The sequence below is a fragment of the Dinoponera quadriceps genome, unplaced genomic scaffold, assembly GCF_001313825.1.
Source record: "Dinoponera quadriceps isolate SergipeBrazil2010 unplaced genomic scaffold, ASM131382v1 scaffold3289, whole genome shotgun sequence".
Lineage (NCBI taxonomy): Eukaryota > Metazoa > Arthropoda > Insecta > Hymenoptera > Formicidae > Dinoponera > Dinoponera quadriceps.
The window spans coordinates 1,788,780-1,932,958 of record NW_014558238.1 but is presented as its reverse complement, the minus strand read 5'-3'; the positions used below and the strand labels follow the sequence as shown (position 1 = coordinate 1,932,958).

The 144,179-nt window shown below is 41.3% G+C and overlaps 8 protein-coding genes across 23 annotated transcripts; 6 read left to right on the top strand and 2 right to left on the bottom strand.

The window, feature by feature from the left end:
• Positions 1-16,721: 16,721 nt before the first annotated feature.
• LOC106749781 (protein unc-13 homolog D) lies at positions 16,722-33,520 on the bottom strand. 12 transcript variants are annotated; one of them, XM_014629588.1, is made up of 19 exons: positions 33,132-33,520; positions 29,027-29,185; positions 28,335-28,578; positions 22,509-22,673; positions 22,258-22,436; positions 22,035-22,079; positions 21,809-21,968; positions 21,189-21,712; positions 20,953-21,102; positions 20,742-20,879; positions 20,460-20,651; positions 20,084-20,378; positions 19,634-19,992; positions 19,318-19,507; positions 18,945-19,251; positions 18,465-18,545; positions 17,873-17,996; positions 17,570-17,763; positions 17,249-17,343 (listed from the first exon to the last, which is right to left on the bottom strand). In XM_014629588.1, exons 1-19 carry the CDS (start codon positions 33,230-33,232, stop codon positions 17,249-17,251), a joined length of 3,702 nt encoding a protein of 1,233 aa, XP_014485074.1. In that variant the 5' UTR covers positions 33,233-33,520. The 12 variants fall into 12 exon arrangements, with proteins under 12 accessions (XP_014485076.1, XP_014485086.1, XP_014485085.1 ...); XM_014629589.1 differs by lacking the exon at positions 33,132-33,520 and adding an exon at positions 29,709-29,725; XM_014629590.1 differs by lacking the exon at positions 29,027-29,185 and having other exon boundaries at positions 16,722-17,343; positions 33,132-33,519.
• Positions 33,521-35,201: 1,681 nt separating this feature from the next.
• LOC106749690 lies at positions 35,202-37,927 on the top strand. Its single transcript, XM_014629378.1, has 4 exons — positions 35,202-35,700; positions 35,818-36,557; positions 36,883-37,253; positions 37,527-37,927. Exons 1-4 carry the CDS (start codon positions 35,488-35,490, stop codon positions 37,925-37,927), a joined length of 1,725 nt encoding a protein of 574 aa, XP_014484864.1. The 5' UTR covers positions 35,202-35,487.
• A 513-nt stretch (positions 37,928-38,440) lies between these two features.
• Positions 38,441-39,897, top strand: LOC106749782 (trypsin epsilon-like). The gene is made up of 5 exons (XM_014629601.1): positions 38,441-38,474; positions 38,664-38,761; positions 38,851-38,933; positions 39,073-39,340; positions 39,605-39,897. The coding sequence occupies exons 1-5, from the start codon at positions 38,441-38,443 to the stop codon at positions 39,878-39,880; spliced, it is 759 nt and encodes a 252-aa protein (XP_014485087.1). The 3' UTR covers positions 39,881-39,897.
• Positions 39,898-49,159: 9,262 nt separating this feature from the next.
• LOC106749701 lies at positions 49,160-51,599 on the top strand. The gene is made up of 2 exons (XM_014629393.1): positions 49,160-50,117; positions 51,268-51,599. Exons 1-2 carry the CDS (start codon positions 49,160-49,162, stop codon positions 51,597-51,599), a joined length of 1,290 nt encoding a protein of 429 aa, XP_014484879.1.
• Positions 51,600-52,274: 675 nt separating this feature from the next.
• Positions 52,275-55,322, top strand: LOC106749700. Its single transcript, XM_014629392.1, has 5 exons — positions 52,275-52,429; positions 52,579-52,901; positions 53,130-53,382; positions 53,828-54,174; positions 54,352-55,322. The coding sequence occupies exons 1-5, from the start codon at positions 52,275-52,277 to the stop codon at positions 54,654-54,656; spliced, it is 1,383 nt and encodes a 460-aa protein (XP_014484878.1). The 3' UTR covers positions 54,657-55,322.
• A 7,943-nt stretch (positions 55,323-63,265) lies between these two features.
• On the top strand, positions 63,266-79,098 carry LOC106749771. Of its 2 annotated transcripts, none has more exons than XM_014629551.1 (9): positions 63,266-63,490; positions 72,773-73,228; positions 73,412-75,150; positions 75,290-75,775; positions 76,264-76,414; positions 76,493-76,935; positions 77,054-77,420; positions 77,509-77,836; positions 78,191-79,098. In XM_014629551.1, the coding sequence occupies exons 1-9, from the start codon at positions 63,358-63,360 to the stop codon at positions 78,447-78,449; spliced, it is 4,362 nt and encodes a 1,453-aa protein (XP_014485037.1). In that variant the 5' UTR covers positions 63,266-63,357; the 3' UTR covers positions 78,450-79,098. The 2 variants fall into 2 exon arrangements, with proteins under 2 accessions (XP_014485037.1, XP_014485035.1); XM_014629549.1 differs by having other exon boundaries at positions 76,237-76,414.
• LOC106749772 lies at positions 64,521-72,764 on the bottom strand. Of its 3 annotated transcripts, none has more exons than XM_014629552.1 (13): positions 71,194-72,764; positions 70,798-70,889; positions 70,290-70,375; positions 70,058-70,204; positions 69,848-69,983; positions 68,625-68,843; positions 67,150-67,247; positions 66,756-67,064; positions 66,339-66,673; positions 66,057-66,216; positions 65,730-65,856; positions 65,481-65,654; positions 64,521-64,838 (listed from the first exon to the last, which is right to left on the bottom strand). In XM_014629552.1, exons 1-13 carry the CDS (start codon positions 71,481-71,483, stop codon positions 64,651-64,653), a joined length of 2,361 nt encoding a protein of 786 aa, XP_014485038.1. In that variant the 5' UTR covers positions 71,484-72,764; the 3' UTR covers positions 64,521-64,650. The 3 variants fall into 3 exon arrangements, with proteins under 3 accessions (XP_014485038.1, XP_014485039.1, XP_014485040.1); XM_014629553.1 differs by having other exon boundaries at positions 66,339-66,670; XM_014629554.1 differs by having other exon boundaries at positions 67,002-67,064.
• Positions 79,099-80,911: 1,813 nt separating the features above from the next.
• Positions 80,912-119,791, top strand: LOC106749812 (methyl-CpG-binding domain protein 6-like). Of its 2 annotated transcripts, none has more exons than XM_014629663.1 (3): positions 80,912-81,182; positions 82,203-82,299; positions 114,451-119,791. In XM_014629663.1, the coding sequence occupies exons 1-3, from the start codon at positions 81,163-81,165 to the stop codon at positions 117,637-117,639; spliced, it is 3,306 nt and encodes a 1,101-aa protein (XP_014485149.1). In that variant the 5' UTR covers positions 80,912-81,162; the 3' UTR covers positions 117,640-119,791. The 2 variants fall into 2 exon arrangements, with proteins under 2 accessions (XP_014485149.1, XP_014485150.1); XM_014629664.1 differs by lacking the exon at positions 80,912-81,182 and adding an exon at positions 83,159-83,265 and having other exon boundaries at positions 82,221-82,299.
• Positions 119,792-144,179: the final 24,388 nt, after the last annotated feature.

Here is a 144,179-nt window from a genome sequence, read left to right as displayed (position 1 = left end):
GCACGCACGTACATCTCGAAGAAAACACCTTTGAAGTAATGAGCGGACGTATCGCGAAAGCAGGATCTTCACAAGGTGAAGATCAAAGAAAAAACGTGACATACATTTATATCGGAAAGAAAAGCGTACGGGCGAAGAAATTGCCAGGGACTTTAACGATCGAGCTTTTTGCAGCTTCTTCCAGTGCATCGAAATTGCTGCTAATGTAATTTTCGTTCCGCGCAAGTTCGTCTGTATTCCAAAAGCAGCGACGGTACTTCATCAAAATTAGATCATAGCTGTTCATATCGCAATCAACAGCGAGCAACAGCGCTGCGGAACTGATGGGCGGGGTAATTAGAGAAGGAAACATTTTTTCGACGTGCAGATGGAGAAGGAGGGAGAGGAGATATAAGAGCTTAAGAAACGATGAAACGTTTTTGTAACTATCAATGATCGTTCTAGAGGGATATCGCGATAAAGACCCAAATAACTTTGAACGAGATATGCCCCGGGAGGGCTAACCATATTAATTCTCACGCCAATAAAATTTCTTCACGGGCTCGTAATTTCAATACGCTACGAAGTAATTCTCGGCCGAAGATACTTCGCCGCTATACTTCGTCCTAGAGCTCGAGTTAAGTAAAAGTTCGGTGTTACGACGCCTTATAAATCAGAAGCCCAAACTTTCTCACGGGATAACTCCTTATAAACTTACTTTTTAACTCTAGCTTTCCTCGAGAGTAACAACCCAATTTATGCAGATTATGGACGCGAATCCGAAGCCGCGAATTCGAGCCAACGCGCAAATTGCCACTTCGACGAGCCGCGCGTCGACGTTGTAAAATATTCAACGTCGATTCCAAGGATAGCCGTAATATGCGCGGCTATGGTTTTACTCTCCGTCTCGCTTATATGGTGGAAGTTTCGCGACTCATAGAGAGAAGGCGATCGTCCAGACGCGTTTTTAAAGTCACATCTTCCCTCGATCGTTAATAATCGATTTTATATGCTTCCTTACCCCCTCGTACGAGACAGCTATTTTTACTATACTATTTTGACGATACGCATTGAACGAGCAACGATGAAAATAGAAATTTCCCGGGCTTGTAGCGGGTTTAACGCACCCTACACACGCTTTTTATAACAATCGAAGTAACGGTTTGTGATGGAACGTTACCGGAGGTAACGTACATTTTATATGTGAAATATTTTATCCAATAAATATTAATTCCCGTAAAGTTTGAAAATGGCGATTACACGGCGACACACCTCCGGGGGGACCCGTTCAATTAACCGCGTGCTTTCATAAGAGAATTACCAAACATAACTTGGTGGTTTGACAAACACGACATTATTCAAACTGAGATATTCGCGTGTTCCCGTTTTAAACGTCTGCTCCCGGCCAGTCGAGCGAACCTTTTTTTCTTCGGCACACAGATTTTAATGCGACTTTAACGGAGGTCAATAAATCTGTTAACCGCGCGGGTCGATCGGCCCAGAATTCGTTCTTCTAATTGACGGGAATATGCGCGGCGGCAAAGGTCGAGACGTGTCGCGCTTCAGGGTCAGCTTGCGTTACTTAACGGACAGAGCTTGGAAAAAAAGCCAAGAGAGCCGGAGAGTGAGAAAACGAGATAGCGCGTCTCTCTAGTCGGGCGCCTCTAGCGCACATCCTCATTTAAATGAAATAAATCTTGTTACGAGTAATTTTCGTCCGGTCGGCGGGCCCGAGACGGTAAAGAGACGAAAGGCCTTTTAAGCCGGTGCCCGGGCGATGCGAGACAAATGGATTTCGCTCCATCACCCGTGGACCCCCCTCGCAACAATGAATGCGTGCCGCATTCAGGCGTTACGTATTCTTACGTTTAGACAAAACCTCGTCCCAAATTTAATATCCGCCTGTCCGACGATGTTTGTATTGTTCGGAATAGAGACGCCACCGGGTACATTCATAAACTCTAACGTGAAATCGATCTCGCGCGTTCCGGAATTTCACTCTCCCGAAAACGGCGGTAAGATTCTCGATATTGCGCTGAACATTTGTGCGAAAAGTTACGCTTTTTCGATCATTTGCCGCGCTGTGCAAGGAAGTGCACTGAGGAGCCAATTAATCGCGCCGGTGAACTGTACTACCGCGAGCTATTCGGAGCAACGCGAACATCCATTCTCTTGGGTGAAAAGCGCAACTTATCGCGGTGTGTTTGAAAAAGTTACGATGCTCTTGCATATTGATGACCTCCGGCTGAAACAACGAGATCTTCTACTTGAATATGACGCTGTCGTGTAAACGTCACTAAATTCTCAAAAGAGACGTATAAAAGTGGAAACATCACGAAGATGATACTATCAGGCCGGCCTTCTTGGAAGCTCGCGTGCCTGTTTGCGGTTGGCACGAATTACCAGAAGCTCCTCGCTTTGCACAAGGCATGTATCGGAACAAGGTATTAATTTGATGTGGTTGATAGCCACGCAAAAAGCATAATCAATGGCGGAGAACACGGTCGGCTCGTATTTTAAGGATTGCCTCTATATTGAAGTGCACGATGCGCGAGTAATCATCGTTACGACGTTATCTAAAAATGAAATCCATACCGCATTAATTCTAGATTAAAGGCGTCAATGTGCTACACAGGCGCAATGCCGTTCAAATGTCATGAATAACTGAAATAACAGATACGCGCAACAGTTAATCAACTTGCGATAGAACTCACAAGGAGTCTATGAAAGTCGGAGATATATGGTCGCATTAACGAGCAATCGGCGTAAGAAAGTAGTAACAAGCAGCTATAAATTCAACATGCTTTTTCGCGCGTTATATAACAGCATGATAAATCCGGTTGAGCGGATATCGTTGATAATTCACAGGCTTGAAGCGGTGTCTATTGCGTGACAACATGTCGATTACGTGGAGCGTGAACTCGTAAGACGGAAGCTAGACAATATATGCGTTGCGTACCGTAATTAATAGCGCCTACGTCCGCGCGATTACGTAACTCGCGATACATCGCTCAAATCGTGCAACACCGGTCGGAAAAAAATTTTCCACGTCATTCAAGCATTCGGATGTGCATTGTACAGCACATGTATTGACTTCCTCGGCAAAATAACGAACAGTTATTTCCGCGATAAAACCCTTTAAACTCGAGAACGGCAAAAACGCCGAATCCCCTTCTCTCGCGCGACACGTCCTTCTTGCGCGATTCAATTTATACGGTTTTTTCCCGAGCGCGCCTTTGTTCGTCGATCCTGACTGGTAGCGCGTCCTGTGCGAAGAAGCAAAAGCTCAATGAGGAAAGGAGACGACAAGCTCGGATAAGCTTCTCCCTCCCTCGCGCTTTGTTATTTCGTTTTGCGCGCGTTCGCTCTCGTCCGAGGACCGCACGTCCTCGACATCCGGACGATCCGTGGGGTTCGTTGAACGCCATTACGTATTTCTTGTATATTTTCGCAGACGTTTCGCGGGATGGACGTGCGATAGATCTCACGCAGTAATAACAGGTAGCATATTTAAATCGGAGGTAGTGCTGTTTTCGCGGAATGGGAAATAGACGTGCTTCAATTATCCCCCCGACATCGCGAAAGAACGAAGCGAAATATCCGAGAAAAGAATTCGTTTGCTTATGTATGAAAATTGCAACATTTCTACCAAAATGTGTCGTTCTTTAAGATAAGCTGTCAAATTGCGTCTTTCCGCAAGCGGGAGAAATGCAAAAAAAAAAACAAGCGTTATCGAGAATAGCAAAAATATTTTTCTTCTCGATCGCGTTTATGTGCTCGTGTATCGGCGAGTACGAAGCCCGGACTCGTTATTTCGTTTCGACGGCTGTACCGCCGCCGACTATTCGCGACGATTCACTGGGCGCCATTACACATTCGCTATATAATTTTGCAGAGGTTTTACGGGACGGCCATTAGATTTAGGTGCGCGATATATTTCATGGCGGGCGAAAAATGACGCAGCGAGTGGAGTTCGTTGCCGAGTGGATTGCAGCAAACCCAAGTTGAAACAAATGTGATCGATGGTCCATTTGCGATACGTCGTTTTGCGTCGCGCAAAATCGAGATAACGTTGCCTTTGAACGACACATTCGTGCGTTAAAACTGACGTATCTTAATTACACGTTTGTTATATACAAGCCCACAAATTAACTTTGATATTTAATCAAACACACTCTCGCTCGCAAAGTGTATAAGTACGTGCAACATTTCTCTCTCGACTGCCATTATATATCATAATGTTACGTTTATATTCCGCGATCTCGTTATTTCTCGAGTCGAAGTCCCGATTCTGCATTGACTTTGCAAAAAGATTGGCGCTGAGAATAACTATACATTTCCGAGTTAACCATTCTTTCCTCTCCTCCTGTAGGTGAATGTTGGCGTAAATTTCTACTCGAGTATCTCCTTCGTAAATAATACATACGAGACGTCTCAAAGAGACGTCCTTCAGACGTCTTATTGTCTAAAAGACGTCTCTTTACGTCATCTTAATGTTATCTGGGAATATATCTAAACCAAGTGCTGGAGGTCGAAGTAAAGTAAACATAGAAAAAAAAAAGTATCTTGGCGTTCTCTCTCGCATAGACCACGCGAGCGAGAAAGAACGCAAGGGACAGAGTGCGTCGATCTTCACTTCTCAAATAAAGGCAAATGCTCGGTCTAGATACATTGTGTGTACGACATCTTTGTTCTGAACAAATGGGTGAAATATTCGAGTCGGAAACTTGTATCACAACTGAGTTGAAGCACACCTAGAAATGTATCGCTGACTGCTCCGACATGCCCCGTCCTTGTTTCCTGATTGCTCCATCGTGGCACTGACACTTACGTAGGTGCAATTCGACCGGTGAATAACGCGGTTAACCGACGAGAAAGCCCGATCGAATATCTCAAGAATCGACGAAATGATCACCCGACGGGAATCATAACCAACATGTCGATACGTGTACTTCTCGCTCGTCGACTCGACCGTAACGTAAGCACACGCGAGGAAAGTACGCGACGCGCGAAAGTAAGTTTACCTGTCTCCCGAAAAGATCCCGAATATTTCGGTAGAGTTGATTGTTGCAATCTCTCAACTGTTTAATGGCGGACGACGACCGTTGGACTGCCGGGAACCGTGACGCTTCGTTTTCGTACTCGCGCGCTACTCCGTGACCCGAGTAGTCACTAAAATCACGAGCGTCGCGAGTTAGCGAGCGACGCGCCCCCCTGCGGATATGTGTACCGAAGCGTTCGTTACCGATCGGCGATCCAAATATTTCGACAGTTCTTGAAATATTCGGTCGCGGCATCGCGTTCGTTCACTCGCGTTTCTCCGATCAGATCTACGCGAGTGCAAATGTCGATACTAGTGTTAACGTCACGATGGAGCAGACGGAAGCTAAAACGAACGCAGGACGCCGAAACGCAGCCAGCGATACACACCATGCATTTCCTAGTACGTCAAATCATTTATTGTACTGAATTATCGACTTTAACGAACATATCGAGAATCAGGAGATACTCGAGTCGAAATTTACGCCAACATTCGTACACTCATTATTATTATAGTCATTTTCGGCATCATATTCAAACCATATCCGTTTGCAAGGTTAACATAGAATCAAAATGTCGGCTTGGACTTTCGCTCGAAAGCTTTCGATATCATCAGCGGACTTCAACTTAAAATCGCGGGACATTAATACCGATGAATTTGCTCTGAAAGCGATCATTCAGTATCGAAGAATTGTTATTTACGCTCGGCAAAGTCCCGGCCTGAAACTCGTTCGTGGTTTTTCCGCCGTTCGCGCACAAAGAACGCCGAAACCGTTTGAAAGCGCCACGCCCTCGTGGTAAATGCTATATCGGGGGCGACTCTATTCTTTTAGGCTACGAAGTTCTTACGATCGAAAGTAAACATCTAAGCACTCTACAAACGTACCCGAAACTGTATGAGACGCGGGGGAGGAAGAGGGTGGGTGGGCGGCCAGGAGATTTCCACCGCCTCAAAAGCGCGCCTCTGGTGCTCTCGTACGCTTTAAAAAGGGTCTCGAGGAACCCTCTTCAAGTTCCGTCGGTCTTTTATGGTGACAAAGTGGATCGATCTCGTCAGTGTCTGCTCGCTCGTCCTGCCACTGGATATCTCGCGAAGGCCCAGATTCTTCGTCAAATCCTCCAAAACTTTTCACTCACGGTTTCGCACAAAGTTCTGTTTTTCTTTCCTTCCGCTCCTCTCCTTCTAACCTTCTCATATTAACAGTATACTCCCTAGTCTGATGATCGCATTAAAGGGAAGAGCCTTCCCGATAACTCGAGCGAAATTATCCCGCGAGATTTCTTTTGAAGTGTTTCTTCATTTTTTAACAGACGGAACTTTGCAATAAATAAAAGTCACTGATTTTTTAACAGAGATATTTATATTTTGCATTAGATAACGCTGGCTTCATATTTATGAAATATATGTGTGTGTGAGATATAAATTCATGTTTTTTATGCAAATTTATTTGAGTACAAGTTAAATATTATTCAGGCTATCAACTCGCGCTTCGTACGTATCATTTTATCATTTCAATATGTACGAGAGAAAAATGTGGTTTGCCCAATACGCAAAATAAAAAGAAAAGGTACCTTAGTGACTACGTTGAGAGGACGTGTCATGGTAGTGGCGCATTTGCATACCTTGCGAAATTATAACGCAAGACTCGTTTTAATGCTTCGCATAATACCATGGTTATGGTACACGGCTAATGGTCGCCTACGTGTGGAAAGCCGAGAAAAGCCTTGCACTCGGAGCGGTAGGAGTTTATCGAGTATTCGAAAGGTATGGGTTACGCAAATAAAAATGCGACTTTCTGTACGGTGTTCGAAAGTAGGTACTTAGAGTACATATAGTATGTTTATTTAGGACTTTATAGTGCCGACGATTTCTCAGTCGCGAATTCGCCCAAAGTATTTCGCAGCATGTGTCGCGCGTTTTATTCAACAGCGAATAATTTCTATACTTCGCGTATAAAATGTTGACGTATCAACGGCGGCAATCGTGTTCCGCGAAAATTCTTCGCACCAGCGATCGCGCACCATTGTTCCGAAATTCTGCCCTCGATAAGTGCCTCATGATTTCCACATGCAGTGCGGCGTTTGATTGTACCTGCGCGTAATTCCTGCGTGCAGGCAGGCATTACCTTGAAAAGCGCTCATTACGTCTTCTTTCTCAGGCCGCGTATTTGCACGCTATTCTAACGAGCCTCCGGTCGCGTTCCGGTCTCGGATGGATCATATTGCCGATGCCGCGGGGCTTAAGACCTATTTAGACGAAACGCATTTTGATATTGTTATTTTCAAAAGGGGAACTAAAAGTAGAAACAACGCGGAAGCGCGAACGTTGTTGACTTCAACGGTACGACCACTTAGTGGTGTCACTAATTGCGACTATTGTCGCGATCGAGCGAGTAGAATCATTATGATATTGAGAATAATTGCGGAGGAATCATTTATTGTCTCGACGACGGCAGCAAAAGCTGACTTCTCGGTAGAATTCTCATTAACTCGGTTTCGTTATAACGGAGACTTGGATTAACGTTTCAAAGCGTCGTTCCTTGCACAGAGTTGTCGTACGGCTATTCGAATGAAAAACAACAGCATGATGTCAACGCAATAAATGACAGTCTCTCCAAGTATATCGCTTGAAAATCGTTCTCTCTCTGAATAGGCCTTTAAACGCGAACACTTAAGATTCCGTTTGCGTACTTGATAGGCCACTGACCGACCGATCGACCGATCAGCTATTATTCCAGATTCGAAAATTACGCGTCGCGCGGACCGCCACGTCGTAATTGATCCCGAAGTCTCTCTCGCACGAGCTTTGCCTGCCGGCTAGAAAGCTAACGCGTCGTTATAACGACAAGCAAGGCGCACGAAATCAGATGTTAATGGCGTTTCCGTGCTAGGTGAATTATACAGCGCCTGGCGTAATTGCAGACGTTCATGTATCGCGTACTTAACAGCGCGTCGCCTCGTGTCGCGGCAAAACGAAATTTCGTTTCAATTTGACGCATCGCGGCCAATATAAACGTGTTACCTTATCTCCGACTTTTTCAACTCACCGGTTCTGCCAGACCAGCCAGAAGAAGGCCTGTCAAAATCGTGCCGATAAACTTAAGTAGAAGCGTCTGGCGTTCCGCGGACGCACTTCAAACGCGCCAAATCGACGGCTGCTCAAATCTGAACTTTCTACACGCGACCCCGGACGCACGTACGTGTCAGTCGAGTCGATCGATAAATGTACAGCATCGTCTTCTCGGATTTTACGCGCACAGATCGCTCGATGAGAGTGAAAACGTAACAGGGAGATTGTGAGAAATCGACATTTGAATGCGGCGCAGAGAAGCGTGCGTTAACAATATATCATTTATATAACTTGCCAGTATGCAGATTAATCGAAATGTAGCGAGAAATATTGCGCGCCTGTTCAATTCACAAATTTTAAGGCGAGCATGTCGGCCGGGAAAATTAAGGTTAAACGAGATACGGTATGGCAACGATGAAAATGCCAATTGAATTATTAATACTCTTGGTATTGTGGCGCTATCACGTTCGATAACACAAATGTACGGTTAATCTGGATATGCGTATGATTTATTGAAAATTCGTCGGTAAACCGGCCTGTATTTTCAAATTTTAGCGCGAAAACAACGGGAAATGAAAAACAACGCGAGCAGAGGGGACGTATTTCGAGGGATACAACGCATCTGAAAAATCTCTATATCCGTTAATAATTGACGCAATCTCTCTCTTATACAGGACTGTCGTTTGCATTGCAACGAAGACAGATGATTAGCCAACAACACCGCTGGAAAAACTAAACAATTCAGCAAGTTTTGCATGAGCTGTCAGTGAATATGCATATAACACACGTTACGAGCGTGATGCGTTGCACTTCGAAATTACGCAGAGGTTCGGTCTCTCGGTAAATTTGCGAGCGATTAAATCGGTGTTCGATACCCACGGTGAGAATAATTTCGCAACTCCCCGGTCAAGTACTTCGAACCACGTGTTTGAAGGGCTTAAACTATTACTCACCGATCGAGGTCACTTTCCCGCGATTTCTTCTGGAGAAAAATCCCACGAAACGATTTAGAGGGTCAAGGGGAGAAGGAGGAAGGTAAGAAGCCGATCACCATTTCGTCACGTTCGAACCGTGATAGTCTGGCACGCTGCACTCGTGCGCACAACCGTTCAGCTCGGTGTCTCGCGCTCAACTGGTTTCTGTTCGTTGCCGCGGATTTCTCGCCGGCCAATCGGAGCCGAGACTGCGCGGCGCGCCGCGTTGTACACCGTGCCTTAGGTTTAACCCCCGTCAGAGGGGACCGTCCCCCCGCTCTCACCCCCGCATTACGTCTCTCTCTCGCGCTTGCTCGCGTATGCCACGGGGGACGCGGCAAGCCGAGGGTCGTTGGCACTGTGCGTGTGTGCGTGCGCGTCGCGTTACCTCAGGTGCGAATTTCTAGACGGATTTGAATGGCCTCGCGCGGTCGATCCGCACGCTGGTGTAAACTCGACGTTTGTTTAGCCGCGAGATTACGGCACGCTCGCAGCACTTCGGTTGCGGCGAAATTACGAGTGGGGGTGAAGATGTGACAGGTAGCCAATTTAATCGCAAACCGTTTTTCCGTTGCCAAAGTCGCACATTATTCCTTCCTGCTTCTCTTTATAATTCACGCTGAAAAGATTCCCTCAGCGCAACTGCAACCGGAAAGAAATGTATTAGCGTGCTCTACTGCGCGTTACAAATTGTAATTTGAGGTAACACCGGTGCGTTTCCCGAAATAATAAACTCACAATCCCACGCAATCTTCGCGCGAGTCACACTTTATGCGATTCTGAGCGCATAAAGAGTCTACTCCGCGCCGCTAAACACGAGGATGTAAAAAATCATTCGCGTGGTAGTGGTATTTATCGCGTTACACTTATCGCTTCCCTCGCTACCTTCCCTGATAACGAGGGCTCAACATAATACTTTTTTTTTCGCCTAGGGCGCGACGCGACCACCCCGAGTGATGCGAATTTTCCCCGGAAACGACTTTCCATTCGGGATCCCCCAAGGCACCCACCGGCGAATTATCCGAGTACCTTGGGTAATTCTGCTGGGAATCGTATTGCATAATGTTAAGAAAATGCGGCCACGATGCGTCCGACGATATTACCTCCACCGTTACGACACGCGCTCTTTCTTGCCGCAGCGTGATGTATTCCATTCCTCGAGTTCGCCGCGTGTTATGTTTCGACGTAACGTTGAAAATAAGCGAAAGCAAAGCACGAGGATATTTAAAGGTGAAATGCAGCGACGATTGAAAATATGGCGAACTCTCAGTACAGACGCGCGAAGCTCACGACCTAACTCGGTAACTTCCGCTGAAACACATTCCGTGCATAGCAAAAAGTAAGACAGCGCAGTCGTGGGTGTCCACCCTCTTCCGCCAAGTGGGATTTAAGTAAGTTCTTAACGAGCGTCTAGTTGCCGTTATCTAGAATGCCGCTAATACGGCCGCGTCCGTTCATTTCGATAGACCGCGCGCAGCAGCCGGCGGCTTATCAGATCGCCGAAATAGAGTTTTAGATTAGATTCAGAGACCGGTCCGCGGATGCGCCAGCCATAAGGACTTTTTAATGCATTCGCCGTTAAGAACTCGATTCAAACTCTCTAAACGAGTTACGGCGAAGTTGTTCTCTCTGCGCACGCTCGCCGGCCTCTTTTAGACCGCTTCTTATCGGCCGATCTCACGCTTCCTGTTCTCTTTCTCTCCGCGTGTTACCTCCTACGTAAAAAGAGGCACCGGAAGCCATCGCGAATCAACCGGCCGTTGTCGCCGTCGAGGGGCTCTTTCGGCGCGAGATGCGCCCGCAAATTGATAAACCTGGCTGGTTAAACCATTACATCGCGTTAACGAGTTATTGCATTTTTCCAACGAGAAATTTCCTTATGATACACATTTCGAATGAAGGGACACCTCGACATAATCAATTTGTCCTGCTGCTATTCGCGAAACTCGTATGCGCCTGGAAATAGCGACCGCGATCGATTTGCATTCCTATGAGGCAACGCTTCGCATCATTGAAGTGCATTTATGAAAGATGAAGTCGAAACGATTCACCTTCAAAAATGAGTTCATATCGTAGAAAAGGATTGATTTCCTATCGTTCCCTTCGCGGCTACAAGATCGCGTCCTATATGCGATTTGCCGCTGACATTCGGCGATCTAAAATATAGCTGACGGTTATTTTATATCGCACCGTAACAAATTTGCATGCATTAGGTGAAACGTTCGCTTTTCGCGCTACAAAATGTCCTCTGATAACGGATCGTACAGCGATTCATGTGAAACGTTTGTCAAACGCGCCGCATATTCGTTTTGATTCCCTCCCGCGATATTTCTTTTCGCCACCGTGTTTGCTCTGCGCCATTATTAATCGCGCCGGCGATCGTTCGTTAAAATTAAAATTGCTATCGGATTCTGTGGAATGCCAGTTTCCATCGAGGGGATATAATCGCGCCGTGATAGAACGCGAGAATGACACGTGAAACATTTCGGAATTGAAATTATGTGAAAATTCGAGTTAAGTAATTTGTAAGTTTTTTCTTATCAAAATATTTTTGAAATAAATCAATTTGTGACGCCTTTAGAACCTGCGCAAAGATAGAAAAATATTACCAAACTTTGTACGCAGGGGAGAGCTTGTCATTTGAAACAATTTCGGCCGACGGGTAGAATCAATTGCGAATCGTTCTTTCTCTCAGAGCTTCGCGGATACGAGCGAGGTCGCCGGTAAACCGCACGCGGACGCGACAAAAACGGGCCGCCGTCTCGATCGGATAAGGGCAGAACGCCCCGGGACGTCGCGATCCATTTCCTGCACGCGGCTTAAGCGCTACCGATCTCCGCCGTGACCTTATTTCGCAAACAGGAGACGACGGAAGCTCTCGCGCCCTTCGCCAAGCCGTGACACGCACCGGGCGACGATCCTGTCAGCCGGTCGATCGTCACGCCAAGGTCCTTTGACGATGCGACGTAAAAAGGTGCTGCTGGCAGAGCGACTGGAAAACACACTCGGCCATTGATATAAACGAACGTGACTGCCGCGCCTCCGACACTATTATTCGCACCTCGAGAAAGGCACGAATGTCGTCCCACGCGTCCGCAGCTCCGGCTGCGCGATAAATCGGCGTTAAGTCGAAATTACGATCGTATCGGCCGGTCGGTAGCGACGGTGCGTGCCCAGGCAAACCGCGCAGGGCTTACAAGTCCCGTGTTCCATCTGGACCGGACGATCGAGCTCCTCGTGTAACTACACGTACGTCCTCGTATTGATGATAATTGCCTGCCGACCATTCGTCCGCTTTTTCCCTTCGCTTTTGCTACCCCTCGTACGACGGATGCGTCGTTTTATTTCGCGTCATCCGAATGAACACCGAGACCGACAATTTTTCTTAAGAATCTACTGAAGCGTCATCCACTTTCAAACTATTACTTAAATTTTAATTTTGCATTAATATGCGTGACGAATATAATAATCCACTTTACGACAATTTATTCATGATATTGTGTGTTCTTTTTTACTAAAATTCTTTACATATTAAAAAAACCGTATATTCTTTTTTATCCTTTCTATCCCCTTCGATCGTCTATATCGGGAATTTTTTATGAAGCATTCACGCAGCCTTTCGTTCGACGCTTTTGAATTTTGCAACCCCTTTCAACTGTCATTTATAAGACAGAATCATAAATAGAAATTACAAAAATATAAAGCGAAAGATTACAAAGCTTTGTATATGAAACAATGAGAAACATAGGTGTTGACAATATATTGGTTCTTTTTATTTTTACATCGTTTGATAATTATTTCATAACTTTTGCACAATACACTCGCGAAATAAATCTATAATTCATGTATACCAGCTTGACGTTGCATGCGGTTATTATTCATAATTAATTATCGAATATATCGCCCTTGGTATTGTTTCATAATCATTCGTTTTTAAACAGTATCTTTACGATTTCCCTGTATCAAAAAGAAAACGTTGAGGTAGAATAAAATAATGGACAACTTACTAAAGTTCATGACAATATAGATGACAATGAAAGTTACATACTAAAGAGAAAATAGATATTTAAATAAAATGCTATAATTTTCGTTTACATTTCAATAATTGATCACACGTCAATTACGAAATTAGTATATATATATTTTTTTTTTCACGAAATTAATATATATATATATATATTTTTTTTAGATTAGTACATATATATACTTGTCGAATTTATAGCCTAATTAATAAACATGAACTGTCGCGACAATTTTATAAACTAGTGAGATAAACTTTCAACTTTTCTCGCCCGATCGTTCCGTTACGGTTGTCTCACAAACTATCCGTGGAATACCGCATATACATATTGAAATGTTCTTCAATTGAAAACAAGTTTAAAAGCAGTTATTAAAAATTATCTGCATTTTCCATAAATTTTATTTTATACGCAATTTTATACGCCGAGTGATACGGTCGTATCTCGTGTTCTTTAAATTTTCACTTATCAATAGAAAAACTTTGCCATATTGGCTCAATAAAATCCCGAGATAAATTTTAGTCGGTATTATTTAAAAACGCCCTACACATGAGCTTACGTTGCGTGCATCGGGTACTGTGTCACTTATGCTAATTTCAAAACCTTTTGAATCCCGGCGGAGGGTTCCGAGGGCACGAATTGTTCCTTCGGATCTTCGTGTCAGCGTCTCGTCACTGTCACGTGGGATTAGAATCCGGTTTTCGATTCACGCTGCACCCTGTCAATGAAAATAATAACGACGGGCGCGCGCGGAGCCGCGCGCTCTCGGCGCACACGCGACGACCGTATTGTAGACCGCGCGCGACGCTCGTCATCGGCAAAATGAAGCGCTCGCTTTGTATCGTCAGGAGTTTACCGCGGTGCAAACACGTCGCTTGCCGTATCACTGTCGATTTAATTGCAATTTCCATCGCGAGCGAAAATTACCCACGCGGATCCACGTTTAAGCCCTCCGGGATAGAAATGGTGTTTCTTCCCTCGAACTGAAAGCGCATTACCGTCCACTCGTGACGAACGTGCGTATTAACCCTTTAGATATCAGGGGAGACGGTGGAAGGTCGTTTCGAAATTGCTTTTCATGAGCGAGAGAGAGAGAGAGAGAGAGAAATGTATACATAATTAATATATATTTAACATATTTAATAATGCATTTATACATGTACTCTTTTGCAATATTAATATGAGAGAAATTACTAATTAATACTATATATAAATATATTTATGTAATATTAAATAATCATACACACACAGTAGTAGTCAATATAGATTATTTTGGTAAATGTAGTAAAACGCAAACTTACTCATTATATTTAGCAAAGAAGAATATCGATATATATTTTTGTCGATACACCGGAGTCGCAACATGATTTTGAAAAGAGAGTTTTTTTTTTATCAATATACGTCAATAGGGAATGAATGGAATTCACCTCTGAAAAGATTTAGGAGAGCTACATTTCAATAGATGAAATGGAAATGTACGAAACAATGATATGAATTTTAAACCGCTTTTTGTATTCCATGCGACGAAATTTGGCTTACTATTTGAAGGGTTAAATGCATCCGAATTCGGTGGCTCTTCCGCAAATAGTGCCGCGCTCACATCGTGCCGTTTTGAAATCGTTTTAATTGCACGTGCACTCGGCCGCGTGCGATTGTTATTGATCAATAGTCATCATCAGCTGGCTTGCACAGCACTGTCATATATCGATTCAGTATTCTCGGTAATTATGGATTCTCTATGTACGTCATTGCTTAGCGTGTGCATATTTCGGCCCGGTTAATCGCACATAAAGTTCGTGCAAAATATGCCACAGATGCGAAGCGAAATGTTATATACGAGATGAGAGGACGCAGCCATCCATATTTTCGTGTCTTTCGAGCAAAAAATGTTCATTTCATCAAAGTTCAAATTAAACTTTTATTACCGTTGCAAATTTGAAAAGGAGCGCGGCAGGAATAATTGGCTTGCGAATTGCGTATCGGGGTTCTATCAAAAAATCGAAAATTGTAAGTTATTCATAAAATCATAATTGCATCAGGCCACGAAGATCGCAATTCACATTAGTTGAACGCTGAGCATAAACAGCGTCATTACCGCGCTTATGAATACCAAACAACAGCGTTAAACTACCGCGGAAATGCAATTGTTTTTTTAGTAGCGTCCTATATTTCTTCGAAATAACATGTAACTAGTTGTCTACCTTTAACGCGTAACTTCATAACTGTCGAAATTTGAATAAAAACAAAGCGGAAAGATTTTACGGACAGTTATAAGTTGGATAAATAATCTTCGGTAAATGTGAACGTAAGATGTTATATAAACGATGTATTGCGATTTGGATAAATAATTTGTTATTGCGTCTGGATTTTAACGCGTACTAAGACGTGCTCAGCATACCCGGTATTCTCTTCTTTCCCTTTCGTAAATTTATGTGCCATTCCACGAAGCATCATCCGGTATACAATCACAAACGTGGTTGTTTTCTCAAGAGAAGTGGTCCAGCCGCAAACGGCACGCGGCTTTGGGGATTAAAAGACTACGTGGTTTCTTGTAACGCCGTAAACGTACAGGAGTTCTACCAAAAAGAGATTCCTATGTAGTCTGTCGTAAAATTTATAACGGAAGGAGGTTGTAATTCAACTGACCGTACTAAAGAGAAGTTTGTTAGCACGCTTTATTGCAATTTGGAAGCTATTTGCGTAACTATTCGTGAGTAACGTCAAAGTAAACGATAAAGGAGGAGAATTGATTTTACTATTATTCTCGAAATACTTTAAATTTAAATATTGCTACATAATTTAATGTTATAGTAAACATTTCTTTCGCCTCTTTTGCGGTAATAAATTAAATCGCCTAAAGTATTAAGCAATTAATTTTAAAATTTATTATATTGTTGTGTTTTTGTTCACCGGTTATTTATTAAAATTGTTAAAATTTAATTGCTTATCAAATATCATTGACGCGTTCTGATATATAAAATCAACTTATTAAAGCACCCAAGTATCTCTGTGGTGATGCTAGTGCCATCTTTGCGCTGAACAGCGAACTGTTTAATTCTTCTCCTCTTGATATCATTTGGGAATAAAATAATTTTTATATATGTGTAAGTTATATTATTTAATATAATTATAAAGACACTATACTTTATATGCTAAAATCATACATAACTTTATTATATTATAATTGTAAACTTACCGTTTAATTTGTGTAATTTTATGATAAATCTTGAGGTAAGTCGTATTTTGCCCAATAGATGTTGCTATAATTGACTTTTAGGAATACAAGCTTTTTCTGTCGGTCATTAAAGATAAAGCAAATTATTTCTAGATAAATATTTTTTATATAATCGAGACAATTTAGTTTATTACTTGACATTGTTTGAGGAATGAGATGTTTACTTCAAGAGATATTTTAAGAAGAACATGAAGAGAAATTTACGTTGTAATTTAAAATTAATACATCTAAAATAAATTGGCATATATTTATATTTAAAACTCAAAGTCATAAAATATATAAAATGACAAAGTATAAAAATTAATTCGATATTATTTTTATAATATATGATGCGAAATCCGTTAAACACTTTTTTTATTGTCGTTTACTTAGTTTATTTGATAAAAAATGTGTAACATTATTGATTGATTATATCATATATTATTTAATCATTCTAATATTATTAGGATCTATGTACATACTCCACTCATCGAACATAATTAGGTACACGTATACAATAAACTTGCATTATATCGCAACATATAAGTTTGTCAAAAATATATCTAAGTGTATAATATAGCCGCTCAACTTCTATCTATAATAAATACAAATATCGCTCGTAAGTAGCACTTACTCAGCCTTAGAGTTTTCCGTTTAAAGTTTCGAAATGCGGTATACACTTTGTGATTTTCTCGAATGTATAAAAACGATCAAAATTATATATAGACAGCCTTAAACACTCGCGAGCATTGCGCTATAAAATTTATGACAGTGCGAAAGTTCTAAAGCACATTCGTTAAAAAATGTATACAACGACTTTTTGTAAGGCAATGCTGGTGAATTAATATTGAAACATCTTGTATAGACCGAATTGCTTGAATTTCAACATATTTTGTATTATATACTTTCGAAAGTTATTCAAACGTAGGTCCACGTCGAAGCTATTTATTGATCATTTGGAGTTCGCTTTAGTATTAAGTTTTGAAATGAAATCCGTCGCCTGATTGTCCCCTTTGCGATGCTCCAATGCGCGGATTACGTCCGTACCTGGAAAATTTGCATATATATAGGAATTAATGTATGGCAAATATGCAAATAAATTATGCGTGTGTCGAGCGTTATACTTCAAGCTTAAAAAATCAAATACAGTATTATCGTCAACGAGGTCGAAGTAATTTGATTATTTAAACATCGTAAGTCACGAACTATCATTGTTTCAGAAACATGATTGGATAGAAACTAATTTTCTATTGTATGTCATTACAATACGTACTCTTCTTGGTTGGGCGAGAAAGTTTTAAATGAACTTGTTCTAAAGTTTCGAAGCCGCTTTCTGGCTCAGTGTCGGGAATTTCACTGAATGGTAGGAAAGCTTCAGCCATGAATCTCACTCGAAGGAAATCCTTGTCCTTGACCTCAAACGACACTATAGCGTCTTCTATTGCTCTTTGTTCCTGACTAAGAGGACTGAAAAGTCAGAATTTTTATAAATATTCTACATTCTATACTTCATTTGCCACACTTATTTATAATAATTTCGATATGTAATAATAACAATCAGCAAATTGTTACTAACATGTGGAATGTTTGGTCAAAAAGAGGAAACAGCGTTTCTTTCTGTACGTGTGTCTTCGGCGGCTTAATTTCGGTGAATTTTTCTTCAGGCAGCAGCCTGATCTTCACGTAGGAGTCGCATTTGCCTGGAAAACAAACATAGTAAAACTGTATCGTATGTAATGCGTTCAAATATTCGAGGAAACCCAGTGTGAAACTATTCATGCACGGTGAAGGTGATTATCACTGCCGGCGCAATCTATTTATATCGATGAGGTACTTTGATATAAAACTTCAATTTAATCACTTGGCGTTAATCGCTTCAGACGATTTGCGACTCTGAGTGAAATTCGTTCACTAATAATAATTTTAGAGAACCTCATAGATAAGGTTGCAATTAATCGACGTAAACAATACTCAGTGTCAATATTCGATTTTTTTGAAGACCAGGAAGACCATTGTGTTTTCTAAAGACTATTTTTTCTACTTTGTACGAAATGTCAATGCAAATCCGTGCCATGCATCTCCAAAATGCTGTTTCCGCGAGGACAGGCAATTTGATAAAGAATCGTATAACAATGATGAGGAAGAACTTTACATTTGCTTTTACATACTTGTCTTCCCTTCTTTCAATCTTTGTTTAGATTTCGAGTGCAGTTTACGCTCGAGAGTAGACAGCTTGCTTATAAAATCTCCTACAAAATCGAGAATAAAAATATATCTCCTTCTTTCCAATTCCGCGATCATTTACACCAACGATAATTGTATATATTGAGGTCTCTAAAATTTTTAATTCATTTGCAAAAGAGAAAGCCATATATTTATTCGCAGCGAATTAGCTATCACAAATATTTAGCCTGAATTGCAAGTTTATTTAAGATTATTTAACGCCCATTCGTACCACTGGATATTTCATTTATTACACCATTTTCTCTTCGCAATTATAAACAATATTTCGCGTTTTTTTAACCGAGAAAACTTGAGGCCTTTTAGTAACGATGTTTCTTGTAGTTTCGCAAATACTAATGTTGCACTGTCACATACGAGTAGATACCGTCGAGTTTTTCCTCGTGAAAATATGTTATCGCACTTACCATTGCTATCCATGCAGCGGAGATTCCTGGCACTCATAATTTGTATATTCAAGGAATTATCAATGAAATGAGCTTTGACGGTGATAAGACCATACATAGGTTCTTCCATTTCCTTCTGCTCTTCGATACGCTCTTGATGATAACGATGTATAAGCTCGGCGGTTTCAAGCCCGTGCAATTTTAAGAGATTCTCGATTTTTTCCAACACTTGCACGTTCGCGGTCTCGTCGGCACCAAAATTGAAGAATCGTATGAGAGTATGAAGGGTGCGATGCAAATTGGAGTAAAATGCTGGCGGTCGTCGTTTCTGTTAGCAACAAAATGATTTCGTCATAAAACTGAGACTCTTTGCGTCCGTATTTCTGACAAATACCTCTAAATTATTGTTGACTAGCTCATACAGCGTCTGCGACATGATCTCCCAAATCACCAGGAGAACTCTATTAAAGTTATCCTCGTTGAGATTATCATGCAAGGTGGTTAGATTACTGTCTAAATACTGTAGCAGACGATCCATCGCGTTGCTGGTCGTATCGATTAATTCGGCGCCCTCCATGAGATACCTGAGAACACAATCTCTCAGTGACTTCAAGAGATAACTAAGCAGAAGCAAATAATAATCTTATCTGTTATGAATTACAAAGATTATTGTCTAATTGCAAGAAACATGCATTTTGCATTCTACGCACCTGCTCATCGCCGGAGCCATTTTGTTGGCTACGACTTCCAACAACTCTATGATCTTATTCCTCACAGTATCCGCGGCATTGTCAATGATAAGCTGAAGAGTCTGTCGGCAACGATCGGCTTCGTTTTGAGTTTTGACTTCTCCTAGGGCTTTTACAATGTTTTGCAATCCTAAGTCGTCGGCCAACGGTGCGATTGATGTTCTGATGTAATCGATATTATTAATGGCGAAGCACCAAGCGGTCGATATTGTAAACTTCTTCTCGTAAACGCTGCTCTGCGAGAGCTGCTCCAGTTCCGTCGTCACCTCCGCTTTACTCGCCATCTTGTCGGCGTATGCGATGGAACATTTACAGATGTCCTATGAGAGAGAAAGAATTATTTTGTTATAAATTATATGAAAAATGGGTTGCTCAAGATTAACAATGTTATGGAAAAATTCGCAAACTCACGTCAATGATTTTTGCTATAAACGTATACGATCCTTCAACGTCGGGCCAGGCTAGCTGCGTCCAAAATACTTTGATCTGATAGAAAATAGTTAACGTATCTACAGCGCTCGAACTATATTGCACACTGTTGTCAACCGCTTGCAAAGTATCGAATTCGACCGCCCTGTCAATGCGTTTAAGCGCCTTGTACACGGCAATATCCAACCAATGTCCAACACCGCCTCGGAACCACTCGTAGTAACTTTGTATTTTCATATCTTGTAGCTGCCCTTCGGCACAAAGTACTTGACCGAGACTGTAAATTAGGTATTCAGTTATTAGACGAGCGAGTTGCTTCACGTTATTGTCGTCTTGGCTTTGTAGGTTTGTAACTCACACTGCGTATCTTTGAAGCGAAAGATAAAGCTCGAACAATGTCGTGCCCAAGCTTAACTCTGCATCGGCGGTGCTATCGATTTCAATTCGCTTCAGTCTAGCGCATACGTCCTCTACGATGATCATACACATGTCACTAATTCTCTTCTCATATGCAATGTATAGTAATCTTGCGTACGGAACGTTGACTTTCCTAATATCATAATAATACAATTTAATATACAATTGCATATATATATGTCTTCGATGTGTTTATAGCGTTTTCCAAGGTAGACCGACTCACTTTATAAATAGTTTGTCATAATTATCAATGGCCTTTTGTAAATCCGTTCTAATCAGTTGGATCACTTTGTTGTGATATCTAAGTGCATCTTCGTCCGACTCAGTTTCAGGTGAATTATTGTTGAGTATGTGCTCGAACCTTCAATTAAAGTATCAAAACGGTCAAGGTTACCGATTAAGACGTATAGATTGATAAATTTCTTTTTACTTACCATTCGGCACAGCCTTGTATAACCGTGTATTCTAAACTTTGAAGTACATCTAATTTAGAACCGTCAGGTTCCGGAAACCAAGAGTACATCTTGACTGGAAAGAGGTCTATGTCCTCAGGAACTTTCAAAGAAGATATGGATGATAATATTCTAAAAAATCAGATAAAATAAAGCATCAATATCACATCAATTCGGGGTTGCAAGGTTATTAAAATTGCGGCAATGTGGAAAATTACCCTAAAATAGCGGATAACTGCATCATGGCGTTCTTATCTCCCAAAATCAGTCTTCGAATTTTTCGTACGCTATTTAAACATGAATACAGAACTTTTTTGGTGGCATCCCAGAAGAGTCTGATTTCGTCAGCGGAGAACAATCCGTTGTCCATCGGCCTGAGCAAATCGACCGCGAGCTTATTGAAAAGCGTGAAACTCAACGGATGTTCTTGATGAATTCTGGCATATTCGACCCATTGCGCCAGAGCGAGATTCCTGGCTAGTAAGCCACGTTGTGCGCTGTGTTGAAGTATGAGAGCTTCGGCTGGTCCGGACCAACGACCACACCAACAGTACTTCTCGATCTTCTCTGTCTCAATCTCATGAAGCAACAACACTCTCAGCAGGTGTCGATGTTCCTGCGCAGCCACTTGTGCATTGTGTTCCGCACTGAAGGCTAATCGAAGCTTTACGACGCCCCGACGTTTGGTTTTGTTCTTTTTCTCGAGAGCGTACCACATAGTATGCCCTGTCGTGGGTATATCCTGAAAGGAAGTAATTTCAAAGTGGGAATATATATTTTATGAGTCGCAAACACATTTCAAACGTGTCCAAATTAAATATTGTAACCAATATTTTACCTTTAACGGTATTCTACATCGACCAATGAATTCGTTATCGTGACTACCAGTCGTAGCTGTAACTGCGATTTCCTTGGCTAATTTGACTAAGCCACGAACACCCTTTACGTCCCTAACTTTGCTCATTTTTTCAGGAACAGTTTCAGCTGCGTCAAAATCCCTGAAATACATTGTGTTATAATCACAATCGTTAAATAATAACATTATTATAACATAAGTCACTTACCACACTTCAAGGCACAATATGTCATTTTCCGGATCCTCCAGTGGTCTGAATGATAAATAATAAAAACACATGAATAAAATCGTAAAGTATATAACTTTTTTAAAGATTTTAAAACGGTTGTAAGATTCAGCATGAATTTATAATAAAAATGTTATATATTCAAATTACAGTTGATCTGAATTCTTTTGTAAATACAAAAAGACAAGTGACTGTTTTCACTTACAATTCAAAGTGTTCCTCCCAAATTGGACTGAGGGTACACGTTTTTACTGCGGTGTTGTACCTCCTGGTCGGTGCCGATTCGAGGTAAAGAGCGCAGAAAGGATCGCTTTTACCGTTGGAGTCTTTGGAGACTAATTCTTTGGCTTCGATCACTTCAACGTTGAGATGCAATTCTGGTGGCTAAACGTGAGCAACAAATTGCTTAGACGGATGTACAACAAAATCAGCGCACGTCAAAGCTGCTATAGTCACCTCGAGACTTCGTGTTTCCTCCAACACTCTCTCGTGTGTTTCGTTGTCGATTTTGAAAGCACTCTGTAAATGATTCAGAAGAGCTTCCTGACTACACTCGTTGGACACGTCGAAGCCAATTTGATGTTGAGCCATACGCACCAGGGCGGCATAAAGTTCCTCGATCTAGAAATAGCGTAGCAAACATAACATTAATTGCAAGGTAATTGCACAATTCTGTCGAGAGTATATATACACAACAATACGATACATTTTATCATCTGATAGTTGGTATTAAAGACCGGTTAATATTTTGTGTATGTCGGTTTGTCGAATATGACTCTGTGATAATGCTTTTAATTGGCACGTTTATTAATCTTGCACGACAATACTTGTCGATAATATAAGAAAATATCAAGCGTTGTTTTTGGAATTCTGTTGAAAACGTCACTGTCGAGTCAGCGTACAAAGTCTTCACTCTAAATATTCAAGCATATTTCGTCCAAATTGTATGCAAATAAGATATGTCTTGACCTTTGACATTAAGAGTTTAAAAAGTAAAGAAATTATTAAACGAAAGAAATAGAATTATTATTAAAAAATTAAGAAAATGGCAGGTGCTGACGGGCTATATAAATAAGCGAGAGGAAACGAGTATGAAAATCTATGACAGACTAATTAAACTTTCCATAGAACTGGCAATATCTGCATCAGCTACATCACAGGACGACGCGTAAACTGTTTTACATATTCTCGATATATTATTATTACTCGCGCGTAATTGCGATCGCCCAGGATATATCACCGACCAGACTCACCGTCATGGCTTGAAGGAGCGCAATGTTCCTACGTTCAATTTCAGCTTTCGGAATTCCGCAAAACGTATTCCTCATTCGATTGAGGGTGGCCGTCCCTATGGGCGGATTTATGCTCACCATGTTTAGCCTCATACAGTTCCTGTATACAGCCTCATTCACTCCCGAACTCGAGCAACGCTCACGAATATCGCGCCAGATCGTCACGCAGTTACGTCGCGCACATTTTAAAGTTTCCAGTTTTCCCACAGTTTTCTCGCGATACACGCTATTTGACACAGTTTTCATTACACGTCACAATTAAACCGTTTCCCTAGTTCGCGACACTCTGGCACTTTTCTTAAGCGAGTCGCCTCGAACAGTCCCAGCGACGATAATGGACAATAGATCTAAAGAAGAGGAATCTAGAGCGTCACGACAATGACCCGCGGAAGCGCAATACAGAAGATCGTGTTGTTAACAACGAACAATGACGTTCACGCACCAGTGATCCCGGTCTTAAGCAGACGTCGAACTTGTTCGTCACATTCGGTTCCCGCGTGAAGACAAAGAATTGTACGGATGACTTCGACGGATTTATTCCTGATGGACAACAGGTGAGATTACTGCTTTCACTGGAGATTATTTTCCGGAAGCGTTTTACACCCTACCGATGACACCAACGACAATAGAGACGCAGAGAGAGAGGGAGCCGATTTGTCGCGGGCGCGATCGACGAATTTCACCGCTGCATTAAACGAACTTTGTCGGCCAACGATGAACTCCTACAATGACCACGACCTTTCTTATCGACAACGCGCCGACTCGTCGCATATTCGATAGCGCGTATGCATAATCGGCAGCAGTCAATCGTACCACGCATAAATTGTGACACTATTCGCTATCAACGGACTATGACATAAGCGTGCAATATTACACTAACCGGCCAGAAGGCAGGATAAGATTATGGTCGTTAATAAAGTTCATGCTGTAATCATAATAAATGTGATTTTATTTTTGTATGATTCATGCATGTGAATGTAAAGGAGACAATTATCAAATGTGTACAAATAATTAATAATCGATTAGTAACGTATTCTGTTGAAATCAGCAAATTTTTTTATATTTTGCATACTCCGCCACTCACAAGAGTCTTTTAATTTCTAATGAAGGTTACGAAGTTAACGATAGCACGTGAAAAGGTCAGAATTAGGACACAACCTTCAATATCAATGTCCACTAGCGAGTAGAGTTGGCAAGCGTAATTGACTCTGACAGTGAGATTCAGTTTATGTTACATTTCACGGCTTGAAATGTTGTTGATGCATAGTTTTTCCTCGAACAAATAAAACACTTCGAGATTAGAAAATGTTTAACATGCATTAACAGCTCTCCATTATTTTCTACCGCATCGCGAATCTCTTTTGCAATGATATTTTTCATTTCTTTTTTTCCACGATACGCGGAAAGCAAAGTGCGAGACTATGAGATATCATAATTAATTATTTGAAAAAATGTGGAAACCAGTAGCGAATCTGGACAGAGAAGAACTGTGTTATATCCCGTTTAGAATGACCCACGAGACAAGTGCAACCACAATGCGTTCATACGTTCGTACAATTGCGTCCAATGAAAGTTGATATACCGACAATTAGCTCATTGGCCACTAAGGCGCATCAAGACACCCGTTGTATGATAAACGGAACGTGTGAATGCTTGAACATGTTTTCGTCCTTCGTATCCCGTCCCGGTCTAATTTTCTTTGAATTATGCAATTTCGAGCTGGTCCAACTCCACGCCCACTCTAATACCAATTCTATTTTTCGACGAGGATGAGTCCGTTTAAGAGATATGCCGGTTATTTGGTGTACCGCGACGTCATTGCGATTATTCCTTTTTGTCGTGTTAATGTGGTTGTACGATTTATGGTGTGTCATGATTTATAAAGTCTTCACAGATGCGCAGATGGACAGATGCGTTATGTAGAGTTATCCGACTCGTATCCGACGAGGAATTTAATGCGAACATTTAAGACTTAATTACCGCGCGCGCGCGCGCGCGACAAAGGATTTAATAATCTTAATAATCCAAGACTGTTTCATACACAAGATGTATGAGAGAATAGATATTTATACACGTTATATAATAATGGGAAAGACAATAACATATGATTGTGTGAAAAAATTGTCTCTAAAAAGATGGAGAACTCACGAATACACTAAACGCAATGTCACTAATTATTTAAATTATATACATAGTAAACAATACGATTGCTATTAGTTGAGAAACGATATTTAAATTTAGTTTGGTTGCGGTCATTGAAAGCGCGTGACATTACCATTCGTGACGATTCGATACGTTTTTAAACTACGTCTCTGACAATTTGCCAGTTTTTCGAGAGGCTATTGGACAAAGTAGAAGAAAGCGGCTTAACCCAGTTTTTCAAATAACGACTTAATTTTACGATTTAACAAGTACTGAAAACCGGACTGCATAACTCGTGACTGCGCTAAGTTGCTCGAATGCTAAAAAATTATATCCATATTACAAATATTATATGCATATCTTTGAATATATATACGAATTATAGAGTTATATCAGTTGAGACTGCTTAATTGTTTCATTTATTTTTCACACATAATATTTTCAATTTTTATCAAATTGTCAGAGTTTTGTATTACAGTTTAATTTTAATCTTCTTGTTTGGAATACTGACGTTTGGCTCGTAACGTTGGTAAACATTACACTCATTTTTATATTAAATATTATAACAAAGAGACAATGCTAACAATTTCATCGATAAGATCAATTCACATTCACAGTGGTCATAGGATCACAACACATAATAGAACTCTGTTTCACCAAACTACGTTCGAAGCACACACTTCTTGCGTAACTCACCGAAGGTCTTTTCATGTATTAAAACAGAAAATTGTTAAATCAACGAGGAAAGTTTATATAATTTTTCACCAATCAGCTGAACGATTTGTCAATCGTAAGTAACGAAGAAGTACACCGCGTTTTATCGTCTGGGAACCACCTGTCGCAGGTACATTGCAAGGATATCTGACTGACAATCCGGTCGGTTGAGAAGCAATTAGCGACAAAACTAGAGAAAGTGGTCAGGATAACCAGAGTAAGGCAACAAGACAGGAACTTGACGGAGGCGAGCACTACACTGCCAGGAATAGATGGACCGACGGATCAGAGTCGTCGTACGTCGACTAGATGACTTCGTAGTAGTGTTACGTTGTACATTTGCTAACGCACGAACACGTGGATCTCATTTCCGATTGAGTTTAACTGCTCGATTGAACGTAGAGTATAACACCCCGGTATACGGAGGGTGTACATACGGATAATATAATTATATCGTATTGTCCATGTTTCTGATGGGCAAACTATCATCGTATATCATACGTGAATCATACGCGGCACAAAGAGGATGTCAAAGTGAAATTGTTTCATGAGTCGAGTCTCAATTTCTTCCGCAACTTATTGAATCCGCATTTGTTTCGTTTGATTGTTTTGATAGCACAAATATTATAATAAATTCTACGATTTTTTATCTTTGTTAATTGCATTAAAATATTTATTTCACCGACGTAAAATATATAGAGTGCGATACTGCGTTTTAATACGACGACGATCGTTTTGTATCAAAGTTCAACTTTAAACTTCTCGAATGAACGACTGATTCTTGAATCAATAAAAATTTATTGGGACACTTTATCGAGCATAATATTGCACGAGGAATAAATTATAGAAACGCGCGGATGAAAGAATATATTGATTTTGCAGTAATGAATTTCAGGCAATTAAATCATTTACGAGATCATAAATTATAAATAATACAATATTCTACTATACTTTCGTGTGTGTCGGATATAATCTGCATGTGCTTGATCAATGTAGAGGATTACAGCCATAGGATATCGTGCAAACAACTTTAACGTGTCAGCAAAATGTTTAATCAATTTCAGACTTACGCATTTTTCTTCGCTTTTAGTAAAAAGTGGTTCGTTGAATTTGACCAACCGCATTATTCGATATCGAAAGGAACAAACTCAATGATAAAATTAAAATCGTCGAAGAAAATCATGGCAGTGTTTCAAGTAGCAACGCAAGTAAACGTCTAACTTCCACTACCCTTCGTATCGGTCTGAGACCTTTGGAAAAATCAATATCACTACCGTTACCATCACGTGGCAGGACATACAACGATATATAGAAAATATGAGGTTTCGATCCGACGAGCAGGAGCATGAATCATAAATATCTATCGTGCATACCTGCAAGGATTATTATTATACTACAATAGCCCGGGGGTCCATAAATAAACGTTTCAAAGATTGTGCATAACACTTTTTATAAAACAATGTTTATGGATTTTAAGATAAAGATATTACAATATCGATATCATAGTCCTTTAAAATTAATAATTTTATTATGTTCTGATTTTTAGAGGTTATTTTAATGCCGTTATTTTTAACAATGAATCTTCTTATTAGTGAATAATAAATAATTTCGATCAGTTTTTTCAGCCGTTTATATATTAGAAATATAGATTTCCAATTACGCCATTGAAATCAATTTCTTCGTTTTAATACAGCTTTGATAGAGTTAATGTAATTATCAGACGAAAGCAGTTTCCCATGTCGGCGAACCTGTTTCGAATTATGCGATGTAAGTAAACGCGTTATTTAAGTTTCTTCCGAATTGAATACGGCTATTTCGATCTTGAACAGACCACCCCTTATCTATTGACGTAGGCGATGCGGTATGAAACTACTCGAAGTATTTTCAAGCAACACTCTGCGCGCTGTTAACGCGTGAGAATTCGTTCTCTCATCGGGAGTGATCGTTAATATGTCGAACTATACGATGAAACAAACTATATTGAAATAAAATCTCAGCAGGAAGCGAAATAATATCATTTCTAAAAAAACCTTGATCAAGATTATGAAACCATAGTTAAGCATTAGAAATATCGCGTTATTATGATTTAATAATGATTTAAAATGATGATAATGGCGTAAAATGCAATATTTACATTTAAGCCCATCGACTCGGCCACGAAATTTCGAGCATGCTCATGTTCATCTCTGTCGCTGTCGGTTTCCAGCAAGGCCTCGGTCGGTTCATCGATGCTGCCTTCTTCGCTCAAGGTGTCTTCCTCTTCTTGCGTTTCATCCCTCTTTTTAGGAAGCGGACCTTCTGCCTGTTCTTGTGCGCGAACTCTTTCTGCGAGTAGAGTGCCGAGATTTTCGAAGAAGCCGCCATCTGATTCTTGTATCCTAAAAACATATATTACTTTAGATTAATAACAGATCTAGAACATTATTTTTGAGAACATTTACTATAAAATTCTACATTTTCGGGGAATACTTTTATAAAATAAAAAAGTTCTTCTATTTTATAAAATATCGAGCTAGAAGATACCTATATATCTATCTTAAACGTAATTATATACATTTAAGAGACGCAAAAATATATAAATACAAAATACAAAAATACATATTATATATACTTCAAACTAAATATTTATTCAGTGCATTAACGAAACGTTTAGGCAATATTCTATATACTACAGTGCGCAAATAGATTAAGATCTAAGTAGATGAAGCGTGTATACAGTGCTCAATACTTTTACGTAGGTGTAACATTGAATTATTAAACACAAAGCTCGTACAAAATAGATCATATACGCGCATACACGCACACTCACGAAACATGTTATTTCACCTTTGGTTAATAAAATTGAATGCAGCAAATTTCCAATAGAATCTCGCGACGGTTACTTCTTTTGTTTCAGGCTTTTGTGACATTCGTGCAGCCGCGATCACATAGTAAGGATGCTTCTCGTCCAATTTTTCGAAATGCGCCATTATCCTTTTCTTAGTCCTTCAGCAAAAACACAAGATGTCTTCGAATAAAAATTCATGCAGGAGAAACCACGTTACGTAGTCGAGCGAGAAATATTCTCGTCGCTTACTGCTATCCTCGATTTTTATTTTTATCCACGATTTGAACTTTAACCCTTGTAATTTCAGATTGGAATGCAATGTAATTTTAGAATCGTCTTTTTGAATTCGCACTTTGGATACATAACAAAAATTCATAAAGAAGAAAGTTCAAGATATTGGAAACTAAAGAAATGTATAAGTGCTATTTTAAATATTGTTGACGGAAACGTGGTTACGACGAAGATTTAAATGTATCCTTTATATAAATGTCCGCACAAAATTCAACCGCACTTTAACAATAAATCTCTGTTGCAAAACACAGCAGCTCTTCCGATGGAAATACAATGCACAATGATATCAGCAAGTATCACTCCGAATAAAACTCTTTATGCAATTTGACGTTCAAAAGTCAATTCTAACGACTGCAACTCAACAACTACTTGTCGTATGGGCTCACATACATTTCCGTAAACTGGTCCGTTTTTGAGATCACCAAGTTCCCTTCTAATAAACTATATATGATTTTGTTCCACCTGCTTCGTACACAACGGCTTCGTACACACTGATTGTCGCAGTTTTAGAGTGCAGTCATATAAACCGGAACTTAATTGCTTTCCTGTTACGTAGACGGAATCCCACACGCGCACTGAATAGCGCCCGAGATTCCCACGATCGCGAATTATACGATCTCGCGGCCTACTTATTCCACGAAATTAATTGGCTCGTATCAGGCTTGACGTGTAGCTTTCGGTGTCGATGAAATGTGAACAGGCTAGTCTCTGTCTCTCCGCAAACTGCATAAGGAATCGGGTAACAGGTAGGAGACTGGCAGGTAGGAGGTACCAGGACGTATTCGCGGGCCGTTACACCAATAATTCGCATAGGCGTAAACAAAATTTTTCGATGAATATCTATAACGAACGCTTTGCGCGAACCTTACCTTGTAAAATTCAAGTTCACTTTATCTCAATGGATGAATCAAAATATAAAAAGATACGATAGTCAATCGAACTTAAATTAAGGAGAAATAGATTTTAAATAAATTAAAGGATTTGCGCTTTGGTTTTTCATTTCATTACTGCAATGAATTGAGGATTTACGTATACATATAATTTGGCCAATTATGGATAATTGATTCAAGAAGGATTCAGGTAGGATTTTAAAAATTCTACAATTATAGTAACAACGCAAATCTTCAAAGAGATGTTTTATTAAACACGGTTTTTACGTAATATAACAGGATGTTATTAACTTACTTAAACTCCCAGGCTTCAATTCTTTAACAAATTTTGTGTTAGCTGCTCTTACACTATCTTTCTTATCTGCAAGGAATGTATGAATATATTGTGCCAACAATTTTAACGTCTGCACGTGAAAATTATACGATATCAGATAAACGATGAATTTTACGAACGAGAGATAAGCAAATTAATTTATAACCTGTACCAAACAACGACGAATAAGCTCGAAGTGTGAGATTTATGTTTCCCTATTTGCTGATCATCAGATCATCTATTTCAAGAAACGAGTCACGTATTCGCATCAGAGCAACAGGAAAACTTTTTGACTCATTTCATTTTCAACCAGCCATCATTAATAATTGTGATCATGTTTTTTTCTTATTTGAAAGAAAAAAGAAATAAAGAAAAACAGTTAGTTATATCAATCGGTCTTCAATTAATGATGGTAGTAGTATAATTAAGTACAATTTAGTAGCCAAACTTTTGTCCAAACTTTTAAGTGCTTGTAGGGAGTTCGCACGAAGAGTAAGATGGGAAGTACGCTCTCGAATTACAGAAGCAAAAGGACAGAGAAGACATGTTCGCTGACTTGCGTCACTACTGCGTTCCTTTTTTCCTAGACGTTGCCACTGAGTTTTCCCGAGCCTCTTTTATTCTTGACTCAAGAGCGAAGTGATTCATGGTATCGCATGCCACTCGAGCATTCTGCAGTCGATAGTCGTTCGAAAAATGTATCTTGTTTTATTTTTCTTCGCCATCTACTTTTAACCACTTACGGTACGTTTCGCTGTATGTCTGGCTGTATATACAGCTATGCTGTTAGTCCGATCTTTTGCGCAATCTATAATATATGAAGCTGGAGTGTTGTTTTGCAAGTAATAAGCACAAGGTCTATTATGATGTAAGTCGTAGGAAGCCTTCAATAAGATGGACGGTCTCAAAACAATATTACAGCCTGGAGCGTCCGTACTTTCAATTTTAAACTAATCGATACGGTATATTATATATGACGTAAATGCGATCCACGTATTGCTTTACCAATAATCAATAACTATGGATTAAATTTGCGAATTGTTCAAAATGTTATTAATATTTCGCGCATAAACGAAACGTCAAGTTTGAAAAAAAAAAAAATTTATTTTATTCCAAAGTGTGCGTTAATTATTTATGACAACGCGAAATTACGCAATCCGTATCAATAGTGTACAAAAAATATCTTCACTCGAGAGGAGTTCGCTTCGGCTTCGCAAGTATCACAGAGCACGCTAATCGATTCCACAAATATTGGCGACTGTTCGACAAACGTACACCTGTGCCCACGACATTAGTGGGGATCTTTGTCCCGATAATATCAAAGAGCCAATTGATGCCGTGATATCCATGGTTCTGCTTGGCCGTTCACCTAAAGCGATGATCTAAGGCGCCATTCCCCTCTTCATTCGTCACTTCGTTTTTACTCGACAAGGAAATCTTGAAGGGGATTCCCTCGTGTGCTCCGACGTGACGCGCGCGGTATTTTCGCAGCGGCATATCGTTAAATCATGGGGAGTTGTAGGGAATATGGCAAGAATACAAGAGACAATTCTGTTTAATAAGTGCGTGTTTCTATTTTGGGATAATAATTTTTTATCTTTTTGAATTGCAATTTCTATCATTTATTGTGACATAATAGGTGATAAACAGTTTCAAATGCGCGCATCAATAAAATATTTATGTCGATGTAATCGGCTCGCATCCGACAAAATTTCGTTACGGATGAACGATTTCGTGTCGTGCATGCTAACGACTGCAGTTAATTATCTCTTACAAAGACGTCGGGAGATGCTTGTGAATCATATAGCGTCGCGCCGACCTTGAGCACCAGATCCCAGCATATACATATAGCATGTATACATATAGTTTTACATACACATTACGTATATAGCTCGGACTTAGTCGCGACGTATAGTCCCACCTCTGATGCACCATGTTGATCTCATTCTATTAATAGATCCTACATGAGCACCCGGCTACGTAGAATTTAATTTAATGTTTCGCTGATTTGTTTAAGAGCACCTCGTTTGTCACGGAGCGTTATCATCGATCGCGAAAATTACGAATATATATGCAGAACTCAGCGTTACCGACTCTTCAGTTTCATGTCAAAAATAGAATTTTCTACCATGTTGTGTGTGTGTGTGTGTGTGTAAACTCATCTTGTTTTTTTTAGATATTGTTATCATTGACGTGGCACCATTTTTTTTACATATTCATTTGTGCAATTAATACGTAAAATTTCCGTTCCCTTTTAAATTGTAATTTTAGTTGGTACTTAACGTCTTTAACGTTATTGCGACACGCTAGAATTAAATTGATTCACAATTTTTTACTCGTATTCTTCACTTGTTCAAGAGGTTCCATGTTTCTCTCGATATATTTTTTATTATGTCTAAGGTGTTTTTGACATACCAAGATCACAAGTGTTATCATACTTGAAACGATATATTTGAAGTTAATTATTGTTGTGAGTAAATTTACTCTTTCTGATAAATAATTATTATATATTAAATAATCACAAATATCTTACAGTATTTTTTGTCGAATTACAAAATTTGGGACGACCAGAAATCGACGTAACGAGACATGATTTTGACATTCCTTTACCTTGTCTCGTGCTCCGACTTTTCTTGTTGTTCATTCTCTTTCGCTTGCTTCTCTTCCACAATTTTATGATAAAAATCTTTCCACATGGTTTCTTCATCCATCTTCGCACCTCAATCTCACCGGTAATGTCAGAGAACACTTGTCCGAGTGCGACCTAATATTATTCTACCGGATGAGTACCGTTATCCTACGCGTGCGACTATTTGACAGTTAACTGCGTGACACTTGCGGAGAATTGCATACGTATGTTAATCGCGCACTCGGAGGAATATTCTTCGCTTACTAAACTGACGTACAGAAGGAATTTCAGTGCGTTTCGCAACGAAATGATGCCGGCTGGAGTTAAGGTCGATGTAGGTGCGACTAGCGTTCCATTTACTCGTGAATAGATTCAACATTCACAAGAATTTTCTGACTTCCCGGTAGATGGCACCTAACATCAGACCATAGAAAGCCTCCTCTTTTCTCTTCTTTATCCACTGTGCATATCTTACAAAGCTCGGAAGATTTATATAATATCACAACTTTATCTTTTGTATACCTGACTATATTTTGTTTATGAGAAAATATAATAACTTCTATTAAAATTAGTAATACTGTATTGAAAATATCTTTTTTATATATTGATAGTTACATGAACAAATTTAAAATGACTATTTAATACAAAATAGATTTTATCAATATCATTGAATCTTTACTTTGTTATTTATTTGACTTTTCGCTTTATTTATGTTTTTGATTCAAAAAGGCTAAGGAGTGAAAGAATAGGACAAAATGCAATAAAATACCATTAGAAATTAGAATTAATGTTAGAACTTATGTATTAATACACAGAAGAGATGCTTTGCTTGATTCTTTTAATACGTGGCTTATCTTATATTTATGATGTCAGATAATTAAATACAGTAATGCGTATCACGAGGTGTGCAGACGTATAAATGACTCAACATCTACGGATTTTATTATGTCATCTCGATGATATCATTTGTTCTTCATATGATCACTTTGTTGACCATATTAATGTTATCACGGAGTCACTAATGCAAAACCGTTGTAATACGTCAAGTAAACAATAGAATATTTTACATCGCGTGTGTCGTAATTCTCTTACGCGTGTCGGATCAAATTTTATCGCAAAAACTTTGATTTAACTCTCTCTTGAAATATAAGTCAAATAATATTTATGTGGCAAATATATTTTTTTCTTGTGAAAATTAATAATTACTAATATAACGACACTGACACAGCGTTATATTCAATGTAGCAAGCACATATATCATATAAAATATATGACTCTAAAGAGTATATCTATAATAATATTCTCATCATCGATAACAAAAGCAAACACATAGGCAGTTGATAGGAATTTCAATTCTGCTTAGATATTTTGTAGCCATATTTTATAATAAACACCACACAACAACAACGTAAAGGCACAATATTGCTAATTTTAGACCAGTACCTGGGTGGAATTGATTCCTGGCAAGCTGCTGTCGAGACTGGCGTCGCGATCGTAGCATTGCTCGAACGCAGGCGCCGCGTCGATAGCCGTCCTGCTCGATACTATACATGTGTCACTGCGAATGTGTTCCAGCATGGCGAAACATCAATAACATTTTTGTCGCATCGTAACATAAAAATTACTTAGTTCCCAATTGTCTGTGCATCGAGCAGTTCTTTTTTTCCAGATAGCTGATAATAATTATTGCTTCGTATATTTTCAACATAACTTTTTTCCACTATCTCTGTCACATTTACGAGGTGATATTAATGTCTGCTCAAATGTATGCATAAATTTTCCATCTTTTGCGATATACATTGACGCGAGGATCATAATGAGATAAAGCCAGCTAAATTTAAAAGAAGTATTTTGCCGTTGTTCCGCATAAAATGTATGACTTACGTCTAGAATCTATATAAAAGTGAATGATCTAGTAAAATGCAGTTCGATCTACAACATGAGTTGTAAATTGATTATATTTTTTCTGTACTTCGGTAAGCAAAAGATACATCATTTAACTCCATATCCATGATAATTAAATTCATTATCTATAATTATGTCTATTTCTTTCTAATCTTAACGATAGGAGCCATTTTATTTTATGTAAAAGCGAATCGTACTTATCAAGACGAGACACTATACGTACGAAAAATATCTCGAAAGAATGAATCGGCTGCTGAGACTTTCGTCCTACTGAATCCGAGACAGATTCAACGTGCGGAAGCAACGATAAAGGATTTCCTGGAGAGATTAATTGGACCAGTTGTTCAGCCGATAACGCTGAGATTGTCGTCTCCCGATGGAGGCAGTTTACAGAAGACAATCAGTGAAATTTGTGTGACTATACGAACGAAAATGATGGAGTTGGCGCAAGCCCTTGGATTGGTCGTATCGATTCGTCAGCACGAGCAGATGTCATGGAACTCTACAACCTTGGATGATTGGTTTTCCGAGTCTCTGCTTCAAAGTTCGCTTCTACTATGTGATCTCTTCAGGGTAGGAGAGGAAATCTGGTTTACGATTAATCATTATCTCGACATGAATAACGTGACGTTACAAGAAAACGAGGTAAGTTTGCGAATGTTAAAGGATGGAACAGGATTGTGTCAGGTAATCAAGACGTACACGTGAGCGTGATTTTTTCTTGTAATCTAATAAGATATTACATCTAAAGATTCACTTTAGGAATCATCACCACTCAAGACAACGAAAAGCTTTAAGTTTTTAAGCGCTATAAATGACGCATTCAGTTTCAACGAAAAGTTTCTCAAATGTTTACTGCCGTCAACAAACAAGGGGAAACGGGCATCATCTTTCGATGTTAATCGAGTTTTTGCAAATTTAGCAAAAGGTCCGCCGGATAGCATAGTAAAATCACTGAAGACTGGCTTAAATCGAGTTTTCGTTCATAATGCGCCAAGTAACGAGACGCCTAATGAACGATTGCACACCCTGCTTTGTCGTTCATTGGTGGAAAGGGCCAGTAATTACAACGATTGCGTCAAGGAATTGCGACGTGTCAAAGCTTGCGTGTCATCAACAAGGCGGGACTCGACCGAAATAATGGTTAACCATACACTTCATGTTAAACCATGGTTGACCGCTATCGAAGACCTAAGTAGCTGCAAGATTTATATTGATACGGACTCTAGCGCGAGCGTCCGCTGCAATTTCAATCGAAGAGTGCCGCGCACGACGGTGCAGCGAATGAAGTATATTTACGAGAACATTCTGGACCGCCGAATATCTCGACGGTCACCTCTTCATCATGCCGCGAACGAACTGGGAAACGTGTTTTCTAGGAGTGGATGGGGAAGACAATTAACGTACGACGTGTGTCAGTATTTTGAGATTTATCGGGAAGGCCGTAAGAGATTGAATCGAATTTCGAGGCAAGCTGTTAGGGATAAGACAGCGGCTACGAGGTAAGTACACGAAAATGAGTTGCACAAGAAATATGAATATGGTAAAAGTACTCGACGTAGATGAACTGGACGAACGCAATCCGAATGAGTTAAGAGCTATATATAATAAGAGCTTAGATAACGGCTCGACCGGTCTATCTGCATCAAGCGCTATTACTGAAGCATATATCCGATACTATTTGACTAATCAAATATGATGTTAGACTAATTATGTAAACTTCATTGTTTAATTTCATAATATATTCGAAAATTATTAATATTTTTTAACTGATGACTTTCTCTCACAGATCGATAAATTTACATAGACACATATTTATATTTTTAGGTACAATAAGATACATAATTCACTGAAATTATATAAAAACGGAGTATTAAAGAAAACTATGCTCGCTGTTGTTAACTTTCATCGTTCCGCTTTGGAGACACAAAGATTCCTTACTCGCGGTATCGAAAATTCTTTCAACGAGAGAATTCTGTTCCCCATTAAAATCCTAATCTCCTTAGCTGACATAGTACTTGGACTCATGACATTATTTGGCGGCAGAAAATTAAATGACATTGAGGATGTCGACTTACCGATTCCTACCAACGTTCCACTAATTAACATGACAGATTTAGCTAGCGCAGAGACGAGTGACTATTTTCACGATAACAATAGGAAGATAGCACATCTTGTGATACATCGTGAAAAGGGTTGTTAGTACTTGTCTTAATTATTTCATACAAGATGCTTTGCTATACTATTTATAAATTTCTTATCTTTGATTGTTTTTAAACTACTACTAAGCTTACTAAGTTTTTAAACTTACTAAGAAAGAATGCCTTACGTTCAAGTAGTTCTAACAAATATCTCTTTCTCATTTTCAACATAGAGTTATATTTTCGAATTTGTGTGGAAGAATTAATTCACAATCAATTGATATGCGCGATAGCGCACAATTATGTTTCTAATTGTATATATTATTACAGATATAAGAAAAAAGACCGATAATGCGTTCGAGAAATTAATGCAGTCGATGAATCGTGCAAGCAGAATGCAAAACGACAACAGTAAAAGCACTTTAGCGTGTCTTGCGAATAATTTACTATTGGTCACTATGTTCATGGAAACTATTAGTTTTGTCTCTGCATTGTTTTGCTTGGAAAAGCCTAAAAATGAGTCCGAGCCTGAAGAATCTAAGGAAGATTGGGTTTCACCTAGACGTGACCGTAGATCATTATTTTTAACGGATTCTGCAGAGATTGACTCGATTAAACAAGATTCTTCGATGATGTTTAACGTTTCCGAAGATATCATTAATGTTTATAGCGAACAAAATACAAATCCTTCAATTGTCTATAGATACGATGAAAAAAAATTTATAATTTGACAAATACTATTTCAAGAGATACAAACTAACATAAAACTAAAATCAACACTGTCCATGTAATAGAAAGTATATAAATGTTATTAGAGTTGGAAAACTAATTATGCGCATAATAAAATAATTTCTGTCAAAGTAAGGGTCCATACATGTGGGTGTAAAATTTCTATATAATATAAAATATATATCACCTAAAAGAGGGATTTCTTTTCTATAAATATATATCACCTAAAAGAGGGATGTCTTTTCCAAAACTTCCTCCTATAGTTACTAATAAGTATACGACTTGCCATGATAAGAAATGACAAATTTCAAATTATCACTTCGCTTATACGTCATTTACATAAATCACGTTCAATCTAGACATTGTTGTGATAGCGCAACCGACGATAGTATCAGCATTTGTCTCGGTTAAATGTTCACGAAATATGACATGTCTGACGTTTACAGTCACCGCGAAATGGATTGTCACACTTTACATATGTTCGTCCGCATCGTATTGTGACACAGTCGGGAAAAATGCACGGAGCAGTCGTTATTCTCTATTTCCTCGGTATGAAGAGCTATGCGCATTCTATGTATCGTTAATAATAGAATAAGTTAGTTAATTTTTTTCATTGCTAGTTTTTATTATGTATTTCACAATAATACGTCGAAGTAATAATCAAAGAATAGCCTCTTTCATTATTTCTAGCATAAGTTTCAGCAACGCATTATTTACCGTTTGTCCTGCACATTTTAGTCTTTCTGCTTAATAAAATAGACGGGCATGCGACATACAAAGCGCATCCAAAAGTTATCGGTGGAGAATCAGTCGGCATCGCACATCGTCCTTTTATGGTTAATATCATGTATTGCGTCACTTTCGTCAATGTCTTAATATAACACATTGATTCATCAATATTCTCTAAAAGTGACGATATTTGCAGCTCTCTTTACGCAGTTCGAGTAGATTTTTGTGCGGTGCCAGTATATTATCGAAGACATGGGCCATCACAGCTCTTCATTGCTTGTAATTTTAATATTTTGATACATCATTAATATCTTTAACATCATAATTATATACCACTCTAACTTGATGGACACTCTTACTATATTGAGCGTATAAAATTGTTTTCTATAATTTTAATGCTTGGCATATTATTTTCGAGAACGTCACGGCGAGCGAAATATTATATACGCGCTGGATCCAATAGATGGAATAGAGGCGGATCTATGCACAGGATCAGAAACATTCATATATATAATGACTCGTACATCAGTCCGTTTATACCGTATCATGATATCGCACTTTTTGAAGTAAAACCACCGTTTCGCTTCTCGAAGACCATTCAACCGATCCATCTACCAAAATTAACCGATGAGACACCGCGTGAACTCTTCGTATGTGGTTGGGGAAAAACTGATATCGGAAAGGAGGTGAGTACGTTTAGATTTTCTAGTATCCAAGAGATTTTACGATACTTTAATTTTGCGTTTACTTTGTATTTAACACTTTTGCTTTTATATGTAAATTAATAGCTGCAGGAACACAATTGTTCGACAGATATCAGGAGATATTTGCATAAATATTTTATACTATCCATGTTTCTTAAATATTATTTTAATCTTTATTGAGAAAGATATCGATTCATTACAGGTAATAAAAATGTAAAACGCATTATTTAATGTATAAATTTATAGGCAAAACTATCGGAAACTCTCATGGGCGTTCACGTTCGACATGTTCCTTTCGAAATCTGCGTTAATTCCACGGATTATACGCTCGTCCGAAACGTTCATTTGTGCTATGGAACTGAAGGTAAAGATGCCTGTTTCGGAGACTCCGGAGCAGCGTTGGCCGATACAAAAACAATTTACGGTATCGTGTCTTATGGCGAGTCTTGCGGAATAGTGCCTGGTGTATATGCCAATGTATCACATTATCTAAAGTGGATTCAAAACGTCACGAATTTATGATTCTACATATTTTCTCTTTCTGATTACTCTTACGAGTCCTTTTAGCACTAATCAATGGACCGTTAATAGTGGAATAGGATTTTAAAAATCTAATCGATATTTACATATTTTATATAACTTCTAATGATAATTCTCTCACAGTGAATAAATTCGCAATTGTTAGAAACATACGTAATTTTTTCCGTACAAAACATATCGTAATAATTCGCTGAAATAATCAAATAAAAGTTTATGTCATCTGCACTTGTATTGTCTGAAAACATAGAAACAAACCCGAGAAGATTATTCGACACGTTGCGCTGATGAAAGTCCTGTGTTCCTATCCGGCAGGTTGAAAGTATTGTGTATTGTTTTCAAGAGAATAGACACGAAAGGCATACCGAATCACGGAGTCGTGAACCCTCTTGCGTTCAGGTCCGGTGCGTACAGGAAATTCACAACGTGTACAGGCTACGCAAGAGTGTCGCGCACGCCTGCACGCGGCGCACGTAGTTTTCGCTCGTGCAGGGCCGAATGACAGGTATACGCGATTATTACTGTGATATACAAATATTTGGACTCATGTAATAACGAGGTTTCCCATAATATGCAGTATTAAAACCGAAGACAACAATGTAATGTTTTTTATCTCTTTATTACATATATTAAAACGTTTGTTATTGGAATACAAATTATTTTTACGTTTGAAGTTATTTCATGTCAGCTGTTTTTTAAATTGTCATTTATTGTTTTGTAGTAAATGTTAATTATGAAACCTACTATTGCGTGAGACAAGTGAAAGCATCGCGTAAACACATACTTTTTTTACTGTTTACTCGGCCCTGCACGGGCGCGTGTTACTTTAAGCTACCATTTACTGGTATGACTCATCCACGCGTGTTTCCCTGCGTGAAGCGAGCCACTGTCAGGTTTTCCGCTGGCGCTTCCAAGGGTCTTTAAACTCCCCCCTGTCACGTGCAGTCTACCGAGTGTCTTCGTAGGAGACCGTGAGAAATGCATTATCGCAATGGAACATCCGTGACATTCGAATGTGTGGGCGGTCAGATTACTTTTGCCGACATAACGTTATCAATTTATGATAAGAAAGATATCTTTACGCAATATAAGTGAATTATTTAACAAATTGGAGGAGTGTTTTTAACCATTTACGCGCTTTGTTACAATAATAGCAAAGAAAAAGTTTATATGAAAGATACGTTGTACACTCACCCATCGATCGCTAGAGGATAAACTTTCCTGCGGCAATTTTTCAAAATCTCGCGGCGAATTTTTAGAAACCAAGCTGTGCTGCACTTAGGACTACAGTACTTCTTCATGACATAACCACTTCTCATATTCTCAGCGATATCATCGTAGTCCACATATTCCCAGTTTACATCTCTCAATTTCGCAGGCGCTTCTTCAGTCGATATCAAGATGTATGAATCTTGCGAGCCCGTACTGGCGGATGAATTCGATGCTCTGGCCTTGTCATATTTCTTCTCTCTCAGGTCCACATCTGGATCAAGCTGGGTGTCAGTCATAATCGATAGATTCTTGTTAGTTAAATATTCTTCTTTACAGACGTTGGGCGATGTTTCTATTCGTTCTATGTTCGTCTTGCTCCTTGAAAGTTTCTTCGACCGATTTTGCGACGAACACTTTTTGCATTGAAACCGTAATTTTATCGGATTCGTCAGCATGGTTGAAATCACTGCAGTTTGATCGTGAACTACGAATTACTTTCGCCGATGCATCTTTACGAATCTCCGATATACAATAATTTCTTTCCAAGTCCGAACTTTTGTACTGACGCACACTTATAAATACATGCGCTACTTTGGCGCATGAGACACCGATAATCTTTCTATCGACGTTATTTTATGATAATTGGCAACTGCACGGTATTATACGATTTAATAACGTCATAGCACTTGGGATCGCTCGACTAACATCGTTCATTCCGTATGCGACCCCTACGAAGGAAAAAGTAGCACTGAACAGTCTCCATGCCACCAAGTACCCATGCTCGCTAACCGGGGATACCCGGCTGATTATGCACGCGTATATCAAGAGGAGGGGTGTTCGAGTTCACGAATGTTTTGCTTCTTTATAAGTTAGTACGAAACAATGCTTTTACAATATTCTAATGTTTATTACTAAATGCAGCAATTACTTTTTTGATACTAGTGATCTTCTATAACAGAAATCTTTCTCTTTCTTTCCGGTAAGATATGATCCTTGAGAAATAATATAGAAGTTCGTCCTCTCTCTTTTTGGAAAATAAATTATTGTTTCAGTAAAAAGTCCTCTTAAGAGGATGTCTAGTTTGGGCAGTCTAAAAAAAGCGTTTATATTTTGTATTTTCGAAACGAATGTAATTTTTAGATCCATTTTTATTGCAACCTTTATTTGTTTTAATTACGTGCTCCTCAAGTTTGGCGACAACTTTTTTTCAACACCCTGTATAAGGTCTGTATAACCACACGAACAGAAAGAAGGAATAAGAACTACTACATAGATTTCTATTGTGTCCGCGTACTGAAACGCTGACATTACGGGAATTTACGGTTCTGATTTTCTACTTGCGTACCATCCGATAATTTCCTAATACTTAGTCTTATAATTTCGGTAATTATTCGAATTTTGAAAAGTTCTCTTAACACATTTCCTGCACTTCAAACTGTAATGAAATGCAAACAAAAATCGATCTTTTTCACCCAAATAAACTAAACACTCTCCTTAACTTATATTGTCACTTAATTATGTAAGGAAATGTATAACATTTTATTAAAATAATTTATAATAATTATATGGTATAATATGATTTAATATAATATAGATATCGTTAAAACCACGGCAATTAACATTTCAAATTACTACAAGTATGTGTGTATGTGTGTATGTATACATTCCAGTTATTTCTAAAATTACTTTTACTGGAAGATCCATATGCGTTAAAATTAAGTCACGGTGAATTCCCGTAAAGCATGCGCTACAAAGATAACAGGATTTCCCAAGGTTGGTGATATTGCGGTTTCCTGCATACAGTATTTATGTATCACTTCAAGCTATTCTTATACCTTACTAAACCAATTAATAAAACCATCAAGATAAAAAATGTGATATTATAATCATTGCAACATTTCCTCCGTGTTTATTTTTTACTTTTCCCTTAACGTTTTATCTTATACATATTTATCTTATATATTCTAATTACCGAAATTATATGAACTGTTCTATAGATAAAACAACAGATTGTATATATATATTGCACATTTTAAATTTATCTCGTTACAAGTTTATTTAATCCCGACAAGAGAAACGCACGATAATATTGTTAATATATTTCAAGAAAATATTCAGCTAATTATCATAACAGGTTCAGACGTGTTCACAGAAAATGAGTATTAATTGTTTTCATGAAATCGCGCAAGGCTACGAGCTACTCGCTCGTGTATAGATGTTACGAAGAAATTAATTAACCCCATTTGAACCCGTAAAAGTTGGCCCACGCACGTAGAATACATAATGTAAGAAGTTAAGTACTCGCTATAACTTTATGACACTACGAATTATATTGTGTATACTCAGCAGATAGCATTTAAGACGAATTTATAACTTTGATCGCATTATAAAAATTTGTCTGATTATAGTTTAACAATAACACGAGAATAATTTTATTTTTGAACTGACGTGTGTGTATCACGTCATTTGCTTTTTAAATAAATAAATGATACGTTATTAAGAAATGACTCAAGATATACTCACTCTATACTTGACAGATGAAGCAACGTTCGAATCGATTTTTCCGGCCTATCATGAAGCCCTTCATGATTTCGTATTTCGGTGCGTTTCCAAAATAGCCAGGAAGACATTTAGCGAATAAAATTCGACGCTGGACAAAGAGTGAAACACTTGTTCGCAATGTTCCGCGCTATTTTGCGCTCTCAGTGCAGGAAAACAGACAGAAATACGCGAGAATGTCGGGAAATTGATCTTACGCGTCGCGTTAACGTATAGTTACTGGCCATGCGACGTAGCGAGTATCGTGTTGTTGTGCAAAGAAATAAAATCTATCTGCATAGAAGCACATAATTGCGCTCGTGCAGTGTGCAACGGCAATTAATTGCACGCCTCGAATGCAACAAAAGAACGGACTCAACGGTCACGTTATGGACAGCACGGACAATATATATGCGCTAGTCGTTTCCGATAAAATCGTTCGATATTACCGGAAATAGAAATATCATTTCAGACGTTTCAATATAATTCCGCAATAAAATATTTTTTTTATCGTAACGTATCTCAGTATAAAACATTTAATAAGCGTAACGTAAAAACGTATTATTATATATTGATTGATTGTACTGATTAAATAAATAAATAAATATATCAACAAATGTCCAATACGTATGACAATGTACATTAATTAATTGACGAACATTTAATCTCACAAATAAAAGTTTTCTTTTATGATCTACTATATCGCTGTATGTTACCTCCTCTTTCAACTCCTCCTCATCAAGCTCCATCTATATTGTTCCTTTTTTCCTGTTTTACCTGGTACAGAATTTTTATTACTATACTCTTCAGTTGGTGGAAGTTCTAAACTTTGTTTGGTTTTCATCTAAATTACGCTGTATCCGCTCGTTACTGAATTTCGCGACTTATGAAAAGCCGCGCCATAACCCGAGCAATTTATAAGCGTTTTTATACTTGAACAGCCATCGTGAATAAAATTGAAATTTTCTCCCAAGATCTAATTTTGATATAATTAAGTTTTCTTTTTTACTATTTCCAAATGACAAAAAAGTCTTTATGTTTAAAAAAAAATTAAATTGTTGTTTGGGATGTCCGTGTAATGAATAACTGTGACGACAATTGGTTGATTGAAAATCCAATTTTGAGCTATATCTGGAAATTTCACCCGTATTCTGTACAGAGCTAGCGATATGTATGCAAGGATCACATTAATCATCCAAGTATTTCTTAAATGACCAATTACCGCACGGTGTTTACTTTATTCGCGTTTCTGAATAATTCCAGAAGGAACAATCCCCTCTTCGCCGTTCTCTCACGCAGTTCTTCGAGAAATGGCGCATAATTTCCATCCGCGTAATGAAACGTTAACTACTACATCATTAAAAATGAGCACGCGCTTACCGCCTTTCTTGCCCGATGACGCTATCATCTGCCCGAGATTATCTCCTTCGCGCTTAAGGAGCTCGACCCACCCCGCGCTCTGGCAACATCCGGTACATCCTCGCCGCTCGCGTTTTCACCCTCGTTTTCAGCGGATTCCGGGCGGAAAGCTCGGCCGGCCGGATTCACGGAGGTGGATTGAGACATGCCGGGGTGTGGCCGGGCCCAGGGATTAACCCCCGCTGACAGCCAATCATATCCGAGACAGCCCCACCAGGGAGATGACTGCGAAACCCTGGCTGAAACTGTCGCACTCCCTCGCCATCCCTCGCAACAACCCCCACCGCTAATTGCCTTGGCTTTAATATCGCATGTGGAATGAAAGCCGGAGGAGGAGGAGGAGGAAGTGAAGGAGGCAAGGGGAACCAAGGCAAGGTAAAGGGGCACGGGAAGGGTGAGAGGGTGATGGTAACGCGGGTTGTAAGGCAGCAGAATGCTGTAGAGTCCAGGAAGGGAGAGACTGCTTTGTATGTGTCGATCGCAATACCCACGTTCCTGGACTGTTCGGGGTTGAGAAAGGGTGGCGTGCGGGGGTGCGTACAGGTCTATGCGTTCGCGAATTTTACGCGCGCGCGAACACACCGCCGAGTCATAGATCATCGCCGATACGGATTCAATTTGGAAACAATAGATAGCGGCAGTTACTATTTACCGATGAAATTGATATTTAGTTGGTTAATGATCTTCCACGCTGCGTCCGGCAAATATCGTGGATCGGACGATCGACACGATTCTCGGCTTGATAGATTTACCATACCAATCGGCGATTGATAACATGAGGACTTTATGGACGCGACAGTCAATTCTGATCGTCGAACAATGATGCTTTCGGGTGCGCGACTTGGTTTTTGACACTTTTTACCGAATGATATTGTACTTGCCAGATAGTTCCAATTAGATATTTGTTATTGATGTTTTGATATTCTCGACATTCGTTATTTTATATATATTCACACTCTGTATAGTTTGAGTAGATGGTTTTACGAAAATAATTTGCTTTAATAATCAGTCGCGTTGGAAAATACCTTTTTATTGGAAAAATTTCCGTTGATTGGATTTATCTAGTCAAGCGTTTAGTCTGCGTATCGAACCGGAGTCGCTGAGGCGAATAGAAGTCTCGTCGGATCGTCTTTGTCTTATATATTGGCTCGTAAGGGTGGCTCTTATAAAGCGGAGCAATTATCCGGATAAAATACTCCACGAAATTTCCGTGATAAATTTCAGGCCGTAATAAGGGTGAGTCGCAAGTCATTTGGGCGACGATCAAGAGGGTGGGAGCGCGGGGGTATCGGGCTTCAATAGAAATTCTTTCGGAGCCCCTCTCTACGGCGCAGGCTACCATTTAATTTATACATTTGTCGCCAATTTCATTCGGCCTGGCTTCCGTCTTCCCCTTCAAGAACCTCCTTATCCGAAAGCTGATAATTACCAAACTAGGGAGCGTCGTGCAAATAAAGGCAGCGAAGAAGTTAACCGGGTAATGTACACGTCCTTTTCCAAAGATCTTTTTACAATCATTTCTGATGGTGGAATTACTACACCAAAATAACAATTAATTGTGATCTGATGTGTGACAAGCAATAAATTTCTCTGATACGCATATAGTGATATATTATTTTTTAATGAGAAAATGGCCTGAAAAAGTTAAATTATTGGATGTGCTGAAAATATTGACAAAAGTTTATAGGAAAGTTTGTGTGCAGTAAGAAATTACGATGCAATTACACTGAACCGTTGTCCGTAGGTTTGTGAAATAGTTAGAGAGTGGCTTAAGTAAATTTGGAATTTATAGCTCAATCTTAACTTCATAATGGCTTCCTGAGCGTAAAACTTTTATCAAGGATGTTACTCACATACGCGCCTACTTCGTAAGAAGTAGAATATAGACATTTATTAATGGCATGCTATTCTGTTTTTATTAATTATACGCCCAACTACACGTATCCTTTCATCGGTATCGATATTTACATACTTTTGAAATGTAACGATACGTTTACTCTTCTCTCTACATTGCAAAACCAAACCTCCTTTTACGGTTGCGAATAAAATACATTGTCAAAATAGCATATCTAATAAGACAGGGGCGTGTGTACAGGTGATCAACATGATGTAAAACCTCGACGTAATTAAGCTCTTGAGCTTAACCTCCTTAGAGGTTTTCCAAGGTACTGAGAAATTCCCGCATACCCGTCAACGTCTAATGAGGGGATTGTGGATGAAGTTTCAGATTGGCATGAGGCAATTAAGGAGGACCTATTTACCTCGAAATCTTAGAATATATATTAATAACGACGGTCCCTGTGTCACTAACACGCCAGTCATAATTAAGGCACATAAAAGCTGCAAATGCATACGTCTTTCGAAATATTTTCTTCCTACACCCTTTTCCTACATCTCCACTTTTGATTGATACCACTCAGAATCTAGAGAAAAAATGTGGCCTAAGGAGAAACATATGTAAAGTTTCTTTTTCTTTCATAAAATCACTGTGTTAGCACACAATTTCGTGCGATCGGATGGAGAATTTCTCGTAGAAAGAAATTTTGCGCGAAAGAACGTTCACTTTCGTCGCTCGCGCGTATGACGTGTCGTACTCGCAAGGATCCTGCCAACGAATATGCTAAAAGTCTACCACACGCGATAATTTTCTAAAACTAATTTATATTCATTATAATATTAGCCACGCGACGTCTCTCCGTGTAATTAGCTCAAGAATTTCCCGAGTCAGCGCGAAATTTCGCAAGATAAATTGCGCGAAATTCCTCTCAATAATCCATCGCCAGTGAACTCTTCGACGTTGAAGACTATCTCAATCCAAGACGAGGTAAGAAAGATCATACGAACAAAATGAAACTACCTCATCATCATTAGGACCTAATTACCGGAAGGCCTTAGACGCGGATGACATCGTTGACGAGCGGCCGAAGCGAGGCGCTAACTACCGCACGGCGACGCACGCGCTCGTCTTCACCCCCGCAGGTACGAGCAAGCCGGGTGCAAGCATCTTGAAGTGAGCTACGTCGGTCTAGGCGAAAGCTTATTAATGGGGTACCCGGGAGAGGACAGGGGAGCTTTCGCGGAACGACGACGAGGGAAGAACGGGTTGCGGCGGTGGATGCTGGCTGGATGGCTCGAGATAGAGGGTAGAAAAAAGTAACAGACTCCCCGCAAATAACCCCCACGGTGCTCGCAGTAGGCGTGTCCCGGCGAAGGGGTGATGGCAGGCTCCGGCCAACCAGGCTCCGCTGGCGACGCGCACCCCGGCCTTCCCTCGTCGAATGAAAAAATATTGACCGTATGAGGGGGTATTCTGCGGTCCATTTGGGGGTTGCGGAGGTGAAACGCAACGGTCGACTGATTGTCAGGGCGGGCGGGCGAGGAGGAGTACGAGGCGGCGGGTGAATACCCTCCTCGTCACGTACGGGATCATTAGCTGGATATCCTTGGTCCCGCTGGCCAACCCTATCCGATAGCGGTGATCCTCGTGCTTGACATCATTATCCTTGGATGCTCCGGAGCGCCAACGCGGTTCGACCATACCTCGTCGTAGGCGCCTTCGTAGTGCGGTACCGTCTCCTTCTCGCGCTCCTGCTGCCTCTTCGCTTACCTTATGTTGTTCATTTGTCTTTCGGCGAGTCCGTCGCTGAACGGTGGACGCGCTTGAAAAAAAGTGCGCGTTCTTTGCGGCGGAATGACGGTCGCACGAAGATGAGCGCGATCGTGTTGGTGATTTAATAACCCGATGTAGTGCGTCGCGAGGAACTATGGGTGATTATCTCTGCGATAGTGACGAATCAAACTGTTGATTATGGTGAAGAAGAAAAATTGATCGGCCGGTTGCTGTTTCCACGGGAAGGATCTCGCGACAATTTAATATCAAAGTCTTCGAGGAAATTCGATTATTCGCCGTGTTTTTCCGTCGCAAAATCGGCCGCGTGGTCTTTGAAAATTAATCGATACATTAGTATAGCGGAATAATTTGACGAGCGATTGACGTCAACGCTTTCCCGACGGTCAAATGCTCGGGCACTATTATTATTCGTAATATTAACGTGCGTCGAGCATCGAGGTGAAATTCTAGTTTTAAGTATTACAATGGAGACGAGCGATCCGTCGGGTAGACTAACGGCGGAAGACTTATCGGATTGCATAAGCGACAGCAGTCACTCGGAATCTCAATTAAGAGCGTTTCAAAGTTACGAGCGCATCAAGGAGCTGAATCTATCCATCGACAAAACCAAGGAAGATGCATCAACCGAGCCGAAGGACTTTCATCTTAGTCTCGATGGAAGCGGCGGCGGCGGCGGTGGTGGCAGGACGTCCTTGCGATTCGAGGAGTTCCCGTGTGAGAATTCGGCGAGAAACCTGACGATGCCATTGAACAAGGCCAAAGATTACGGTTACTCCGCCAATAATCTGAGCGAAATAAACTATCCGTTGGACCGCTCGAACGAGAGCGAGGAATCGGCAGATGCGGCGACGACGCTTTGCCGATCCAAAAATTCCCAAGCCAAGAACGTGCTGTTCAATCTGCGCGAGGCCAAGCAAAGGAGTCCTCACACATCGTTGTCCTCCTTGGACAGGTACAGCAAGGACCTCAACTTCGTGGTGGAGAAGGAGATGAAGGACTTTAGTCTGCTCAAAAACTACAGTCTTGATCGTATGAAGGAGTTCAATTTTTCTCTGGATAGAATGAGGGACAATCACATCAGCAGCTTGGCACTCGAAAGACTGCGCGGTGGCGCCGGGCTGCTGGAAAATCCGGGTATGCTGGAGCACAAGGAATTCAGGAACCTACAAGTGCAGCCCAGAAATCCCGATCTCGAGGCCATAGCTTTGGAACGCATGAGACGCTCGCATTTACTCGGTACGGAGCTGTCCGCGCAAAACCTATCGACGCAAGTGCCACATTCGCATTCCATCACGCACATGCAGCATTCTCAGCAACAGCAGCAGCAACAAGCCAAGTCCTTCACCATCGACGCAATTCTAGGCCTGAGGAATAATCAGCGCGAAAAGCGGAGTCAACAGCAACAGTACAGGAAACATCAAGGTATTTATCACGTTTAGTTCCACAGCTCGCTTAATGCTAGTTGCCGATGACTATATTCTCTCTGTTGGAATATAACTTAATACGATTTAAAAAGAAATGTCAATACAAATTGGCTCGTATTCTCTTTTATCGATAAAAGCCTTAAATGTGGCTTCTTAGCTAATCAGGTTTCCTAAGCCACTTTTAGAGGTATTTTTACCGATAAAAGAGAGTTCAAAATGCGGGCTATTGTTCTACCAGCAAATATCGTAAGAATAAGTTAGAAATATTAACCCTTTTAGTGCCGGGCGAAAAAGAGGTGCTTATGCGAAGATAACCGGCCGATTTTACTAGGATTTGGTAAAAGGCTCATAAAAACCAAACGAAAAGCAATATTTAAAAATTATTTATTTTAATTCTCTCGTAATGAAATTAGACTATTTATAACGTATTTTAAATTTATTTTGATAGAGATCTCTCGCAATGCGAATAGTAAAGCGCTACAAGGTGCGGGCCGATATATCGGCTCTGGCACTTCTCGCCGGTGTAGCAGGAACCGATATATCGGCTCCCGGCACTAAAAGGGTTAATAAACGGAAGAAACGTGGTTAAGATGTAAGTTTCATGATATTTCGAATTTGTGTGCGTATATGTCTGTATAGGTTTAAATTTACCAATTTATTATTTTCAATAAGTCACTCTGTGTAATTCGTTTCGGTTAAAAAACAAAAACCGAAACACTTCTATCGTGAATTGTATACACGTCCAGCGAAAACTCGCAACTGACTTCAGTTAAATTTCCGTTTTCTTTTAAACGCAAGTGTCAAATATCTAAATTTTCCACATCGGAAAAATGGTATTTAGAATCTCATAATTACATCCAAGGTACTTTATACGTTCGCTTTGTTATTGTATAATTATTCCTGCAGACTTTTCAGCTGATGCTCGATACATAGAGCAAATTTAACTCAATCGTAAAATATTAATTTTTTACGCATCTTTTAAACACAATATCTCTTTATGTTTTGCATAGGATTTTCATTTACTTTTGTCGTTATTTAAAATTATCTTCTTTTCGCAAAGAAAAGAGAGACATGTCTCAGCAACTACGTTTAGGTTATAAAACGCTGAAATGCTATCAAAAGAAACCCTTCGTTTCTTATGTTTACAGGTCAGGAAGGTTCGACGAAAAACAGTAGTTCGAGTTCTAGTTCCGGTGGGGGTGGTAAGGTGAAGAGGGTGCGAACGATCTTTACGGCAGAACAGCTGGAACGTTTAGAAGGTGAATTCGCACGTCAGCAATATATGGTGGGCCCCGAGAGACTGTACCTGGCTCACGCGCTTCGGTTGACGGAAGCACAAGTCAAGGTCTGGTTCCAGAATCGCCGTATCAAGTGGCGAAAACTGCATCACGAGCAACAAAGCCAAAGGGTGCATGAATTTCAGCGCTCATTAAACTCCTCATTGGAGCATGAAGACAGCAACGAGACTGACAAATGGTGAAGCAAGAATCTATTATCTATGCGTTTCTCGATCGTGACTCTTACTTCCTCCTATGCTTTTTTATATCTTTTATTTTGCCACGTACTAGAAATCGGGAAGTCATTTTAGTCGATATAGTTGCAAAAGAGATTTCAAACGTCAACTTGTCAATTGTCCCCGAAGAAGTATCGTTTTAGATAACTTCTTATAAATTGACCATGTCGTGTCTTTGTTTCTCCACTCTCATTTCTGTGCCAGTCATCTCGTTGTATTGTATCACGAGATTTCGTGCACTCTTTATGGAACATACATTGCGAGTCGTATAACGGAAGATTATATATTTCTAAAAAATAACGATCTTGATTCTACCGAAGTGAGTTTCTTACTTTGTAAATATTTCTTTAATATCTTAGTTTAAAGCTGTGAAAAGAAACCGATATGTTCAACGTTTTGACGTGTTTCTAAGAACTTTTAAGCTATTGTGAACAACAAATTGCCGTCGTAAGAAGTGCAAGTTATATTTGAACTCTGATTTCAACGTTTCAAAAGACGTATTAAACTATAACAAAAAGAAAAGTTGTGTCAAAGGTAAATGTAAATAGGTATGTAATAAACGATAAGGAATAAAATTTGACGAAAGTGGAGTGCAAAGTATAAAAGTCTCGAAGAGATTAAGTGGTAACACATTTTTGGAGAATGGATCAAACTGGAAGAAATAAGACAAAGTACAATTCCCCACATTCGTCCACTACATGGTCTACTAAACAAACTGCTGATGCTAGAGTTTCGCCTGACCCTTGTTGGAAGTATGCTCAAAGAAGTAATCAAGATGCCACTGATAAAAACACCAGGTAAATCAAATTCTTGTAAAAAAAATATATAAAATTTGATTAAGAAAAGAAAAAGCTTTATTTGGTCAAGGAAACGAACTTTATGTTAACGAACATACAGATGATAGTATTTAACGAAAATAATTGAGAGGCAATTGCATAATTTTTAGACGCCATCAGATCTCTATGGCGGAACCAACAGTAAATTATTATCCCATCGAGAATTCTTACAAGAATGTGAAACATCACAATCATCCGTGTTCGACATACCCAAAACATTCTTCCGCTCTTCGCACGGAGACGTCACATCGATATCAACAAACTAGCGCGAAATCCAGCAGAAACAAAGATTACGCTAACAACGCCGCTGTCATGAAAAAAGATCGGTTTAAGAACCAAGAGGACGAGAACAATGCAGTATATGTTGACGATGAATTAGGAAATTATACGGAAGACAATTTAGAGGACGACGCTGAAGAGGAAGTTACGGAGAGTAAGTATTTATTTGACATTTCCTTCTTATTTTTGCACGGGGCTTTGTATTATTAAAAAAATTGGATATTAACAGTAACGCTGGAAGTTTTTAAGAAGTAGACAAAGTATGAAAGAGGCAGAGAAACAATGATTTTTTAAATACACGCATAGATGCGTGCTCAAAAAATCATTGTATGTGTGTGCTTGACTTTTATGTTTAATTAATTAAAGTAAAATGTAACTATAGCGGGAAATGATCAAGAGAGGGCCGTTGAATCTCTCGATAAGGAGTATGATGAACAAGAGGTGGACGACGAGATAGACGAAGAATCTGATGTGCCCGCCGAACCGCAAACAATGCAACGAGATGCAGCCAAAAAAGAGGCGTTACTGCGAGCGCAGCAACGATTGCGAACAATTAATCATCAACAAGATCCGCATAGGATTCATTACCGTCAACATTCACCGAGACTGCATCAAGCTCATACTTTGGCAACAAGGTTCGTAAATGTAAAAAATGTAAATTATCACACACGTGTAAATGATTATATCTCGAACGATCGTCCTCCGGTCGTCTCAATTAGAGGGACTAGGAATTCTCGTGATATCTATCCGCAAATGGAAAATTCATACAAATACGTTTCATTATACTTCTTTGCTTCATTTAATTCGCTCAGTTCCGATTAATTCTCAATTTGTGCTACTTTAATTGTTCTACGGCGTGAACAGTCCATTCACAGCTAATGAAGAACTAAATGGATCGTACACGACAAAGTAGCATGAATCAGAAACTAGAGGCATGAACGCACATTAACGGCGCGTACGTAGTAATTAAACGGCTCCATGTTAAATTATCTGTATTATGCTTTCGGTTCGATATTCTCTTTAATCGCGCACGTTCTGTCATCGATGTGCCGAATTTCTGTGAGGTGATCGTGTGATTAGGTACTACAACATACCCGATCACGATATCCACGAAGCGTTGTCGGAGGAGGATCTGTACGTCGCGGAGGCATTGAAAAGTCCTCCGCGGAGATCATCAGCGGGCTATCATCAAAATTGGATTCCGTCGAGGAGTTCGGCCGATCGATATGACACGACGACCACGCCGACTCAGCTGAGTCGCCGAGCACGGCCGAGGCCGGAATCGAAGTCCTTTATGGAGGTAGAATTCGCCGACAGAAGGAAGTGCAGCCGTTGCGGCAGTATTTCGATCAGGAAGCCACCGAGTTCGAGGAGAAATAACTATAAATTTCAGGATACCTCTGCTTTTCCGACTAAGGGACGTTTTGGTGAGCGAAGTTACCGTGAAATAATGAGAGTAATTCAATCGCGTTGAAATACAATTGTAATTAAGAGAATTATTTCTTTTAATTAGTTGCATAATTATAATTTCCACGTTCAATGTTATCGCCTTAGATGAAACAAAGAACATTATAATATCTTACGTTATGATGTACTTCTTTCAGGCGACGATGCCGAGATTCTCGATCAGTTTTGGTGCGGTCATTGCAAGCCGAGGCATTATGTTGAAGAAAGTATGAGACCTAGTGAAATTCCATCACCGGCTTTGTACACCATGAAATCGAGACGCTCCAGGGACACCGGCACACCAATGCACGAAACATTGGAGGGGAAATGTGCGATGGACGAGTTATCGCATGGATACACGCGAATTCCTCTCAGATATGCCAAAGACACTGTCTTACGCGACAGAATCAGACAGCAGTCAGTACAGAGCCCAACTAAGACGACCGTTCGTTACGATTCTTAAACAAAAAATTGAGAAGATTGACGTTATACGGATGAAATATGTAAATTTTCTTACTGCGGATAAGCTGTCTTCAAACAAGATTCACGCGAAACTTCAAGCAAGAATTGAAAACTCGTTTTGTTCGACAATAACAACCTCCGAAATGAAATTTTGTATCCTGATTTTAGAAATGCCCAGTTGCACGTGAACATATAATATTAACCGGTCAGAAAAGTCTTTAAAGAGAATGTCAGGTATCCTTTTGTGCTTCACAAAGAAAAAAGATATTTACGCGCGAGCGAAGATTTCCGGAATATGAAAATTGTTACTTTGAGACTACCTTTCATTGAATCGTAGTGTTAGATACTTCGAATGACGAGGAGCCTAAAGAGATCCGTAGAAATAAAAATTATCGAGAGATGATACAGTAGACCCATACATAACGAGAGATGACATTACAATGTAACAATCACAAATGCTACGGTAATACTCTTATTCACAGTCATTTCCCTCCTACCGGTTGTCCAACATATATTTTTGTAACTGTCTTTCTCGAATCGTGTAGATGTACTCTGTGTACCATGATAAGAAAATTATGCTGTGACGGCACGAGAAATTAGTCGCGAGTGTACATAAGAAGGAAAAATAATAGGTAAACGAGCAAAACAAATAGAGCTAAAGCGATTTAACGTCCTCTTTCTCATTGTAATTTCAAGGAGGTAAACTTCACTTTAAAGAAATGACTTTTGGCACTGGCGCACAAAATCGATTGTAAATACGTGATACTATTACATAATTAATTATACGATAGACGTACGCGTACATGTTAAACGGAGAATAAAACTCTCAGTCTGTACATTCAACATAACTGGTCTGTGTTTAATTGAACCCAAATTAAAATCCATATTTAAATTGGTATTCTTTGTAATTAATTCGGTAAAGTTGTGACCGCTATCAAGACATAACATACGCGTTGCAAAGGAAATAATTTACCAAAAGAAGGCAATTTAATATTATTATAAAATTTAGAAGCAAAATAGAGCGATTATGAATTTATCGAAATCTCTCGCGATTAAGAGAGATGAATGGTATTTGAAATTTCTCGGTAAATAAATATAGACGGGAAGAAATGTCTTATGCGGATTTTCAAACGATTTTTCCTCCGCTCGCGGTTAAAATCGCAAGGTGTGCGGCTTTTCACGTCGGGAGCTACTAGCTAGGCACAAAGGGAAAGCTTCGACTGAAGCTTTTGTTTAAACATTAATAACGCTCGGGAACTTTGTCGCACGCAACGCTGGGAGCGTACGCTTTGTTCAATTAAACTTAATATCTTTATTATATCAGCGTACTAAAAGCGGATGTTATTTATTGCAACAGAGATGTGGTATCGGGAATTTCATAAAACATAATTGAATATTTCGTGCAATAAACAGATCGTGCGGCTACACGGAGAAAGATATATAAACAGATTTTGGAATTTGCACGCAGCACGTTTTGATATCGTGCCGTGCAAAATGTATAATTGTTAAATTTATAATATATATAGTGATTCTCGATACTGCGGTATTAATATCGTCTTGCTGCGAGATATGCGAAAGACTATTAATGCACACGTAAATTGCATCACGTGTACCATTATTCCAAATAAAAATTTGACACGGATGATGGTTAGTAACTAATATTCGCTCGTTACGCGCGAAAGCCTCATTGTCGCCGTGATAAATTAGCATACGACCCACGTCAAAGCATCACAAAAAGCCCTTGATGCACAATCATGTAGACTTCGCCATCACGGAGAGGTACGGAGAAAGGTATCCATCAAAACGTTTATTCGTAATACACCATCTCTCATATCGCAAATTTCATTTATTCGATATCAATTAATACGGTTATTATACATCACTATTACGTTCTTTCATAATTATCATCGTAGCGTTATCGTGTATATTTTAAGTCGTTAAATCATGACTTCTTGTTGTAATATAATCCCGTTACAACAACGGCATTGAATTATTTTAATTTTTCGCATGTTTTTACTCTCGCCTCCTCTCTTTCTCTCGAATGAACTAATAATTTACAAAATTCCTCGAAATCGGCCGATCGTCGCACAAAAAGGCTCATGCGTAGATAAAGCCACGCGATCGGATCGAAATCGTCACTGGGCGAAAGGGAAGAACGAAAGCGAGATGAGCCTCGATATCTCGCGCTACAGCCCCTGCTGCGAGATGTAAGCTCCGCCTATCCCTCGGTTACAACGGGACTTGCAAGAGCCGTGCAACCCCCACCTTCCGGTGGAGGATATCCCAACCCCTGCTCCATCGTCGTTGGCATCCGCGGCATTCCAATTAGCTCGCGAATCAAAAGAGCCCCACTGCCTTTGTGGGGTCTCACCCTACCCCCGGTAAACTCGCTCGATCTCTCTCTATCGCCCTATCTCGTTAACCGCCTCCTCTCTGTCCGTCTATCTATCCGCCTTGCTATCTGCTTTATCGCACTTTCTATATATTTATCTTTCTGTCTAAATCACTACGCTCACATATACGTGTCCTTCACGCAGTACTTTACACGCGGTGCACGGAGCTTTCATTAGTTGCGTGTGCTCGTAATATATCGCATCGCGTATTTTAACTGGCTAACTGGTTGTTCAATACCACACACTGCGCGCATATATTTAAAGTATTCGGTAGTGAGTTATATTTATGCCTAATGCGGAAACCGCACTTGAAATCATTGTAGCGCGAGAGAACTCGAGATAGAGATATTTTATACCACATGCTACGCAATCGAGATATGAATGTACATTTTGTTCCTTTGACATCAAGATTCGTTTACGGTTCTATAAAAAAGAAAAAAATTACAAAAAACTGTGCACGAATCTGACGATTAGGTTCACTCTACGAATTTTCCCAAGTTACGCGATCGATCATTTATTTTCCCCTCGTTTTACCAAATTATTTTTCCCACCCACTCTCGACGTTGGGTGTAAATAAATAATAAAAGGGATCTCTTTCGTGCCATTCTTTTTACCGTACATTGTGCACTTGGTCTCTCGTTTTTCTTTGCATCTCTTCCCTTTCTTGTCCTCTCTCTCTCTCTCTCTCTCTCTCTTCGTTCGTTGCTATCCCGCGCTTATTTGTTGCTCTTTTTACCGTTCTTCCTCTACCGCTGAATCGTTCTCTCTTCCTCTGTGCTGTACGCGCACTGGCTTTTTACGTGGAATAAAACCAAGCAACGGGAAAGAGCGGCAATTACGAGAGGACGAAGGATGGTGGATGGGATTAACCGCAGTTTTAATCGTGAACCCTCTTCTTTGGCGGACGGGATTTATATAAACGCGTGAGCACTTTGGCGAAACGACCAAATTACGTTGCTCGTCCATCCTTAACTAGCGAGCGAATCTTTGTAGACATGCCGGACATATTGTAATACGTTCATAATCAATTATTTTATGAAATATGAACGATCGAAAAATATAAATATTTGCAAATAATATAATGCAATTGAATTCGTATATGTTAGAATGAGGTTCTTTGCATAATAATAACAAGTCTGAAATATCAAGGAAAAGGACAAACCATATATTTTTCGAAATATGCAAATATATTGTGCACTATGCAAGCTTTACACATGTATATACTTCAATATCACATACGTCGAGCCAAATGTTAAGTGCAAAAAAATACGTAGGATTTGAAAGGCGCTATTTCAAAGATTCCAAGAGCGCAATATGGCTGGAGTATATTTCAAGACATTCAGAAATATGGCGGAGCGGATTTCAATATCCCGGCAGGTCGAGTGACAAATTGGTATTGCAAAGCGACTCTCGACGTTTCCCTCGGCCTTCCGCGTTTTTACTCAAACGGGCATCCATATACACCAGTCGCTCGGAGTAATTGAAATCGGAGGAAATCGCTCGTGGTGTTTCCCCCGACTCGGCCACGACGGAGCGCAACGCAAATTTTATTACGGCGCGCCTCTATCCACTTCGTTAGATGCCACTTTGTTTATCATTCGCGGATATTAAAATCGTCGGTATGATGTGAGTGTGTATCCGGCGTCGTTTCACCATTTGTATGCGGTCTGTACAGGCACATCAGCGGTTATCTAAATTCCCATATTTCCGCAACTCGTGCGTGTTTCTTTCTCCGAATATTTGTTTCAGAGAAATCTAAATTTAGGCTGATTGAAACACTGAAATCATATATTATCTAATTAATTTTGCACTACAACATATATGCTAAATTTGAAATTTCAAATTCTTTCACGTATAATCAAAGATTCGCAAAATTCATTGTACATTTTACAAGTAGTATTATTAAATTTAATTAAAAAAAGGTATTGGATAAACGTTCTAATTGAACTTGACAAAAAAAGTAGAATTTTATTGAAGTGACAAAAAAAATATACACTTTGTAAGATAGCGTTAATAGCAGCGACGGTGTAGTGCACTCGAAAAAAAATTGAAGTGACGTGAGGGCAGCAATCGTGCATAATGCGAGTTCCCGGTCAGGATCAAAGAGCATTCCACCGCTCGAAATACGCAAGCAATCTTCACTTTATAAGTTAGGTTGATATCAAACGCGCAATCTCTGGAATCTGCAATTTGCATATGCGAGTACGCACTAATATTAATGATGAAATCAGGCTGCGAAATTAATGGTTCCGACGAAGAATTGGACAGTACATTTCTGAGTGCCTTAATAAAAAAAAAAAATTATGACAGCGTAAAATGCTGTATATGTAAAAATACATGTATATGTAATGTACGAAAATCTAATTAATAAAGAAATCCATTTTTAATTAAATCTTAATTTCAACGACGACTAACAGTGCAATTAGAGAGAGTTAAGGTTCTTTGCAAAATAGCTCAGAGGTTACAGAAATCTCGAACGTTTCGCTTCAGCAGCATCCAATTAACGTTGCGGACGCGACAAGCGGTCGAGTATAATTTATTACGCGGTGAAACGACTGGTCGCGACTGATTGCAATATTCTTCCCAGATGTCTCGCATCGGCCAACGGCATGAGGGATGCCCGTGTTATTAAGGGGCGAGAAACGTGGAAATATTTTCGTAACGATTACCGTCGTAGCCACGCGGCTACACCTGCGCATACGCAGCCATCACTATTGTTGCATTATAACTTTCGATAATCATCCTCATACGCGCGCACGACAAACTTCAATAACGACGATTTGTTTTAATAACGCTATCTCATCCGTGCATTAACTAGCAGTGGATACGAACAATCTCGCGAACACACATGTTGCATCAGTTTGAATTTACTCGGATAATGTGTGTATATAACACAATTTTCCACATAAAATAATTTTAGCAGATGCGTTTGACTCGAATTGAAAAGTTCCGCTGAATAATACCGCATAATGTGTTTCAAATTTCAGGATAACGCGATGATTATTGGGGACAATAATAAAGTTATTGAGTAATTTCACGAGCATGTGGAAATTGTTTGTATTGACGGGCATGTAATCCGTCGATTTGAACATCAAAGTGCAATAAAGGCGCTTTTATGCGCGCGGTCAAAGTGGTACTTGTGTCGAATTTTGTTCAGCTTTTCATGGAAATTAAAACGTCCCGTCAAAATCGTTGGAAAAATTGATATAAAAAATAATATGATATTTTATACGAATGTCCGCGACTATTTGCGACTGATTGGCTGCGTATCGGACGACCGGTCGATACCCTTTTTGCGCATTGCGCCACAAATATTTATAACTCGCGTCCGTGCGCGGCGGTGGCTAATCGAGATTTAGGGATGCTCGGCCACTCGACTAAACAGGGGTCGCGTCGTATGTTCGTAGCCGTCACTAATCATGACCACGAATATACATGCCGTAAAAAGCATAACCGCTATGCAGGACGAACGACGGAAGGGGAATGTACGCCCGAGGGGCTGCGTACAGGTCGCATTCATAACATCAGACGGGGTAATAAAAGTCAGCACCCTGCCCGCGCCGCTTTCTACGCCGCCCTCGTTCTGCCTGGATACCCAGAAGAACGTGGGGGCGTGGAGATGCGTAGGTGAGTCAAAAAAGCCAAGAGAGGGAGAGAAAGAAAGAGAGGAACGCTGTGGCTCGTATTGTTCGCCCAGGCATGTGGCATATTCGCGAAAACGTCGCGTTGCACGTATATGTACATACGTGATATTTGATATGTTCAGATAATACGTCAACTGGAGAATTTCGTGGAATTTTACGATTCGAAGAACAAATACTTTGTTGAAATGGAAATACACTTTATCGTATAATTATGCACTATGTGTAAAGTGTCATTTAATTTTGTGAGATAAACGGTATTTCTTGATTTACATGATAACAATGTGTATCTAAGTAGCGGACAACTTTTTTCCATGAAACTTTACGAAGAATTCTGGTTGAACACGCAACCAACGTTTTTATGAGTACCTTATAAAATGCTGACGGATACTTTGTAAATTTTATTAAAGTGGACGGTAAATGGTAGGTTGTTTACTCTTTATGTATTGTTACAATAATCATACTAAGTTATGGAGACTCAGATGTTTATAAAAGGAATATTTGGATTAAAATATTTAAACGAACAATTCGCACGATTATATTTTCTTCTCTAAAGCAGATTCTTCAAAAGCTAAAAATAAAGCCCCTGACGGAGTCGATGTTCAAAGGGTCGCAGGACCCGCTAACGCGACCAGTTAGAGAGACGATGATCGTGTCTCCGACAGAGTCACTTTGCCCCCAAATATAATCCCCCCGTTGTAAACCACTCCAGGGGCCACCCTTTCCAGTCAGGTCAAGTGTTTTCTCCCACTAACACGCGTAGCTCTGTACATCCGAAGGGTGCCATCGAAAGAATCGCAACTATTTCATTTTGGGACAGATTAGACAGATTAGCGGGCAAGGATGTGCAACCGAGGGCTATTTAGCGATGTCATCTGTGACGCGGCGTCATGGGGTCAAAGAATATTATTTTTTGGCCGATCCCACGTGCGTCGTCGTTTCATATATGAACTATGCACGTGTGGATTCAAGATTGTAATATCAAATCCCCTTTGAAATTAATATCCGAATAAACGTGCGTTCTTGAACTTTTCTGTTTATTTTATTAATCCTTTCTCAAGAAAATACGACGAAATTAATAAACCTGTTGATAAACCGGTATCGTCAGAGGGGAGATGAATTTTCAAAGGGTTAAAGCTTGGCATCTAAACGATGGGCGAATCTTTAATACTTGTATCACATGTTGCTAATTACGTCGCTCTTTGAAGTCTTAATACCTTCACCTTTGCTCCAGCTCGTGCCAAAAAGGATTAAATCGAAAATCGGATTTCAGTGTTTAATCTTTCGCTACATGAGCCTGCGGAAATTAAAGCACGTTGATTAAAGTAATTCTCGATTAATGAGGCTTTACCTTACGCAACGAACGTTATTCTATCGCACTGAAATATCACGAATGTATCGTACTAGAGAAAATAATTTTTTAACTATGAATGCATCTTCGCAAGTACTGTATCTATACTATTTGTGATACTTTTATATTTTAAATTAATGTTAATATTTATACAATTTCATGTCATTATTATGCATTTGATCAATGTTATTGTAGATTGAGATAGCACAAGCCTGGACAGCCAAAGGTCTCTCCGAGACCAGATTAAGCCGACAACTACTGAAATAGAGACCGTTGTTACCTACAATCGCTAAGTTATGTTTTTATTATCTGTTACTTTTGATTACACATCTTTACACAAATATGTTTCTCTCATGTTTTCTTAAAATTCGATAAAAATAGTCGCCGCGTTGTAAGTGCACATGCAATGAGCAGGAACATTAATCGATTTTTCTCATCACTTCACGTATAATAGTATTAAGTTATGGCTAAAGAAAAGTGGATCTAAACATAAAATATGAATCAGCAGTCTTTAACACTGAGGGCTAGTGTTCGCAAGCGTTAGTTACAGAGGAACATTAATTTATTAATTTGTATGCCCCATTCCCAAAGTATTAGGGTAACTTTCATCAATCTCGGTCAACTCAACGAAATTGACCAATCGCTTTGGCCAATTAGTTAAACTGATCGATACGATTGGTCAGTTCCGTTGAATTAACCATCGGTTGATTGAATTGAGTGGAAGTCACCCGTGTTAGCGGCAACTCTACATTCACGTTCACCTGTTAGAACCTTGTCCATAACGACTTTTCGACTCTACCGGTAACAAGATAAATTGATTGAAAAACTTCTCTGATATATATATATATATATATATAGGAAACAGATTCCAATATCATATTTAATCGTATTTTTAAGATGATAATCATATCGGAATGACGTTTAGATCAATTGTGTGTCAATAATCGGTTGTCGTGTATACGTACGGTCTTCGCTGATGGTCGACTGATGTTCATACAGATACAAACATTAACGCCATCTTGTGTTCCTGCTGCACTGCACTTTCGATGTTCTGGTACCAATGTAGACACACGAATCTTCCTAAAAGTAATCGACCATCAGCCCAACCAGTCACGCTCCATAAAAGTGCTCCACGAACAGACGTTACGCGAAGTGACGTGTCCGTTTATCAAATAGCTGATAGACGTTTGTGCTTACGTGGACCTTAAGGTCTCCATCCCGAAGAGGGATTTGAAAGTACATTTGCGTCCGCGTGTTCGTTTACCCTCTAATGGCAGTGCCACTGCGGACCTTGTAGCGTTTGACGTCACCGCGAGCATGAACAATACATCGCGTAAAGTGAAAAACCCGTTGCTGTCCGCCGCAGGTGCGGGCTTTCCGTTCGAGAATTACACGGAGAATGCGTTGCTGGTGCCCGTCACACCTGCGACTCCCGCCGTGCTTCGAGACGGTGAGTTTGCGTTTGACAAAAGAGCGTGGGTGGGGCTCGACATCCGGCGAATTTCGCGCATTGCTCGATCCGATAACGCAGAGAACTGCGTGACGATCGATTTTCGAAGTGAGATTCAGCGTCGGACAGCTTCCTCGTTCTGCTATCTCTCCTGCACTTCGTGTTTACGACCGTGGCAAAGATACACATGTGTTCAAACATCTGTTACTCCGACATCGTTTGCGCAGTTGGTATTATAGAGAGGAGCGACATGGGCTGCATTCTGATATTCGTTGCCAGTACTGAAAATCTATAATACACGTGACATGAACTGTAGCTTTTCTAGAAGACTAGCAGTGAATATCGGAGCGCAGCCATGATGATGGCAGTAACGTAAGTCCCTAACTCGAACGTTGAACGTTACGCCGTCGGACAACGTCAGACCTTGTAGGTTAGTAAGTTGTGCGACGAAGATGGAGGAAAAGTGACTTTTCCTACGTTTTATGTTGCGCGATGAACTTTAAACCAGTTTGTACGAGAGCAAGTCTGTGTAAAGTTAAATTTTAATTATATCGGAAAGTTACGAAGCCTGTCAAACACCGTCGAAGCTGGTTTCTTCCAAGTACTAGGACTCATAACGTAGCACTGAGGTTGTCTGAGGTCTCAGGTGTAAACAATGAAAGAGTAATGACATATATAAAAATTTGAGCAATATAAACAAATTGGCTAAAACATAGATGAAAATGTGAAAATTGCAGTTATATCTCAATAATTCTCAATTGTGATTGGACTAACAGAGGGATTTACTGCTCAACTTTTACTGTTTAAGATTAATTTTCATGTGTTCTTTTTTATATAATCTATTGCTGTAGACATTTCAATGAACGCCATTAAATACATTTAATATGTCGTCCATGCAAATATTACACACTTTTTGAAAAGGAGCTCGTAAGAGGCGTTGTTCCCTTTAGTTCCACTCTGAGTTCTCTTTTCTTGAGTGAGGACAAGTAGGATTATCGCAGTGATTTATGTATAATATTTCGTCATCAAGTTAATTTTATGTAGAAATTTATATAAATGAAATATTTTATCAATATACAGACTGGCATGTATAGATGTAATATTTCTAGGGGTTTGTGGTTCAGTTGCCAACGATGTAGCCGATTCCAACAGGAATGTTGTTAGAAGCTGGTTCTTTCAGATCTGGCAGGTGGCCTAGAGCCGTATCTTTGTGTGTAAGGTAGATCATGACCATTCCTCTTACGAACGCAATAGACTATTGCGACGATGAGGAGTATCAGAAGAAAGAGAAGAAATAATGCACCCACTACGATAGCGGCTATTTCTCCCTGCGATAGATTGTCCCATTCTACACAAATAATTGTATGTTATTTTGACATTTAACCTTCTCTATGCAAAAGTCCATTAATAATGTCTTCCAATTCCGGTTTAGACAATTGTGTGTTCCAACTTGTTGTGTATATCTACTTACATATCATGAGTGTTGCGACTAAAGAGTTCAAAACTGCTTTTTATTGATGAATATGATATTGCTATGAAATTGTCAGTTTCAGTTTTAAATCGTGGTGTATAAAAACTTAGATGAGATGCGTCTAAATAACAAATACTTAAATTGGAACTGAAGAACATTGATTACTTTCTGAAGAACTGAAGAACATTGATTGACTTTCGATATTGATATACTTTCACATCATTTTTACATGTATTAGGTTGGCGCAAATGAAATGGCCGTTTTCAGGGCAAAAGTTTCAATGAAGAAAAAAGTGTGAAAAATGCATTTAAGGAGTTTATCGATTCACGCTCTCTAAATTTTTTTAGAAAGTGCATTGATGCACTTGGATCACATTGGCAGAAGTGTATTGAAGTAGGTGGAAGCTATTTTGATTAGTTATGTAAGTTTTAAATTTGAAAAATACAAGTTTCAACTTTATATTTATAAACGGCCATTTCATTTACACCAACCTAATATATCATATTTGTATTATTATACCTGTCACATCTATGTTACGAGAGTGTTGATTATTTAGCAAATCAGTTGCTGTAACTGTGGCTATCGTAGAGCAGCATGTAGACAAATAATAAAATGTTACGGAGTTTTTCGTGCCACTTATGAAATCAGTGCGTGGATATATTTTATTTGGAGTCGAAGTTACGCTTTTCAAACCTATAAAAAAGCAGGAAAAGAATATATGCGATCAAATTTTGTAGAAATTTTCAGTTTATCGTTATGATTTGTTACCTGAATCGGAATCTTGAATAGTGATGTCAGCGCTCCAAAACGTTTTTTCGCACCGACCTTTGTTTAAATTACCGGCGCAATTACTATTGAACGAGTATTCGATTGTTGGTTTCACATTATCAGTGATCTAAACAAGCAAGTTGTAGGTTACACAAAATCTATAAAGCGCACATAAAGTATACAATCTCTTTCTTAATAAATGTTATATCATTTGATGTAACGTTTCGTGTTATTTCTCTGATTCTTGTCTCTAAATTTGTTAAAAGATTCACGGTTAAATATAAGTACGGGAATTCCACAATTTGTTTTATATCCGTTTATATTTACCTTGGCGGAGGAATCTTGAACGTAAAGATACACCGTTTTTTCCGATATTTCCGTACCATCGACAAACAATGTGAGCGTATTTATTGTATCTTGTCTGATTCCTGCCGGTACAACGACATCCACAGCTACGTAGTTGGTCTGTCCCGGGTATAACCATACGCTGTTGCAGATTCATGAAAGCAAACATAGATTCGGACAGAGAAATAATATCGAGATATATTTTAATAAGTAAAATCGAACGATGTTTACTCGAGAATATTATTTAATAATTGATTTACGTACTAAGGAGGTCGTATATTATATATCCTAAATGACGAACTCGTTGCTCGAACTGCATATCTGACTGTAAGAACGCAATTATTCGTTAAATCAAAGAATATTGTGTGTATTCTTCCTGGTACAGCCAACAAACTGCTTTCGGGATTCACTTCTATCAGTATTTTTTGTCTTGCAAAAATATCCTCTTTGCTATTCCCTGCCAGTCTCGCTTCTTGATTTTGTATTATTTTCATCGATACGTTGTTACTAGCGAATGGCTTCACATTCATATCGTTTTCATTCAACGAGGCGACTTCGGATGATCGCGCATCGATTTTCTGCTCTTGCTCTCTCAGCTGCTGTTTAATGAAGATCTATATTAGCACTTTTCTTATAGTTTATAATAATGTAATGAGAAAGTTTGGTGCTTATGTGTCTGACCAGAGCAAGCATTCTGTCGCCGAATATCGTCCTATTTGATACTTTTTGTGGAATTTCGATATTGCCATGACTCGCTAAGGAATGATTAGGTAGGGCAGAATTGTTGATAATGTCCTTCATCGCGGTAGCTTCAAGTGAGGAGAGTGACGCATTAGAAAAATCGTCTGTCATGGCTGCATCAGTACTTGTTCGTGTGTTTACAATTTCAGCAGATCTCTCGAACACGTACTTCGGTTTCTTACTCACGTTAGATTTTATTAGAAGCATTGAATCACCAACTCGTTCGTTGGCTATATCTTTGCAGGTCTCCTGCAAAATTCCAACGTAGAAGTATGTTTTGCACGTATGTAAGCATATATTACATAAAGATGTTTTATATACGTACTCAACTTACTTTATTGAATTGATTAAAATTTTCCATCATTGTGACCGTTGCTTCATTCTGTGAAATATGACCCCTATTTAACATTCGATCAAGGTCTTCTTTGAATTCTACACGCGAATAAAATATATAATTATATGTTTCGTAACGTAGCGATGCATTATATTGAGTTTTTTATTATGAAAGTGACGTATGTTATGAATTACTAAAAAAGTTTGCAGATTTCAAATGGCATTCCTAACATATTAATCAATCAACTTCGCTATTCGATATTGTATAAGCAGAACTTCTTTCAACGATTTTATCCATCTAACTTTCCACATTGACGAAAGTGAAAGCGACGGACTCTTACCACGTTGGAGTCGTAATTGTACGTTTGTCGCAACGATAGAAAGCGCGGCATAATTAAAAACCGTAATACAAAGCCGTAATTATTGATAGGACGGACTGAGCTTCCCGCAGGAGAGATGGAGACATTAAGAAGATAACAATTATTTCGAGGTCGCACTTAATTCTATTAAATGCGCGATAATAAAAACGACTATACTCAGCGAACCGTTTAAAAATAGAATCGTCGATAATAATAGCTTTGGTTGGCACCGTTTCGAGAAACTCGGTGGCCGAGCGCGGCTATCGCACCAACAAGAAACGCCCGTTAATTTGAACGGCGGTCTTCGCGCGATCGGCCGCTTCTCTTGGTTAGTCTCAGAGAGAGAGAGAGAGAGAGAGAGAGAGAGGCGTTAGGCGTGAAAAACGGAACGATCTATTTTGTTGCATTTCTGCATTTCTTCCTCGGTGAACTGACGTGCGTCAGAGCGCGAGTTGGACGCGAACGAGAGAGAAAGATGGTGCGAGAGCCGCGATCAAAGGCCACCGGGTGAATTGCACAATCTTGTTTATCCGCGGGCCAGAAAGCAACGGGTTGGCAGTTGTCAGACGGCTGTCGTGTCACGAGGAAGTTGGAAGTCGCGTGAGAGTGCGCGTGAGCGCGTGTGCAACTCGCGCGTTTCACTGACGGCTGAATTTGCGCGCAGATTAGAGTGAGTGACTATTTTATTTTGATTCGCGCGAAAAACACGAGCTGCAACATCGTGAATTCGTCCCGTCCTCATAAGTAACCACGGTAAAGTTGTGAAACGAATGTCGTTCTTGATTTGTAATTTTGCACGATGTAGCGTTACTATGTCGTTGATATGGTGTTATCACGCAGCTGATTTATTTATCAAGCTTCTCAAGTTATAAAACAAAAGATGACAGTGTTGATGTCAATTGTTTCCTGCTAATTAGCGGAGAATTCACACGCTTCACGTGAAAATGCATGAATTAATTAGTACACTGAGTCGGTATGTCACATTAACGCGCATAAATTTTACGAACTCGAGATATAATTATTTCTTAAATGCACATGTGTTACAATGTATCAGATAAAGGTTTATAATCAGCGTATGTACAACATCGACGATAATTATCACTCGAATTTTACTTACCGCTCACGGACTTAACGTCGATAATTTCATCCCTCGTGTTATTTTCCTCGCTTGCTCCGAAGTAACCGGTCACGTCGAAGTTGTACTTTGAATTTTCCACCCCCGCAAGTTTCGCGACCCAGCCACCTGGCGGAGGATTGCGCGCGCCGATGACCACCCCTTTCATGTCGTACGTACGTGCCAACGACATTGTTATTCCTGATCTCCGCATCGTCCTGTCTGTTAACGAGTGGATTACAAATCTGTTTCTTGATTAAACATCTTGCTGATACGGTTTGTAAGCCAAATTTAGCGATGATAAAAGACGAGGAAAATCTGTTATTATTTCGTTCTTCGATTACCTTGAGTCAAATTTATCTTTGTGTCTACAAGATAACATCGCATATTGAATAAAAATTGAACTAACAATACTAACAACCAATTAGTGCAAGAATGAAGTTGCGTGCAACATGGTGCACCGAGTGCGATACGAACGAGGCAACCCGACCATGCGGTCGATACTGCCCTTGGCGCTTGGAGATTAGACGAAATCGAGTTTGAAGGTAGTGATTTTATGTGCGACGGAATGCATCTAATAATCAAGGAAGTGTACACGCTAGTGAAACAATTAGTGTTTTACAATTTGTGGCTCGTTACGCGATCTCGATGATGTCGAAGACATTTCTTTCCGTTGTCAATAGAGGGTTGCGCTACTGGATGTGTCAGGAGATTCGTTCCTCGTAAATAAAATGAACATGTAAACGCAGAAGCAATACTCCCACGTTTTATCATTTAATTTCTCGTGTTATCTTAATTGCAAAATCAATTGCACAATATATTTCCCTCTTGATATCTTGTTAAATATTTACACAATGTTTTTCTTAAATAGATAATGAACTATGCATTCAGTAGACATTCTTTCGTAAGGTCATGCTGGATATCTCTTTTGATCGCAGTCGACGTTATTTTGTAAAAAAATACTGTATTTATGTAAAAATAAGGCATCTCGCATACTTATTTCACTTTCTCGATTTTGGAAATATAGAATAAAATTGTCTTTTCGAAATGTATGTGACGCGCGACATTTAAATAGGAGAAATTGATGCGTGGATGATCTATTTTTAGCTGTGTCGTGACTAACCAATATAATAGATATGCTAAGAAGCACATGACTCGAACGTGATGTTATCGATTTCACATTACAATTCTGGCTTATTATACGAAGAAAACAAAGTGAGACTTACTTGTAGGTATAGCCAGAACCGCGCGTGTAAGATTTCCCCGAATGTTGAATATAATTTCCGTTATATTGGCGTCTACATAGAACTTGGTTTCGGTATATCCGCTTAAATAAGCCTTGTGCACTAATTTTTCCTTTTGCTATAAAACATAGTTTTCACAAATCGTTTTTACAAGTTTTCTTATTATATGGACGTAAAATCTCCGTTACTCACTAAAAATTCTGAGCTGTTACGCCGAAAAAATTCCTGGGAGAACTCAGTGCTCTCTCGATTAATTTCTATATTCGAGTCTACTTTTTCATGTCCATCAGTCGAATTTCTTTCCATATTTATAATGCCGCAACTCAGATAGAGGTAAATCTTTAAATAACAAATGATTAATCAAATTTTTTAAGATCGTTCGTTTGTGTTTTCAAAACATGTGTTTTCGAAAGCATGAACTTACTTGGCAGTTGTTATCTGAATCTGTTAAGCTTTTATCGATGAATTTTGATATTTTTAACTTTGGGCTACTTTCTAATGAAAATTGATCTGAAACGATATAAGAAATAATTAGAAAACAGGTTTATGAACACAGAGCTGTTTCAACGTAACTCTCATTAGAAATCTCATTAAAATCCGATGAACGATTCTGATTTCATCGATGTTTCAACTTTCGTATATGATATTTATAGAATTTATATTTCCATTCAGCATGCATTCTTAATAGTAATATTATTATCGTTATCTTTTAGAAGTGATTATTTTGAAGTATGATTAAAAAAATGTCAGATAATACTTAATTATGCGTCATCAGTTATCGTAAATATGTGTAATAGAAGTAACTGACGGCAGCAATTACAATTTACAAAAGCCAACTTACGTCAATGTTCAGTCGAATGTGATAAATAATATCAATAACATGAATAATTTGAAAATAAAACTTATTTACGTTGTATCAGTAAGTTTATTACCCGTTTCGTTTTTGCTTCCGGCGAATGACCAAAACAGATTGATGTCTTCAAATGGATTATCTTTGCCAGTTTCCAACTGTCCTATGCAGTATCTTTTAACAGAAATATTTTATTACTCCGAAAAAAATATCCTTTGGATAGACGAAGAATTATTAGTCTATTTTTAAAATTAGTCTACTGTTATTAAAAACAAAAGACGCAAATATAATAAAAAATCTATGGAAATTTGAGAAGAATCCAACTTCATATTTCACTGAAATATAGAAATTATTTATATTTACCATTCCAAACAATTGTCACCCTAAGCATGTTCCAATTGATAAATTTACCCTCGCAACATTTTTACATAACACATATGCATGTTATTAATATTACCTAAAAATTACACTAATATACCTGGAACACCTTGCATTTTCAAATTTACTAAAAATTTTCATCTTCACTGATAAATCCTTCACTCTTGGAGATTCATTCAGGATTTCAGATTCGAACGTGTCGTCCTTCCATGTAGTTTCAACCGGTCTTGTTTGCATGTGAATCAATCGTTCAGTTTGCGTTTCCTCTGTCCTGGCATCTACTTGAAAAATGTTATTAATCGGTGCAAAAACTTTTGTACACATTGATTCACCGATTGCATCTATGCACAGCATGCACATGACGGTAAACCAGAACACGCGTGATTCCATAACGCGACCGTAAGAGAAAACTCGAACGAAAGACTCGACACAAAAATGTCCGGCGTACTTATAAAGTTCCGTTCGCGTAAGTTTACAGAGGAGTAACGTGTCGTCGGTTACATTGACGATAACACGAATGAAAAAGTAAATCTGGGCGTCAACGTGCGTCGTTGCACAATCGAAGGTGTCTCCTTCGATGAGCGAAGCACGATATACCTCAGGATTGCTTGAATTTATAAATATCTCGCAGCCATCTAATATTCTGTTGTAATATCGGGTTAAATGTTTTACGCCAATCTATGTAAGAGCTATCGGAACAATGTTTAAAGGAGACGGTATATCCCTCTTCCTGTAAATTTGAAATTAATATCGAAAGATGATAAAATGTGTTAATATGATAAATTTTATTAATAAAACGGCATTCGGACTTTTCATTTATGCACACAATTCAGCATATTTTGAAGATTTCTTTTAAATGAATTATATCGGCATACTCTTTGAAACTTTGAGAATTCCAACAAACCCGAAGTATTATCGCGTACATTTTTTCATAAAAAATCATTATTTAATAGAGGCGACTATAAAACCATTTATATTGACATATGGATTGTCCATTTTACTCAAGTATTGCCAATAAGTATGTACGGATATAGAATGACGCGCAAGTATGAAGTGTTTGCGAACTATCAAACTTTGTATCGTGCATAGCTAACGTCATTGTTAATCATCGTAAATTACACTTAAATCTGAGCATATGCGAACAGGATGCGTTAACGTAACAACAATAGTAATACGAAGCCCGTCAGAACGCTCGTCTAATCATCTGCGCAAAAGAGCGAAAGTAGAAGCGCGTTGTATGTCTCAGTTGGCTCGCATTATCTTCGTCATTGGTTCTTACGTTCATTGTATCCTGTCCAATATTGACAGATTGTGAATAATGCGCCAAAGAATCCAGTCACTCTGAGGGAGATATTTTACGAACACATCCGATAGCTAAAAATATCCATGATCAAATGGACGTGTCCTATTAACTTTTGGAAATATTCATGTCGATAAGAATATTGTCCCTTATAACATAATGTCAAGTCATATTAGAAACAGGTATATTTTTGTTATAATTATTTCGTTGTTTGAATGTATTTTCCTATGTGTTCGTGCGACAATTTCTGCAATTTATCACTATAATGAGCAACGTTTTAATTTATTGAAAGAAATGCCACTGAATGATGGATGATGCATTAAAGAATAGGCAGGCGATAAAAACGATAACTTGGCTGAACAGTCATTTTGTTTTCCAGATGTGGAGCTCGACAACTTCGTAGGGCAGGAGCCGGTCAATAACAATCAGCCTCAATTTTCGCCAAAGACGCACGAGCCTCCTCCTACGAATGCATCTCCTCAGTCAAATGAAAGTAAGGACACGGCAAGTCAGCCAACGAAACAAGGCATTTTTACATCGATCCTCTCTCCCCTCTTGCCGAACTTGTCATTGTCATCGAATAAAAACGATTCCCCGGGGACGCAAATAAGCCAGACGCCCGAGACTATTAGCGGAGCGACACACGAATCCAATCCTTACGCTTTCTCGCAAGGGCGCCATGGTTCCCAGCAGGATGCGCCGGGATTCTTAGCGACTAATCCCCAGAAAACTTCAAGCGCAGACCTGTCAGGATTTGCTGCTTTCAATCTTGCCGGTACTTTACCGAATCCTCCGCAGTCTACGGCTCCACCCAATTTACCTGCGACTAGAGATGGTGAGTACCTGAAATTATTAAATAACTCGGCGATCGCAAGTGATTTGAGTCATTTTAATTGTTCACATATTGCATATGTAATCTTTTACTTCTTATTTATGTACATTTATGCTTACGTACGACTGGTCCTTCGCACACTTATACTTGAAAATATATAATGTTTTTTTTTCTTTCTTGTTGAAGCTCCAGTTTGTTATCGACTTGGTAATCAGCGACGTCTGAAGTATGCACCGCCACCCGATCTAACGTCTAACAAAGCGAAGCAATATCTGAATCCAGAGATAGAAACATTCTTCCCGACTCAAAATATATGTACCGTACCGCCGACTATTTTGAATCCATACGAGTCCGAGGGGTTCCTGCAAAGTAAGAATAGCAGCGTGCAACAGATCGGTCCTCCATCCGAGCAAATTCCAACTTCCGAGCAGTTATCGCGCAACAGCTCTCTCCACAGCTCGTTTCGATCCAGTCCAGTCGGACCGGCATATAATTCGCCTTTAGCGTCCGCAAATCAAATTCCTCCTTGCGAGAATTCTTCCGTGCCGTCGCAATTTACTTCGTCGCCGGCTAGACCGATACCTTCGCGGTTACTGGAACCTGCAACACCGCAAAACACCCCGGCAAACATTTCCAACTCGTTCTCCAGCTTCGTCCCTTACTTGAACCGAGATCTTCCGTCGACTAATTCAGAAAAAGAGGCAGCCGCGTTTAAGAGCCCAAATCAGCTAAATTCGCCGCCAGAGTTTTCGAGAGACGGCATCGCCGAGACGACGGAGGAACCTGCCAATAAACCGTCATTGACATTAAGAGAGACCGACGTGACGTTCACACCGATATTGGCAGCTCAGGTGACAGAGAAGTTGGAACATCTGCTTGCCGAACGCGAGGAAAGTTTCCCCCGCGAGGTGTCTTCCGAAGCTTCCTCAGAAATTGACGAAGTTACGTCCAACGTCGCCAGCGAATTAGCGAAATCCTTCGAACTGCAAAGCGAGACGCCGCAAACTGCAAACGAGTTCGCCGAAAGGCCGTACGAGACGAAATCAAATAATATCCAGGAGAAAACCGCATATTCTACAAATAATACTTTGAGCGACGTGTTCCTCGGACAAAAATCGCTATCGTTGACGCGGCCGGAAGTATACACAGCCGATAATCACGCAGTCGTAACCGATATCCAAGCGGCTAAATCGAACGCACATCCGTCCGAACAATATTCCCAGGTGCAACCGACATCCCCACCGTGTCCCATTTTTCAACAGACGAACAAGCCAGCGGATCAAAAATCGAGCTTGAATTACGTGCCGTTCGTACGGCCTGTGCACCAAAACATTTTTTACGTGCCGCTGAAACCAACGGAACAATCCGCGAGCGTATACTTCGAATCAACGGCGAAGAGCAGGCTCCCGGACCCTCCTTCGTCTCAGGAGAACAATTGGAATCCACCTGTCGCTGAATCGGTACTTGACGCGACGAACAATTTGCAACAAGTTCAAGAAATATCTGCGTTTAATTCCACAGCGACTGACCTCCCGGTTCATGCGCCCTTTTGGAACGCCGATCAATCGCTGAACGCTGCATTCGGTAATCAATCGACGTCCATCGCGCTCAACCAACCACCACCTCCTACATTTTATAACCCTACGGAATTTGCGGCGCGTCAATTGCCCCAGCAGCCGACCTTCTCGTCCGACCAGCATCCCGCCCAATCGAGTCAGGGCGCATCCTTTTACGAAAGTACCACCGGGTTTCAGCAGGCTTTCGCTGTTCAGGACAATAGTACCGCATATCCTTTGTCTGTTGTTTCTATGACAACAGTACCCGAACCAACAGGATCTGCCACACTCAGCCCTGTTCAAATGTCGACCAATTCGCTAAGCAGTCGCTCCGCGCAAGACACCATCCCACCAAGTTTCCAGAACTTGGTAAGATATGGAATATCTCGAGTAAAAAATGCATTTTGCAAATCAATAGAATTCTTCTTCTTTCTCTCTCTCTGTTTCGTCCTACCTACGTAGTAAACTGTCCCAATAACTATGATTATTAAAAATGTAATATTCTTAGGCCTCCGGATCTCCTGAGCAACGTGTACAGTACAGACCGGTGTATCACCATTGGTTCTACCGTAAGGAAGTGGAAACGAAAATATTATGGCATCCGTTTTCCATGCAGGACAGCTTAAAATTAGAAGAAGTTCACAATTCCAGCGAAATTACGACAGAAACGACAGTAGCTACCGATGGCGGCCGTTACGATGTCAGTATCATGCGTCGTCAGAGAGCGCCCGTATATTGGACAGGAACGTCTAATGAAGTTAGACGATGTTCTTGGTTCTACATGGGACCGATTGAATCGAAATACGTTCCTTACGACGAGAAAACTGCCACGAAACTTGAGGAGGAATATAAAATGGCGTGCATCACAAATGTCTGGAATAGGAGAGTCGAATTGAATAACGGGGAATATATTCTCTTCCACAGCGCCACAGTCCAAGTTCATTATTTACAACCGAACTCCTCCGAGATGTCAGGATCTTGGGGAAATAGCACGGTAAATAAACAATTTACATATAACAAAGTTTGTTGATATTACGTCACTTTAAAAGAAGGCAACATTTATTTTTCATACATGGGCGAACTTACGCTGAAAATTATTTTTTGTTTTCATTTGTGGTTTTATGGTGAATCACATCTTATTAAAAACGCTTCGTTTCATAATTTATGATTAAGTTTGATAATTTTGTCTAACAACGCTATGTCGTCAGTGTCTCTAAAATGATGTTTCGTTTTCTACTGATTTGTAAGTTTTAGTTGCAAATACAATAATAATGTGTAGAAAATTGCGAAGATTCTTTAAAAAGTATATTATTTAGTAGAACATTGTTGCTACTATTTTAGGATATTTTGATTTCTTGTCTAATTAATTGTTTTCTCAATTAAGAAGCTACATGTCTTTGTTCCTAATATCGCACGCATGGTTCTGTTTGAAATGGTCGCTCCTAATTTCTGCAGGGTTCAGCGGACAGTACATATTTACAGGGTATTGCAAATAGGCCGAAAGTCGTTAGAAGAGGAGTCAGTGAATTCAACATAGACGAAGGCGAACCCGAGAAAGTGGATCATCTTCTGTTCCTCGTTCATGGTATAGGTAGTGTTTGCGACCTAAAATTCCGCACCGTAGAAGAAGTCGGTAAGTTGGAAAAATGTTATATTTCAATTTGACGGAACAAAAGATATGAATGCTTACATAAATGCGTGTCGTTTGCAGTCGATGAATTCCGAAGTATATCCCTTCAACTGGTACAGTCTCATTTTCGCACCGCGAGCCTGCAAGGAATGGTAAATAAGATCGAGGTTTTGCCAATCTCCTGGCATGCGACGCTTCATTCCGGCGATACAGGAATCGACAAGAAGCTGCAGGCTATCACGTTGGAAAGTATTCCGAAACTGCGACATTTCACCAATGACACCTTACTCGACATACTTTTCTACACCAGTCCCGTATATTGTCAAACCATCATGCACACAGTCGGTGGTGAGATGAACAGACTGCACGCATTGTTCAAAGAAAGAAACCCGACTTTTGACGGAGGAGTATATATAGGCGGTCATTCGTTGGGTAGTTTAATCCTGTTTGATTTGCTGTGCCATCAGAAACCAATCGTGGAGAAAACTGAAGAGGAAAGTGACGATGATGGTAGTGATAAAGCCGTAAGTGTATTTATAAACCAGGTCTTACCATATTTTTTTATTTTATATTTTAAAAACAGCCTTTGATGATAATAATTTGTCAATTAACATTGGATGAGAAAAAACAACGCTATTACAGGACAACGATTGCATCGGTTCTGTTAAGCCAATGCCCGCGCCCATTCTAAAAAGACGTCTTAGCAAAAGAATCAGCTACGTAATGGGCGCGGCAGGGACTGGACAGCCTTTCATACATTATCCGCAACTCAACTTTCAACCAGGTGCCTTTTTTGCCCTCGGCAGTCCCATTGGCATGTTCGTAACTGTTCGAGGCATCGAAACTCTCGGAGAGAACTTCGTCTTTCCAACTTGTAAATCTTTTTTCAATATCTTTCATCCCTTCGACCCGGTGGCTTACAGAGTGGAATCCTTGATCAATCCCGATGCCTACAAGTACCGACCTATGTTAATACCGCATCACAAAGGCAGGAAAAGGATGCATTTAGGTGAGCGGGAAACGTCGATTATCTGCGACTTGTAAGTCGAGTCATTAAATTCTCGAGAAGACGCGTTAAAATTTACGACTCTATTTAGAACTGAAGGAGACAATGGCACGCGTTGGAGCGGATCTGAAGCAAAAGTTACTCGACTCCGTGAAAAATACGTGGAATTCCATCTTTCAACTGTCCATGTTTTACAAGCCGGACAATCAAGCCCTGGCAAACGAGATTGATAAGGTGGTCGAAGAGCAGCTGCAGCAATCGCAGAACGAAATGGAGCAACGCAACAACGATGACGGTGGCGCGAATATAACAATAGGTAAACTAAATGGCGGTAGAAGGATAGATTACGTCCTCCAAGAAGCGCCTTTCGAATACATCAATGAATACATTTTCGCCCTCACGAGCCATATCTGTTATTGGTAAGTACATCCGTCGCGAAAGATACGCACAAAGAAGAATATTTCTTTGGATTTAACAAAATTGTTTTAATTGAAAGAAATGTGCCTTTTAGAACCGAGCAAACATGTTTGATTTAACAAACAGAATTATTTGGTTTCTCAAACAATAAATATCTCTTTGCGTCAAATAACATATTACCTTCATATTTTCATCCAAACAAAATAATATTTAATAATAATTGATATTGAGTCGTGCTGTTTGTATTAAACAAATCCAAGTCAGACAAATATATATATATTACATTCAAAGAAACCTTTTTCTCTGGCACACATATATTGCATACCCCAACCTCTTCAACGTCTGATTAACATCAGGGAATCCGAGGATACCATGCTTCTGATACTAAAGGAGATGTATGGATCCATGGGTATACAGACCGACGCGCAGCTTCCTCAGCAGACGATGTCGATCGAGAGAGCGTCACCTTCACCTTCCTTGAACTTAGCCGCCTTATCGCCGAGCAGAAGCAACGTAGGAACACCATCACCCGTTATGGGGGTAGATCCTACAGTGCCTATATCCAACAAATCTGTCGGCCCTCCACCGAAGGCCGGTTTTGTACGGAAATCGTGATCAACGGGATGTCTTTCTCGGAACTATGTACCACGATAATTGGATCACGTTGAAAGGAATCAATCTTATTTCCGGTTCGTATTCAAAATCGACGGATCGACGGTTAGAATTGCATTTGAACATTGTAGTTAAGGCAAAAATATCGAGGAAGGTCAAATCAAACTCTGTATTTTACGGTATCTCTTTATTACTCTGATAGATTTTCTTATTACAAGTAAATTAATCGGCGATATACGTATGTGTGAGATGTTAATTGCACTATGACGAGCTCGGCCTACGTGACCTATCGTCTCGACGAAGTTTAGTCTATCTTATTTGTTGTCTAAAGCTGTATAAAGGAGAGAAACCAGTTATTAAATGTTAATGACAAGAAGATGTGAATAATAATTTGAATTATTGATACTTCTGATTGTAAATAATCGACGATTTGCACGTGCAGTTGTGAGTGTGTGATGCGCGCGGAATGTTGAAGGGGATGGATATTGCAATGAGAACGTGCAAATGGAATTACGTGTAAATACACGGTTTATAGTCGATTAAGAGGATTGTAGATTATATAAACTTCGACGATACATTTCAACGAGTCGTGAGAATATTGATTTGAATTCTCATGTACGTACGTGTTTTAATAAATTACTGTATTCTTTTATGTTCGTGGAATCATTCCCTCGCACAATTTGATTACAGGCTGTTCGTATCGCGAATCGATCGATACTAATTGTATTAATGCCGCGAGCGAGCTGTCAAATACACTTAACTATTGCAGCACGTGACGGAATTATGTGGAACTTGGACAGTAATCTCGACGTCGTGTGGTCGCGAGCAGTGCCGATATGTTCCTTAAAATGGTGTTACATGTCCACTCGGATCAGGGAACGCCGGCAGCTTATCGCGGCTTTAGCGGGGCTAGAAAAAAAAAGAGAACGCTTCGGCACATGCACGGCTATCACGAAACGCTAATTAATTGCGGTGCAAGCCCACCAGCTTCGAGACTGCTTTGCATTTTGCGTGCAGGCCCTCGTAAAACTACATGCCTGTCAGCCCCGGCGAATTTCAAGATGATTTATCGTCCTCGCAAAACTAAGTTTTTCGCGGTACTTCGTGGCTTCTCGGCGGTTCCGAAAGGCACGGCCGACGCTTTCGACATGCAACTGTGGTCGCTGTGGGCACGATCCGTAAAGTTGACGTCTCTGATCGACTGCTATTTTATATCCTCACCATCTCAGCCGGGGACTGACTTTGAAATATGTTTCCTTCAATCTTTCGACGTGGGATTTTCGGTCGGCACGTTTCACGGTGACCCGCATACGCTATAATTGCGGGGAAATTAAGTGCCGGCTTTTACGTGACGGCGTTTAATACGTACGGTCGAACCTATATTGTCACGCGAATAATCATGCACACGGAAAGTCACGTTGTACATCAATCTTTTCGTAATTTCGTCAAATTATAACAAGTATCGAGGAATTGCGCGTGGACATCGACCGAATACAAATTGGAACACCCTCCCTTGGAATATCGATGCAACGAGTAAGTATAACCAAATTTTTCGTATTTACTCAAATACAGGATCGCTATGCATTTCACAAAAGTACGTACGTTTCTCTCTTTTTCGCGAATGACTTTTATTCTTTTGTAAAGTGTAATGTCTGAGATACTGACATACACATCGCTTGCGCATTCTCACATCAATAGTGTGTTCTAAAATTTACATGAAATCTTCGCTATATAACAAGTGGCTATTCTAAAACGCTATTGTACATATCATCTCCGTATACAATACACCATTCAAATCCGACAATTCGATATGCTTTGCTTACTACAATATATGCGCGCGGCTACGTTTTCCTTTTCAACATGCAAATACTCGTACGTCGTGGGACAGACGTTTATGCTCAACGGCGGTAACATAAAGTGGAGTAAGGGTAAGATTTTACAACGAGCCCCGGTAAGAGTGATTTACACCTCGGAAAAACTGCACGACGTTTACGATAGCTACTCACGAATTATTTATAGCGTCTGGCGGTGGCAGGGTGAACTTCGCGAGATATATTTTTCTTCGTTTTCCTGTGAAGAGATCGCCGACGCGTCGTGACGAAGTAGATATCGTTGGCATATTTTCATTGAAACACTCGGTTATATCCATTAAGTCAGAGGCACGACAGAAACCGTGTGACTAACAAAAGTGGAGTCGCCAACGCCTGAGAATACGCCTGAAATCGTTTTTTGAATAAAATCGATAAAGGGAATCGTTGATGCAATTTTTCCATTTATCTAGAAGTATTAAGCATTTTGTAAGGTGTTACTACAATTGACTGCTGTGTGTTTTGAATATATCTCTAATATTCATGTGTGTGTTTTCTTTTTTTATCAATTTATAACTGTTTTGATGTTATTTATAATTGTTTCTTTAAAAAATCGTGTATTATATGTGGGTAATGAAAATTACAAACGGTATATTGAGCGTCCCTTCCTCTCTTAATGAAAGATTCTCTTAATTAAGTGAATCGGGGTTAAAATTTGCCGCGCCTATTCTTCAATTTGGCAATCTGCGAGATTCACGCACGCGCTAAGAGCTCACAATTCCACTATTAGGATCTTTAGACCTTCTATGCTCTAGCTGGCGGGCATAAGGTGTATTTAAATAAAATTACTCGTTTCTAACGTGCGAGAAACCGCTGCGCTCAGTGGCTCGGTGTGAAGTGGTGTCAATATGTCAACGCCGAAAACTCTGTAAGTACCTTTAAACGATTTCTCTCGCGATAAATACTTCCGTGATTGTACAATATTTAAAAATTTGCAAATTTACTCACAGCAGACATACGACGGATTCTTTTGTCTCTCGACTTTGTTTATCCTGCTTTTATTTATAGTTTTCCTCTTACATTTACAGGCACACTTAACGAAAGACTAATAGCTTAGGATAAATTCTAAAGCGTCGTTTGCATGTTCTCTCCAACGTAACACGTTATATAGCCAATTTAATCCCAATGTTCAGCCCTACGCATCAGAACTCCTCTCTCAGTGATTAAACGAAGAAGTATTACGATCATCCGACCTTACTTTATGTATGTCCGTATTGCACCGCGTTTTATTTCGCGATACGTATAACGAGTTAATGGCAACTTTATGCGCGACTCCGATGACATTTACTACTGCTCTATTCCCGCTCCGCTCGCGTAACAGCGGCCCGTATTATCGTATTGTTTCCTGAGGCACTCTTCATTGTTCTTCCATTACGGAAATCGAGCTCCGGGCTCCGAGTTTAGAATTTATCGTGCGGTACGTACCGTCGTGCGCCGTGTATGGTATACATTTCGGAAATTTGGATTTTTGCCTATTTCCGCTCTAATTCGGCTGTCGGACATATGGGTTTCTGGCACGTGTCCATCTCCCGCTATATTTTCTGGAACAACTCGCCGCTTCGTGACTACGTTACTATCAAGATTTGGCGATCGAATTCGAATTTCAAATTAATCCCAAGCCGCCGGCTAATACTTGCATTTTCGTTATACGCTAATGACGCCGATTCCTCTCGCAGAGGCAACCTGTCAACTTCAACTCTGGTTTATACGATTCGAAAGTGTAAAAAGTAGCGCTAATGCGAGTCGTTATATTCGCGAGCTGCTACATTTAACGTTAAATGTACAGTGATAATCGTTGCGCGTTCTGTTATACACTAGAAAAATTCTCCCTCCCGCGAATGTTCTTGTTGTAATTAACCGCTCGTGCTTTTTGCTGATATCGATTTAGGTACGTCGGCAACTTGGATCATGCAGTATCCGAGGACCTGTTGTGTGCTCTGTTCTCTCACATCGGCACCGTTACGAGTTGCAAGATCATCAGAGAGGTAAGACGTTATCGTCTTTTCCGCATTCTCGCGTTTCGCAAATCGCTTATCACCATCGCGTAATTGAATACAGAAACGTTGCAGTTTCCAATAAAATTCAAAGAAACATCGAGCAACACGATGTTCTTATAAACACCGCGTTACAGATACTCTCGCGGTACGATCGATACTGTATTTTTTTTCTTTTACTTAAGCTGACATAATCGATCAGTTCGAAGTTACGCCTTCCGTGAATAATTGTGGTAATTTATATATGTTATTATGTCGGAACGCGAGACGAGCCAGTTTCTCTCTCATGGCCTGTGTACGCCACCCTCAAAGATCGTATCGTTTGCACGGAAACCCGCATTAAGACAGAAATTTCTGTCGTTTATCGATAGTGGTATGTGAACGTACGTCTTACTCGGCGCAAGCTGCATTAATAGTCACTTGAGCGTGATTTTAATTGCTCGATGACGGTTACTTGGTTAGTGCAGTTATTATTAATTAATTAACGGTTAATTAATTATCGAGAAACCACAACGATAAGGATTGATCAATTTCTCGCAAGTTGTCGCAACGGTATTCTCCATGCTTCGAATTTTAACCCACGAATATTCCGCTTTCTCTTTTATTATTCAAAATTGCTATTCGACATTACATATGCGCATTTAAAGCTCGCTAGTGTCAAATTAAAATACCGTCCGTCAATGACAGTATTAGCAAATAAGTATAACCCGAGACACAAATTGTCAGAGGAATGCGTGAACGTAATCGGTGAAGGGTCAGTCATCCTTGAACAAAAGTAGGAATCGCGACCCGACGAAACGTGCGGATATTGACGGGCGGCCTCACTCAAGGGAACGCTAATGTTTCGCAGAAGCGTACGCGCTTACGTGAGTGCATGCGAAAACAACGGCCGGACCCCACGAGCGTAATTGCGAAACGAACGAACGTGGCAGACGCGCGGGGCAACCAAACACCGAGGTTTGTACACTTTTCTCCTTGATTCTCGCAAGATCTAGCCTCTCTCGCTTATTTCTGCCCGCCTTTCTCTCCACTTCGGCTCGTTATATATTATTTTCCTTCCATACCGGAGGGTTGCATGCACCACGAGATATACGCCGGTTGCACGGTGCAGTTTCGTGCGACGTAACACTTGTACATCATCCACCTTCGTGTATACGTCACACAAAGTTCCTTTTTTTCCCTCATCGGCACTGTTCTTCCCTTGTTTCCTACCAGCCCGCCTCTTCTTTTTTCTTCCTTCGCTAAGCACCAAGTATATAAGCGATACGCCGCCTATCACGGAAGATATTATGTGGCGCGGAAAGTAATATTATCAAGGTACCGTCAGTCTCGTTTTCTCGCGCGTATTCGCAATTAGAAACGGAGCGATTTACAAAGGATGCGTGTATAACGGGAATTAAAATATTTAAACTTCGTTCTCCATTTTGCATATGCGTTATGATACGGAGTCTCCTTTCAAGTAATATAAAAACGTCCTTTTAGCATATCTCGCGTATCTTTCGTGATACAATTTTGCTTATCGTAAACTTTGTGTTATTGTGCAGCGATGATTTTGCACATTTTTATTGTTTACGTCTATTTCTCTCTCTCTCTCTCTCTCTCTCTCTCTCTCTCTCTCTCTCTCTCTCTCTCTGTCAATATTGACATGCGGAATAAAAAAATTTAATCAGAAGATGCAGATGAGAAGTTTGCAGGCAATCTTTCTCAATTGAATAAATAAATATTGCCAGTAAAAACAAGTTATTGATTTTTCCGACTCCAAAAGAACGATCGTCATCGTTAAATATTGAAAAAATTGATGCGATTTCTTATTTTCCTGCCGATACGAAACGCCAGCACAAATATTGATCTTATGACTGCGGGACGAAACATGAGATTGTCAAAGTAACGTATCAAGGAGATTGGTGCTCAAACGATCGTATTTTGGACCCTAGTAAGATGATAATACAACAACATTGTAACAATTTATTGACGTGATGGATATGACGCAATTGCAAATCAATCGTGTTTTCAATATAGAAAATAATTTCTTTTGCTTTATGTAATTACGTACGGTAACCAAAATACCGTTCAATTTACCGAAAGTCATTATAGTTATTTTAATTATATTTTTCGAGGAAGTCACTATAGATGAACGCGTGTTACGAGATTCTCATAGTTAAATCATGCGCAACAACTAAAATTATGATGCAGCTACATTGTATCTGAGCGGTATGATTAAGTAAGCCTCAATTAGACGGTAAAATTTTAGCGACTAGTGTCCTGGAAGCTTTCTACTACTGAGCGCAAAACAATTTCGCTTCCTGATTTACGTCACGAGAAGCAGGAAGGATATGAGCTTTCACTTTCCTTTACGTGGTCGCTCATAACACTATGCTAATTGCTGTATTGTCAATGAGAAATGAATACCGGATTGTTCACTTTCGTTTTACCGAGCGAAATACCGATGCGCTTATCCGGGCACCGTAACGTGACACTTAACATGAACAGAACGCGTTTTTCTCATTTTCCTCTTCAATTTGGTCGAATGGTGAATGGTGTCGCGCGCACCTGTCACGATCTGTCAAGTAAAAGCGCGGTATCTTCCCGATACCATTGATAGCGACGTGAATTCATGCTTCGAAGGCGCAAAAGTCTGTTTAAAATACATTTGATGACAAGTACTATGAAATATAATGCATCATATTTGTAAGCTATCGCACAAAGAAGTCAACACGCATCACCCGGAAACAAAATTTGTTTCCACATTATCGCGAAATATCGCTCGATACAACATACAACATCCCGCGCACTTTATTAATAAGTAACATAGCATAGGTCTATGAGAGCACAGGAGGATAGTGCAAAATAAATAAAAAATTAGTTCTTTAAATACTGGAATCTATATTTAAATAAATATTTGATTCTGAGTAAGCCGCCTATGTTTAATTTCTAATTAATTAATTAATTAAAGGGACGTTTCCTCGCGATATTTTTATGCGGGGAAACGACACTATTTTTATTGAATATGTCAACATAGACCTCGTCTATACGACGAAAACAGGATTTTCCACTTTCATAATAAAGCGTGTGTTATTTAAGTATGTAATTGTATTACGCACTTTAATTACTTAATTTACGTAACGAACCATCCTCTTTTCCAAAGAGTTTCTGCTCCGTTTCTCAGTGACGACGACTTGATATTTATGAAGCTTGGTGTATTATTATTGCAAGATAGCGTTTTGTGTTATCGCGAGTTCTTTAATAGGCCTTAATAGTTATGAGGGGAAGTCCGTGCGATGAAATAAAATATAGTGGTAAATATAGTACGGGAAATAAGGTGGAAACACGCAACAATGAAAGATGCGAGGAGCGGCTATGTAAAAACAGGTGAGTGAAGAGTCATATTTATTTTAATAACACTTCATAATTCCCAAACATATTTCTAATTAAACTAATATTGCTTCCTTAATACGTTCTAATAACACTATATAATATTATACTTCGCACGAAACGCTGCTATTAAATATTACATCCTTTTACTTGAAGTAAATGTAAAAGTTCCGGAATATGTGGCGTCATCATATCGGATGGACAAGAGAGTGGCCCATTTCCCGCTCGAGTTATTAAAATTATTATGCAGTCGGCTGCTCGCGACATTGAATCGCCATCGTTTCCCATGACGACGCCGTCGTCGCCGGTATCGTTTGGATAGTTAATGTGTATCAATATTTTACGTATTCCACGTAAGAGCGCGGTAGGTATTTGCGTTTATTAGCTATAAACCCCCTGCAGGTGGGTTTCGCCGACGGATTTATGGGCCGCGCACTTCCCGCGAAAGTGCCGGTCGAGAGACGAAAGGTTTTGTGCATTATGTGTTGTAGTGGAAAAGTGCTGAACGTGCGCTCACATCCGACACGGATCCGACTTTGCGTACGTTATTATTCGGCATTCACATGAAATGACCGCTGAAACCCGTTATCGTCATTCCATATCGTGACGCTTAACTCTGTAAATCGTTTCGCGGGAAGAGCGCGCGCTCGATCATTATCGACTCACGCGTATCAAATTGCAAGAAGATCTGTTTCTTTTTTCGGGTCAGATATATGAAAACAGCGAGCTTTAATTTCGTTTAGTCCGATGTCCTCAGGTTTTCACCAATATTGCCTTCATCAGCGAGATTTTCTCTTGTATGTTTTTACTCTCCTAGTTTTTTTAGTCGTGCCTTCCCGCTGAGAGAAACGCGAGAAATATTCTACGAGTGAGTTCTAGCGGGATATTTGGAACAGGCTCCGTTCGAGCAGTCTCCTTAATTGAATTTAACTAGACGGAATACTCAGGTGGATCCTTTCATTGTAGGACGCGGCAGCTGATGCAACTAACGCTACTCCACCTCGTTATTTCTGACGCTGCATCCCGCTATCCCGTTAATTTACACGCAGCTAAATGAGAGGTGTATTCGGACGTGCGATATGAGCGATGCTAGGTTGGTGCATACACCTGTAACAACTACGTGTAATATTATTCATGAAAATTCCCACGCAAAGAAACAACGATGCTAACCATAAGGCACTAGTTGCGTTTGACTATCATGACGAGTGAAGAAAGCCAAGACTATCGCCAGGTGCAATTTTAATCTATCGCATTATTAAAATAAGATATAAAACGCGGATAGTAATTTAGAAAAATATATTATCCCCTACGAAGAAAAAAATGATTTCTTGGCAGAAAATATAGCTGTTGCTGATAAAATATTTATTATATTCAATAAAAATATGTTAAAAAAAACATGATAACTATATTTACATTAACGGTCGTAAATATACATTTCTCTGATATCAGTTTGTTCAAAGCGACGCCGATGCATTCTCATCTCTCACCAAATTTGATATATGCGGCTAAAATTGACATTGTACGCCGCTCAGCGTTTCGTGCAGGATGCAGAAAAGATCGTTCATCATTCTGCATAGCGTGCAGTCGGGTCCAGAGAACATGGAAAATGTCACAGGAAGCGGATTCTGAGAATACTTTCAAACTTTTCTGTACGGCGCTGGCAAAAACGCAAAGTGCGGCTGCTTTCGGCACAATTGATCGTTGTGTAACGTGAGTTCTCTTGTACGCATAAATATGACAACGATATGGAAATTTTACTTAATGCTAGACAGAAACTTCCAAGAATTTCATTTATCAAAGTTTCAAAGAAGTTTGCAAAGTCTGCGACAAATTTTGTTTGCAATAACGTTATTTTGTAAAATCGGACGAATAATGTGATTCAAAGCCATCGAATTGTCGCTAAATGAGATAAGACAAAGAATGGTACAAGGCGATCTTTATAAAATCGTATACTGAATAGGGATAAAAAGAAATATATACAAAGAACGATACTCATAATTCACACGTACAAACGCGATCAATTTCTTTTTGATTTACACAAAGGATTGTACAGCATGCGGCAATGAAACAGTCTGCCTCTTGCCGCGGGAAAATGTATTGTTCTATGTGATACATGTCCTGCGGGAAACTCATCTGCACGTGTTTGCAAGCATATTTAGGAACGTGTTGCTTTGTGAAAACAATGGAAACTCGTCATGCTACTTTTGACGCGTGTACCTCTATCAAAGTTATCATTCAAGAGAGAACAGGCAATTAAAATCAAGTTTATAAATTTATAATAATCAAATGGTTCTTTTTTCAATTTTTTTTGAGTGATAATGTAATCATTAGGCAACAACGTTTGATTATTATAAATTTATATATATTACAGTAAATATACTTATCACGCTTGAATAATTGCGACTCTAAATTGCCTTTTCTTCCTTGTTTGTTGAATAGAGAGCTTTCATAATTTTGACAAAGTTATCAATCTTTTTCTTTAGTGTTCTTACATCCTTCGGCTGCATCAACATGTACAAAATATCACTTCGAGTCATACACTTGTGTTACTTATATTGAATTACATTATATATCAATTCATCTGGATGATCATATCATCGTGGCTCTGCCGCAAGCTTTGATTGTACTAACTGGATTATAATATCTCAGATAAACATTTAAGAGATTACGATACCACGATGTGTCACGGGTATCTTCGGGACGTTTCGAGTCACCTCAGGCGACGTGTTCGACCAACGAAGACACACGCCAACGATTACCCCCGGCATGTATATATATATCGGCATTTTCATTCTGCCGAATATTCGACATATTACGGGGGGGCACGGGGAGGGCATACTCGCGCCCGCTCGACATACTAACTAGGCGAGATCGCAGTTAAACAGACGTCGCACGTATTCGCGGCGTGGTGTAAAGTCCGCCTGTAATTCGAATTAATAGAACTGTGCGCCTTCGCCGCCGCCTCCGCCACCACTGCCGCCGCCTCGGAGTTAAAGGCAGCCTATTCCCGGGAAGCTCCGGCGCATTCGAGCAAACGAGCCGCGACAGTCGAGCGAAATGCAATTTCGAGGACGAGCGGTGGTATGCCGGGGGTTGAAGAGAGAGCATGGGAGGGGGTGGTTTAAGAAGGAGATGAGAAGGGGTGAGGATCAGTGTGCCGCTTCGAGAGCTGCTCGATACATAGTACGCGGGGTAACGAGAATTTTATGCGAAAGCACACCCCCCACCATTCGCTCTCTCTCTCTCTTTTGGTCCCTCTTGCAACCCTTCCTAGCTTCCTTCCCTCCTTTTCTTTCTCTTTTCCTTTGCTTTTCATTCGCTTTTTCTTCCTTCCTTCCTTACATCCGTCCTTCCTATCCTTCTTTCTTCGTCCGCATACATCCCTCTTGCTAGTCGTCTTCCGCCTCTTGCGAGAAGAATCGCAATACGGAATGTGTACCTTGTGGATAACGGTAAGGGGAAGCGGAGAGAGAGTATATGTCTCCAATTTTCTAAGTAACTTCTGTCCCGGGCACCGAGCCCGCTGCATTTTCACGTGCAGACGTGTACTTCGCGGAGGAGCGAGGAGGGTTGAGCAGCGCGTGTACACGTGTGCCCATCTGCGGGGGCACACGCACAGCCTGTGACCACGGAATGCAGAATACGAGAGAAGTAGTCTGCGCTTTATTGCCGGTTCTGATTTAAGAGAATGTATCCGATGTTCCGGCGAATATCTGCCAACCGAGGCACCGTATACGAGCTCCGTGTGCTATTATCTTGTAAGCGATGGGCAGCCACCACAAATTTTTTGTTCAATCGATGTTACCTAACAGTAGATAAATGACAATTGAATGGTCGCTGAAAATTTTTGCAGGTAAACTCATACACTCATACTTCATGAAGTCATATTTGACTTTATCTGCCGGATTCGTACAAAGTTTAAATATCGGATGATAAAAATATGAGAGTCAGGTTTGAATTCTGAATTTAAGAATTGAAATATGATTGGGTCATTATAGCGAATAGTGTAATATATATATATTTAGGCTATATAGAAACTAATTAAATTATTATTCTTCCTTTACTCTTTATCAGGCAAACGAATTCAAGTTTTATTCCCGATTAATGTAAATGAATAATGCGCTTTCCTCCACTTTAAAGACGGAACATTCACAGGAAACCCTTTGAAATGTTTAATCTCTTAATAAAGGCAAAGAATCAGAGCAGTTCGTCGTTATTTATACGAGCGAGTCAAGTGGATTCGATTCTTGTGGATTTCCATCACTACTCGCACGTGCAAGGTCGACACGCTGATGGCGTATATCTGCGTTTTTCTTGGTCGAACGGAGGTATGTGTACTTTGGGCACGTAGAAAGTCAAACTGGCTAGTAAGTTGAGAGCCGGTGCCACGATTTTGGCGAATTTCCAAGGAGGCGAGTCTCTTCCTTGTCGGCTTCGCTCCGTGAACGACGACTGGGTTGTCGTGGAATCTCCGCGGGTGACAGCGGTTAAGGCTCGATCGCGAATGAAGGACGCGATGATAAAATAGTGAAATATAGATTTTCCTGGCTTCTCGCTGTCTCAAAACAGGAAAGATTAATCGTTCGCGTGAGGAAGCTCAGCTCGTACAGATACCAAATTCGACGGGGTATTAAATTATTAATAATTTAATCGTAAAGTGTTGTTTTGATTGTCAAACAGCTTAAGATAATTCATTAAGTTAATCACAAGCTATCATGTTATTCCTAGATGGAATGATTTTCATTTTCCAAGACTCGCGCACGCAATATATAGAAGAATATCTACTTGTGAATATCGTAGTAGTTATTGCATGTTTATGGAAGAAATTTCATTATAACGCTAAAGGGAAGTAGATCACCGTTGCTAGAGGGATCATGCGTGCCGCCTGACCTGTCCGAGCAGCAGCACAAAGCACGCCTACGTAAGGCTTGGATTTCCATCCCGGGCAATTATTCTGGTAATTAACGTCGACGGGTCATAAGGGTAGCGCGCGGCCGAAAGGGCCGGGGTCGCGTCTGAGTTTATTACAAAGATATACGGCAACCGGAGACTCTCACACTCGTTCGCGTTTTGTATGTGCGCGATATATACTTTCACGCTTCCGGCGGCCACCCGGAGAATTTCAACTATTTCCGCGGATGATGCACGCTCCTGAAACTGTCCCGCTCGTTTGTGAACCACCGTTACGGACAAACATGCGACTTAATAATGGGTGCGTTACGCGTGATATACGCGCGTCTCGGACACAATGCGCTAATTCATTTGGTAATTGCTCAAACGCCTGTGAAATGTGCGAACGTCCCTTCTCGGCGCAGTCTTTTTAGCTTTGTTACCGTTTCCTCCGACTAATTTGGTATCATTTCTTGTTATTTTTCTCTCATTTAGATAAAAACGCGTATGACGATAAAGCAGCAAATTGATATCGAGTGGGGGAACATGATGTCGAATCGAATGAAATCTCGCCGACGAGTGCGAGAAGAATCGTTGGCGTCTTGTTGGGAGTAGCAGCGGCTGTTGAGCGGTTAAACCGATGCGCGATATAACGATAAATCAGGCGAACGGAAAACTAAGAGGTAAAATAGAAAAAGCTCGTAGAGTAGATTTGGAGACGGGCCAGAGTAACGTGCAGTCACTAGGTAACTCAGCGGCCTTTTGTGGCCTTCGCGGTTGCCTCTCCCATCTTTCCCCACTTTCTTCCGCTTCCTTCGGTTTTCTTACCGCCGCGCGTTTCCACGCCTCATACAGTTTTCCGGTCTACACTGGATACTCCCTTTCCTCCGACGCCGTACGCCAGCAGCCAACTGGATCTACGTGTATATAGTTAGCGACGATTCGCGCCGTAAATCACGCGACAGCAAATAGTTCATAAATAATAGTCGTCGTCTTCGCGGCATTTTAACTCGAGCTTGCGACCCTCCGTCTGAGTGCCTTGTTCCACTTTCGTTCGCTCTTTGCTTCGCGCGACACTTCTTCTATTTTCTTGTAAATTCCCGCGTCTCTTCGCGCGGATATCGCGACGTTTGATTTTATCCCGGCGAACGCTGTGTGACGCTCCTCGTGGAAAGTTGACGTTCCTGGGGAATTTCGTCATCCGTAATATAATTATCGCTAATAGGGAAAGTTTACTGTTTACGGAGCAGTCTCACCGAGCAGCGCGATGTATCTCGAAATTTGCCGGACGATCCGATGGTACGCCCGTATGGAAAAAAAATATTGTCACTGCTCGTAGAATTAATTTTCGCGTCTCCTTTCTCTTCGCTCTAACACACGCTACCACACATCCTACTTTTCTGCATTTTCGTTTCCTCCGCTCTCCGCCGTCGAGAACGATTAATGCAAATTTTATTGCCAGGTTCCGCCAGCACGTATCACGGTGCAATAACTTGGTTTGTCGTTGCCGTTTGCAAGCTGTGCGTGCTGACGCGATTAGAATTCATTAATTACGCGTCCCCAATTTTTCACAATTTCCAACTCGACGGATATTTCGGCGCCTGTCGAAAGCGCAAGGTCCTTTATATTCCAACGTTATTCGTTGTGCCGTTTTCTCCTTTGACATAAAAATGCATATAAGGCACTAATTAATTAATTTTTTTAGAATGGCATTGTCGTTAGAATGTCTTTATTCTCATATTAAATCAGTGAGAACTTACGGTGCTGACATTCACGGGTTTATTTCAGATAGAATGTATCGCTTATCTTCGATCAATTTTTAGTCACTCACACGATAAAACGCGTTACAGTTAGATCAAAGACGGTCTACATAATTATGTATCACTCGAGATTTAGACGAGATGGTGAGAGCGAATAGGCGTGACGAATAAAATCCTCGAATGGCTTCCAGAGAAGAACAAGCGTAGAACGTGGCGAGGAAGAAGCGTAGAGATCGAGGATAATCGAAAAGGAGGCCGCCACGAAAGTTCAGGTACCGGCGATCGAGAGTCAGGTTTGGGCCATCGACTTTCTTTTCGTGTTCCAAAACAGGTTTCGTTCGACGAAGGGTGTTTGACCTTGAGCGCTCCGACCATGATCCAGAAACGGGCACAGCTTCCTCCTTCGATCGAATTGATATCATTTCCATCATTCTCGCTGATGATCGGTCCTTCTCTTTAATGTTACCGCGTCAATAATTTACCAAGGATTATTACAGCGCTCGCTTGGGTTACTCTTAATGAAAATAATATTGCAGGAATCATGCGCCGATCGTTAATATAATATATTTTTGTGGCACCATGATAGCGTAATTATAGTTAATTGCAGAGAAATGATGACAATACGGAGAAATGTTATTACGAACACTTCGCCATGTAATCTTGCTCTAATATGGTCTTATTAGGGTCTATTATAATATATTTTCGTGGGCAGAGTTTGAGCGCGTGCAACCCATATTCACAATTTAACGTATTTTACACGTTAAGTTTGCGAATTCTGCCTCACTAAAATGTAATCTCTTACCTTACAACTTTCACTGCTCGTTCCACTTACTTTTGACATCCTAGGCCTGCATAAATTTCCGAGTTTGCGAATCCATTTTGCAAACTTTCTACATAAAGAATATGCTGTTTTATCAGCATAATTAGTTAAATTATTAATCTCATTTTTGAAAACAAACTTTCAGCTGTTCTCCAGCAAGGTGAAATACATAAATATAAATTCCACAATGCTTCGTTCACATTTTATGATGGCTGTTTTAACATCCCCCGAATTTAATTCGCCAAATTCTTCGTGGATTCGTCTGAAATTGCGAAACTGTCGATACCTTCCGGCGTTCTTCCCGAGAATATTTATACTGATTAAAAAATTCGTAGATAAAAGAATGAACGCAAGAGAGAAACGTGAGGCAGGTCTTATCGGTTATTATTTTAGGCCATGGACGCGCTGCTTACATAAAAAGCGATTTTAGCCGGCGGGGGCGCGCGGAGAACGATTCGACGGCGGGAAGTGTTTGCCGACATGCCGAATCGATTTCGAATGACAGGAGATCCAGCACTTCGAGCATCAGGGGATCCATCTAAACGGGGATCTTTCGATTTAAAGTCTCCTTCCGACGTCGCGGGATATGGGATACGACAGCGTAGTTTCGCTCCTGTGGAGGTTCCTGTTTCCAGAGGAAAAGGGAGTCGGAGGAGGCCCTTTTCGCCTTTCCTGGAATTTTATCTGTCTGGCGTAGGATACCTCTTCGCCTTAGGTGGGGTATAAGAGGACGGGGCTATAATACCGGCAAGGGTAAGATAAGACAAGACGCGGAGAGGAGTTCGTCCGTCACTGCAGCGAAATTCCGTCCGCAATCTCTGAAGGAATCTTTGGTATCCCAGCAGCCAACGGCTGTACAGCCCTCTCCTGTATACAGCCTTGTTCCTGCCCCGGCATCCCTGTGGCAGCCTCGTGAACTTCGACCGAGACGCGCGAGAGAAGGACCATCGGGATGGACAGAGGAGCGGGAAAAGGAAAAGACAAATGAGGAAACGCGGGGAGCTCTGTCGACCCGGCCGGACGCGAGGAGGAAACTGATAAAGTAATACTTTCATTTTACGACGAGAAAACCGCCCGGGAAAATATGTGCAGCCCGAATGAGAATTCATCCGCGTAGCCGGCTCAGCGCTCCGCCGAGCATCGCCCGTGTGCTTTTCCATCACTTCGAGATGTCGTGTGTTGCGAGCGCCTTCGAAGGCATAACGTAACGTAACGATGAAGCCTTGACCTCTGATGCGACGAGAATGAAGAACTTATCGTCTCAATTAAAATTAATTACTCGCGGAGGAAATCTCTCTTTGTCGGGAAAAGACCGCTCATCTTTCTCTTGATTCACTTCGAGTTCAGGCTTGCGGTAATAATATTGATGATTACTGCGAGATCGTAAAAGTGCAACTTTTGATGATTATTGATTTTATTTGATTAAATAATTTATTTGATTTAAATAATTTCGCGCTGTGGAAGTTGACACAGTTTATGATCTCTTTCCGTTGGAATATACATTTAAAAAGTAACGCGTGCGCTTACCGAGTAATTGATACCGTGCTATTGCCATGTTCGTTTCTTCATTTCCCGTTAACGAAATAATTTATAAATTTTTTGTTGCAAAATATTAGAGACACAACACGCGAGCACTATAATTCGGTGTAGTGATAAATCGAAATATTTTTTAAATATTTATAAATATACAAGTAAGAAGCATTCCCTGTGCGCGTGGCTTCATTCGAATAAATTCGTGCTTAGTAGAAATGAAAAATTATTCGTATTTATTGAACCTCAATGAGAAAAGCCAGCTATGATGGGGATCGTAATATTCGACAAATTAAACAAGACAAGGATCTCTGAGCGTACGTAACGCAAGTTCACAGAGAAATGCCGCTTCGTTTAACACAATTAAATTTCTATCCCCTGACAATTTATTACACAACTAAGCGCTATGAATGCAGCTGTTGTCATTGCGATCGTTAGCAACGACGGCGGCGTCGCATGTCATTACACCTCCGCGCGATAATAGAAAAGTTAACTCATCGCTCATTTTTTTTTTCTTTCAGGAAATCGCCGGCGCTTCATTTGCGTGCAAAGTCGTGAAATTTACATACCACTGCGCTCGAAACAAGGTCACGTGTGACCCCGATGTATGAAAGGAGGCAAGAAAAGTCGATCGAGTACAGTCAGTCGCAGGAAATTGCTAGTTTATAATTATTCATCCTTTCTCTCTTTTTACCGCAACTAACGTTGCAAATATAATCTACAGGACAATCTGTCAATATTCTGATTTCTTTTTAAGATTTAAGATTTAAATATAATGTTCATTTATAATTATTGTATATAATATATTTCATATATCGGCTTAACGTAAAATGCCTCATCGGATTGCTCGGGTCATTGGATATAATAGGAAACGAGAACATCGTATTTGGATATAGTTATAATTTTCCACAATTATCAAATGAATCACGATCGAGAGATGAATTTACGAATGCACGCTTAAATGACGTGTAATTCAAACTACTCGATATGCTGAGCAATTATTTGTTCACTGATCGAATCGATAATATTCACTTTCATCTAGATTACAATAACAACTAGTTGCGACTGATACGCAAGATCAGTCGTTCAGATGAAACGTACGATGATGCATAACATACTTTGCATTTTCGATTTATGTAGAAAGTGGAGCTGTGCCTGCTAGATTCAGATCGCTTCCTTCTACAATCAGTCATGGCGTGACAATCGTCTTTACTTTAAATCACCACTTATTTCTCTCGCAGCACGGGGTAAGCGGATAAGTTTGTATCGAAGTGCGGGTTATAAATAATGAGTAATCAGTATAATAAAGCACGTACTCAGTAATTTATCTTCGGGAGAGAGAAATTCTAATTATCATGGGATCCGTGTGCGAGATAATATTAACATTAAACCGTGATGCTTCATAATAATGCTCTATTTCACATAAACTATTAACATAAACTCGCTTTCATTCTTTAACTACTCGGTTCGTATTTTAGAGTTCATGAATTCACGTGGTAACACCGTTATCCTGCGTTGGGATCCTTTTTTTCAAGAGCGCATTTAATTTTGAAATCACAACATATAAGTTTCCACCGCGTTAAATTAACTTTTAGATAATTTAAGCGTAACCAATATAATGAATCATTTTTTTAAGATATTTTATATAGAAGCGCTGTTATTTTTACTAGCGAGCCGTAATGCGCAACTTACTCCGCATCCTGATTAGAACGTCTTTTCCAAAGTAACCGATTGGCACAGATTTCTAGTTTCTTCTATTTCAGGCCATCGGCTCGCCTCATGTCAATGATTACTTCGAAATTTTCCACGGACGTATTTTCGGCGCGTAACATGTCGATTGCGCGTGACTGGAGTAACAGGCATCCTATCTCTCGACCCGCGAAGCGATGGGAAAAGCGTAGAGCATAATTTAATTTCATTTCAGCTTCCCGACGTGTAGAACGTTGCAATGGCGATTAGCATTATAGTTTCCGGATGGTTACGAACGCTCGCGGACCTTCTTATTTTAAATATTTTCCTTATATGATCAAATTACGTAAACGCCTCAGTTACGTGCAAATACACCGTTTCCCGGGTACTCGACGGTTCAGTAAATACAAAACTTCTGTAAACACGAGATATCGGTTAGGGCGGAGTAAGACGCTTTCTCTGCTCGTCGAGCACCGGGTTTCATGGAATATCTTCTCTTTCCCGAGACGCAACTTCGTACAAAGTAAGTGACTTGTGGTCAAAGGATAATAGCTGACTTTTTACTTTTTTACGAGTTCGAGTGCGTAGCCCAATAAAAGAAAAAGTATTGATCTAAGCCTTGCGAAATATCGCCGTTATTCCATCGCATCCGACTTTATTCGGCTTGCAATTCTGATTACTAAAGCCGCCTATCTTCCTCTTGAAAACCTATGACATAAGACTATTCTAGGAATGTGACTTCGATGGCATTTTGCTCGGTAAATCTAAAGATACTATTGAAGTTATTACGTTTGATTAATTGTGTGGGACTGCAAGTGAAGAAAAATAAGAGGAAACCGTGCGTGCGTGCGTGTTGAAATGAAAATAATCCTTTGAATGAAAGACGCATCATTAAAGTTAGAAAAAAATCGCCATTGAATGTACGATAAAATGCGACGTGTAAAGTCCGAGAAAATAACGATGGCTATTTTCCTTTATCCTAGAAAAGATATCAGCCGATATTTTCCATTTGAAAATCTATAGTGGGGAAATTGAGGAGAACCTGCGTTTAATGAATACGCGGCCGCTTCTAATAATGCCGAATGAATATCTATCATTAGGATATTGTTCGGGCCACTTGCGGCTGATTTTCTCCACTACAACGCTCCCACGCACAAATTTTACTTTTCCCTCCGAGCATCTCCGTTTAGGGCAGTCCATAGCTTTCTAGAGAAATTCCGTCATTGTCATTCTTACGGTTGCACATCTTTGTCCGTCCGTGATAAACTATATTCAGCGGATCGCGCGAACAATTGTTTGCGCAACTCTCCGACGAGCGTTGTGCTTTTGAAGTATTTGCTCGACTTTTCCATTCCTATCTATATAGACTCACAGTCTTTCGCAATTGACCTATTATTTGATCTCATCGATCAACCAATTCCGGAAATATTACGACCGTATGCTTTAAAATGACGAAACACGCTATATTCGTACATTACGCAAACGGATGTCCGGTCTATTTGCATAGACGCAAGGAACAGCAAGGCCTAGAGCGACTTTTTTATTCACTTTATGACACGAACATTGACGGTAAATAAGCATAAACAAAAGCTTATTACGTCGACGCGGATCATTGAACCGAGCGTTTTGTCGTGCGTTGATCTCGTCGTCACAGCGACGCAAACTCGATTTCACGCTCCGTATCATCGAGTATCGGAAGGGTATAGGAATCTGGACTGTCTGGTTACGGTTACGATCAGTTAGGCTTTCGACCACGTGAGACAGCTCGACACCTTGGCCTTCTATACCGTCATCTCGTTACACGGCCGTGACGTTCGTACATCACATTCAAATCGGATTGCAGTGAGGCGGGCGGACTAGCCATTCACCAGCATTTCTCACGACTGATAACGTCTAACAAGACAGAGTCAAGTATTCTCAACGATGCAATGCAAAAGTGTCGTTTCTAAAAAGAGAAACGCGATGTGCCAAGAATACTAAGTCGAACGTTGTGACATCTCTTTAGTTGACAAAGAATATATTCTAGTAAAGTTTTTTTATTAATTAGATTAAAAATAAAAAAAATATAAGAGATCTTATTAAAAGTTGTCGGAGATAATATCTCACTCATGTTGAGTCTCTTTCAATTATTACACTATTATTAATTTAATTTAATAGATAGCGATTCTGAGTGTGTGTAAGTCGGCCAGCGAAGGCCTCGAGGAGTGTGTCAGAAATTTCGCTTCACGAGTGAATGGGCTTTCAGTGGAGAAGAAAGTGGTCCATACTCGAGGCCACCTATGTCTGGATTCCATTTCGGGATTCATAGAAGAATATAAAAACCGGATCTGTTATTCTCCGCAAAGGTCGAACATAATTTACTTGCCAAATCAGAATGTTTGAGCAAATATAACATTCTTTGACGAGTGCAAATTAATTACTTTTAACGTAACCTTCAAACGCATTTCAAAATCAAAGAGAAATCCTATCGTCGTTGTATACATTTACAAGTTTTATTCATAAATAAAGCATTTTGCAAGACGCGCGCTTAAAACCTGTATCGTATAAACGCTAATCATATCGTGTAAATGCTAACATGTCTAAACTTATTGTTTAAAAAGTAACAAAATAATAAGAAATAATAAAAAAAAAGACATAAGTACTCTGGGTAGAAATTTAAAACAGGTGTTGGAAACGCTGTACATAATTTTGCTCCACTTCCATCTAAGCCCTACACAGGGATGTAACGTACAATTTATAACTCTGTCTAACTAAGCTGACCGAACCTTATGAGTCACAGGCCATGTTAGGGACACTCACGTTAGTGCCTATTCGGGGCCTGAGATTCTATTCAGGATTTACTTTTCCTACGTCATAACTAGGCCCAACGAAGGCAGGCTTATTTTGGGGCATGCCCATTTAGGACCACTTGAGACACACTCCGATTAATGCCTACGTAGGATATTCCTTGTTCTAATATCTATTTAATTTTCTCAGTAGCAATAAATATATTAAGAAGTTTTCTTGAAAACTTATCGTTCTCAAAAGGCCCAAATATTAAAAACGTGTCTCTAATACGCGACAAGTGCGTCGTTTTCGAAAACTCGTGCATAAACTTAGTACAATCAAATAAATTACGGTTGTAAACTTTGGATTAACGATGGTAAGTCCTTATGTCCTTCTGAACATTCTATCCACCTTGGAAATTACAAAATTAAGCGCGCTTCATGAACAAAGTTGTAAAGTCGTGTAACAAGTTTATGCATCTTTCTGTTCCATACTGTTAAGCAGCGCTTGCGGGGTCGTGACTCGGCGAATTAACGACCATATATTTCGAGCAAGACATTCTGTTCAGATCGTAGACGCTCGCGTTTGACAGAATAAAATCCCGAAAGACTTAGCGTTTCACCGAGATATTACTAACGAATTCCAAGCATCAAGCATCATTTCATTAAAATTGGCCTTCATTTTTGTCGTGTTATTCAATATCACGTAGCAATTATACAACACGATATAATCGCGCATGTTTATTTCCTCTTTCACGTTCAACGTTTCGCTTGAAAGTCGTCATTTTTACGATCCGATTAGAATTCAATATTCTTGAATACATATTTTCTATTGAGCAATAATCCTGCTAATGACATTAAAAAAAAACACACGTAAACACACGAAAGTAGCAGTGAAAATATAAATAAGACACGGTGATGATCACGAAACGAAATATTATTACGAAATATTCTCAACGATGAATACTTACGAAATGATTTCGCCTCTCTGATTACCTTCGATCGATTGAGTAATAAACCCGAAATAATCTCCGATAACCAGCGCGCGCGTTCTCCGTATCAGGAATTATGATAATACGCGTTCCGTAATAGAAAATTCCGAGCGCTAGCCTTATTATTTGGCGTCAACGAGACGATTGAATCGAAATATACGTTCTACGCGCCTTCTCTCGCAGTGCATTTCTCGCACCGGCGTTGCATCAACGATCGCGCAGAATGCATAGCAATGCACAGTCGTATAATTCAGGAAGGTATTGCCGATTCAACGAGGGGGAGAACTAGTTGAAACGAAAGTTCGACAAGCGCGCGTCGCGCTTCTGTCATCGATCGACAGAATTTCTCTGATACCAAATTCCATAGATGCGCCGGTTATTCTAATGTATTACGCGCGATTCTAATGTGTACGGATGCATACGCGCATCACGCGCTAATAAGTTATGCGTGTATTCGTTGGCTCACGCGCGACACTGATTTCGTCGACGAAATTGTGACAGATATATCCCGGTGTTCGGAGTTACATTCGCTCTCTCGATACAACGAATATATCGGATCGATAATGTATCCGATCTTGCATTTATTTAGAACACAAATTAACTTTAATGACGATGAAAAAGGAATTACAAAGAAAACCCCGATTATGTTCTGCTATATAATTATATATTCGAAAAACTAAAATTTTATTAAATATTTTTTCTAAAGGCAGCTCTTTATAATAAATGACAATAATATAATAATAATTGTCTGTCTTGAGGATGAAATAAAAGTCGTAGGTCAGGTTCTTTGAATGGACGAAGTAGCCTCGTTTCGCGCTTCACTGATGGTAAATCGAGATATGCAGTCGGAATCAATGCATTCAAGAACGTCGGCAGCGAGAAGGGAAGAAGGAAGCATTTCCCTCAGGGCGAGAGCGAAGGTTTCTCTTATCCAGATGGTTGCTCATCTCTCTCCTCGCCTTACCTTCGCACTTTGCGTTTCAATTTCTTCGGTACTTTCTTTCGCGGCTGGCCGCTGTTTATGATGCATGAATATTTCAATTATGTTCGCGATATTAAAGTGATACATATATTTTTCGCAGTTCACAACAAATAGTACATAATAAAATAATCCAAGTGAATCTACTTTCTCCCGCAGTAAGATCGATCCGTGACGTGAAAGAGGATTCCCTGTTTTAAAGAAACAGAATTCGGTTCATCCTTTCTGCGTTAGTGCAGAAAAATCGACTGAACGATAAACGTGCGATCGACGTCGCTAACCGTGATCAAACGGCCAGCGATAAAATTAAGTTGTACGATCTCGAACTCTAATGAACGCTATAAACTGCGCAAAGAAACGCTCGTCGTCTTTGCGTCACCGGGTTACTTCCGTTTCTCTTCTCGTCAGCGACAAATTGCAATTTGCATTCGGAAGCAATGCATTCAAACAAGTTTGCGACTGGGAGGACGAACCTGCAGGTTTCTCTTATCGAGATGACTACCCATTCTTCCACCCACTCCTCTCACCTTCCCGTTCGCCGGCACTTCCTTTTCGTGACGAGTGCTCGTATTACAAGATAACCGGATTCACCAACAATGTATACATGTGCATTTTTATCACCGGCGCGCCGATGAGACACGTTCCTGATATACACACCCTATCGGAGCCGTTATTCATACCAGCCGCCGCGATCCGAGCGTTTCGTTAAATATTCCTGCGTCTCAATAATCATTTAATTGAATCCACACAATCGAATCTCACAGACTCGCGCTATGCAATTACAGTCGCGTGCAGGCCAATTTACATTTATTTACATGATATTCCCACAATCTTGCTAGCGGTGATCAATCGCGTAACTTGATTCGAACAACTCGCGCTGTTTAAGTTCAGCTTTCGACCGCTTGTGACTTCGCTAGACACCGTCCTGGTCGATCACACACGACGACAGTAAAATCACAGGAATCATCGAGAAGATGATAGTTTTCATTCACCCCATCATGCGATTTCTCTTAGGAGCGGGAGAGTAACCAACGCGTTCCTTGACGGTGAAACGACATAATTTCCAGTACTACGAGCGACAGACTAATTTATGCTCCGAATTAACGCAGTTGGTCTCAAGTGCACCTTGGAGAAGGTTTGCGGTATCGAAACAAGTAGTCTTCTCGGGTTCTGTCTCTCCCTCTCTCTCGCTCGTTCTTGCCTCCTCGTTCAGGGGTTTCCTTCCCGCGACGAGAGGTTGCAATTGTCGGGCGACCGGATTTTCCGGAGAAGGGAACCACCACTACTACTGCTCTACTACCACTACTACACTACCCCGGCGCCTTCGTCTACCGACCGGAACGAATCGCCTCCCGCACGCAGCGTGCCGCGAGCCCGCCGCGACGGCTTCCACGCCTCGTAATCGCTCGGCGATTTACCGATCAGAGATTTACCACGCGCCCGCTTTAGAAAGTGCAACCGCACTCTCGCGGTCTGACTCGCGCTTCTTTTTCCACTCGGCGCGGCCCGCGCGACAAGTTGACACGTCGACGACGTATCTCGCTCCATCGTTCCTGCCCACACCATAGCGGAAGTCGCGCCCTTCTTTGTACGGGCCTTCTACATTTCTCGTTACGGCTCGCTTCTACGAAAGACTTATGCAACGATGCTTCTTGCCGATAGTTACGGTCAGTTAGGGAATATTGCCGTGGGCTTTGAGGATCGTTGACGCCATTCGCGTTATCGCTGAGTATCGCATGGTATGAGGTTGTTTTACGACGAGGAGAGCGTCGAAAGCCAGTATCGAACTACTTGTGTTCGCAGATTGGCAATTGCCAACGAGGGAGAGAGAGAGAGAGAGAGGCGCAGTTCTAAGGATAGCCCTCCAAGGACGTATACAAGAGAATACAGAGAACATTTGTTATTATTGATGTAGCGGAAAATAATCAGACCGCGGTTTATACGTAGTTTAGATAGTAAACCCGTGGAGATGCGATAAGAAAAGAAAACACTCGAGCTTACGCAACTCGAGCGGAGGTAGAAATAAAGTTTACTAGAGTTTAGCTTAATAAGTAAAGTATCTCTGGCGGCCTCGTGAAAATAGATCCTAGCGATTGCAATATGCAATGATGAGTGATACGCCTCACTTGGCTAATAATGGCCTGGCACGATGCATAACAGGCGCCGCGCGCAAGTTCATGCGACAAGGACGCTTTCACGAGACTCGGACGGCCTCTTCAACGCTGTTGTGTCATGTAGCCTTTTGCTTCTTGGCGGGCGTGTAAGATGCGGTTGCAATGCTCGTAATAACTTAGCCTTTTTATGTATATATGTTAAATACAATCTGTTTCATGACGTTCTCTCGAACTTTGATGTTAGTAGCGAATTTTGCATTTTTACGCATACCGTTTTCACGCTTATCGTTAATATGTGATAATTGTCCTCGTGAAACAAAATACGCAAGTGGGAATATTTACGCTCTTCGTACTATTTCCACTGTGCGGCATCCTATTTCCATATCTTCGAGGCGCATCACAATGTGAGAAAACGAACTCCGCGATTAAATGCGATTCAGGAAGATTAATAGTATTTACGCGGCAATGCGCTAAGACGCGTATCCCACGCTCGAAATTCAGTCTCTGGAGAAAGTGCGCTACGAACCTGACGGCCCTGAAGATGAAGCCTACCCGCAGGAATGTATGTTAATGACCTGCTGTGAATGGTCGCCCCGTGGAGATAGAGGAAGAGCGGATATGCCTCGTTCACGCCGAACCACGTTCGGAATTTTATAGAGATACCCCGAAGGAATTTTTAAGAGAATGTTCTTTCTGAGATACACGGCAGGCATTAGTGATAATAGTGAATTTAAGGCACACTCGACCGGCATCCACACGCTGGACATCTCAAAGTCTCCTTAATGATCGAGAATGTCATCCGCTGAGAAACGAATCCACCGGTTTCTTTCTCAGAGGCTTCGCTTCTCTCATTCGATGTTGAGGAAAGAATCCGCCGGATACCGCGCTCGCTTAACGAGTCGCAGTTAATTTTAACGAGGATAGGATTTCTCTTGGGCGCATCCTCGAAGTTGATTCGAGGTCAACCGGGTGGCAAGAGCGAGAGCGGGATTTTTCATACGTTACATATATTTTCGGTGCCCCTAAATATGCCGTGTCGTCGGAGGTACATGATTTCACTTGGTGATTCATCCGAGTGAAAACTCTGACGTACTACGTTGAAATTTCCGATTCCACGCTACGTATGCACATCCGATTAAGGATCTGACCCACTACCGCCGTCCGGATAAGAACCGTACGCGATGCAATCCTGCCGGCGGTACATCCGATGACACGTGAGTATCGCGACGGTCTGACATTCGTAGGAGAACTTTTACTCTCGATATTGCTGATGTAAATGCGAATAACAGCGCGGTGTTACAGTTCTCTTGCAACCATTACATGACGCGTACATTATGTCGCCGTGGCAGGCGTTGGAGACCGACTGTAAAAGCGGTTAACATAGTAATCGCGATAATTCCTCTCTGTGGTTTCTGCGTTTAAATGAGAGTGATATTTAGCATCTGTTTATTCCTTCGCGGTTAGGCAAAAATGCGTCTCTACGCATTTAGAATTCTAAATGAGCAAATGATGAACTTTTAATCAATTTAGTATGCACAACTTTCGAAATATCCTTGATTACGATATTTTTATGGAAATCATGGAGAAGGCTAGAAAATCACAGTACGCACTTTCAAACGATAAAACTGCCTTTCGCAAGATAGTTTGTAGATTTTATTTTGCATTATTTCGTACTACAAGTATTCGGAGAAAGTGCACGACACTGTACAACAGCTCGAATCGTAGATTTAATCGTAGAATTATGTGTCAAATGGATTCGGACGTCAATTCATCGTATAAAACGTGAAAACAACATTTAGAGAAACGACATTACTATGTAACGTTCATAGAACGAGTTATTCGCAACGTCGGTATTTCGCGCAGAACGTATTTGAATTGGCTGAACGCGAAGCTCGTAAGTCCGAACACAATCGACATTTTTATTTGCACGAACCCAGAATTTTCATGCGACACTCGATTACCGGGGTCTCGAGGGGAACAATGAACGCGATTCTAGTTGGCGAGCTCGCTTGGAGCGACGATTTTCGCGATACCTGTAATCAGAAGAATGAGCTTCTGATAGGTGGAAGTAAAGTTGGCCGAAACCTGATTACAGACTCGTTCTCAACAAGCGGCGGTACTAGCTTCGCTATTGGTTAACAGCACGAGAGACGGCCGACGCTATTATAATGCGTAAAATAAACAAATAGTTCTTTCGCACGCGTTGGCGAAATTTGATATAGACCGCTTTCCTCTGCAGTGTCCTACTTTGTCGTATGAAGCTTTAATGACTGATCGATTTTAACAACGTCGGTTATCTGCCAGGATGGTTCAACTGATTATCGTAATCGGAGGGAGAGGAAAAATTTGCTGAGCTATAGTCAAATTTAGCTGATAAGCCGTAAAAAAGGCGTATCTAAATTTTCGGAGTGCTCTCGTGCATCTTATCTGCTGTTACGCGCGCTATCAGCTGCGCACAACGTAAATTGCAACGTTTCGTCACGACACACTTCAGAATTATGCCAGCTGATTGTTATACGCCGTGAGATCGTATCGACCGGTGAGATGCTCGATTTATTGGATACGAGAGTCGTCAGGATAAGGATCTTTTCAACTACGTTACAACTGATGAATCAGAAAGTCCGTTTAAATCTTGATGAAACATTTTCTTTTCTTTTGAACAAGCGTCCTGAACTCTGCTCGTTAATCGTGCCTGCAGTGGAAAACATTTTACCGTCGCAATAATTAAATTTGAGAATGTACGAGTCGAGGCGCAATGCATTATGATTTTTTGGCGTGGAACTGCGCGCGGCAAGCCGGAGTGTAGATAAATTTTGATGGCCGAGGAACATTTCGGCGCGTAGGAGTATCCTAATTCGCGACTACCTGAATCGAGGCGAGTAGACGGTGATAGCCGTAGGAAGGGGAGAAACTGAGATGATAAACTCCGGTAAAACACGAACGCTGTAAACTTTCTCCGATAATGGCCGACATCAAACCAATTTCGCGCCCGCGTCATTACCTGATATACCGTTGACGACGGCGAGGGGACAGAAAAAGAGTCGGGAGCGCGGCGCAAAGGTGAGCCTCCGAGTCATCGATTCGGTGGGATGACTTTGTAAGGAAAAATGTAATTACGACATGCCCTGAAAAATTGGCCGGAACTTTTTACTATAGGAAATTTTCGATTTTTTGTGAAAGGTCGTCGGACGTTTTTTTTTGCGTCCCCAGTGAATTCGCGATTCGTGGTCGTCGGTATTCCCGAATTTGCTGTATCTTTTTGGATCGTAATTATAGCGATCGCGTGAAAGGAGACTACTTCGAAAATTTTGTTTTCGCGAGGATACGGAAATACGTCGCGAATGAATCGCGGGCATGAGCGGCCTCCTAGTCAGGCTTACGACACGTGGAAATCAACGTAAGCGACATACGAAAGAGAAAGAGAGAAAAAGAGGGAGAGAGAGAGAGAGAGGAGAAAAAGAGAGAAACAGCAGACACCTGAAGCACCGAATTCTCAGCGTTGCACTGTGATATTCGCGAGCGCGCCTCGTTTCACCGCCCAGTTACGGAAGCGGCCGTATTACGAAAATTCGCTCGTTCCTTTTTACGACAACGGATCTATGGGAGGAAAATATTCGCACAGGCCGACGTATTTTTTTCCCCTCGCACAATCGTTTCGATCCTATTCGCTGGCCGCTCATAAAGCAATACACGCACATGCTCTCATTTATCGTGAGTTTTCCCGCTATTCTCTGGTTACATTTGCTTTACGGGCATTCGTACGACTAAGGATTTTTATTACTTTCGGAAAAACGACTTGACACACAGCTGTCAAAAGTACCGCTGCTATGTTCGATTTTACAATGATGTTGAAAACACAACTGGCGCAATTATACGGTGTAACATGTGTATTGAGACACGCTTTGTAATTTTGCGCTTGAATAAGTACTGGCTTTCGTCAGAAGAGATGCGTGCAGAAGATTGGTGTCGAATCGTCACGATTACTATGTATTAGTGAAAACGTTCGTCACAATGCAATAGGTGTCATTGGTGAAACGACGTCTACGTACCATAAGAATGGACGGTCATGCGTTTTGTATTGAAAGACATCCTTAATTATGTAAGTGAGGTTTGTCAAGTCGGTCAGTCAATTGGAAAAAGAAGTCATCTGTCGATTGAACAGAACGCGCGTTATGCGTGTATATGAATAAGCTTGTACTTCGCACAAGTGCGCACGTCTCTTTGCATTCTCTTTTCAACAGACGAGAAACTCTGCATGTGTGCATTTTACGTTACCTTACCATGAAATACCGATCTTTGATTTTCGATAATTGATCTGCTTATAATCCAAATTATTTAAAGTTATTATCCATAGCATATATTTGATCTTAATAGAATGAAATTTATACGAAATTCTGTCGTTATAAATAATTTTGATTATTATTGCCAACTTGCTACTTATCAGATATTTATTCAATATTTATGCAGCTTAAATATACACTAAATGTTAATTTACCAGAGTCACTTCTGGTTGCTCGTTGTAAATCGTGCCAGCTGTGGTGCGTGCCGATTGCCAGACACTCGGACGATTTAGCAGGAGATCAGGTGTGACAAGCCAACTGGGACTGATAAATCGCACAGATCGGCACTTACCAGATTTTCCGATATTGTTGCCATTTGCCCATGGGTATTAACCCTTAATATACGAAGTGCACGTTGGGACACCAGAATGCTCAATGCGGCACGGGAGGAGTCTATGTATCTTGTTACGTATTACGCTTGTACCGAACATATTACACGGCTCTTTATCATGCAGCTATTGCGAACTATTATTACATCACTTTACTCATCATCAATTCTCATACATCTATTGTGAATGCAAATCGAACGTGCAGGTCGGTCAGAAGGCAATGGTCAAATCGACTGAAGATACTAACGCTATTTCAAATTTGTTCTTTGAACAAAAGTGTCCGATAATTTTTCCGGTCGTACGTGTGAAGGAAAACGCATATATTTTAATGCCATGCAGGAGAAACGCGACTCGAAACATATTCATTGGCATTGGTTGTACCGGAAATACTCGAAGATACGACGTTTTCTTTCTATCGACATTCGTCATTGATGATGTCTGTCGGCGTGTATCACGAAGAAGAAAGTACACTCTTACTTCTACGATAGTACGTGGTCTAGCCGGATAAAAAAAGCAGCTTACTGCAAAAGTATCCGTATTTTAGAAATATTGCGCGCTAGACAAACGTCTCGTTCGTTGATTTCTCCCAACGTGTGTCACCGCGCTGACCTCAAGCGAAAGAAAGAAGAAAGTTCTGCCTGGCGATACAAGATGCTGCCGCACCTGCGCGCATTCCACTCGACGTGACCCTAAAACTTTAATGTCTGCCGTGCGTTCACCTTGACCGTGGATCCTGCTGCAACTGATAGCTTCCCTTTCATGGTTAATTGTTCGTTGCACGATACGAAAATATAGAGTCGATTTTTAGATCAGTACTAGGCGTGACAAAAAACAATTTGCACAGTGCCGGTTTGCTTTTTTGTTTTATTACTTCTATCTCGATAGATATGAATGTATTTTTGGGAAAGAACTCCAATTTTCTTAGGAATAATCTTAAAAGTAACCGCTGTAACTGGAATGAACAGTTAAATTTGCAACACTAATTATATGAAATTCGAAGTATTCGTACGTACATTTTGTTAAAAATTCCTGTAGAAATCATATAATTTCGTGAATACATCACACTTCTTTAACGAGACATTCTCTCGAGCTAATATCGAGGAAACGGGTGATGTATGAAACTGTAACTTTCATAATATAAGTTCGATAGTTTAATCGGATTAGAAAATTTACCGTGAGTATACGTATTATTTATGGCATAAACGTCAAGTGACGCACGTTGGCGTACGTAAGAGACGAAATTAACGACAAAGCTAACAGATCCAATTTCTCCCGACACCGTTGTCGTAAATTATGGTTTTCCGGAGAATCGGACGTATCGTCGAACACGGAACATCCGCTGATTCAGCTGCAGGTAGTGAATCTACGCTGGCTAGTAGGATATCTCGCAAAATAATCGATCGAATAATGAAGATATGGAATTTTATATAGCGCCCGGCACGTGTAGATTGGATCTATAAATTCCGATGGCGCGTAACCGGAACGCGATCTATAGTAAAGCTCGTGCGGTGTAATTAGTATCGTAAATTTAATAATAACCGAATTCTCGGAATATATCGCATTAAAGTGCACAACGTTACAAGTGGGGAACGCAATACGTCCCGACGAAAGTGACACACACACACACCCGTGTGCTACAATCGCGCGCGCGAGCAACATAATAAATACGTTCGAATGGCGTGCAAAAATTACGGACACACGTGATGACGATACAATTGGCGGTCGTTTGGCGGTGGAAACCGGAGAGATCGGCGAATAAAGAGGAGTGGAAAAAAATTCCGGCGAGAACGGTGTCGTTGGACAATTAATTCTAGCGCGCACCGCAACCTTTACCACTCTCGCGCGCCCCACGGACTTTCGGACGAAACAATTTTGTTTGCGGGTCTCTCGTTATTTCGAGGTTTTTGCGGCGGTAACAGCGTCAGCGGTAGATGGTACTGTCGACGGACAAGCGAAGCCAGACCATGAGGGGCGGCACTTTTCCCCCTGAATTATTGATGACAACGTAATGGATCTCAATGGGGTCGGATGTATATATATGTGCGTCGCTGTATCCGGTATGCACACGTACGGAAACTGCCGCTTCCCGTCTTTTTACTGCGCGTCGGAGGGAACGCGTGATTCAAAGTTCAAAATCTCCCGATGGCGTCGAATCGTCGGGAATAAATCAACAAATTGGGCCGATCATCGTAACCGACTGCATCGCCATAACTAATCAGTACGGTCGAAGATTACATCGATCCTCGATTCTCTCTCACCGCGCGGCGCGGATTATTACTCCGCGTTGCGCAAGATTTCTCATGCATGCGCGCGATGCATATCCTCCGCGGCTCAATGATGCATTATTGCTTCTTGGCCAATCCTTAAGGTAGACGCCTCTGGAGATCGTGATGAATCTGAAACACCGAGTCCGTTTTCGGCCAACCGGATCTGTTGTCCCGTCGCTCGGCCATGAGATACGTGGCGAGTCCAGCCGTAAGTTTCACCGGCTCCTCCTTGTACAAATCATGATCGTGTAGTGCTTTTTTTCGAATCTTCGGCACGGAGATACCTACCTAAAAATACGTGGCCGATAACTCGCGTTCTCCACGACGCGCCGGCTGGAATATTCGGTTGATCGAACCTGCCGTGCAACCTCCCGCGTGCACCGCGGAAAGATTTACAACCGGTTTCACGCACCGTAGTCACCGGGGAGTGCACGCGACGACGCATCTTCGACTTCTTCGGTGAGACAGAGGCAGGGCTAGCCTACTTTCTCTACAAAGAGAATTTTTACGTGTGAGGAAGGCTCCCTCTTCTCTCGTCTTCCTCGCGTCGCCGTGCCCTCTCTCTTTCCTGTCTCCGGTACCCTTAGGCGCGCGCGCTCACTCTCTCCTTTTCCCGGGTCTCCTTTCCACGATTCACCCGGCAACCTCAGTCGACGACTTCTCCGGCTGGTAGCCCTCCTCGGAGTCTATATAAGCGAAGGCTTCATGCGAGACTGAACATTTTTTGTGTTAGTACCGGCGAGTCGTGGTGCTCAAAGAGGCTGCGGGCTGACGAGTGCCAGTATGGTGTGCGCGACGTGTGATACGACGAGCCACCGTTAAATCGCATACGACTAGCTCGGGGTAGACGCGACTTCCTTTAAAGTGCCGTGGCGAAAAGTAGTCGAGAGCGCGGGGACGGAGACTCACGGAGTGCCGGATAATTTGTGTGTAGTGCCGAGACGGCGGTTTATGCGCGTGTGTCATGGTTAAATTCAAGGTACGTCGCGATTGTCGTGTTTAGTTTGTCCGTAGGACGTTTATCCTCGACTTAAGGTTAAATCAAATGCTGCGACCAAACAACTTACCGCTGTTTCTTCATGTTCAAATGAAAGAATAGATTTGTTTGTTTAAATGAAAGAAATATTAGTATTTAAATGAAACAATTTATAGCTTGATATATCGATAAAATTAGCCGATTGATCATTCATATTTCATTTGTGATTATATCTCCTATCAGAGATAGTGATTCGTTGGATGACGCCGTTGGTTATCCAAACTTCAACACTTTCCAAAGCACATTTCGAAATAAAAATATATATTTGGCCAGTGACGTTTGAAACAACTGATTCAAATTATGCTTCGTTGAATCTAAGTATGTAATTATCGAATATCGTTGACGTAATTACTCGCGTATCTGCAGAACAGACGAGAAGAACCTTCGTGTTTTGATGGAACGGCTTTTCAAGCACACAGCGCCTATACCCCCACTTCGTCCGACAGCGAAAGAATGAAACACCATAGTGCGCAGAAATCTCTACGACTGAAATAACGTTACACCCTCGATGTGAATAAATTTCCGTACTAATAAGGGGCGAATGAAAGGGGTGCACGATAGGGGTCTTAGGCGTATGCATTATCGATAATTGCACTGCGACGATTCCCAACCAGAGATTAAGTAATTGCCGGTTTCTTATCGTCGGGTCTGATAACGACTAATCCGAGTACTGTACCGGACAAATCGATTCTTCTAATACGAGCTCGAGTTTTCGCCGAACGAATTTTCTTCTCGACATCGGGACTGACGCGAACTGTAAGATACTCTCGGAACACGTGAAAAAAAAGACGCAAGAATTCAATGACGAACATTCGAATAAAAGTGACCTCATAATCGTTTGAAAATGTGGATCGTTGAACCCGCGTGCCGGACGATACACGCGAAAACGAGAGTCCGCACGAGTTACGCGCGCTTCCGTACGGGCGGCAAAAAGTGTATCCGCATGCGGTTATCCGTAGCCACAAAAGAAAACGACAGAAATAAATGTCGTTTCTTTTATTACTGGCTCAAATTCTGCTGGTGCTTTTTGCCTCATCATACATACACAGCTCGCGTTCGCGGCGGTAGCGAGATGATCGATTCAGATTCACACAAGTGCGATCTAGCCCAGTGTGTACAATCGCTAATGTAGCTCTCTATTTGGCGACGCGACTCTCTCCATTATTACTATCGGAAAGTGATGAATGCGAGATTTACGCATATGTGTTACGGACGATTATGCACTTTCGAAAAATTAGTTCGCCATAATATCGTCGATTAAATCAACCTCGCTTCTTTACACGCATCTCTGCGGATGTGCGAAGTTACACATGGTAGAAACTTAATGGGCCATATTGGCTGCGTGGCCGTTGCTTGCATCGAAAATTGCTTGTGAGACTGATTATAATCGTGAGTTTCTGACGACAGATAAGAAATCATTAACCAGATTGCGATAATAAGACCGAGCTGTGGCCGTGAATTGCCGGAATAAAAGACACTTCCTCACAATTTCTCCCGTCTACGAATTCTGAAATTATTCCGAGTTCTCCTGACAACTGCGCTTTGGGCGTGAATAATTAAATATCAGTGAAATACAAAACGATAAAGGAGCCTTTAGGAATGTAATTACTTGAAATCGCAATTATAAGCAATGGGTAGTCGGGTTACAAACGTTTCCCGTGGTCTCTGGAGAAAGTACGGTCGATTATGTTAGCCTTGCATCTCGGCCATCGTGCTACTTAAGAGAAGTCAGTCGATGGTTTCTTGCCGGCATTGACAGGCGGTGAGCTTGTGCGCATTCTCATCGCTTCGTCTCTCTTCTAATACCTTCCGAAGAAAACACAAAAAAAATCTTGCAACTGGTTATCGTAGTGATACTTTACGTAAAGAGAGCTCGGTGACACATCTCGATAATCTTGACAAATCGTGAATGTTCTTTTGTTAGGTGAACAAGAAGTTAATTATTACGTCAAAATAGCATATTATATGATTTTATTACAATTATTTATGTTATTTTCCACTGTGGCAAACGATCCATTACCCACTATATAGTAAGTAATACGGCCAAAAGGAAGAAACGTTTTCCTAGCATGAATAATAGTTTCTTTTGCAACGGACATTTATTACGAAATAAACGAATTTTGTACATTCCACAATTTTCAGTTTTATATGTCATGGGAATAGCACTTGACTCGGATTTGAACAATTGCGATCGATTAAGAAGATAGTCGCAATTGAGACGCGTTTTCATCTTACGAAATCACACAGTATATTACATACGTTTCCTTTTCACGATCACAAGTGAACATGCGCAGTAGCTCGGTGTGCTAAAAATTATCATTAATTAAGAAGACTAGCTTAAATGGGCAAAATTAACATTCCAAAAAGGATGTCACTCGCTCATTTTTCGCAACTCGCTTTCATGCAACACCCCGCTTACAATTGACGTAATTACTCATTCGTCCGCGCCTCTTTAAGCCCCTTAGAATGTGTAAACGTAGCTTTACATAATTTTCACATACGTTAAGACTTCCACGGCTTAGGCGAGTAGCGTAGAATTTCCCACGGCCTCCAATATGGTCGCTGCACAATAACGAGTGGATCTCCGTATGTATGCTGCAAAATTATTCTTAAGCGCCCAACGAACTAATTAGAACACGCATAGCACGACGTTTTCAGATGCCTGCTCGAAACGGTAAAAGATGTAATTATTTTCTTCTTATTTTCGGCGACAGTTCAAAGGGGTGGATAACAATCTTGTGATACATCGTTTATTATGTTCCGCACACGCTCGGATACGTTTAGTCAACGTGGCGGTCTGTCTGGAGAAACAAACAGCTACGTGAGAACAAAAGTATCAGAGTAATTTTTGGTTCAATATTTAACAAATATTGAACGAATTGTAATAGTTCGATTTGTATGCATTACAATGTTCGTTGCGTTAAATTCTTAATGCTCTTTCTTTCTCTCTCTATGCATATCTACATATTCAGTATTTAAATGCGAAACAGAAGCTATGCAAAAACATGAACAAAATATATGTGACGTCACGGCAGTTTTATCACGAAATAACGCGACGTTTTCTGATAATTTGTACGCAGCGATGAAATTTTCCGAGTGTAAAGCGTCATTATCTCCCGTCTTTGTACGCGAATGAACATTATCCCGCGAAACTGCAGCAGAGAGTCGTAAACACGACGCACTCAGTATTCGGGAGTATGAAAAAAACGAAATTAATCGCGCACTTTCTCCGATTCTAGCCATACCGTTCTGCTTTTAGATGCTATCCGTGCTGCTGTGCGTCCTGCTGATCGGATACCACAACCACGTGCAGGCGGTAGTGAACAAAGCGAGCTCGCAAGTACCGTTAACCAAGGAAGAAGAGAAACCCGGCAAGGCCGTAGCCGGTGACAGAATAAGCAATACTTTCGCCTCTCTGTCCGAGGAATACGGACCGCCGTCAGGGTTTAACGGGCCGGCGCCGGTGTACGGGCCTCCGGAGTTAGTCGGTAACCTCGGGCCAACGGCCGTTTATCCACCGCCACCAGCGGAATTGCCGCCGCCTGTGTACGGAGTGCCGGTCGTCTCCTATGGCCTGCCGGCGCCGTTGCCGCCACCGCGGAGTATCAAGCCGCAATATGTAGCCCCGCTGAAGCAAAGTTTCACCTTGCTATCGACTTCCCTCCTGCCGAAGCCTAGCTACGGCCCGCCGAAACTTCATTACGGACTGCCGAAGCAACACTTTACGTCGTTCCCGCAATTCAGATTGCCGAAACCTCAGTACACTCCAGCATTGAAGTTCGTCGGTACATCGAGTCAGTACGGGCCGTTCAAGGCAGGCCACGGGCCACCTATCCCTATATCGCTCGAGACTTACGGTCCGCCGCCTCCGAAATTAGCTATTCAGTTTAATCCTCTGGCCAATGACGAGTACGGTCCGCCGCCCGCGCCGCAACCGCAATACGGTCCACCGGCCGGTGATTTATACGAGCCTCCGCCGCCGGCACCTCCGCCAGGAGTTCCAGCGCCACCCACGCCACCTGACATAAAGTACGATGGATGGCAGCCCATCGCGGGATTGGCCAGCTCCCCTAATCAAAGTGGCCCACCGACAGATACGTATGGTCCACCCACCGAGGCGAAGCGTAATTACGCGAAGGGCTCGTCTTCTTCCGGCACGCACTTGTCCCACGCGTCCTTGAGCGTGCCGACCGACTCGAACGTGCCGAGCGACTCTTACGGCGTGCCGATACACAACCCGGAGGCGCAGGACCTGAAGACGTCCGTGCACCAGTCTTCGGAGAGCAACGGACTGCCGCCGCCGCCGTTGCCGCAGCAAGAGCCGCTGCACAACAACCAGGGTCCGGGGGCCGTCACTTCCGCCGACTCGCATCAATACGGCGCGCCAAACATCGAGCCCTTGTCCATCGTGAAGACGGTGGGATTCGAGTTGTTACCGACGACCGGGCCTGTGACCGACGCGGACCTCCACGGTTTGTCATTGTCGGACGTCTCGTCCTTCAACCACGTCAATTCCGCTTCGCTTCACTCCGACGGCAACAACGGGGATTCTCATGGCTTCCAAAATGCGGGGCTCGACCTGCCGCCGCAGACGAGTGATTACGGCGCGCCTTTCAACACTTTCGCCGGAGTTTCACCGCCCTTACTGTCCCCTCCGCCTTTGGACACCTATGGTGCGCCACCTCTTTCATCTTACTCGCCCAACGGACCGTACCCGGTCGGTGGACGAGGCGCGCCTCCGTTCTTCGGAGCGTTCGGAGGCTCTTTCCATAAGCAAAACCTGCACCATTCCAAAGCCCACGCTCCGTTCAGACCACCGGTTCCTCTCGGTTCTCTGATACCGCCGCGCAATCGGGATCCGATCAAGTTCAGGGAACCTATACCGACGGGCCTCTTGTCGAACATTAATCGATATGTGCCGGCGTTCGCGAAACAAAAACTGCCGTCGATACCGCTCGGACAACAATTGCCGAGCTACCACGCGCCAGTACCTTTCCGTTACGCATCGGGACCGGGTAATTCGTTTTCCGGCTCCCTTTTCTCGGCCGGATACAATTCCCCGATTGCCGCGCCGCACGTTCAGTACGGCACGCCGCTGTCCTTCACCGACTTCAATACACCAGCACCCCAATTGACGTACGGAGCGCCTAATTTCGGCCCACCGACCTCTTACGTATCGACGTTCTCCGGATTCGGTCGGAACCTTTACAGCGATGTTGGCAACGCGTTGACAACGACGTACGGCGTTCCGTTAGTGAACGACGCGTCGTTGGCGATCAGCGGTGGTCACGACTGCAATTCCCTGCAGCCGCTCTTTCCCTCGAACGTACCGGAATTGTCCGCGAGAGGAGAGCCACCTTTGAGTAGTAGTTTATCCTCGAGCGGAGAGGCGCCCTTGGACGGGCAGCTGGCCAGCGGATTACCTGCTGCACATTCGAACGGTAAACTGCAATTCGGTTTTGAAATCGCGCCGAATTCCGCCGGGCATACGGTCTTCGCTAACTCGCTGTCAACGGGCTTCGCGAGTACCGGCGTCAGTAACGGCGCGTTCGGCCAGCCGAGTCCGGTCTACAACGGCGACTCCTCGCCCGCGAAACCGTTCGATAACTTCTTGGGGGGACCGTCGGTGAACACGCTGGACTTGCAACACAATGAGCAGCAAAAGGTCAACCTGAAAGACAGCTACGGCAATCCCGTGGGAGTAACTTACGACGCGAGCAACGAAGCGAGCAAGACCGTCCACGCGACCACCCGCGATGTTTCGAACGAGATCTCCGCGCATTTCTCCAGTCAGAATGTCTATCCCGAAGCGGCGAAGCTCCAGCGCGGCTCGAAAATATCGCCCGAGGCGTTCACCGCGAGCCTAACCGCGCAAAGCTTCGGTAGAGGGAAGAATCTCGACTCGAACGAGGTGGACGCTGGTCAATTCTTAAAGTCGAGCGAGGGCAGCGAGGCGCTGTCTTTGGCGCAACGACTGACCGCGAACAATGCTGAAGATTTTGAGATTCAAGGCTCCAAAGGCACCTACACGCTGCAGATACAACCTGCAAACGGAGGATTTGGCACCGAAAACTCGGACGGCGGCATCAGGCACGATCACGTGTTGTCCGATGGACTGCTGCAGAACATAATAGCCGCTATAGAGCGACCGGGTGACGGTCCCGTTCAGCTTCAAGGTCCACCGGAGTCTCAGCTGTTGAAGAAAGTTTTCGACAATTTGCCCGAAGGGACCGATGTGAAAAATCACTTGATCAGTTCGCCGGAGAACTGCGGACCGCAAGAACGAAGCGAGCAAGTTGGCGTTAAGAGCGCAAACGACAAATATCCGCCTGTGGCTTTATTCTTTAACGCTAAGTACGGAGAAGGGAAAAATGAGATTAGATTGATGTCGAAAAGCGAAACCCAAGTCACGAAAGAGACCGGACAGAGCAAAACGCAATCCTTGTAATCTAGATTGTTGCCTTTATGAAAATATTTCATAGTAATTTTCATGAGAGAGATGCATCCTGAGATCGCTCGGATGCGGAGAGTTCCGACGGGGATATCGCGATGCTATTTACTTTCTTTGCTTGCGGTCGATCAACTAAGAATTCCGGTGAATGATCTGCGAAATCTGCGACAATGTCGCAACTAGTTTTTTGCATATCGGAGCGTTATAGCCACTTCGGTAACTTCCTCCTTCGAATCATAAAGACGAATGATCGCATTTCCTTATGTTTTAACATATGAGGATTTTCATGTTTTGCGAAGAAGTTCCACAACGTGCGCGTTGTAAACTGGCAAAGAAACACATTGAAGTGTACCCTTCCGATTTTAATGAGTTTCGAATATGTTGAAAAATGGGAGACACGTTTGTTATACGTGTTCACTTTTAGAGAGTAAAAAGAATCGGTTTTTGTTCTTTCGGAGGGCGGAAATATCACATGACATTTATGCTTGAAACATATTCGCATGTGATGATCATGAAAAAAATGTTGAATACAAAGAGATTTCTTACAATTCGGTCTGACCTGAATCAAAATCAGAGTAAGACATTTGCGTGTGTTTCTTTGTGAGTATGAAACAACGTTCAGCAACTCGATGTTACAGCTCTTCCCGATAACTTGTTTTATCGTTTGAATTCTCGAAGTCATTCTAGCGTAAATGTTGCACCGTGCAATTTCTGGTGCGGCGCTTCAAAAACACCTTCACAAAAGTATGATCGACTGGAAGCTGGAATTAGAAGGCACGAGCCGCGCGAGTGGAGAACGAAAGTAAATGTAATCCTTTTTCTCTTATTGCAAGCAAGCGAAAGTGATAATTACTTGTTGGCCAGTGTATCGATAACAGGTTATTAGACGAAGCGCTCGTTCAAGAAGTACTTTTCAGCAGGATTACGCGAGCGATTGTAGGAAGAGAGACGCGCGCGAGTGCTTGCGGCATTTTTATCGCATGGTCAGATTTCACGTTCGCGAATTGTACGTTTACCGGAATTTGACCGACCAAAGAATACAGGACGTTCGCCGATGTCCTCGCGTCAGCGGCTTATCCTACCCTTCGTCGTCCGTGGAAATCTCGTCGGCTCGATAGCTCTTCTCCCCGAGAACGGATCACTGCTAATTATTCGACGTCGAGCGAGATTTTTGTTGGACCAGCGGTAATCGCTGGCATTATCTTTAATCCGATCCCAACGAAAATGGCCTGATATTCGCCGTTTGCTCTCGTGTGATATGCAGATACATCATGCGCGTTTATTAATACTCATGTAGGTCAATAGGTTACGGCGCTGCTCTCGCGAAGTATACAGCTAGCGACGTGGCGTCGTAAGCCGCGCAAAGTCGTTCGATCGTCGTTCGCCGGTCGGTGATCGACGGCCTCGTATCTTTCGCGGTTTCAACCTTTGCCGAGGTGAATGTTCAAAACCTCGTTTAACCACCCGGAGGCGGAACAGTACCTATGAAAATCTCGTTTTGAGTGAAACGCATCTCTCTTGCGGGCGTTCGAGCGATTGTCCTCTGTAACGAATAATCGGTGGATGCGGATACGTCTAGTCCGCTGCTTACGTGCGAAAAAGGAGGAACACACGCCACGTGCTTACGGGGGCTGCGTGCGGCGGAAATATAGAGCACCCTTGAAACGTCGATACTATCGGGAGAGAACGAACCATTACTTCCTTCCGCGGTAGTCGTGCCGCGCGTAAGTCGAAAATGAGTGCGTGTCGTGAAAGCGCGCCGTTAAAATCCCGAATGTGGCGTAATCTTAAAGTTCTTGCATTTTTATGGTTTCGCCTGGCAAACGGTTATGCATAACTTGGTGCACCATTGCAGATACGTAAAATAAGTAGAGCGTATACGTTCAAGAGACGTGTTCATTGTTACGAAGTAACGCAGCGACGATACTGCCAAGCCATAAAACGCATCCACTCGCTCCTAACCCATATCCACCTTCTCTCTTTTTTTTAGGGTTTTAATTTATTCTTTTATACGCGCGTACAGCACGGGCATCCAGCTTATATCCGACGAGCAATCGACGCTATCACTCGCCGGATATAACGAACTTGTTAGCTTGTACTTTTGATATATCTACGCCTAGTATGTAAATATATCGACACTCTTTGTAAATAGAGCTCAATTTTTATTTATACCCTATCCTTTCTCTTTCCGCCCCTCCCTCTCACTCTATGCCCTTTACCTCTCATTCCTATTTAATTTATTATACTAGGCCCTCGAATATACAATGAATGTGACAATAAAAAGCTGCAATTGCAAGATTTTCATTAGAGTATACATTATTCTTTCACGTGCGCGTTGTTACATCGGCGATCCTCCTATTTTCTATTTACAACCGACGCGTTACGCCGAGCTCAACCGTAAATATTGACGTTAAGAGCGCGGGATATTACGGAAACACGGTGTTTTCGAGTCCATTTGCAGAGATTGGTCCCGCCGTAATGTGGATTACAAGTTTGCACATCCGAAAGTGTTTGTTTCGTGAAAGTACCCGGCTACATCGGCGGTCGCCTAAATACCGCGAATTCTGGCACGGCGGAGAAACGGGAAACGTATGAGGGAATTAGGTATCCGCCACTAAGTAGAATTACGGTTATGTAAATGAAACGCTATCGTTTCGCCTTCGGTTAGGACGGTTAGCGCCCAGTTCCTCGCGCCGCTAAAATCGGCAGATTTTCCACGCGAGTCCGTTCGTCGGCTTTCTTTCCTCGCTATTTGCGCCGCGTCGTTCCGCGCGTTCGCTTCATTTTCTCGCCTTCAGCCTGTGCTTCGCGTTACAATACGATCATGAAATCTCCTTTTGTAATCTGCAGTCCCGAAGCTATGAGAATATTCACACGTTTCCAACGCGCTGAGCAGACGAGCTCGCCCGCGTTAGAGTGGCATTGAGCAAACTAATTCCCGACGATCGCTGGATCGACATTGTTCCGACTCTTCGTCGGCCTTCCTTCATCTGTAACCTTCTCGGTCATTAGTTCGCGGTAAGAACGAAAATCGATACCGAACAAGGATGACGTCACAATCACAATAAAGTTATTTTGTTGCCATTGGAAGGTATCGAAAGGTATCGAATATTTATAATGCTCAAAGCAACGATCCTTCTCGCGAAATTCGTGAAAATTCATCGAACATTACAACGAGGAAAAAAGCCAATGCCTGCAAAGACGAAGTGAATTTCAGTAAGGCGCGGGCGATCTAGAAGGCGCATAACGACTTCCTTCTCGTGTAGTTTTAATCGTACACCGTATCGCGTGGAGTTCCTCGAGACGAGCTGGTGACGAGGAGGGATTGGGAGGGATCTCGAAGGAAGGTTTCAAGGGTTAGCCAGGGGGAACGTATGCATTTTTCGCGGAGCTCGGAAGTGCTTTATTTCCATACTGAGGTCGTATCCGTACACACCGACAGTCATACTGATCTCAGGAGGCACGTTGTTGCCTCATGGGCGATATATACGGAATATAAGGCAAGCCGACAGGCGGAGTCTCGGATGTATCGTTGCCGGTATGCCCGGCGTAGACCCTTCGCCGAAGGCAAAATTGTCTTTCCTGTGAATAGCAAATAGTTGCTGAAAGCGAGATCTCCGAAGGAGAAAATCCTCCCTTGAGATTATAGGGGACGGCTGGAAGATAACGATACTTAAATCGTTCCGATGTTGTCTCGTCCAACTTCTCTCCGTTCTTTGCGCGACGCACTAACAATCGTATCGGCCGGCAGCTAAACTAATAGTTACGTTTGCTCGTTTATCTTTCGCGGCACACCGTATGCACGCGGGCACGACTTAAAACGGTATGTAATGTGTAATTATAGTCTCTTGATTAAGGTCTTTCTCACTCGTTATGTTTTTTTCCCTTCACACTGGTATCGCGATAAAGTGGGTCTCTAGCACGGTACATTTTTTGTCTGCACGCGAGTTTAAGTTTCACGAACGGTAATGCAACTAATAACGCTGTGTCATTGTTTAGGTGCTCGTTACTTCATTCATGTCTCGAGTTTCGAATTTTCCATTCGCTCTCTGATCAGTTTCGAATCGATTCGTCGACTTTTCCTTTGTCGTCTAACTTTATTTCAATTTATTTATTTTTTACTATTTTATACCGCAATTCTCTCTCAAATGTCGAACCAAATTTTGTCGTTTTCATTACTAAGATTTAAACCGTAAAGCTTTCTAGATTTTCAATAGTTTATAATTTCAAGAATACCGACGCTTTGAAACTTTATATTATACTATACTATAAATTCTCTTACTTTCTTAAAATAACCGAAATCTACAAATGTTGAATTTCACTTAGAAGAGTAATCGACAGGCATAGAAAAAAAAAAAAACAGACGAAACGCGACTGTTCTTATTTATATTGCACTTACAGTCTCATATGACCCATATCTCGTCGAAGGAGAGTGTAGCAATTTCATAGTGAGCGGAGAAAGGTGACAGGCGATATACATCGGAAGAATTTCGACGATCTCGTGGAAGTGGTTTGACCTTCCCGAAAGAAATTTCTTCAGCATAGAAAAAGGAAAGTGTAACGGGAAGATGCCTGACAACTTGCTCTATAGAATAAAGAAGACAAAAATTCTCATACAGATAATCTCGTATTAAGTCTCGATTAGCGCTCCAATTGTGTCAATAATATATTTCTCGTGAAAGTCTTCGCGCGATAAGATCTGCAGAATTCTTAAGTTACACATGAGATATTAACCTTTGTTTTCAGATCTTCGGTAAATCAATTCCACTTGTAGATCGCGAAAGAAAAAGTTCCGCTGGCAATCAAGATAATCGAAGAATCATCCGTGAGAGTCTGATTAAGTCAAGACGCTGCACACAACAGACCTTCGCACGCTTTGCACTTTCGTTCATCAATCTTTCCCAAGCAGTTGTCTCGAGCATTTTAATCGCGTTATCTACGTAGATCGAATATCGACACATCCGCGATTGCTCATGATTGTGAAAGATAACGGGTGTTTATGGATATGATGAATGACACCGTTTCGCGCTATATGCGATGTATGCGCGGCTCCTAATTAGGTTCGCCGGATTAGCGACGCACAGTTTCGCCCGTATAATTAATTTATTGATGTATCAGCCGGATAGCGTGTGCGAGACAGCGAAGAAGGATGAGGCGTGATTGCGTACTTCACGCAGCATTGCTCGAAAGTCAACGATCTACACCTACGCAGCCGATGAATAAATGTCGAAGCTGTTCGCTGAGCTCACGTAATCGTTCTTTCGTAAAACATTAACCCAACACGTAATCACTCTAACACATGTTAAACTGTCAGGATAAATTTCACTTTTATTTATACAATCGCTTGTTTTATTTCTATCATGATCGACATTTATTTAATTTATTTCGAGCAAGTAACATTTAACTTTGCAAGATTTTTAAAATCGTCGATCATGATAGAAATAAAACAAGCGATTATATAAATAAAAGTGAAATTTGATTTTTACTTAAAGAAGGACTGTGAGAATTGCCACAATTCTTGCATGTTACGGTTACAAAATCAAGTGTGAAATTAATAGGCAAGGAAAAATCTTCTTCGGACTAACAGGTGTATTAATGTTCGACCGACCACTCGAAGGAAACAACAAGAAAATCCGCGTTTGCAATCTGAATCCGCAATCTCTCGGACAAGACCGCAGCATGGATAAGAAGACACATGCCGTGACGTAGCTAAGGAAGACTAAGACTGCGAAGGGTGGATGCGAAGCAGACAATAAGAGAATAAGGACGGGAAGTAGAGAGAGAGAGAGAGAGAGGGTAGCGGGGAAGAAAGACAGGAAGGGAAAGAGCGGGCGAAAAAATAGAGCACGCTCGTAATCGAAATAGAGGAAGAGCAAAAAGGGGGCGCGGAGGTGGGAAGAAGTCTACGAGGAATTCCATAAAAATCGGTGAAATATGCATAGTACCGCGGAACGTGGAGAAGCGACGCGACGTCGTCGAGCGTCTCCGGGGAAACCGGAATCTCGGCGCGGAAAGAAGGAGAAAGAACGGTCCAGGGAGCGAGGCGGAAGAGGCGCAAGAATGAGGCTGCTTCTCGGGGAGGAGAGGAGGTGGCGTGAAGAACAGATAAAGGAAAGGGAGGTTAGAGAGCGAACATTTGGAACGTCTTTCCCGAACGAAATCTAATTTCGGTCCCATGGCGAAACTAAGCTATTTTCCCCGCAATATGCACGCACGCGAGCGTGCGCAAGTGTTCCGCCGGCGTTTTTCAGCCTCTCACACGGCCGACACTCGGCCCGGGGAGGGATCCCTTAACGTTCCTCGCGTCCGGTGCGGGAGAACGCGAAATGGCTGATAAAAGTTCCGTCGTCGTAACCCGCCGCTCGCAGGCGAGGCTCCTCGTAATTTCGCTGATGGCCGTATTAGCCTTAGCAGCTGGAAAACGATCTTTCATTTCGATACGCTCAGTCGTTTGTCCCCGCCGCGCGTCATCCGCTCGGCTTTATACGCCGCGTTAAGAGTCATTCATTATTTCCGACGGTTTGTCCTTTTGACATTTTCACTCATCAGCAGGCGATTGTTGCACTTTTGCGCGATTGAAGCGCATGGCTAATCGTTTGTCGTTGAAATTCCACTCCCATGGAAGCACGAGAGAGCAAGGCTGACAGTGTGTTTGCCCGAATATATTTTGAACACGCGGTTGTAAACGCATTGATACATTTGCAAGTACGCGCGCATTTCCGAGTATTACACGACTCGCGCTTTGTTATTAAAGCAGTTCGGTCGGACGGGTCTTACACCTTCACGCGGGATTTCTTTTGTTAACTGTCCGCAGGACGGAGGGTCGCCGGAGGGCGTCGCCGCAACGTTTTACACTCCGCATGACGTTGATCCCCTCTATAATTCGCGCCAAGAGCGGCATGATGATGCGGAGCCAACCAGGCTCGCGACGATTTCGAGTGGTAGAAAAGCTTTGTGCGAACCCGCCGAGAGGGAAAGAGGAAAGCATCACGCGCTAATGGCTGATCTCGCGATGTGCAATTAAAGGGGGATCATTCCGCTCGAATTGCTTGTTCGTTTGCGTAGCCTCCTAACAGCGGGAGCGGAATGCTCGCTTAATCAGTCATACTCGTTCATCAGTAAATTACACACTAACGCCCTCGTTAAGTGTTAGGTGTTTATATTAGCGTCCGTTAATTAATCAAACGACGTGATTTCGCCTTCGCGTGCAAAAATAAACGCTTCCCCCGCACGTCGGAATCGACTGAGAACTTTCTCTATGACGTGATATTGAAAGTAATATAATTTAATTTATATGATTTTGAAAAAGCTTGAGGAATTTTTACTTCTTAATGCGATAAAGCCTGAGCGCGTTCTCGATGAAATTTCGAAATCCCTCGAATAATTTCGTTCGACGTGTTCTAACAGGCGAGAAAGTGAATTCGGCTGGTTTATCGTGCCTAAACTATCAATTGGACATTCTTCAAGATGGAATATAGAGAACACCGATAACTGAAAGCGCTCTCGGTGTATTCCACTTTCCGTTTCCTCAGTTCCTATAAACTTCTCAAGGCCCTTCAGAGCAGAAAAGATTCTCTAAGCCGTTCACGTAGTTGAGCCTCGGAGGACCATCGAGAATGAAGCCGGCGAACGAATGAACGAACGGCACGGCGAAATGGCAAAAGTAGCGGTCGTGAGATGACGGCGAGAAGGCAGGGCGCCGGTTTCTGCGCTCCTGCCCTAATAATTAAGCCGGCGTCGGTTTTTGATGGCCACTAAAAATGTCGCGGAGGGTCGAATGGTTAAGGAGTCTCGGCAGAACCCGTCGTGCCGCCGGCTTCTGCGGGCGGTAAAGGGCTCGAGAGGGAAAGGACGGGGTGGCCCTTATGCTCTGATATTAGCAATACCCCGTCTCGTAAAGTCGACTGTGCGGCAATTCGAGTCACTTTGCGAACCCTTTATATACTACCGCTCCGTTCCTCCTCCTCTCTCTCTCTCTCTCTCACCCTTTGCGCATACTGGGCGCAAGAACGCGCACAGCCGAGAGAAGGAACGCACGCGAGGTGCGACAAGGAGGGATCCGTTGAAATACTGGCAGAGGCAGTGATTTTAATGCGGGTGGTTCTTAAATTTTACGTCACTCCGCGCCCTCGCCGCGTGCACCAACACCACCGCCGCTTCATTCTGGACGCGACCTGGAACGCGGGATTAAACTGTAGCGAGGTAAACCTGTACCGCGCGTAACGTTTCTCCGCGTTAATTCGGTTATGCGGGTTAGAGATTCGAGGACGCTGTTCGCCGCTGTTCAGCGTGAAACTGGCAAAATCACCGGCTAAATTTCGGAAAGCTCGCGCGGAAAAAAGGCACGGCTGCATGCGCCATTACACCGCAAAAAATTAACGTCTCGCGAAATAATTGATGCTGCCGCTTCCGTGTACACGATATCGATCGAAGCGACAAGTTGACGTCCATTGTTTCCCGGCGTTTATCAACAGGTACAGGTTGTTATTTCTCACTACGCGTTATCGCGTTTGATTTTTCCCGATCGGTTAACATTTAAATATCAATTTAGAGTTAAGGACATTAATTAGTGCGAGTGCGCGTTATTAGCATGTGAAATTTCAATTTTGGCGGTTCGCCATATTTTATGAGCGTAAGCGTTTAATTAATTCCACCGCGCGACTCGGTAAGATAATCGAGGAATCGGTCCATTTCATTTGAAAATTGTCATCGCGCGGATACACGTAATTAAAATACCGCAGTAGCAAATTGATAATCCAGCGCGGTGTTATTCGCGGAAGGACAGCGCAAGCTGCTTACATCGGATATACATTTACGCGACCATCATTTATTAGCGTATGCGAATGTTTATATTACACGATTACGAGCGATGGGTTGCGTGCATTTTACAAATTCCAGTTCCCTCGCGCAAATAACGATTAATCATGTTAATAGGACAACTACTAGACGATGTTTTTTTTTTTTTCGTTTTCATTTCAGGTGCCGCACGTCAGAGTTTCCGGTCGATGCGTAATTGCATTTGCTGAAAAAACAGTATTCAACTTGTTATTATTTCCAATTACAATTAACCTTTGCAGTGTTTCCAGATAATTAAACGAATAACGAGCGAAGGGTCGGCGCGGATATAGGTAAAATTTCCCGCCACACCGCGCTTCTCTGATTTAATAAGTTCATTACCTAATGAACAGATGTACGAGACCACCCTGCTCAATCGCACCGCTCGCTCTCTCCGATAATCAATATTTTTAATTATCACATTTTTACGAATTCGACTGTAGTTTGCTTTTAATTGAATATGAAATCGACGGCGCGCTTCGATTTGCATTTCGGTTAATTTGGGCGTCCTACGGATTACAGGTTTATTTATCCGACGATAATCGCGAATCGGTTTATATCGCGTTACGCGGGTCATTTTGTGCGTATCGCTTCGTAATTATTTTATCAGATTTTCATTGTATTCGTCTAACCTTGTTTCCTTGCACCGCCAGCAATATCCGATCGCGAATGAATTTTCGCACAACGGCAAACAAGGCGGCGTCTGGTCGAATGATAAAATATGCCGGATACTCGCGAACATTTTAAGCCTTTAATCTTTCGAGACAAAGGCGACGAAAAATGTTGGCTGCGACTGCGGCTTTAACTTTATTCCCTTCCTCTTCTTCCTTTTTCCTTTCGCCCGCCTTCCCCTTCTTCGCCATCGTCGTGAATTAGTGGAAGGAGATAACAAAGAAAGAATTAAGATTACACACCGACGCGAGCGGACACACTCACGCGGGCTAATGTATGCACCGCGGAAACTTTTTTTTAAATCGCCGGCTTAGTCCCTTTCTCGCTAATGGTTGCTGAAACTCCCTGAGAATTCCTTAGCGGCGCTCAGGTTACTCACCCAGCCGGATAACAGGAGACGAGGATTCCGCGCGACTATCGAAATTATCCGTCTTTTCTCCGCGTACGTCATTTGCGAATCAAGCGTCTTTGCAGTCGTCAATTAATCGCTGGCCGTTCCGAACAAAGCGCGGAATCCGGCTAACGCGAGAAATATTCAATTACACGCGAGACAAACAAACGTGCGGCCGGTTTTACGGCAAAGCGATAGATCGAAGCGGCATGAAAGATAAAAGAGAAGCCGCGTCGGAACTGTACGAGCAATCTCGATTCAGGCCGCTCACACGTTGAGTTATACCACTAGCCATTCAATTACTCACACGACACACCGCGGGGCGTGTTCGATTGCTTCGCTTTTGTACGCGATTTCCGCGCCGCTCCGACCAACTCTACCCCGGGAGAGACGTTAATTAACCCGCGCTAGCGGGCTTCAAATAAATTTCGGTTAGAACGTGAGAAGCAACAAATCTGAGTCAGGTGGTGTCAACTACGGCGAATGCGAGCCACCTCTTACTTGAGTTACTTCAGCGCGGGGGTTTTGCGGCTAGTACGGTATTATGGCGAGACACCGGGAGACGAAGGGAAGGACGGAGATAGAGATCGCACGCACGCGTGCTAGAGAGAGAATAAGGGACTCGACGAAGGAGAGAGAATAAGCGGATGGGAGATGGACGAAAGAGAAGAAACAGAGATGGAGAGAGAGAGAGAGAGAGATCCGAAGAGAAAGCTACCAACAGCGTCACCGCGCGTCCTAATTAGAGAAATTTAAATTCATAGCCATCCCACGGTCCTGAACTTACCCTCGGCGTTTCCCCAGCCCCGCATGCCTCTTCCATTCGTTCCTTCTTCGGCCGCCCTCGCTTTCACCGCTACGTCCGAGCATTCCTTAACTTAAGCAATTATGAATCGTTCCCCCCCGGTGACTCGGCCGACTTATACCAAAAGATAATGTCATTTTCCATCAGCGTTCTTTACCAGACGAACGATCTCCCCCCAGCGCGCGTTGACGATCCAATAGCGCTTGTCCCTGGAAACTCGGGGACATCTGTACCACTTAACGGCCTATTCGGAACTTTTTCCAAACTTCTCGCGCGCCAACTTCGAAAATATATTAAAAGCGGACGGTCAGCTATCCGCTAATCGTATTATCAATGCTGTCCGGGAGAGAGGGATGCGCGAAATTCTCTCTCCAAGATAAATTATTCTCGAGAACGAAGGGGACGGCGAGCAGGTGTTTACAGATTCAGTACGGGGAACGGATTCGCGCGTTATTCGACCATCACCGTTCCCGCGAGATTTCAGGCGAGCGGTAATTTAAGCTAATACGAACTTCGATATCAACTTTTCGAGTGTAACGTCCACATCTAGGAAATGTCACGTTTATCGCGGACCGGTAGACAATGGAGCTACTACTAAGTGTACGTAAATTAGCCTCCCTTTACACAGTCGAAAGCGCGCATTAGTTGACGAATCCCTCGTATCTTTAGTCAATCTACCGGGGATGAATTAACGACGAGAGGTGGGAACTAGGAGAATGAAGCGAGTAGTTCGGACCGGAAATTCGTAGGGTAGGCCCTTGGGTGATCTCGAGAGTGGTCACTAATACTCCCTAAGAACGCCCGGTGGCAGCCATGGAACGCTGTTCAACTCGTGCTGCATACTAACATCGCGAATGCATTCCTTCTTAATTAGCTTTCCTCGCAAGAGACGATTTACTCGTATTTGCAAATCCATCAATTGATCGGGTGACACGCGCTGACCTAAGAATTCGCGCGTACGGACGGGGATAACGAGTGGCGCGTCCGTGTGAATAAATTCACGCGCATTAGGACGGGCCGAACGATCATTAATAACTCATGATAATAATGACGGCGATGATGATGATGACGATGGAAACGTAATTATAACATATAGCAACCAATAACTGCGTTATTTGCGTAAGCACTTTGTACAATACATAATATGCATTACTGTAATTTCGCAAATGCGCGCTTTATTGTATCTGTAATCATTTCATTTGTGCGACAATTAGAATTTATCTCGTCCGACGCGCGGTGTATAAAATTTATGCGGCCGATGACAGCGGATAGATCCTCGCAGCTCGACATTTGCAGCTCGAGAGAGAGAGAGAGAGAGAGAGAAAAAGTATTCGCCCCCAACGTTAAAATCTTTCAATTTAGTATTCTCTTTTGCAGAGCACGGTAGGTCGTGTCTCTCGTGAAAAGTTTGCCTCCGTCCGCGGATATATTTCTGCTCGGGCGTAATTTTTTGCGACCGTGCAAGCTAAAAGCTGTTATAAATCATAGGGTAGCCGGACAGTCATTTATAAGGGAGCCTTTCGAACTCTCGGAATTGTCTTGGGCCATAAAAAGCACCGCGGAAAGATTCGAACAGTCGGAATAGCGATAAAACGTTAAAAATGTTCAAAATTAGTTGTACGCTCAAAATACATATATCGCGTGTAAAGAGTATACAAGCGAAACGAAAAGCTGTTGAATAATTTAATCTGAAAATTTAGCTGCTCCTGGAAAAAGGAAAAAGGAAAAACGCGAGGCAAGTACTCGGTTCTTTACATCGAGACTGCACGCTTCCTTGAATTTTTTACTACCTTCTACACACGCGGACTATTTACACGCGTTGATTACGGATTCATCAAGTTACGAGCGGCAAATTGCTCGGAGACGCTACTACCTTTCCCTATTCTTTATATTTTCAGCGTCTAACCAACTTTGTACCAGCAACTCGGACGTTTCAAAACTTTACTCTCCTCTCGCATTCAGACCTCGTACTTGTTTTCTTCATTGTTAGTCGAACAATTGTATAAATAATTATATTATATCGCGCGCACAAATGAAGATCGTAAAAAACGTCACGCGATTAATTCTCGTCTGTCGTAAGGTATATATTCCAACTAGTGACAGCGTCCACATTTATGACAATCGCATCTGCTCTTCGTAATAAATCAAATAATACATAGCTCTATATTTATATTCCTAAAGAGAAAACATGAGCTGTGAATTGTATATATTATCAAGTTAACAAGAAATATAGTATCAAGATTATAACTGGTCGTTATGTAAACATTGTATACTTAACACGTGTATATATTATTATAATAATTCAAAAATTTATATTCACGATGAAGTTATTTTGTCACTAATTGGGGCATTTACTTTACAGGCGTTGACGAAGTTAGATCTCGTGCTCACATCTGCGTCCGGTCGTCCGCCTCGCTAATTCCACACTTCTCGAATCCCTCTCGTATTATTCGCGAGGTATATTCTCTGTTTCTCATTTAATAAAAACAGCCGGAAAAGTCCGTAAGTGTCGCGTATATAGCATGGTAAATAGCCGAGATAGCCTTCACCGCGGGCTGCTGAATAATGCGTTCCGTTACCGCTGCGTCGTGAAACAGAGTACCGTCGAGAGTCGGCCGTCGTGGGCGCAGCCGCGCGCAGCGTGATGCACGATAAAACGCAACAACCATTCGGCGGGTCTTCTACTCCTTCGCGCTCAAATAAATCTGTGCTTCTCCCCGCTTCGCGAAGAGCGCGCGGATGATAGGTACTATGCATGGAAGACGGGGGGGCTTCGAAGGACGTTGTACTTCTGGCAAACTGCGACTAGCGCAAGTAGCGCCGGTGGTTGGTCTAGTAGGACGCTCACAGGCCCGAAGTTTCGAGGGAGCGACGGCAACGTCGTTGGCACCGGTTAATTTGCATCCCTTAATGAGTCGCTCACGTAACGCTCTTATCTTTACACCCTGCCTCGTCCCTCCCGCGCTCTCGTCAGAGCGATTCCGCTCCCCCGTTCCTCTTGCGCGCCGCACCAAGTATTTCCCTCTTCTAACAAAACGGGCCGCCCCGTCCTTAACTTCTTCTCTGTTTTCTTGTCATTCGGCCTTGTTATTTCTAAGTTGTGCCCCCCCCCCCCTCCTTCCATCTCTCCCCTTGGTTTCTTTCCACTTCTTCTTCGCCCGTGGTCTTTCACATCCTAGCGACGTGTCACCCTTCGATCTTTCGAGGGTCGAATCGTTTCTAGCCGCGAAGACGCGCGCCACTCTGGGTGGAAGCCAAAGGACGACTATGGCGGTTGTTGGCGTGAAAGGAAACTGTTCTCTCTGCGTGAGCGTCCAATTTTGCGACGCATATTCCTGAACGTAATTCCGTGCGGTGTAAAAATTCTACGTCGTTTTAAGCATTAAAACGTTCTCACATAAGCTGTATTAACCTCAACTTGATTGGATTGAACAGTTATGTAATTACTAACAAGTGTTTCGGCACATATCGCCTACGGGCTTTATTATCGAAATGCCAGCTGCATTGTTAGAATTCCCGCGGTGATCGATATCTTACGAGTTGGCATAGTGTTCCTGATCCATTGGAGTTAATGCGTTACTACATATCGGCGGCCTAACTATGTTAATCGTATTATGTGCGTTTAATTAAGTCCGTGTATTAACAACTGTGTGTGAGTAGTTAATAAACTAATACGTGTATCTCGCGAGTAATCTCGGCGCAATTTTTAAACACTTGTTAAACACAAATTGATAATCTATCGGCACGAGCGAAAATTTGCGATGTATTACATTTTGTACTTTACATTTGCAATATTTTCGGAATGAGTGATTCACACGCAAACGATTTTTTATCGATTGCATGCGAGAAGGTCAAGTGGCAAATTGCGTTTGACTCTTATCATGGCAAATGTATTGAGTCGGGCGGTATCGCACCATCTTTATCTTACATGTCGCGCTATAGCGCAAGAAACAATTTTGTTTTCCTCTTACCTCCGAAACATTCGCTATCTTCTTTATAGAGACGGTCGCGCGTTATGAAAGTCAAGCACAGTTCCGGCAACAGAGAAGCGTTATTTCTCCATTATGTAAGCAGGTCAGGTATGTTAATACATAACTTAATAAAATAACTTTTCTGTAAAACACGTGTTTTAACTTTAACGTCGATCAATCTCGATAAAGTTTAATAGTAAAAGGATTCGAACTGATTGCGAAAAGTTTTCTGAACATTATTTTGAATTTATTTTAATATTACTAACATTTCGTAATGATACGCTTGGAATATTACTGAATACTATTCCGAAAACCTTTGACTCTCTTCACATATATCTGCAATTTACATCGTGCTATAGTAATTTGCAATTTTCAATTTACGAGTGACGTCCCACTGCAAATAGAATAAGATTGTTTCTTCAAGGAATATATATATATATTTTTTTCGGCTACTCCAGTGTTACTTTGTATTCTTTTTCGCGGTAACAAGAAGGCCACAATTGCCGACCCCGAAAATGTGTCACCTCGATGTGGCGTTCCTGGTGCACGAAGCACCCCGTCGCCTATGCCGCCCTTCCACCCTTTTCCGCTCCACTCCTGCTCCGTTATTCTTGGTCGGGTGGCTCGGAAAACGCGACGCGACGCATCTGTTGCCAAATTATTTTGCCCACGGGTCCGTGAAAAATTTCCCCTGGTGCCATTATTGTTCCGTTGCGCGTGAGAATCTAGTTATTCGCTCATTTCATTGTTCCTCCTAGCGGTCCGTCCAGAAAATATGCTGCGACGTGCCACTTAGTTTCGGCGGAGTCGCGGCGAAAATGATAACGATAAGTGGAATTTTCTCGTTTAACGGAGAATACCTAATTACCTCGCCACTATCATTTCAACTTTATATATTTCTCGAAATATAAGGATACTCGCTCATTAGTGATTTTTCGCGTCGCACGTTTATCGTTTGCGCGATTTGATATTGACCTCGTCTGCGTAACGTTACACTTTGATACGAAAGTAATTAATGAACGATAGATACGAGAAATTAGAGTATCTTTCCTGTTTTACAACTGATAATAAATCTTCATTGATAACAAAAAGTCGTGTATTATTATTACAGAAATGCCATGTTCGTCTGTAATTTCCGTACGCAAGGAACAGAGCCGATCGCAACAGCGACGATGTTGTTCCCGCGCCGTACAAGCCGGGAGCGCTTATGCCAGTATTAAGATAATGTTATGGAAATAGGTCATGCACGATGCAAATGGAGAAACTCGATGAGCCTTCCTCAGGTGTTCAGACCCGGTTTGTAGGTGCGTCGTGACGGTTTTGCGACGCCATAATGAAGATCGACGCCTAGCGCGAATCGCTGGATGAGGCTTAAACGATTCCTGCTGTTCGTTTTACTCTCCGCGAACGATTATCGTTGTCCGAGCGTCGAGAATTAGCGAAAATCTCAGAAAATCTTTCGGCTATATCAACACCAATCGCTGTACGAAGACTTGGCGTTTACGCAAATTTAATTTGGCGAAATCTTCCATGGTGCCTCACGCGGAGCATTCTTTTTCAATTTTATTTTACAATTTTTCACATTATCTCGTGAGATTTTGCATTTTCAAGATCCGTGACGTCGCAGCTAAATGTTTTTCAAGTGTCTTATTATACACGAAAGTAAGTTTCTTGAATTTTTTTGCAATAAGAATTATGTAATCAAGATTCAATATTATTTGTTACTGTGATATTTCGACAATCGCGCGTTAGTACAGCAATTGGAAAATTTTTAACAAATGTCCGAAGAAGTCTATAAAAACGATTGTGATCTCGATTTGATATTTCAGTAGATGGGATAAATTTTGCAAAACGGATTTAAGCATTTACTTCCTATATTTAGGTATATAACAATGGCGATGCAATCAAGTTTGTGTTTGTAACTTAATTCCGTAGCTCGTTGCGGATTAATACGATACATCCTACACTTGAATATCTTAGCGTATCTTCCCATCTCGTCGATGAACATCGAAGGATGCGTACTTGTCTGTCGCAATATACCATCATCTAGTGAGATATTTCTGCTGTGGTTGTCTATATATATATATATATATATATATACGTGACCAAATTAACTCACTTGATATTCATACTTGATTATTTTACCGAAATACGCGCGTGTCACGCACGACGCCAGTTTTATCATAGAGATCATCATTAATCGCGCAAAATGTAAAATAATTGTTCTCTTCGTTATGCAGTATACCGTAATTACTGAATCAATTTCGGCGTGGTAGAGAATACATTATTAAATCCAAAGCTTCGCATAACGTATGCAATATTTTAAACAGATATATTAAATTATCATATTGAGAGATTCACCAGCTTCTTAATTCACATCATACATATTTCCAATATCTTTCATATCGAAATCTAACTTACGAAGAAAAAGCGATTGTTGTTGGAAAATCAACGTCTCATTGAGGAGAATAAAAACGTCACTTGTTTATCAGTTTATTAATTCGTGTTAGTCACAAGCAGTTTCTAGGAAAAAAATCACTTAATGCTAGATGACGCTGAAATGTTTTATAAGGCAAATATTGATAATGTGTTTATCTTACATTACATCGAATGGATATTAGTTAGATGATAATGTTTGCACGTAGTACTAATGCGTAGTGTAACAAAGTCTTTTCACTGAAACGGATAAATAGCATCAATTAAACGTTATCTTATTTCAGATAAGAGGCTTTATGGTATAAAAGTGTTTTATTGGTGCATTTCATAAGAAAGAAAAACTAAAAGAGAGATGACAAAAGTGAAATTAAAGTCTCGGACAATGTCGGAGATGTGCCGCACGTGCCAATAAAAGACGTAATAAATAATATCGCGCGTCCATTCAGCGTTTGGTATGTGGAGCAAAGTGCGAGTAATTAAATGGAATTATTTAGTGTCATATAAGTACGTAGTAGGAACAACACAGTCACATATATACCGCTTCTGTTCTCTCTGTGCTTATCCCAAAGGATAAGGAATGAAGGGTGGATTATATAATCGGGGTATCGAAAGAGTAAGTGAGAATGGCGGAGCGCTAACTCCGGGATCGAGAGAGGCAAGTAAAGGGGGAGGGGGAAAGAGAGAGAGAGACCGCTTCTGGTAACGCGGAAAGGAGAATAAGGAAGTAAGGGATGTAGGGAGCCGCGAGAGTCGTAAGGGTCGGCCGCAATGAATAGTTCATTTCTCTTTGAAACTTCGTCGGAGTGCACGGTGATGATTAGCGGGGACGGCGTGGAAATTTGCTAGGTGACCGAGAAGAGCAAGGCGCGGGAGTAATTCGCAAACTGGCCTTGAAAGTCGGGTAAATACCAGAGCGAGTTGCCGCCCGGTGAAACGTCCTTAATATTCAACGCTTAAAGCCGAAAGAAACTCATTGTGACGTAGGAAATACGGACGCTCCCGACATTTAGCGCGCACCGCGCCGGGAACGCGACCGCGTATCGCTCTTGCGGGGGGTAATTCCCTCTGCGACGACAAAGAAATAATTATTCGCGTAATTGCATTTACTTGCGCAACGGTATTTGGTTTATTTATGTAATGAACGAATGCCGCGGACGCGAGCGGAATCTTCAACGCACGCGGTTTTGAGGATACAGCGCGCCCTAATGTATTTGCCGATTGCCGTGATTAATTATCATTACGTTAGTAATCTGTATAATTGGTAAGTCACCTAAATCGGCACCGATGAGACAAACACGCGAGGTACGGTACGATCGCTAACGACGCAGATATAGCAGCCAAATTTATTTTTCCTCGATCTTCTTTTGCTTTCTCAAATAAATTCGTGTAATCGTATTTACCGGAGATTTATATGTGTATACATATATACAGGATGTCCCAGATCAACATGTACAAAACTTGTGAGGACGTAAAACGGATTGAGCTGAACAAAAATGTCTTATATTGTTTTATATATATACACATGAAAAGATATACATAGACAAGGCGTTATTCTTTTGAAATCGCAGTGTAGACATGTGGAACACGTGCAATAAACGTCACGTCGACCGTCTGTCGTTTTATCAAGAACCCTATTTTATATCGGCTGCACCGGCAGCACTAGTACTGACAATAGTATCTTCTGCCTTGGTCAGCCAATATCTCGCATATTGGCAGCTACTGGCGTTCTCAAATTTACTTCGTCCATTTCTGCATAATAATTTGCAAGATACGGAAGCGAATAAAAGTCAGCACCTCGTTGGTTCATACCGTACGTGAAAGCAACGTGGCATTGTATAATTTTGAGAACGTCCTCGATTGACGACAGGAGAAATATGTTGTTTTTTCAAAAGTGATTATACTTTTAATAAGAGATAACGATTAATCATCTGGTTTGTTTCGAATAAATTTTACTCATAAAATGGAAAAAATATGTGTCATATGTTACGAACCATAACATAAATGATGAAATTGAACACCAAAAATACACGTGAGATTTATATTATATTTCCATATTCATTAGTAACAGCACAAATGAAGCCAATTCGCAAAAGAAATTTTAATAAATATAATTTAATAACGTTACAGCGGTCTGATTCTTTTGCTGGATTAAAGTTACACGCGCGACAGCATTGCTAGGTAAAATTATCTTCTTATGACTTTCGATCCTCTCTTTCCCTGCTCACCTTCCGCTCGTTCTCTATGTTTAACCGGGTGAAGTGCCTAGACAATAATAAAACGTCATATTTCAAGCAAGCTGCTATCGTTAAAGCAGCTATGCAAATTTCAAGAGGGACCTCCCTCACTTGAGATCGTAAGAGCGGAGAGCTCTGCCGGTGACGTTTTTAATTATTCAATAAAAACTCGATCGTAACCATAGATTGCTTAAAGTATCCATTGTTACGTTAATTCTTCTCTTAATGTTTAGCCCGTTGTAGATGGTGGTCTGAAAACACGATATGCGACTCATATCGACATGCAGTTTGTGTTATGGTCATAAATTACGATTATAAAATACCTGAATGTACCAAAATACCGAAATAAACTGCACAAACTAGAAATTATATGGGAACTTCAGTCGCGAATGACTTTATCGCAAATTTATACCATCGCACATTTCACAGTACATTTGTACAGCGTTACACATTCATATTTTTGTATCAAAAAATTGGAATTATGGACTTGAGTTTCATCGCGAAAATTCATCGCGGACTGTGCCCATTTCAGTATTATCATTGTTGCCTATCCTGTGTATGTTATTAGATAAACTACACGTTTGATTATATCTCCCTCCAATTTGAATTGCAAACCTTTTATTATACTTGACTGTAATACAAAGCATACTCCGGGACTCACCGGATGCGGTCTTCGTAGCTCGCGCTTCATAAATATCAGATGACCACGGAGAGATTCTGCGCCGCTGAATCAAGTATCTTTATTATACCTTCCATATCGCTTCTTTGGTCTCCTAAAATAGAAATTATTAAGAGACGTGACACTAACTTCACCGTTCCGCAGTTTCTCGAATCGAGGGAGCGCTCGTTGAAACGTCGGGCAACGAGAAATAAGATTTCTTCGGATGTTATGCGAAACAAATGTGATAATTCCACCCTTCAGGGTAGCGAATTAAGAACGACGGATCTAATATATCCGTAATGAGCACGGTCGAAATCGTATTGCGTGACCACATGTTACGTTCCATGCCCCTAGCGCCAGAAGCAATTGCGCCTGCAATACCACTTCTCATAGGCACAAATCTATGACATATTCCCGACTGCTCCCCAATTTGCCTGCATCATGATTGTAAATCACAGCAACAAGTTTCTAACCAATTGTCTAATGCGAACGCCGATATCTACGCGTCTCCGAGATTTCGTTAAGCGATTTTAATCGTTATCGACCGCTGAAACGGTCGATGCCAATTTCCGTCGAGAAGCAAAGGAAGTAGATAGCGCGCGACTAAACTAAACCTCTCGTATACGCGAGTATTATTTTTAGATAGAAACTTGAAACATTTGGAATAATTTTGACGGTACACGAACATTCCACTATAGGTGTGCAATTCGGCCGTCGTGTCTCAAGAGTTAGATTAGCGATCGACTTGTCATTCGATTAGCCTTTTTCTCCGATTTCCTACCGCGCCGTACTTTTTCTAGCTTTTCACCCCGCATTGTGGCAATTACCGGCATGCCGGTGAACGGCGGAGTCAGCTAAACAAAAGACCGTTAAAGCTATCCCCGATATCCGCATCCTCCGCTTCCGCTCGATCTCGTTTATTTCGTATCAACCTTTTCCATCAGCTTCATCAAGTATTTCTTTTGTGCCGTCTTTCCTTCTCGGTAGTCGGAATGAATCGTGCGCAAGTCCACGATTGTTTCTCATCCCTATGATAATAATATCAAAATGTTGTAACAGTCTATAAATAAACATTGTTCCACACTGTAAAATTACTGTGAAATATTGTCGAGCTAGTTTGATTTTTACACAATCAGAGAATTCCTTAATTCATTCATTGCTCATTCTCACGGTTATTAATTCGTAATAATTTGTCTCCATTCGACATTTGGAAGCTGCGATGCGAGAGGACAGGCAACAATTGCGACACGTCTTGCGCAATTACGAGTAATTTTCACAATCTCTCGCAAGCTCGCGAGTAAATTTCTTCCACACGGAGGTCGAAACGAATGAAGCGCGGAATTTAACGCGCGGATCGATTTTAGCCGGTTCAATCGTGAAAACGAATGCGTGTAGGTATGAAACGAGAGGGGAGTTTAGAATCGAGCACGAAGTGGACTCGAGGCACTTCAGGGTTAAATGGATCGACCCGTATGAGGCCGTTGCCAAAGTTACGTGAGCGCGCTCACGGTCAAAGCGAAGCTCGCTTATCTCTTTGGTTATTCAATTATGACAATTTGTTCCGAAGGAGGGTGTACGTCCCACACACCGGCACGCTTTGTACCGGTGCGGCGACGCCGGCGGTGGAGGCCGTTCCGCGATAAATTGAGCTCTCAAGAAGGTCTGCGATTGCCGTATATATGTGAATCGGTGTGGAAAAGGTGAATGGGCTTGCAGCAGTTCCGTTAGCGCTAGAGAAGAAAGGACGACGATGGCTTCGTCTCTCTCTTTCTCTCCTTCGCCTCTTTTTTCCCTACCCTATAATGTACGCACATACACACGCTTGGCCTCGATATGCAAAATCGCTGAATATGGCCGTAAAATGCAGGCGGCGTGTATGCCAATATGGTGAGTGCGGAAGATCCGATTCTCTCTCTCCCTCCTTCTCTCTCTCTTCCTCCTACTGCCTGCCAGGCCAAATGACGGAGAATGGAAATATTAACGCTAACGTTTTAGCGCTCAATATGGTGTTTATTAATGTTTTCGTGCCCGGTCACACTTTTATATATCGATAACCATATATAATTGTTTCATAACAATCATTTTTAAAACACAAATTCATGTGTTTTATTTTTTATATATCTCGTAATAATCACTATTGCGATGATGATAAGAAGTGGAAGAACGAACCTCGTGTTCGTGAGATCGATATCGCTGTTGAATCGAAAGCACTCAAAATTTTCGCATGTTCTGAGAAAATGACGATTTTCCGTTCGTAAACGTCCGACCATTTTCAAACAGTTATTCCTCCATGCCGATCGAAATGTCTCATTTCCTAAAGTGAACCCAATTTCCGCGCAGTTTCGAACAATCGGGAATAAGATGCGAACGAGATCGTGATTTGCAAACGATTGAATTCAAATTATGGACATCTTGATAAAGTGGCAGGACGGCTTCGTCTTTCCCCTTACTTGTAGCATTCTGCGAAAGAGTATTCTTTTTTCCCTTCGTTTCTCGAATACCTTGTTACTTCGCCGACGCGATTCACCACGATCAGAAATTCCTTGTTTCTACGAACAGTGAACTGTAATTACATTGAACTTTTAAGTGTGTATTATGGAAAGAATTATGGATTTATTTTTGCTAGTTTCTTTCTTCTTTCAACTTTATTCTTTTTCTTCCCGCAATCTTACCTGCTCTCATTCAATTTCTCCTCTCTCAATTTTATCGAGAGATCTTTCGCTTATTAAACTTGCAGATATTTAATATTGCATGAAAAGCTTATAGCATAATGTATGCGTGCATATGGTGAGGTATCTAAAAATAAAAATATTCTATAAATATAAAATAAATATTCACTTACTTTGATTACTTTTCGCCTTTCTGCAATCCTATACGTACCAGCTGATTTGATTAAAAAAATAACCCGTGTAATTTATGTTTTTAATAAATGAATATATACCATTAATTTTAAGCAATATTTCAATGTTGCGATAGCGATACCCATGTTAGATTGCATCATACATAGCAAGATCAAAAAGCTACATTAATATTTAAAAACGATTTTACCTTTATAAAGTAGGTTGAGTGTGTCAGATAGAAATCGTTATTAGGAGATACAAAATTAATGTGAATTAAGATGTGCGTCGTAACAGAAATGCTGATAATGCGATAGTCTGCGTCAAATAACAAAGAACTGGCATTGGCTCTTGAGATAACGATATCACCGCGGAACTGTGTGAATGCATAGCTAATTTTAGAATTCTTGATTCGTTATTTCTACCTGCAAGGATTTATCCATGCAAAAATGCAATTTTACACAAAACAATGGCGACGTATTTCAAGGGCAACGTAAACATATTTTATACTGGCTGCGTCAAAACTGTTTTAACGAAATGCAGACTTAGTAGTTTCCAATCGATGAATTTCTAAAAATGCACTTAATAGACGGTTGATACTTTCGTTTAGATCACAATTTATAGTGACGCTGAAGCATCCGTCAACCTTTACGCAACTTTGCGACGCTACTGTGGGGACCTCGATAGTATCGTCGAGTCGCTCAAATGCGATTTTCCGACCCTCGCGTTCTTTCGCAGAGTCTCTCTTGAACTCATTTCGCGCGGGGTATCATTTGAAAGAAAAAAGATCAATATCATTCACGCCTCGTTCTTCTCACGGTATCTTATTGGCCTTGCCGAAAGCCGCGAGTTTACGAAAAACGACGGTGTTGCCAGCGAAGGAGAGAGAGAGAGAGAGAGAGAGATTCTGTGTTTGCCTTCGACAGAAACGAAAGCACGGGCGATAAAGAGAGAGCGAGCGGACGAGACAGAGGTGGAGGTAGAGCTAGCCGTTGTATGGAAGCGTCAGCACACACGTTTGTATGGTAGGTTGGCCGACAATAGGCATTGTGCACCCGCCATAACCAGGAACCGAACGCGACAGCACCACGCCGGCATTGTCCGAGTGTCAGCCAGCATCCTTCTCCTCTCTCGCTTTCCCTCACTCATCCTGACTCTCTCGCGCTCACCCCATATTTCGTTCATTTCGTTCCACTCTTCATAAATCCCTTCTTTTCTCATTTACTCGCTTACCACGACCCACGTCTTTTTAACAATTCGATCCGGTTGGATCCGCGTCGGCATGGACTAAGCTATCTGCGGCCGCGATCGTCGCGTGGATCTATGTACTTGAAACGTTCTACGAATCGCGCAAGTTTATCGCGATACGATCATGCGTAAGACTGTTGATAGTGGGAATCTCGAAAGAGCAGAAACGACTGATAAAAACGAACTATATAAAGAAACCCCCAGTGTGATCGAGCGCACAGTTTGGTGTGGTTTACATAAAGTAAAGATCGGAAGAACGTGATTTTCTCACACGCCAAAATGAAAGGTAAGTCTGTTACTCTGCCGTGAGGCGAGAACGATATTTCAATGTGTCAACTTTTCGAATCTACAACGTTCGTTAGACTTTGATGCAATTTGTGTAATATCGGAAATTCTTGCAAAATATTGAGTAACAAATATATAGCGGAACCTGGAGACACCTGATCCCTCTTTTGATTTTGTTGAATGTCTCAAAAAATGATGTGAAAATCAAGACGTTATGTACTACTACTAGGGTATGGGAGATCCGTGGATCAAGTATCTTCAATCTGGCATGGATCATGTGTACCCAAGTAGTACTTTTTTAAATTTTCATTTTATTTTATTGTAAACAGATCGATTTTTGTTGACCAATCTTGTAATTACTTTCTTAAAACAGCCAACTTTTCATTCCATTATGGAGCTTTAATCTAATTATAAAATCTAACAACTTAAAGAACGATTAAATACTTACGAATAAAAGAATTCCAAACGTTTCAAAAGATCAAACACATCCTCACTCTGTTGTTATCAGTACTCAACTGTCAAAATGGCATTTAACGTTTCTTAATGTTAAGAATGAACACTATTGCTAACACGAAAAAAATTAAATCTTTCCTTTGTCGAAATAATGGCTAGGGATCAAGTCTCCCAAAGGATTAAATGTCCACAGGTTCTCTTATACATATATTCGGGGTAATAGTAGTTCGGGTTTGTCAAATTATCACTTGTTACTGATCATTGGATCTGTTTGCACATTTCAGTCATACTTTCTGTCGCCTTCCTCTTTTGTCTGGTTTTGGTGTACACTAATAGCGCAATACTTAATCTCGAATGTCCACTTCCGGAGAAAGAAAACGCGACTCTTCTCCCTAATCCGACCAACTGCAGCACCTATTTCGCTTGCCTGTGGGGCGAACCGATCCCGATGAAGTGTCCCAAAGGACTGAAATTCAACGCTAAACTTTCCGTCTGCGATTGGCCATGGGCCGCGAACTGCACGGAAATATAATGGATTAATAAATAATGGATTTATTCATTGTAATAAAACCTGTATATAATCGCATGAGAGATCATAAGAACATTATTTTGCTATAAAATCGTATGGCTTACACGAGCAATTTATGCATACACCATGTGATCAATAAACGTTTACTCATTATCTGAACAAATCTTGCGTCTATATCGTGTAATTCAGTTTGTCTTTATCATGTAAAATGGCATAGTGCTATCGATACTAGATGAAGATTGATGAAGACTACCCAATCTAACGATAACCGCTTGCGATAAGTTAATTAGCCTCGTAGTCTACACGATTACGTGCGTAACTTCATTAACTATGGCCATGGATAAACTTTATTTGTCTCGACAGTCGTGAGGCGCAACATACTTCATGGTTACACATATAAAAGAGGCCCTTCACGACATTAATATAGAAAATGGACAGCATGAAAGGTTACAAGCAATTTTCCCAAGGACTGTAAGGAATAGCTGCACGATCCGTTTTTCGGTTTTTATATTTCAATGCGACTTTTTACATAATAGATACGATAACGGCCGCTTAGTCTTCCGAGAAAATAAGAAGGAATCTCTCTATTTTTTTTAAATAGAATTGCATATATTGCATATAAATTTCGGCTCTTTCACACTCCTCGCGAGATCCACGATCGCGATATCCCATTTATTTTACCTAATAAAAAGTAAAAAACTGACCCATCAAAACACCAAATAAAAGTGATATCGCTGTTTTTTGTAGTTTGTGAGAAATGTGTTCGTAACCCATACACTTTACGTAGCACATGTCTTGTAAACATTGAATTATATATTATTATCACGTGCAAGAAATATTAATTCAATATATATATGTATGTGTGTGTGTGTGTGTGTGTGTGCCAATGACGATGATATCGCGACCGGGTATCGTCCGACATGAAGCATTTTGTAAATGAGTTCGAGCGTGAAAGTTAACTTCGTTCGTGGAATACGACCTTCGTACCTTCGAGAGGCGCGTCGGATATTGGCGCTAACTCTCGCCTTTACGAGAGTAACGGAGAAACTATCTCGGCGCATTTCGAAACCGAAGGTAAGTGTTTGGCATCGAGATATATATCTCGCATCAAGTGATGGCGGAGATCCTGCCGTAGCGCGATTGCACCTCGCCGCAATTTAACAGCAACAGTTTAACGGGC

Excerpts from the sequence above, each read along its gene's own strand:
- LOC106749781 (XM_014629588.1), bottom strand. The coding sequence starts at position 33,232 with ATGGATGAAGAAACCATGTGGAAAGATTTTTATCATAAAATTGTGGAA. Across the intron at positions 19,993-20,083 it reads TTATAGCAAAAATCATTGAC|GACATCTGTAAATGTTCCAT; the intron begins GTGAGTTTGCGA and ends TCTCTCTCATAG. Across the intron at positions 19,508-19,633 it reads ATGGCTCCGGCGATGAGCAG|GTATCTCATGGAGGGCGCCG; the intron begins GTGCGTAGAATG and ends TTGTGTTCTCAG.
- LOC106749701 (XM_014629393.1), top strand. The coding sequence starts at position 49,160 with ATGGAGACGAGCGATCCGTCGGGTAGACTAACGGCGGAAGACTTATCG. Across the intron at positions 50,118-51,267 it reads ACAGTACAGGAAACATCAAG|GTCAGGAAGGTTCGACGAAA; the intron begins GTATTTATCACG and ends TTATGTTTACAG.
- LOC106749772 (XM_014629552.1), bottom strand. The coding sequence starts at position 71,483 with ATGGAATCACGCGTGTTCTGGTTTACCGTCATGTGCATGCTGTGCATA. Across the intron at positions 69,984-70,057 it reads GTAACAGCTCAGAATTTTTA|CAAAAGGAAAAATTAGTGCA; the intron begins GTGAGTAACGGA and ends TATGTTTTATAG. Across the intron at positions 64,839-65,480 it reads TCGTAACATAGATGTGACAG|AATGGGACAATCTATCGCAG; the intron begins GTATAATAATAC and ends TTATTTGTGTAG.
- LOC106749771 (XM_014629549.1), top strand. The coding sequence starts at position 63,358 with ATGAACAATACATCGCGTAAAGTGAAAAACCCGTTGCTGTCCGCCGCA. Across the intron at positions 63,491-72,772 it reads TCCCGCCGTGCTTCGAGACG|ATGTGGAGCTCGACAACTTC; the intron begins GTGAGTTTGCGT and ends TTTGTTTTCCAG. Across the intron at positions 77,421-77,508 it reads CAGGAAAAGGATGCATTTAG|AACTGAAGGAGACAATGGCA; the intron begins GTGAGCGGGAAA and ends GACTCTATTTAG.
- LOC106749700 (XM_014629392.1), top strand. The coding sequence starts at position 52,275 with ATGGATCAAACTGGAAGAAATAAGACAAAGTACAATTCCCCACATTCG. Across the intron at positions 52,902-53,129 it reads TGAAGAGGAAGTTACGGAGA|CGGGAAATGATCAAGAGAGG; the intron begins GTAAGTATTTAT and ends ATGTAACTATAG. Across the intron at positions 53,383-53,827 it reads GCTCATACTTTGGCAACAAG|GTACTACAACATACCCGATC; the intron begins GTTCGTAAATGT and ends TCGTGTGATTAG.
- LOC106749812 (XM_014629663.1), top strand. The coding sequence starts at position 81,163 with ATGTCAACGCCGAAAACTCT. Across the intron at positions 81,183-82,202 it reads ATGTCAACGCCGAAAACTCT|GTACGTCGGCAACTTGGATC; the intron begins GTAAGTACCTTT and ends ATATCGATTTAG. Across the intron at positions 82,300-114,450 it reads GTTGCAAGATCATCAGAGAG|ATGCTATCCGTGCTGCTGTG; the intron begins GTAAGACGTTAT and ends TTCTGCTTTTAG.
- LOC106749782 (XM_014629601.1), top strand. The coding sequence starts at position 38,441 with ATGCACGGAGCAGTCGTTATTCTCTATTTCCTCG. Across the intron at positions 38,762-38,850 it reads TCGCACATCGTCCTTTTATG|CTCTCTTTACGCAGTTCGAG; the intron begins GTTAATATCATG and ends CGATATTTGCAG. Across the intron at positions 39,341-39,604 it reads AAACTGATATCGGAAAGGAG|GCAAAACTATCGGAAACTCT; the intron begins GTGAGTACGTTT and ends ATAAATTTATAG.
- LOC106749690 (XM_014629378.1), top strand. The coding sequence starts at position 35,488 with ATGATGGAGTTGGCGCAAGCCCTTGGATTGGTCGTATCGATTCGTCAG. Across the intron at positions 35,701-35,817 it reads TGACGTTACAAGAAAACGAG|GAATCATCACCACTCAAGAC; the intron begins GTAAGTTTGCGA and ends GATTCACTTTAG. Across the intron at positions 36,558-36,882 it reads GATAAGACAGCGGCTACGAG|GTACAATAAGATACATAATT; the intron begins GTAAGTACACGA and ends TTATATTTTTAG.